This window comes from Myiozetetes cayanensis, unplaced genomic scaffold, assembly GCF_022539395.1.
Source record: "Myiozetetes cayanensis isolate MyiCay16 unplaced genomic scaffold, myiCay2020 scf6-25, whole genome shotgun sequence".
NCBI classification, from domain to species: domain Eukaryota; kingdom Metazoa; phylum Chordata; class Aves; order Passeriformes; family Tyrannidae; genus Myiozetetes; species Myiozetetes cayanensis.
Window position 1 is genome coordinate 55,832,396 of NW_026087853.1, and position 142,854 is coordinate 55,975,249.

General features: G+C 44.0%; 4 protein-coding genes across 7 annotated transcripts; 3 read left to right on the top strand and 1 right to left on the bottom strand.

The window, feature by feature from the left end:
* The first annotated feature begins 16,703 nt into the window (after nucleotides 1-16,703).
* FGF4 (fibroblast growth factor 4) lies at nucleotides 16,704-19,987 on the top strand. The gene is made up of 3 exons (XM_050335059.1): nucleotides 16,704-17,007; nucleotides 17,867-17,970; nucleotides 19,679-19,987. Exons 1-3 carry the CDS (start codon nucleotides 16,704-16,706, stop codon nucleotides 19,853-19,855), a joined length of 585 nt encoding a protein of 194 aa, XP_050191016.1. The 3' UTR covers nucleotides 19,856-19,987.
* Nucleotides 19,988-44,879: 24,892 nt separating this feature from the next.
* On the top strand, nucleotides 44,880-50,009 carry FGF19 (fibroblast growth factor 19). The gene is made up of 3 exons (XM_050335058.1): nucleotides 44,880-45,102; nucleotides 45,186-45,289; nucleotides 48,320-50,009. The coding sequence occupies exons 1-3, from the start codon at nucleotides 44,880-44,882 to the stop codon at nucleotides 48,650-48,652; spliced, it is 660 nt and encodes a 219-aa protein (XP_050191015.1). The 3' UTR covers nucleotides 48,653-50,009.
* Nucleotides 50,010-53,761: 3,752 nt separating this feature from the next.
* LTO1 (LTO1 maturation factor of ABCE1) lies at nucleotides 53,762-77,786 on the top strand. Of its 3 annotated transcripts, none has more exons than XR_007631416.1 (7): nucleotides 53,762-53,855; nucleotides 54,582-54,687; nucleotides 56,279-56,349; nucleotides 56,843-56,960; nucleotides 61,647-61,745; nucleotides 63,323-63,486; nucleotides 71,203-77,786. XR_007631416.1 is itself a non-coding variant. In XM_050335060.1 (5 exons), the coding sequence occupies exons 1-5, from the start codon at nucleotides 53,815-53,817 to the stop codon at nucleotides 57,380-57,382; spliced, it is 405 nt and encodes a 134-aa protein (XP_050191017.1). In that variant the 5' UTR covers nucleotides 53,762-53,814; the 3' UTR covers nucleotides 57,383-60,603. The 3 variants fall into 3 exon arrangements, 1 of the variants encoding a protein (XP_050191017.1); XR_007631417.1 differs by lacking the exon at nucleotides 71,203-77,786 and adding an exon at nucleotides 70,428-70,508; XM_050335060.1 differs by lacking the exons at nucleotides 61,647-61,745; nucleotides 63,323-63,486; nucleotides 71,203-77,786 and adding an exon at nucleotides 57,314-60,603.
* Nucleotides 67,724-85,401, bottom strand: CCND1 (cyclin D1). 2 transcript variants are annotated; one of them, XM_050335055.1, is made up of 5 exons: nucleotides 84,734-85,395; nucleotides 82,754-82,969; nucleotides 81,987-82,146; nucleotides 76,706-76,854; nucleotides 67,724-71,402 (listed from the first exon to the last, which is right to left on the bottom strand). In XM_050335055.1, the coding sequence occupies exons 1-5, from the start codon at nucleotides 84,929-84,931 to the stop codon at nucleotides 71,247-71,249; spliced, it is 879 nt and encodes a 292-aa protein (XP_050191012.1). In that variant the 5' UTR covers nucleotides 84,932-85,395; the 3' UTR covers nucleotides 67,724-71,246. The 2 variants fall into 2 exon arrangements, with proteins under 2 accessions (XP_050191012.1, XP_050191013.1); XM_050335056.1 differs by lacking the exon at nucleotides 67,724-71,402 and adding an exon at nucleotides 76,024-76,121 and having other exon boundaries at nucleotides 84,734-85,401.
* Nucleotides 85,402-142,854: the final 57,453 nt, after the last annotated feature.

Consider the following 142,854-nt stretch of genomic DNA (forward strand, 5'->3'; position numbering starts at 1 on the left):
GCAGGGACCTTCCAGTGCAGCCCTGCAGGTGGTAGAGGGAGCACAGGCTGGCACAGGCTTCCCGTGGGGTGGTGGGGAAGCAAAATAAACCAAAACAAACAAGATACCAAGCCAGGAAACAGGCTGCTGCCAACTCCACTGGGTACCGTGACCGTGCTCTAGAAACTGGTGTTGCATTTCAGGAACTTGGCTCAGCTCTACAAGCCCCTTGTATTTCAGCTACTGTTCAGCCTTAGTGCTAGTGAAAAGCAGCATTTTCAAATAATTCTGTGTTCCAGAGATGAGGCTTTCTTAGTTCTGCAAAGATATAAACCTGCTGAAAGTTCCAGGACTATTAGAGCTTCATGAGATTCTTCCTCCTTTTTGCTTCCAACAACAGCATTCAAGGCAAAGGTAGGTCTCTCCCTTTTTGACTATTTTTTGGTGCAAATCTTTGCATTGCTTCGGGACAGTTATGAAATGGGGAAATGGTTTTGAGCCAGCTGAATTAATTGCAAATTGATTTAATGGGTTCCACTTACTGAATCTGAGTGACCAAGGTTTTGAATAACTGAGATACTTTTCAGTGTAAGCAATAAATACCAGGGATAGAACTGTATTATAGGAAACAGAGACTATGACTGAGCTTTGGATAATCAAGATTCTAGTTTGTATCATGTATACTTTGGCAGCAGCTGATTCCTGCAGGAATAAGAAAGTAAGAACATGTGCAAACTGCAGTATGACACTACCCCTGTGACCTCGTCAACAACTTCAAGGTCATCATTAGAAAAGTCTTCAACATTTTTCTTTTGCCTGGTTACACGTGGGTTGTTAAGATTTATTACAATCACTGCAAGAGAACACCTGCTAAATGTCAAAAGATTCCTGGGAAACTTCAAGTGTTTTGCTAAGGCAAGACTGCACCTTTTACACAGCTTTTGGGAATCCAGCCTGATGGAATGCAGTCATTGATTCAGGGTATTTTATGATTTGATCATGCTCTAAAGCAGAAGCATGACCACAAGTGATATTCAAACATATTTGTCCTCCAGACAGATTTACCACAGTCTAAAAGGATCCATTTTTGTTTCCTGGGATTCCTGTTATACTCCAGGTAAGGACCAGATCCTTGGCTGAAGTCAACTGGAATTGCTGCAATGGCTTTGGTGAAGGTGAGCACTTAATCAGGTGGACTAAGCCCTGCCTAGATGTATTGGGAACATCTGAATTTGACTGGTGGAATTTACACTAAACAAGCATGGAGTTCAAATTTTTAGAGGTTTTTGCTGAAAGGCACCACGTGTCTCCTCTGGCTGCACTGCAGTGTTCCTCTCCTACATCACCATTTTATTTTCAGCTCAGCAATTCTCTCTTTTTTTTTTCTTCTCCTTTTTTTTTTTTTTTTTTTGAGCAATGAAACTCTGTCTGCTTCTCAAGACTAATATATGGCCCCTGAGTGAAGGCAAGGCTGTGATTCAAATCAAGAGTTCTGTTGACATTATAATCCTTAGGAGCACAGCTGGAGCATTTCATGAACGGTAGCAAAGACCCTCCACTGATTTACTGCCTTGGTATTCCATCAGGAGTCCATGTTCTGTGTCGTTGGCTGCAGCGCACAGAAAATAACCCAGTGAACTTCTAATTAAGGCATTTAGCTTCTCGTAAGAAAAGAGCTGTGCTATATGTGAGATGCTGCTGCTTTTATGGATTCTCCCCTATTTTTATAGCAGGAGGGGCTTCAGGCCCTAAGAAGGTCCTGTGGGCTATAAGCAGGATAAACACCAAAGTTGCTCTCTGACCCTTCCAGGCAGTGTGGGATGGCAGGAATTTTCATGTGTCTCCCCCAAGCTCTGCACCGTTTCTTTTCGCTCCAGCCTTAACACGAACCTTTCGCAGCCTAATCACCCCTCAAGCAGAAAAACACCCCTCCCAGCTCTCAAGAGCTGCGAGAGGGCACCCACAGCTCTGCTTGTGGGCAGCAGATAAACCCTTCCCTTCCTTCAGAGCCAGTCCCCAGGCAGAGCATGCACGAGAGCAATTTGGAAGCCGTGCTCTTTCTTGTCTCGCCCTTCGTTCCCAGGCAGGGTGACCGTGCTGCCAGCCCCCACTGACCTGAAGATGAGAGTTCCCTAGATTGTTTCCAGCTTGCACTGCTGAATGAATAGCACTTACAGTATTTTTGGGGTGGTGACTCACAAGAAAGCCATGCATGCCCCCCTCAAGAGGCCGTCAAAAGCCCCCTGGTAAAAAGCGTTTTGATTTTCCTGGGTTTGTTGTCCACTTACGCCTGTGGATATTTCCACAGGGCTCCAACATGGTTTTCTCAATGCACTGTCCAGGTGTTGAGGAGAGGAGAGCTGCAGACCCTAATTTGACACCATTCCTGGTTACCCCAGCCTATAGCAAGAGTCTTTCTAGTCAATGCAGAGGGTACCAAGGACCACCAAAGCTCCTGAGTGCCTCTACTTGCTTACCTACCTCTAATTCCAGTGGTACTTCAGACAGATAAACACCATGGAAATTCAAGGGTTTGGGGATAAAAGTGTCTTGTATCAAGAGTGTCACTCCCTGGGGTTTTTATTTTTTACCTTCAGAAAGTGCTTCATAACCTTCATTGTTCCTCTCAAAAATAACGTGAGGTCATCACAGTTACTTGTATCTCCAAGGATGATGAGATTTAGTGACTTCAGCAAGGCCAAAGAAAAGCTGGTGTTGAAGCATTGTCTGGATTCAAAAAAAGGGCTGGGAACAGCTGTAAGTTCTGGAGTTGTGAGTGTTATATTTGGACAGAAAGACAGCTGTGAAAAGGAAAAATGGCATATGCCCATTTTTTTTTTGTCTGAACACGTGGCAGGAGATACAGTGCTTTAGTAGAAGGTGTTGCCTGCTTACCTTCTTTCATCTCTAACATTTGTGCTCTTCAGGCACTTTCACTGGGCTTCAAACCTTAGTAGTATCTGGATTTCAAGCTTTGCTTCTGTTACTGAGCCAGATCTTCACCTGGTCAGAGCTCTGTGCCAGATGGTCAAGACCTGCCCTGATGTCTGGTGGCACATCCCAGAGCTTAGTGACACAAAACTTGCTGAATAATTCTCTGAGGGGCCGTGACTGTCTTATGTGAACCACGTTTGTTGGGGGTGGGTGCTCCAGAAGGTGGATCATGGCAATGGGAAAGTGTCCTGAAATGTCCTGGACAAAGTTCTGTGTGTCTGTGGGCTTTTTCCAGTAATTTTCTCCCTGTACCAACTTGCTTGAACAACTGGGTGGGCAGAGTGGCTCAGGACAGAAAGGCTGGATTGCTGGTTCCTTATTTAAGGGTGCAGTGTCTGCTGCAGTGGATTCCCCATGTTTAAATGAGCCTTTTGGGCATAATAAACCCAAGCAGAATAACAAGCTGCTGGTTTTCTGCTGATCTGTAGTTGCATCAGAGGCTTTAACTGAAAACCTCTCTCAAGAACTGCTCAGTATATTCCTTCTGAAACTATTTAGCTGTGATTTCCCTCTCTAGCATGAAGAGGCAGAACTATTACCATAGCTCATTTTAAGAACAACAAGAAGCTTTCTAATCCATGTATGGTTAAAGACTAAGTGCAATGAAGCCATGAGATATTTCTATTATTGCATCTTTAAAGGTATTTAATATTATTCTTGCCAAACAAATAAGATATTCCATAACAATAAATTCTCATGGAGGCCTGGTTCTAACTTGGTAGAAATCAGTGTGGGGAAAAAAAGCCCACTGATCGAAACGGTGCAGAATCTGGTATTAGTAAAATAATGTCATGTAAAATAAAGAGAGTGCAAGGTTTATGGCTGCTTATTTGGTAGGGCTGGGGTTATCCAATGGGAGAAATACTACCAAGGTCCAGTGAGATATGGTTACCAGACAGGAATCCCAGGAGATTCTGTTACCACACAGGAATCTCATGAGACAGTATTATCAAGAAGGAATCTGTAGTATTCGGTTCACCACAAGGCAGTAATATTAGATTTTTAGAATTAAATCCTGTGGTATCTTGTTTTATAAGAGTTGGCACAGGAGGGACAGAGAAAAATGCAATGGAAGAAAGATGCCTCCCTGGAACCTGAGCAGGAAGCCCTAATTGTTGCACTGATTTCTAGCTGAAATAAAGCATCGCGAATTTTCCTCATGGTCCTGAGATATTTTTACTCAACGTGATATGAATCACTTATTAGTGATTGATATTAGTGAATTTCTTTTTTTTTTTCCTCCCAAAATGCAGATTTAATCATTAAAATGCCAAGGCCTGAATACTGACATCACTATTTTTTGATTGGCATAAATAGCTTCTGGATTTATTGATTTATGATGGGTTTACTTTCATCATGAGCAGGACTACTTTGCGTGAAATGGCTTTTTTACATCAGCACTAACCAAGCTCATGAGCTGTTCAGATCATGTTGGTGTGATGCCTCACACTGAACAACACAGAAATGTAAGAGAATTGTTTTCCTCAACATCTTTTTCTTGTGGTAACAGTGACACTGCCCTATTTGATCAGAAGGGTCTGGACATTTGTTTCAAGAGGACCTGATTTAATTTCAGCCTCTCTCAGGAGTTTGGCCACCACATCTGTGAGCTTTGAGAGCCTTCTGCCAGTGATGGAGAGGGTTCCTGGAAAGCTGTTGCCAAGGGGCCCAAAGGAGGGGAACTATCTGATCACAACAGGTAAGTCTGAATGCTCATCATCTTTTAAATGAAGTATTTTGCCTGCCTGTATCCTGATACATCTTTATCAGTATTAATCAGAGAAAATCTGATCAAGGGCAAAAGTCCCTTTAGTGTGAAGAGTTTAGTGTGCAAAGACAGATCAGTTTTGTGATTAGCCTGAATAAAGGCTGGGTGGGTGTTAAATTAGGACCTAACCCCAAGTTCCAGCTGTGCCTTTGATTCCTCAGTATTTTTAATTAGGTCCTTTCAGAGGAGAAGCGTTTTGGAAGGTGAGTGATACACGCAGTGGGTCACAAACTCCCATGGCTCCACACGAAGAGTCAGCAACCTGTTGGAACAGTTCATCTCTCAAAAGTTGATTTTATTGACAAGGGAGGCAGAAAAAGTCAGGACTTCAGGTGAGAAGTGAGAGTGGACACCTGTTGAAAAGAGCATTGCTGATATGTGCTGGGAAATGGTAGGGAAAAAAAAAAAAAGAAAAGGAAAATCCATCAATATGGGTGCCATGGATTGAGACAGAAAGCCACCAAGATGAATGCAGTGGCCCTGCACATGTCATTGCTCCTTGGATTCAGCCCTCAGTGTGACACACGGCATTGCATCCTCCTGGATGAGATGACAACAAAGGTGTCACCCGTGGGACAGCCATCAGGTATTCCCAGGGCTCCCTAAAGGGCTTGTCCCTGGTATTCAGATGTGATTACAACAAGCTGAAGAAGAAGAAAAGGAGATGGCAGGAAGGAATATAAGACTCAAGAGGCATTAGCCTGTTTGCTGTGTTTGAGGATACATTTGCTTGAGTGCCTGAGAACAAGAAAGCAGGCACAGCTGAATGGTGGGCTTAAGGAACGTCAGTTTAGCTTCAGAAGAGGGTGTACACACACTGATCAGATCTTAGCCCTAAAAGACATAATCAAACAATACTGGGAGCATGGGAGACTTCTGAATGTGCTAAGTGGACCATTAGAAAGCACAGCACCTATAGTGGGGATGTTGGTGACACAGAGGTACTAGGGAGATTACAAGGAGAGATTACTGGTCATGACGGATGGAGAAGTCACTGGAGCCACACTTGGAGAGATGCAGATCACAAGCCCGGTGCTTTTGTGATAAGGATTTCAACTCCACAGGTAATGGTTTGGGACCATTAGCTCACATACCGTGGCTTCACCCTCGAGATGTTAATGGCTTGCAGTCCTGATGACAAGAGGATTTGTCACCCCAGGGTCTCTGCGAGCACCCCACACACCTCTGATGCACTTTTTTTTGGCTCAGTGTATGACATGCAGCTCTGCCCAGAAGATCATGGACAGTTTTGAGGGGGACCATAATCTGTGAATGATCCCTGTGGTGGAATTAATTCTCCATGTGCAGTGACCAATTTCACACGTCGCTGCAAGATGGAAAAGGCAAATGACTGTGTCCACCTTGAAAGGATTAATAAAATCAGTGCATTCAACATCAAGGTGAGAGCCAGGCCAACATCTGGTGGACATCTCGACACTGACAATCTGTCAGAGAAATCTCCCCCGTAAAGAAACACTGACATTTCACAAAGTTTGTCTCATCCTGCTTAGTTAAATGCCTTCTTGTTCTTGTTGTTGTTGTTGTTATTATTGCAATATTGTGTTGCAAAGAAATAACCCTCACGTGCCTTGTGGGAACCCTCTAACCCTTTCACAGACGACTCCCTGCACTGTTCAGCTTCACCAGCAGCATCTCCTGAGCTTACCTGCCTGAAAGTGTCCTTTCAAAAACGTTGGTTTAATTTTGGCAAAAGCAGTGTGTTTTTGCCCGGGGTCAGGTGGAGCTGCAAGAGCAGCAAGTCGCAGGCTTGAGGGCTCAGGGCAGAAATCTGGTTGTGAATTTGGTTTGGGATTTATTGCTCGGCAACTTGGAGCACATCTCCCCCCCCCCAGCAGCTGGCTCTCTAGCCAAACACACCGGCAAACAGAGCAGAACTGTCATGGTAACAGCCTTGCAGCACATACTGCAGTGCCACTCTGGCCCACAGAGGGAATTCCTAAGTGTTACCACAGTAAAAATTATGACTAAGAATAGCCTTAATAGCAACTATCGCTGCTGCTAATAATAGCAGTAATTATATTTGTGCTGCGACAACAGCGAGATATATTTGGCGAGTATTTGGTGATTCCAAATTGCTGTTTGAACGTGCCTGCCCGATTTCTTATCAGCTCCCTGCTGAGGTGTTGCAGCTCCTTCAGCACTGTGGGGTTAGTCCAGGAGCAAAGGATGTTTTGCATGTTCTCCTCTGCAGCTAATGGAAATCCCTAATCATCACAGAAGAATATAGTGACTTATAGTAATATGCAACTTCATAGTAATATTTAACTTATAATAGTATGCAACTTTGTCATGAATGAGTACGGTGTTGGTGATGCAGGAGTGGTGCCACAGCAGAGCATGGGGTACAAACCACTGCAGCCCCAAAAAGGGGTTCCCAAAAGAGTTCCCTGTGACCGCTTTGCCAACATCATGAAATCATGATGCCTTGTCTTTGGGAGCTGGCTCTTCAGCCTTTGTGTCCATGTTGAGTTGAAAGCTCCACAAAGCATGGGAATGGCTTGCAAACCATCCCACGGGCTGGGTGAAAAGTAATGGCCGTTTGCTGCTGGTAAATAATAATGATAATCTACAGCAGTGCATGAGGTTTGTTCCCATGGTTCCAAATTACGATTGCATGTGCACCGAAGCTGCCATAGGAGGGAGTTTTGGGGTGGTTTTTTGGATAGACACTCCACAATTATCCTCCTATGATGATGGGTGGAGAGAAACTTTGCATGGTCTGTAAAAATCTAATATAGAAAAACACTTGCCATCACAGTTCTCCCTTCTCTCCTTCATCTTCCTAGCTTGCCACCAGTGGCCCCAGCCAGTGTGAGAAAGAGCAGGGAAGATTCAGAGGGAAAGGAAAGGATGAGACCTGACTGCAGGTGTAACACATCCCCGGTGTGTTCCTTATGGATGATGCTGCCTCTTCAGTACTGACACTAAAAACTGTCACTGCCACCAAAAATAACATTCTTATTAAATCATTTTGGCTGCAGTTCAGTGGGGACTTCCAGGCAAACAAAGCAGGGTAGTTTTGAGGGCTCTCTGGCTCCTACTCCCTCCAATACTTTCCAGTCCCCAGCCAGTGGGATTTTTGCTGGAGAACACAGTTCACCACTCTAAAAAAACCAAACCAAAACAAACAAACAAAAAAAAAGCCTTGGACTTGTTTTTATTTTCCAGAAAAATAATAACTGGAATGATGATGATAATAATAATAATAATAATATACATTGTGTTACATGCAATAGAAATGGCATTTTACAGTCAAGGCTGTTGTATCATCATTATGTTCCCTTGTGTCTTCCAATCCAAGAAGCACTTAAAACACTCCAATGCTTCTTCCTTTTTCTGAAATCCTGCATTAGAACTTCAAGTGACAAGCCTCCCAGTGTGCTGGTGCAACAACCCTCAGTAATATAAATTTACAAATTAAAAAGTGGAAAAGAAGACAGATTAATATTGATTGGATTTTTTTTTTTTTAATGGCAGAACCTTTTTTCATCCAATACGGTACCCAAATTTATTTTTTCACCACTGAAATAAACGGATATTCTGAAAACTCCAGATCATTTTGTGATACCTCATTCCAACATTGTGAAATTTCGTTAAGGTGGCCAAAAATATTTGCTTCCCAGTTCCAGAGCAATGAGAAATGGGCATGAAGGCACTGAAAGCAGCCCCTCTGATTTTGCCTGGTTCTTTAAATACAGAATAAATTGCACAAGCACACAATGTGTGTCCCAGGAAGGTCACCAGGAGCTCTGCTGTGCTCCTTTTGTGGAGGAGGACGTTCTTCAGTGGTTATTATAAGACTGTAAGACTTTGGGGTTCCAAGGGCTTTTTCTGGCCATGTCTCTGACTGAGTGGAATATTTTGTGACTGTATATAGCACGTGGCAAATAGCACAGCAGTGACTACACAGCACTGTCTGAATTCCCTGGGCAGGGAGTTTTCCCCTCGTTATGTGTCATCCCCATCCCACTGCCCTGATTCCAACAGCTCTCATGTGCATCCTCCATCCCCGTTAATATCAATAGTGATGTGCAGGGAGATTCATATCAAAATAATCATCTTAGACGGGTGTGCTCTGACATAAAAGGAGTATCTCCGGTAGGGATCAGACTTTTTTGTAGACTCAGCTTCTTTTGTTTCATCCCGTTACCTCAGGAAGTTACGCGGAAATGAGTGAGAATGGATTTTAGCTCAGTGGCACCTTCCATGCAATAATTTACCTGTTATTCCAGCTGGGGAGTGGCAAAGGGGAAATGCTGGAGCCGTGGGACATGCTCTGCTTGCACAGGGTTTAGATGACCACAGCATTACACTCAAGTTTTGCAGGACATACACATTCAGGAAGGACCCCTGGCTGAGTTCCAAGTGGCTTCCAATCCACCGATGGAGGGAATCATGGGTTGATCCCAGGAAACTATTAAAAATACCAAAGTCTTTGTCCTGTCGTTGCCTGCCTGGTTTAAGACTGTTTTCTTCTCAAGGCAATCTTTAAAATGGTCACTTCAGGTTTGCATTTAACTCATTCTACCTCTTAAAAGCAAAACACAGCCCCAAGTAAGGTAAGTGTCTGAGCTAATTCCCTGGGACCTCTTCCCACAGAGCACATTAGAAATACAGAAACTATGCACTCCCTTGGTCCAAATATTTTGAAATGGCAGAAAAATCATAATCTTCAATGTTTATTTCTGAGAGCTGAGGAGAGTGCAGGGCTTCACTGACCAAACTGACTTAGAGCCTGGTCCTGTTCCCTCCTTCACCTGCAGGAGCAAAAGTAAACCCTGTGGGAAATGTACTCTTAGAGCAGCACCGGGAATCATCCAAAAGGAGATGAGCAGCCTTCATCATTTTCTTTGCTTGTCACTTTTTAATGTGCCTGTGTTGGTTCCTGTAATGCACCTCTCAAAGCTTTACCAGCGAAGTGAGAAAAGCAGAGGGGAAATGGTTAATATTGAAATGGTTGACTAGAACAAAGTTGCTCTGGGCCCTGAATGGCGAGAGGAATTAAATGATTAAATCGAAAGTCAAGCCATGCCATCTCTGCCGGTTTCTTGGTGTCAGGGGGATTTTTGTGGGCAAGGATCATTCATCCAAATCTTATTTACTCGTATCTTGTGTGATCCGAAGTTGAAGCGAGAACTGGCTCCCATTGTAATCTGTAAGGCCTGTTATTCAACAGCACAAAGAGGGCGAATAACGAATGTGCCAAAACCTATGACAAATCCTCCAGACATGCCTGATGACAGATGACTGACGTGTCTGATGACAGATAACTTGTTTTACACACTGCTGCTATATGTTTCTCAGCTATGTATCTGGCCTCTTAGCTTTTCTTTCCAAATGAAAGGGACGAAAATACATTTTCCCTAATATCTTACTGCTGTCACTGCCCTAAAAGAACACAGAATTTGATGAGGAACCTCCATGCTGCTTGATCTCCAAGCTCTAGAGCTGTTACCTGTGCATACTGGGTGGCTTGCATGAAGTCAGAAAACTCACCCATTAAAACCATACAGATGTTTCTGGCTGACTCCATCAGGAGGAATATCATGCTGGTTTTATACTTGGGTTTGTGTGCCAGAGTGAAAGATAAAGTTGCTGCCACTGCCAGTACCACTGGAGGCATCAGGAAAACAGAGTATTTGGAGAGGTTTTGGGGTGTCTGTGTTCTGGCCTTGACCCCACGCAGCCCATAAGGACTCATCCAAAACCCAAGGAGCTCAGCCGTGTCTCCTGGTGCAGGTGAGCACCGTGGTCCTGCTGGACCTGTGTGGTTGTCCTCACCCTGGGGGGTCAAAGCCAACACTTGCAGGTCCTCTGCACGCTGTGCCATGTCGGGAAAGCAACTTGCCTCGACCAGGCTTTGAGAACCTCAACCCCAACTGATCACACAGATCTTTCACAGTCTCTCCCCGGTCTTGATTCACTCTCTGCCACCCCAGATGCTCATGGAAGTGTCTCATGGGATGCCTCTCACTGCCACAGCGAGCAACAGGCTGGGGAGGAAAGATATCAGCTCACAGAGGTGTTCTGAGGATATGGCCACCACCTCCTCAGAGGACCCAAACCTCGCAGTGATGATGAGCACCAGAAAAGACCAAGATTAAATAAGGAAAAGAGACATCAGCTTGTTTCACTGTTGTGACACTAAAGGTCAACTGGAAAAGCTGGTCTCCTGCACGCTCGGGGAGGTTATGGATTGTGCAGCTATGTCCATATATGTTCTGACAGATTTTAAGTGGTGCTTTGCTAGGGAGTTCTAAAATGCAGCAATACACGTCATTTGCTTACAACAGCCAGTTTTCTTCACATCAGCCACCAGTAATAAATGATTCATACAAGAGAGGCCACATGTTGAACAGATTCATGTAAACCAATTATGCTTCATTCAAAGTCAGCTAAAACATTCTCACACAAAAAGTCAACTTAAGCTACTATTTCCCACAATAATAATAATAAAAATAAGCTTAACAAACACTTACTCTGGTTCTCCAAGCTCACTTTCTATTATGTTTCCTTTCACCAGTTTTGTTTGGCAGAGTGTCAAGTAATGTATCAGCAAAAATATGTGTGTCACAATCTGACACAAGGAAAAAAATGTATATTTTTAGTTTTGAAGTGTTTATAATTTCAATAGGTGAAGAGAATACAGAACAAGGAAGAACAAAATAGCATATGCAGAAATGTCAGCAGCGAGTATGAAAGTGTAAGCATGTGAGCTTCAGCCTAAGAATGAGCCTGGCTGGGAATGATGTTTTCCAAAGAAGACCAGCATTAATAACTGGGAGCCTACTAATTAACAATTAGGAGCCCCCTAAACATATTTCTCCATCTAGGCTCTTAGCAGACTTCCCCTCCAAACTTTGGTTCAAACTACAGAGCAGTAGGGACAGCAGGGCTGGGAATTTTTGCTGTGGGCCAAGCACAGCGAAAGGAAAGTAAGGAGAAAAGCTGCAACCTGAGGAACTAAGTTGAGAAACAGAAGATATAATGGATTGTCTGGGTGTGTTTCTTCACCTGAGAGCTGTTCATATGCCAGGCAGTGACGAGGAGCAGCAGGACAGGGAAATGGCTTTCCATGGGCACATCAGGTTGCTCTGGAACATCAACCTTGCAGCTCAAAAGCAGCAGAGCAAACAACCCCAAGCACAGCAGCTGCTGTGCCACTGAATGGATTGCACAGAAAGTCAAGTGTCTTTGGCTTGATCTCCCAGCTGGAGCTCCTGGGTGCCCATCCCTGCAGCAGTGGGTGTGGATGAGCAGCATGGACACAAGCTGGAAGTGTGAACTGCAATAGCTGAGCTGCTGAAAGCCCACAGGAGCCCCACAGATGGGCACAGTCATGTCCTCTGATCTCTGCTTTACACAGGGACACAGGGGGATGTAGGGCTGCACCAGCTCACCAGCAGCAGAGGGAGTAGCTGTTGAAAACATCCATTCCCACCACAAGCAGAGTGATGTTCAGTCCCCTCACTGAATCAATCCAAGCACGCTGGAGGGAGGTTACTGCTGCCTTTGTTGCCTGCCCAGTACTGCAGCTGCCTGCTGCTATACTCCACTGCCCCTTTCCAATATCTGACACTACAACATCGCTGGAGATAATGAGGTTTTGATCACGGCAAGGCGCTCACAACAGCAAACAGCCCAGGCACACAGAGATCAAATAGACCAGCTGCAAACAGAGAGGGGAAAAAAAAAAAAACCAACACCCAGAGTGCATATGACTCGTGTGTGGGTATGTATGTTATGCAGGAGGCAGGGGCTGGATGGCCAAGGTCTCCCAGCGACCCTGGGCCACTCAGGGCTTGGGCCCCCAGCATTCCAGGCAGCCTCCTCTCCTGGGACCACTGCCCTGCTCACACAGAGAGGCAGCCAGACGTGAACGTGAGAAAGCTCTCTCAGCCGAGTCCCTTCTGCTGGCTACTCGTCTTCCAAAATAATCATAATTAAAAGGGGCGTTCATCAAAGGGGGAGCTGGGGTGTGGGCTTGCCCTTTTACCACGTCTTCATAGCAGGCAAACATGGTGAAAGGGTTTTTTTTTTTCCTTGCCCCTTCCAGTACACTCCCCATCCTCCCAGACCAAAGGATCTCAGTAAAATGTTTGCCTTGAGAAGGAAAGCTCAGGAGCAATAACCTTCAGGGTCGTTTACATCCATTTACTGGAGTTAATAAATATGTAAACTGATTTTTAAATTGTGGACCCCTTCAGAGATACAGTCATGGAGCCAAGTCCAGATGACTGCTATGGCAGTGCAAGTGCAACATAATGTTGTAAAGATGTTCCAGATTCCTTCTTCTTCCCCCTTTTTCTTTCAGAATCCCATGATATGGGTCTTGAACCTGGGTGTAGACCTGAATTCTGTGAATCCTTTCTTCTTTTTAAGCCTAGAGGAATTTGGAAAGCAGAGCTGTCTGAACTGTGACATCCACATATGCTTTTTAGGGAAGAGAGACAATACAGATGAAAACATTTACTTGGTTTAATATCTAAATTATCGCTGGGAAAGAGGGTGTGACACCAGAAGGAGGGGACGCATAGCAGTGGAGCATGGCAGGATATGGAATATTCAGAAGAACTAATTATGGGATGATCTGGAAGCATCCAAGCCCCCTTCACTGTGTGAAAGTTGACAGCAAGTTGGAAGGTTCAGTTCCTGGCTCTGCCCTGAACTGCCTGACACTGTTTCGCTGGTTTCCATGAGGAATATGCTGCTTTCATGGTCTCTTGGGACAATGATTTCCAATCGACAGCACCTGTGTTGCAGCATAAAAAGCTGAAAACTCAGCAGCTTCCACCTGTCATCTACACCTGATGCAAACTGAAAAGGGTGCAGTTCTGCTCTGCTTTCATCCCTGGGGGTTTTCCATGGGTCCAAGCAACAACAACCAGAGGGCTTTGTAGCACAGGCAGCCTGCACACAGGCTCACACACACATATGAACATAGAACATTTGAAAGCAAAACCAAACCTCATGGTTTTATTCTTAGCTGGAAACTTGTTGCTCTCAGAAAAGTTCATTGGAGGCCTTTATTGAAAGAGTGACATTTAATTCTGTAACGAGCTCAAGAATGAACTTGTAGAGGCATCCTTTATAAATCAGTGGTATCGTGACAGTGTGATGCTGTTCAGGATCCTCTGTGCAATCATTTTGGACCTGATCTTGCAAACATATGGACTCAGAGCCCAACAGGGTGTTTTAGGACCCATTTCCATGCATCCCAAAGGGATGAAAGTATCACCCCTTGCTGAGCCTCCAGTGCACATCTGTAACTACAAGTTTTGACACACTTTTGCATACACAGGGTAAGGCCTTGGGGTTCACACTTGTTTGGGTCAGGGAGAGCTGCTGTGAGTGGCAGTAAGGCCAAACAGGCCCTGACCCATCAGCTGTGGACTTTAGGCTGCCCTTCTGCTGCAGGAGGGAAGCTGCTGGGTGGGTGTGCTGACAGAAGTGCCGCTCCTTGGCCTTATCCTTCAGAAGGCAAATAAACTTAATCCCAAATTCACCCACTGCTGTTTGCCAAGAGCAAATAATTCAGAGTTTGAAGTGAGGTGGGATCACGCTGTTCTGAGGACCCTGGGGAAGGGAAGGTGTCCAGCACAGCCCTGCAGAGCAGGGCAGTTTCCAAATCCTTGAGCAGCTGGGCTTTACCTGATGAAGAGCCTTTTCATCCAGAACTCTGGCTCATCAGGTGCAAAAGGGGTTTGGATGGACATGGTGCAAATGGAAATGTAGTAAATACCTGTGTATTTGGTATCAATGGAGTTGATAGAATCACAGAATTGTTAGGGCTGGAAGGGACCTTAAAAATCACCTCATTCCAACCCTCTGCCATGGGCAGGGACACCTTCCACTAGATCATGTTGCTCCAAGCCCTGTCCAGCCTGGCCTTGGACACTTACAGGGATGGGACATTTTTACCTCCATGGAGAAAAGTCTAAATTGTGCTGTCTTTGAGCTCACACACAGGAATTAACCTGTTTGACACTGACACAAAACTACACCTAGGAGCCTTTTACCCTTGTGGCACCAGATTGCCACCACCCCCAAAGCAGTGGCAGCCTCTTATCCACCCTCAGAGGTGAGGTAGGAGACAGGCACACACACACATACTGTATGTGCACCTCACAAGAAGAAATGAAAGCACATCATCTAAGTTTGCTCAGGTTTAGCGAAGGTCAGAGATTTTCACACCTAGGTGAGCTGTCATCTGGCTCAGGGCAATTCTCTTTTTCTCTCGCATCCTTTGCTGGAACAGCAGGAGAGCTTTACTGGCGTGAAAGACTAAACTGTCTTCAGGCTATAAAGGACTTGAGTCACAAACCACTTCCCTCCCCCTCACCCCTTCCCAAAATGCATTTTCATATTAATTCAGGACCTTCCAAAATCGTCCTAATGTCTCCTCACCTGTTAGTTCTGAAAACCTGTTGAGGGTCGAGGCTTAAACTACGGGATGTGACAAACCATATGGGGTTTGCTCTAAGCAAAGTAGTCCTAGACTGAGGGGGTCAAAACTTCTCCTGATTCCAAATACTGAACTTCATTTTCATGAACTTAAATGGAATTAAGTGACTGCCTAAGAACAACTGCATCATTGGGACATAACAGCCACATCTAAGTAAAGATTAAAAAACAAGCACACCATTAGAAAGTGCAGCAATACTTGCATGAGTGGGCAGATTCTAAGCTCAGGAATAAACTTGTGTCACTACAGCCTCTGTCAGTACAGTGACCAAGAAGGGAGCTCCACATATCTGGTACTGCAGGCTGATTTCTGATTTCTTAAAGGGATATTTGGAATCAAAGCTTTATTACTTGTGAGACATTCTGCCTCTTTAAAGTGTTTTCCTTCTTATTAAAACGCTGGTCCTTTCCTTTGTTAATTTTTTTTTTGCAAGTTTTTTAATTTTTCATTTCTTAGACCTCCCATTCAACGACTATCTTGGCTTTTAATGAAGGGAATTTTTCTGCATCCAGCAAACTGTAAACCATGTCGCTTGGATACAGCAAAAGCCGAAATTCCACAGATTTACATAAAGTCATACACTGTGTTGTGGAGAAAGTGTACTGGGCATTCTTTGATTTTTGTATCTTGCATTAGCATTTGTAGGCACTTACAAAAGATAAAAATATAAAGAAAAGAGATATAAAGAGAAAAAGAAGAAAGAGGAAGAAGGAGAGAAAGAGAGAAAGTGAGAAAGAAAGAAAGAAAAAAAGAAAGAAAGAAAGAAAAAGAAAGAGAAAGAAAAAGAAAGAAAGAAAGAAAGAAAGAAAGAAAGAAAAAAGAAAGAAAAAAGAAAAAAGAAAGAAGGAAGCTGCTGTGATGAACGTAAAATATGACCTTTTCTTTTTAAAAGTTTGTGCTGTCCGTCTTGTTTAGCACCAGCGCTGCTCACCCTTTCCCTTCAAGACGCTTCGGAGTTGTTAAGCATCTAAGGGTGATAATTTGACTTTCAGCTAAACCGGAGGGCTGCAGCAGACAGCAGTAGGTGGTGATGTAATAGGTACCAACGCACATGGATATATAAATATCGTGGCTAGGGCTAAAGCGCTATGGCTGAGCAGCTATAGAAGAAGATCAGCACTTCAGACAAGACTCCTGGAGTTGAGATCAAGTTCAGAAGCTCTTGCTCCCGGGATTTCCTCTCCATGCAGCCAGCCCAGGGAAACCGCAGATCCTCGGGGGACTGAGCACTAAAGCTCCTTCCTTCCCCCCGCGCATTTTTTTTTTCTTTAATTTTTTTTTTTCCCGTTTGGCTTTTTGTCGCCTTTTTTTTTATTCTGTTTTCCTTCTTTTTTATTTTCTCCCTCAGCATAAAGCGGGGGAGCTGGGGCGGGGGTGCTCGGCGCGGGGCGGGGGTTGGAGGGGGGGAGAGGTCGGCGAGCGCATTTTCGGAGCGACCGTCCCGTCGGCCGCCCGCCCGCCCCTTAAAGCCGGGAGATGCCTCTCCCCGCGGCGCTGCTGCCGGCGCTGCTCCTGGGGCTGCTGTGGCCAGGGGCGGTGCGTGGCCGGTCGCCCCCGGGTCGCCTCCCCGCCGGGCCCCGCCAGCGCCGCTGGGACGCGGCTCTTTTCGCCCGCTCCGTCGCTCGCCTGCCGGCCGAGCGCCGCGATGCCGCCCGCGACGGCGACTACCTCCTGGGCATCAAGCGGCTCCGCCGCCTCTACTGCAACGTGGGCATCGGCTTCCACATCCAGGTCCTCCCCGACGGGCGTATCGATGGGATTCACAGCGAGAATCGATACAGTAAGACGGCGGTGCCGCCCGCGGACGGACGGGGCGGGTGAGATGGCCTAGCGCCCGCGGATCTGCCCGGAGGGCAGATCCGCGGGCGCCGGGCTCTCACCTGCCCCGGGGAGTGGTTTGTCCCCGAGAGGAGGGTGGGTGCGTGGCGGACCCCGGAGTTCCCTAAAAAGTCCTGCCGCCCCCGGCTCCCCCGAGGGCGGCGGGGAGCGCGGCCGGCGGGGCGGCGGCCGAGCCCATCGGGCACTCCGTGTTGCGGGAGGGGACGGGACACCCGCCGGCCTTTCCGGAGGGACACTGCGCCAGGCATCAGGTGTCGCGGCGGGGGCTGCCTCCACATCTGGAGGGTTCCGCGGGGCCGCCCGCTCTGAGCAAGGGCTCTTTGCCGGGGAAGAGCCCGGCTTTCCTCCCCCCCCCAAAAAAAAACCAAAAACTTGGGAGAGCATCTGCTGGGGGCTTAACCCCGTGGCCCCCGCGGCTCTGATAGCCAACTGAAACAATAAGGTGCGGGAAGGGGTCGGTGTGTGTGTGTGTGGGGACGTAAGCTGCGTGATGACAAATGTTTCATTTTCCCTGAGCACTCTCTGGCTTATTTTAACCTTGTCTACGCGAGAGAATGCCGGGGGGGGGGGCGCAAATTAAAAATAGATACTTGGCTAAAAGAAGAGAGGTCCCCGCGTGGGGCATAGGGCAGCACGTGGAGCACACGAGGCTGGGGTTCTGTGGCCACCCACAGCAGGGCTGGGGCGTGGGGATCCACACCACACTGGGGATGGGAGCCTGGGGGTGAGCGCAGCACTGTCACCTCACGCTGCAGGGTGTTACCTTCTTTGTCCCCCTGATCCCTGTGTCTCCTCTGTAGGTCTGCTGGAAATTTCTCCCGTGGAAAGAGGAGTGGTGAGCATATTTGGTGTCAGAAGCGGACTCTTCGTGGCCATGAATAGCAAAGGCAAACTCTATGGATCTGTAAGTAGCCACCGAGGGTGCGCCTGGGGAGGGGACTCTTGTCAGCTGGGGTGACATGTGTGCACGGTGCTAAAAGCTGCCCAAGCCCCATCCTTGCCCCTCCTGGGTCAGGCAACACAGAGCTTTGCCAACAAAAGGCATCCTTGCCCACCTGTGCTGCTTACTGAGGTTTCGAAGTGGAACCCACTCTTTTGCATGACACTTTTTTGGTTCTCACACAAAAACTGCAGTCACCCAGCTATGACTACCCATCTTGCCTACCACACAGACCAACAGAATAGCCATCTGTGTGGCAAGACCACAAGCTAGCCTCAGGCCATGTATTTCTGATAAGTGCAAACAGCCTTAAACAAGTTGGGCAATCCCTGACTCCATCTCTCGGAGGGCACTTGGACTTGTGATCAGCCAGGCCCTCACAAGTGACCCTTTCTGATGAGATGAATCAGTGACTGTCACATACCTATTGATCACTCTTTGTTAATGCTCCTGAACAGAGAGTCTGTTCCCATGGCAGTTCAGCATCCTTGGGGTTTAATCTTGATTGGTAAGAAGGAAGATCTATCAGGAGACAACACAGATCTTTTTTTTACATTGAATCTTTGGAAAAGATAGAGACCTCTTAAAAAAATATACTTGAGGTGGACAGGGAATATCTTTGTCCATGCTGAGCTTTCCTCCTGTTTTTGCTTTCACCTCTGTGTAAGTTACTGTGATCAGCATAATTTCAAACTCCAGTTCCTGGGTCTCCCTCCTTACCCATGAATTTCCTATGTCTTGTTTCCAAAATATTTTTTGAAGGACCATGGGCTTCAAAAGAGCCAAACGATGTCAGAGGCAGGGTATTTTCACATGAGGACATGAAGCATCCAGAATTCTTTTCCGGGGCATCAGTCCTGTTACAGAGGATTTTACCTTACATAAAAGCCAGACAGAATCAGCCACCAAAGTGCCAGAACTTCTGTTGCATCGTTTCTTAGAGGTCCTGCTGCTTTGGTGTCCTGGATAAAGTAATCTCCAGTGCAGTGTTCAGCTTGGCAGGCTGAGACCTCTCTTGCAAATCCCTTGGCTTTTGCCCAGTAGTAAGAGATGAGTTCGTTTGTTCCTCTCCAGATAACACACTTGTAACACCTTTGTACTCACTTGAAAACCAAACCTCGTCACTGAAAGGGTTGGTGTTGCAGCTCTGTTTCCCTGAGCCATTAACTCGAGTTACCCAAACCCTTCCTTCAGTTTTAAACTTAAAGAAGCAAAAAAATACTGTCCATGCTGACTGAGTGTCTTTAAAATGCCTCCTTTTCTCCTCAAGCAACATGAGAAAGGGCTGGTCTAATTCAGGCTTTCCTGAAGCCTCTCAGTCAATTTATTGCTGGTAGGACAACCACCGAGCAATTAGATGAGCAGTGCTGCAGAACTGAGCGTGGGCCTTACCCACCTCAGCTCTGTTAAGCCCTGTACCTCCCTTGGGTCAGGGCTCTTGATGTCCTTTCCACCTTCAGGTGTACATGCCTGGCCTGGGCACAGCATCCCTAATGATCCTCTGGTTCCTGAGCCCTGTTTGAAGCTTCAGAGACCACTTCAAAAGGTTACTAAGAGGGGGGGACTCACCTGCAGATATCCCCACAACACACCTCCTACACCTGGTAGCGAGAATATTTCCACACCTGATGTTTAAAATTCCTTCCCTCTCATCCTTTCCTTTTCATTTCAGACCCATTTCAATGACGAGTGCAAATTCAAAGAGATTCTCCTGCCAAACAACTACAATGCCTACGAATCCAGGATTTATCCCGGGATGTACATAGCCCTGAGCAAAAATGGAAGAACAAAGAAAGGCAATAAAGTATCTCCCACAATGACAGTGACACATTTTCTTCCTAGAATCTGAGACATCTCCCTTCAGACCTACCTCAGCACAGGGGAAGACGCAGAAACACGTTCGGGGAAAAGAAACATGGTGCACTTTTACTGGAGAGTTTTATGCAAGAGTAGGTGTAAGATATTTAAGTTAATTATTTAAATCTGTATATATTGTCACAGAATTTATTTATAGCTCTGATTGATTCTTTTTATTTTTTTTTTTTTAAATTTCTGAAAACAAAACAAACCTCCAACCCAAGGTCTTTTTCATTTCATGGTGCAACTAGTAGAAGACTTCTGCTTCGTGGTTTATTTAATTAGTTTCTAAGTTATCACAGATGTGCTGCTACTCCGTGTCCTAAGCCAGGTGACATCCAATTCCTCTCTCTTCCAGCGTTTTGCACTGTTTGTGTGTTGTAGGGTGCCTGTTGTCGAGCACGTGCTTGTTTGTTAGTTTGTTTGTTTGTTACGGTGGCTTTGTCCTCCATCTGCGTGTTTTCCAAACCTCCCCCATGACTCCCAGAGAAGCTCTTTGGCCTCCAAGAAGGAGCGGTGGCGGAGTGGGATGCCAGTGTGGAGCCACACACAATGCCTGAGCTCCTTTGTGCCGCGTTGCTATTTCGTTGGAGCGGGATCGGTTTACCCCCTGTGCGGAGAGCGCGGGGATGAAGAGCCGCCCCACAAATCTGTTTTTAGATCTGCCAGCGCTGAACTTTGAACTTTCCTGCAGTCCTTCTTCTCAGCAGAGAGGCTCAAGCACCTCTGGCAGCTCCTCAGGATTGAGGCTGGGTTCATCTGTTTAGACAAACCATCTTTTTTTGGCCCTTAGTGATACAATGGCTTGGCATCAGGCTAAAAAATAACGCGTCTGTCCCTCCCCCCAAAAATGCACTGTGGAACTACAGTGAACCAGTTCAACTTTATTCAAATTGAATTCAGAGACTACCTTCATTTTTCAAAGTTTGGGGAACTCTGTAACAGTTGTAAGTTTTTAAAAGGCAAAAAAGCATTTGCTGGTTTGCAGCAAGCACGAGCTCCACAGAGAGAACTTAGATTGATTACGAGGAACTGAGGTTGGTTTGTACTATTTATTATTTTTGTTGCAGTATTTGGAAGGAGAAATATGCTGCTTTTTTTTTTTTTTTTTTTCTGTCTCATTCCCTGACGAAGTTGATTAATTTCTACCTCACTAACTCCCAGAGCCAGTCTCCTAACAAATTCTGCACGGGAGGAAGGTACCCACTTTCCTGCTTGGGCTCACAGTTCTGGAGGAGGGCCTGGGGGGAACAATCGTCATCCCAAATCTCTCTTTTTTTCCATATGTAGCCAAAAGTATTCAGGATAGAGTTGGTTGCATCCTATTTGAGCCTTGTCACGTTTGAGCTATCTTTACCCAGTGGTTTACTTTTAGTAAGGGTAATCATGGTGAAAATATTTGCAGACAGCTGTCAGGCTGCAGTACTGTATCGTCATCGAGTAACCCTATATTTTTCTTTATATATTTTTCAAGTGTAACTCATGTCTCTAACGTGATGAAGGAAAAGACAGGTTTGATTATGGGGGAATCACTAAAAGGATTCATTTGTCTTTTTTGATCCTTTTTTTTTCTTCTTTTTTCTTTTTTTCCTGCTTTGTAAGATACTTCATCTTTGGGGCATCGATATGTTAAGTGGGAACCAGGACTAACCACAATGTTTGATGACTTAGAGGATGTTTACAGATCATCTTCCCATCTAAACTAATTATTTCTGACTACACACAAATTTGAGTTCAGCTTTTTTTTTTTTGCCTTTTTTTTTTCCTCTTTACATTCCTACGCAAAAGCCTTTGTTCCTTTGTAATGGTATAGACCTGCCTGTATCCTCTACTTACACATGACCTTGAAGACAAAGTCTACTCACCAAATTTCAGTAAAATCAGAGCAGAGCAGGACCAGACCTTAAGGCAGATGCTGTCAAAGCAAAGATAATTAAGAAAAAGGAAGCCAAATCAAGAGCAGAGGAAATGTCATGCCTAAGGATTTTTAATTTTTTTCTTTTTCTGTAAATTGGGGGATTTCTGTACTTTCTGTGTTTTCTATATGTGAGCAATCGTTGTGTAACTATCACCACTACCTCTGACAATTGATGATTTTGTTCCAGATTTCAGATAGCAAAATCAGACCACAAAGATTCTCTCTGGGAAATGGTTCTTCTCTGTCACTTTCCACTTCATTAAATCCACAACCAACGGCCTCACACAAGATATGCTCAGAGGTAGTTGTTGTAACTTTTAAATATCGTGATAAAACCTCGATAACGATGTTACGTGGTATGAACTTTCACCATTTACCAGAATCTGTCTGTAGTTTTATACAGGTGCTGTTCAAGACTGTGGTGTATGTGCTGTGCACACTTAAATGCATAATAAATGATAAACGTTTACAATGCATGACACCCTGGTGTTGATTTTAGCTCTTTATAAGAAGGGAACATATCCTGCAACGAAAGACAGTAAAAAAAAAAAAAATGCTATTTCACTTTCCCAAAGCCCAGGGAGTCTTTGTGCCTTTGCCAGCTACTTCAGGACTGACAGCCTGGATTTCTTACTCAGCTAAAGTTCCCCCTGCCAGAGCTGGAAATCGTCCAGGAAAGCCCAGCTCCACCAGCTCAGTAACAGATATGCACACTTGCATCTGCCACATGCTGCTGTTCTGACTTGTGTTATTTCCCTGGTTATTAATGATGGCAGCTTCTCCTGCAGCACCTAAAGTTAATGGTCAGAGGCACAAATCAGCATTGGGGTTTGTGTTGCTGGCTGTTAACACTACAGGCAAACCTGATCTCCGGGCTTTGGCTTTAATGAGTGCTGCTGGCTCTCTCTGTGGAGTGGGACCACACTGATGGAAGAGACTGTAGGATCACCTGTTGGGTTTGAGACAGGCTCCTTTTGCAGTTAGTGATTACCCTTCATGCAGGTGGATGGGAATATGAAGTGCTGTGTACACACTATGGCCAATCTTTGTGCTTTCAGTTCAGTTTAGAGTTAGGAAGGGGTACATGATAGGAATGACAATATTCAGGTCTGATTTCCCACACCTTGACAGCACAGGGAGTTTTCCCAGCTAAGTAAGGGGCACACAGAACAAAAATCCAGACCCCAAAATAGAGACTTCTCCACTTAATTTTCCACTGAGTGATGCTCTTTTCTTTTTCTGTTCCTAGAAAAGGGAAGGAGATAGATGAGCTGGGAATGCCCAAGAGCCCTCACTCTGAACCAGGGCAGTTTCTCTCTGAAGTTGTATAGGCTCTATAAATACGTAGCACAGGTGGAGTTTTTATAACTGCACAAGTATAGCTGCAGCATATTTAATGCTGCTATGAATAGAGCCAGAATAAATAGGCATGCAGACATAATAATTTTTCATAATTAACTTCTTTTGTTTACAGTGTTGTAAAAAGAACAAACGTAAATTTATCGCTGCTGGGACTTCCAAAATTATGACAAGAAGTCGTCGCCAGGGATGAAAATTTATTTCAGCCCTGGGGAGACATTTTAATTTCAAGATTGGAGATAAATCCTCAGGCTTGGGTTTTAGGGAGGTGAGATTTCAGAGCAGTAGCTTTGCAGGTTCATAGGACCAAGAAGAGCACTGGGGCTGCACATGGAGTCCTACCCACAGAAAATATAAAGGCCTCTTGCCTTTATACTCACTTCCAGGGGGGAGCTTTCCTCACATTGCCTTCTGAGGTAGTAAAATAAATGCATTAAAAGTGAAACCTAATTTTAACCCTCCAAAAAGAGTCTCTGATACCTCACCTGTTTCAGCATTTCGGAGCTCACTGGGAGCATTGCCGTGCTCCAGCCGTGCTGTGTGTTCCTGCCATCTACCAAACATCCTCTACACATCAAAAAAAACATCCCTAAGGATGGAAAGATTCTGCAAGCAGTGCTGATCCAGCCAGTGGGATAACCAGAGGAGGGGCAGTGCCAGCCTGGCCCTGCACCCTTCCCTCGTTTGCTGGGGGAGGGACAGAGAGAAGGCTCCAAGCCCCATCCCTCCTTTGCAGGCTTGCATGTTTTAAATGATCCGTGCTTAACATTTTCTGACTCATCTGTGACATCTCCCAAGTTGTCTGTATCTAATCTGTGCTAATAAAAATCAGCATGACAAAACACTGCCCCGTGTATAAATAGCCACAGGTTTCAGGGGCGGTCACTGGGTTTATAGTGCCAGATTCGGTTGTTCACACTTTGCCACTTGGTTTCCACTGCAGCCTGTTAACTGACCATGCAAGTGGCCAATTAAAGACAGTCTGTTAAAGGGTTGGGGAGGCTTTTGATAATGACTAGCAACCACTTCAGCGTGGAAGTTAAAAGGAATTCCTCGAAACACTGCAGCTCCCTTTATATGACACAAAGAATTGATGTTTGGCAAACATGGAGGAAAACAGGTTTTTAATGTGGAAAACCAAACCAACAACAAACCCACCCCTGCTGTCCTTCTACTAAGTAATCTAAAAATGGATGGAATAGTGCAAAATTGTAATACCAAGCTGCTTTCAGCCAATGCAACCTGCAAAAGAGGGAACAGCACAATTTCAGCTTCCTGCATGCAAGTCATGATTTACAGACTTCAGACAAGAAATACTGCCCTAAACTGTCTGGTTTAAACATCGATTACTTAAAAATATCACCCAAGAAATGTCTCCAGCCAGTCTCTTCAGGCAAACAATTGGTTGATGTAAATATATACTTAATATGTTTTCTTTTATCATAAGTTTCATCCCAAGTTTCAGGCCCAGGTTGGGCGGGGCTTGGAGCAACCTGGGCTAGTGGAAGGTGTCCCTGCCCAGGACAGAGGGATTGGAATCAGATGAGCTTTAAGGTTCATTCCAACCTAAACCATTCTATGATTCTGCATTAAAAAGAAACTGATTCGTTCTGTCTATAGAACACATTGGTTGTTTATTAATTTCAAAGACTCCTTATAAATAGTTACAAATTTATGAAATTCAAACAAACGTTTCTGAAAACCAGGGATGATTATTTTTACCTTTTTGCAAGCATGTCAAAAAATGGTGCATGCACTTTAGAGCATGGTAATAGCAGATATGTGTTCTCTATGCTAAAGACACACTGAATTCTGAGAACCACCTTTTAGCAAAATCTAATACTGCTGATGGACCTGCAACCTGAACAGTCCTGTGCTGGGAGTGAAGCACAGGTAAGTAAAATGAAGGCAGAAATTGATAAAAGGTTCCCTCTGTGATTTGCTACAGAGGCAGAAATTAGATGGTGAATGAAATGTTTTTGAGGAGAAAACAGTTCAGTTTCATGCTGCAGAATCAGGTGTTGGTGTCATCGCTGCCAACAGGGCAGAGGTCGGTGACATGGTGCAATAAGTGGTTGGTGAATCACAGAATCATGGAATGGTTTGGGTTGGAAGGGGCCTTAAAGATCATCCACACCTTCCACCAGCCCAGGTTGCTCCAAGCCCTGTCCAACCTGGCCTTGGACACTTCCAGGGATGGGGCAGCCACAGCTTCTGTGGGTAACCTGTGCCAGGTCCTCACCCCCCCCACAGGGAAGGATTTCTTCCTAATATCTAATCTAAACCTGCCTTCTTTCAGTTTAAAGCCATTCCCCCTTGTCCTATGCATGTCCCTGTCCAAAGTCCCTCTCTCCTGTAGTGCCTTAAAGTGCTGGAAGGGGCTCTCAGGTCTCCCTGGAGCCTTCTCTTCTCCAGGCTGAGCAACCCCAGGGTCCAGCCCTTCCCTCCTGAATACCCACCAAGACACCATGAAGTGTGGTGAAGATGGTGAGCCCCCAAACTTTCCTCAGCTGCAGCTGTGTGGTGGATCTAAATGACAGATAATGACAAACAATCTGAAATACTATGACAGGAAGCTCTGAACCTGGGCAGTTTACATGAATTCAACTTTTTGACACTAATATCTCTGTGGTTTAGCTCCTTATTTTCAAGCTGTTATAAACAGTGTTCAAAATATACCCATTAATATATTCAAAATTTGTGAGACACAGATTCTGGGTTTGTGAGAACGTGGGGTCAGTCGGCTGTATGAAACCAAAATTCTCATTTACTGAACGTCCTCTGTACTGGGCACTGAAAGCAGCAGGACTCATGACAAAAAAAAAGGTGGTTCATGACCAGATTTTAGCTACAAAGTCAGGTTTAATTCAGTTTTCTTAAATTCTGAGTGTTGGGTTGACCTTGGGTACCTTCTAGTGTCACTGTGTGTGTGTACATGCAATTACATTTTATTACTAATCATAGTATTTTATTGTGGGTAAATACAGAAGTACTCGTTCTCTGTGACTCCTCAGGCTGTGTTGACCTTCGCTATCGTTCATTCACACTACTCCTTATAGGTTAAAGAAAGTGATTTAGTGATGTTTGTACCAATTAACATATTCCAGATTCAAATTGGTTGCTAATCAGGTTACCTCTGAAGTACAAATCAGATCTTTATCAGCTTAAAGGTGTTTGGCAAGTGTCAAAGCCACTTGGTAAAACTTGGTGGTTTCTGGGGAGCTACTATTTACATACATTTTCATTATCTCTGCAGCTACATCTGTTTGCTTCCAGTGCCTTCAAGAAAGGTGTTTGTAGTGCTGGCTGGGGCCAATACAGCTGTTTAATGTCACTGAGGTTAAGAAGGTGAGAAGAAAGGGAGTCCCACCTGCGGGATGAGCATCCCTTAGGGATGGGGCGAACCCCAACCTTGTTGGGATCTTGTTAGAGAAGTTCAGAAGAAATGTCCAGCCGTGCACCTCTGGCTGCTCAGCAGGCTTAGGAGCCCACCCACAGGGAACATTTTGGAGCTTTTGCTGGACAAACCCCTTACAAGCTCTTTCTCTTGGCCAGGTGGGAAGTGGAATCCCCGTTCTGATCCCTGTCCAGGGAGGGGATTGCCCAGGCTGGCTCACAGCAGCTCGTGGCTGAGCAGTATGGTAGGGTGGGTGTCCCGCACAGGGCTCCTTCATCACTAAACCAAGGCTGCTCCAGTGCCTTCCCATGCCCACCACCAGCACTGAAAGCCTAGAATGGAGCACTAGAATGACTATTTCTCGTCTAGAGTGCACTAGAATGACTGTTTCTCGTCTGCAAGCCCCGTGCTGGTCCCCCAGCAGGGCAATCCCACGAGCACCATCTGGGGGTGAGTACCACTGCCCTGCCAGGCCCGGGCACCCCTCTGCTCTCCCTCCTGGAGCGACACCACTCCTCTCCAACCAGCAGAGCGGCTCCTGATTACCTCCGCGGTGCTCGCCTTCCATCCCGAATGCCGCTCCGAGGGGAGCAGGATGCCGCTTCGAGCAGGAGCCGCAGCCCCTGGGGAGTCAGTCAGTTTACACATTAACCCGGGCAGTTAGCTCACTATCTCTCACCTGTGCGCTCTCACCCTGGAGCCAGAGTGTCTTTGTGCCGGCGCCTTTCGCCTTTCCTTCCAGCGAGGTCTGAGATAAGCGGGCCGATCTCCCCGGGCACGAGCGCCGCATCCCGGGGGTTACTGCCGAGCGACGACCCCGGCTTTCCTGAGGTGCTTGCCCCGGGATCGGCCGTGAGTGCACGGAGAGGCAGGAGCGACTTGCCAGCACAGCCTTAACTTTGGCTGCTGGTTATGACACCTTTTACACGGCCCCGGAGGAAAATTACCTCGGTTGCTTTTTTTTCCCCCGCGGTTTTGACCTTCCTCTGCCAGGGCAGGGTGACTGGCATTGCCTTTCCCCGCAAGCCCTGCCTGTGCCCGGCTTCCTCCTCACAGGTTTCTGCCCAGAAACATCCCCCATCCAAGCCAGCACCCTTCCTTCTTCCCCATCACCCTGTCGTGACACATTTTTATGCTCCTCTTTTGATTTTCTACCACCTTTTCTGATGTTTTTTGGGTAGTATTACTTTCGATCACCCTCTCTTTCCTCTCCCACTTTTTCTACTCTTTTCTTTCTCTCCCACTTTTTATACCCTTTTCCTTGAGGTCTTTCATTAGATTTTATTCTGGGGACCTTATGCATCATGTTAAGGCCAAAAACACTCCAGCCTTAACCCAGGCCTGGACCTGCTGGCACAGGTCACAAGAGCAGTGATGCAAACTCTGCCAACATGGACGTGACTTGTGCCTAATATCCGACCCTGTGACTCAGATTTGCTCCTGCAGATGTTAATATGCTTGGACTGCCTCCTATGCTCTTGTCAGCGTGGGTTTATTTCCACAGAATCACAGAATCATAGAATGGTTTTGGTTAGAAGGGACCTTTAGAGGTCATTCAGTCCAACCCCTGCCCCCTGCAATGAGCAGGGACATCTTCAACTAAATCAGGTTCCTCAAGGCCCTGTCCAACGTGATTTTGAATTATTCCAGGGATAGGGTACCTACAACCTCTCTGGGTGATCTGTGCCAGAGTTTCGCCACCTTCACCATACAAAAAATTCTTCCTTACATCTAATCTGAATCTACCCTCTCTAAGTTTAAAACCCTTACTGCTCTGGTCAGGATCTGCCCTTAGTTTACATCTTCATGAAGTCCAACCTCCTTTTCAGCTTAGCACAGAACTTCTCACTTGCCTGTATTTTATTTTGTCCCACAGAGGACTTTCCCTCAGTCCTCTGCATTTTCTCTCCCCACGCCTGAGGGTTGCAGACACCAAACTGAGCTTTTTTTCAGCGAGCAGTGGCCAAGCTCAGCCAGTGAAGAGTTCACCACATCCATCTCCAGAGCAAGGTGTACCAGTCACAAACCGTAATAGAGAATTAGAACATCAAGTGCCTGTTTACCAGCCAGAAGAGCATAAAACCCAGGTCCTTTGTTCTCTCTGATACGTTATCAGATATGATTCACTGGGTTGTATCTGTTTTTGCAATCCTGCTGTGGGCATTTCAGCACAGGGGTTTTTAGCCTGCTTAGTTAGGATGGTCAAGGAAAAGCACTTAAGTATTTATAGAGCCATGCAAGTTATATAAATATAACTCTGATAGTCTTATGTCAGGGAAAGAAGGTCTGCCCTGATGGGATAATCAAAGCAAAGGGTATTTTCGTTCAGAAAGATATCTGCCTAGATGGCCATCTCACGTGGCTTTGTGTTAAATAGTGATTGTGTTTGAAAGAATTTGATTGCAGAGACACTGCTGAAGTCAGGCCTATAAATGGAAACCTAAGAAATTACATAGTAAGCTAAACTGGAGGTATTTGACCTCAACAGTCAGAAATTTAGCATCTTCTGCAAATCTTTATTCTAGTAATGCAAGTCACATGCAAGATAGTGATTTGTTTTAAATTCTTGCTATTTTTTCATTAAATATATATACATATACATAGATATACTTATATACAAACTTTAAATTATATGATAAGTGTTGTAGCCATAAAATACCACTGGCAAATAATTCATGAAGTTAATATTTTAGATTAGTAGTTAGTAAATAGCAAAGAATGTGATGTCATAGATTAAGGCACCTCAGATGATTATTCCTCAGGAATTTGGAATACACCTTAGTCCAAAATATGGATTAAACTAGTAAATAAAAGCACAGAGGTGCAGCACAAAAGTCTATCAAAATGCTTCCTAAAGTTACAAATTCAGATATTTCATTTCAGTCTTGGGCTTTTACAGTTTTTGTTATCAAAGAAGTATCTCAATGGTAACGCTCACATTAGAAATCAGACTGCAATTACCACATTTCTAAACAAAGCCCTCCTATGCCTGGGTGACCCTAGCAGAATAATTACCATTTATCATTAGGATTTAATTTGGACCCTTTAAGCCTCACCTTGCTCTCAGTCACAGGTAACCAGCAAAATGAGGAACAGAAAAAAAAGGATAGTTAAAATAACTTGTGAATAAAGACTGAAGAATCAACACAAACTTCTTCAGGTTGAAAAAGGGGCAAGTCAGGTGAGAGAGTGAAGGAGTGACCTTGCAGAATGAGGGAATGCATGGGCTTGGAAGCATATTCTACACTACTGGTTTAAAGCTCAGTTTTTAAACAAGTTAATCCTCTTCTGCATAAAGATCAGAGAAAACAAATAAGGTGTGATAATTCAGTGCAGTGGCTGAACGATCCACACTGAATCAGAGATTAATAGTCATGAAAATATTCTGCTCTAAGCACCCTGTGACTCCTACAGAAGAGTGAACAGATGCAGAAACAAGGACTACATATGCATTTAATAAAAATTTGTATGTGTTTGTGTGAGTACCTGAGCTGCAGATTGAAAATTAACATATTCCCTTCTCCTGGTGACATAAATCTGAGGTTTCTTTCCATTAGGTTTCTGGAAGATGACGCAGTATAAATTTGCATTTATTCATTGTTTGCACTCTTCAAAAGTTAATCAAGGAAAAATATGGAAGCAAATATGCACCTGCCTGCCAATTTGTTCTGATCCTATTCATAGGAGCATCAAACCTACCTTCCCTTTGCTCCTGTGGAAAATCCCACTGGCTCTACAGCTTTGCCAGGGACACAGTCGGGCACTCACCTGTACGGGTTGCTGAGTTAACAGAATTACCTTTACATGTGACCATCAATAAAAATATTTCTTTATGTTGCTGGTGGGAGTGCACTGAAGGATATATTCCAGATAAAAGGGAAGAGTGAATGAACTGCCAACCGTAAACCCACATTTAAGGCAGACCCAGAACAGGTTTTTTTAACACCTTATGCTGAAGCATCACAGAAAATACAACAACCACAGCTCTACAAATATGTCTATAAACATAGACAAATGGACTTAAAAATACCTCTGCTAGCTATCAACATGTATTCATTTTTATTACCATTCATGGGGATCTATGAAATGTCACTAAAGTTCACAATTTTGTTCAAAATGGTGAAACTAGAGGCAAATCCACTCAAGCATTTTGTTAAAAAATAGTTAAAATCCATCAATACTACTTCATTTTATATTTGACTTAAAGCACTTGAAGAAATTGAGCTACTCTGGAAGTCAGTTTAATAATAAACAACTTCAGGGTATCTTTGAGGCTTTTCCATAAAGTTTACATGAATAAAATCCACTTCTAAGGTAATGGAAATAATAAGAAAGTCTAATATAGTTTTTAAGAAAAGGGGGCCACAGAAGTGTTGGTAATAAAATGATGTGCAACAAAGGATAACTTGTGGTAAAAATGCTCTTCTTTTTTTTTTTTTTTTTTTTTTTTTTCCCCACCCTACTAAGGAGATTACAAGGTTATAATTTGTAAAATAAGCATATTCCCGTTAATTAAATTAAGGAGTTGGGCTGCATAAGCAAATATCAATCACAAGAGAGAGAAAGAGAGAGAGAGGGAGAGGGATGCTGAGTTTCACACATAATTTGTTCCTGGCTACTTAGCAGGGCTATGACAGACATTCTCTAAGTAGAAAGCAAACATTTCCTATTTAATTCTCCTTTCCAGCCAACACCTATAAACCTCTATTAGCAAAAGCTGCCTCCTTTGGCAGAGAGAAGGGTTTGCTGTGAAATTTTTTTTCCTGTGGTGGCTTTAAAAGAGCTTTTTCTGCTCATTGAAGTTGTATCATCACTGAGTGAGTAACAAGGTCGGAGTTTTACGCTTTATAAAGTCGCAGCATGTTTTGTATCGGGAGTGCTGAGGTGAGTAGGGAAGTTTTTGTCAAATTCAGTGAAGTCAAGCCCTAAATCAGGTACTGGTAAGGAAATACATCCAACACGGGACCTGTCCCACATGTCCTGAATATGTTTATCCATTTCAGTCCCAAAAAATCAGTGCAAGCCTCTCACAGGTGCACGACGGGTGTCTGCAGAGAGCTTGGAAAACTCTTCCCTGCTCTGCCTGAAATTGCCAAGGTAAATCAGGCTGTCCCTGGTCTCCAGGTAGGAATGGTTTTGCCTCAGGGGTGCAACCCAAGGCAAGATCCATGGCAAAACAAGCCATACACCCCCGCAGGGAAAGGGGCAACTGCCCCTTGGGATTCGTGTCTGCCCACCCCACTCATGTCTGTGCCTAAAACTTGCAGCTTCAGCGAACTGCACTCAACAAGGAGCCCTGTCTTAGGGAGGCATTAATTAATGCAGCCTTGTTAAATGTCAGCTCCAAATCGCGGCAGCCCGAAACAAAGCAGGAGGAATGCTGTGTCATGGCATGGGCTGCAAGCTGGCAGGGCACCCTGAGAACAACAAAGCCACTTCAGCTGGAGTTCTGCAGGAATGTGTTCCTGGGGAGGAGAAGGGGAGGGAGGACCGGTGGACTTGGATGGGAAACCGGCTGTTTGGAAAAGCTGTCTTAAGATGCAGCACTTTCTTGTGCTCCACGTTTCAGAAATAAGAAGATAAATTAATGGGACATTCCTTAATTTATGTGTTTATTAAAAAAAAAAAAAGTGCAATGGGTGGACAGTGTAAAAAAAACTGTTAAAAGTATTACTTAGGTGGAGGTTTTAGACCACACTGAGTACCACAGAGAGATGAGGTGATGAATTGCTGCTACACATTTTGCCAGTTTGGTATAAAAGCTTTCTGTAAATAATGTTTTCATTGTACAAGTGCCCATCCATTGTATTTTCCTTCTATTTAATCCAGCAAGGTAGTTATTGGCACACAGTGCTATTGACCCAAGGGTATCAGAGTTTAGATGAGCTCAAATATGGGCCCACTGAGCTGATAACTGGGATATTAAACTCACTGCTTGCACCAGCCTCACTATCAGAGGAAGGAAAGAGAGCAAATGTGATGCTTCTTTTCAAAAGGGCTCAAGGAAAAACCATTAAATGCAGAAATCAGTAAATAATCAGCACTGGGCACACTTTGTTTGGAGCTATAATGGGAAAATATGATTGCAACCTTGGTTTCAAAAAGTCCCTCTAAGAAATATTGCCAGAGGTTGAAGAATGACTCTGTCTGTTCCTTTTTATCTTGTTCTAGAGATACCTGTATCCAACCACCACCAAATTGGCAGGATTCTGGACTAAACTCATGCTCAATTGATCCATTCCTTGCAAATCCCCCCAGATACGCTCCTCCAGTTATAACAAAACACCTGAAGGTTGTTAAACACCGTGGTTCTGGGTCCAACCAGTCCCCAGTTCAAATGGCTCAACATAAGACTCAGCTGGAAAGGAAGGAAAACTGTGAATTTGGAAAATCCTTGGGTTTATGTCCTATGGGGTAAGCTCTTATGTTTAACACAGCAGTTCTGAAGCCCCAAAATTTGTGAGGTAGGTAGTGTGACCAATACAGCACTTACCTGGAAGATACAGCCAGCTCTCTAAATCAAACAGCTTCTCAAATGCAGTGGCATTTTTTGCCGAGTATTTCAAAAAGCAACGATGGTTCCTCCCATTTCTGGGTGGGAACATGAATATTGTTTTTGAGCTGTGACACAAAGAATGTTTTCCACAGACATGGCTTCCATAAAGCAGTTTTGAATAAGCTTCCAAGAAGAAATGCTGGTCCCTGGCCATTCCTGTGGCAACACTGTGAAGTCTGTGGGGCCGGGTTTCTTATTCTTTGAAGGTGAGTAAAAAGAAAATGAATTGCACAATCACCAAAGCAAGTTAACAACGTACAATTTGAAGAAAGATACAGAAGGGAAAAAGAAAAACCAAACAGGTGGCACTTTTAAGTGATGTGCATCCCCCTGATCTTTTGTGAAGCCAGCTGGGAAGCAGAACTGGGATGTCTGTTTACAACAAGGTGTGCAGGCTTCCAGATGTGCAAGTGTAAAGCCTGCAGACATCAAAAGGACTTAACCTTCAAAATCATAACCTGAACACCACCTTCATGCATTTCAAAGTGAAAGCAGCTGAACTTTCCCTGTAATCACTATCTTGCAACACCCCTTTAATGAACCAGCCAGTCCAGGATCCTCGTGTCAGCCAAATAAAGAGGGTGCTGGCATTTCATTTGCTTCTCCTAGGACTCCCTGTTCAGGTGGGGGATTGAACAGGATTATCCAGCAGCATCAAGTGGGAGAAGACAGAGCCAGGAAAGCCACTAAGAGGGTGAGGCGGGCAAAGCTGGGGCAGTAAATTGGAAATGCTGGAAGAAGGCCAGAAATGCTGAAGTCTCCAAATAAAGGGAAACGAGCTGACAAACCCTCACGCATTTGAGAAACCAACTGCATTTGGTGTTTTGTAATTTGGTGACTTTGCTTTGTGGGGCTTAAGAAGTCACCACTTAGCTCAGGGTGGTTGAATGTGCCATGAGAGCGACAAACGGGACCTTGCAAAGTGCCCGCTGAGAGTTGATTACATCGACTAATTAATTAAGCTGTGAATGCTTGCACAAACAGCAGCCACTTTGTTATACGAATCTAGGATTTGTGATTGGTAAATGTCTCAAAGAGAAAAGCTGTTGAAATTTTCTGTATTTAGGATGTGCACGTACATGGTATTTCCCTCCCCTCTGGACAAGTGGATCCCTTATTCATACCCTGCGTTTCTACCTGGGGTGAGTAACCTGCATGTTCAGAAATGGCTCAGAGCTGTGCTTCCAAAGTGTTCCTGGTTAACCATCCCCATGAACAGTATCTTTCCTCCCTAGTGTGCACAGAAAATGACTTGGTTGTTATATTTGTAATGGCCCACAATTCAGTGGGTTAAAAACTCTGAATGGGGATCTCTGGATCACTTTATGCATCCCTTCCTTTCTTACATTACTGGAGCAGAGAATCAAGAAGGGACAGAGGGTTTCTGTAGACAGGAGATTTAAGGCCCATGGGAGCCTTAACAAAACCCACATGAGGTTTAACAAAACTATTTAGAAACATTCTTGTCAGAACATTTCCCTACCTCATTTCCCTGTTAGGGCTTTGTGCAGTTTGCAATTTTATGGCTGGGAAAAATGTAATTTTTCCAAAAGGAAACCCAGAGTGTTTTTTTCAAAGACTTCTTCTCTTTTGGGGGATTTTTGGGGGGGGCATTTTTTTTAACTAGCAGCCTGCTTTGCATCACTACCTTGATAGCTTTCCCATCAGTAAATAAGAAGTCAGTGATAATCCCCTCCATAATTCCTTAGACCTGCACTTCAGAAACCGGAGAACAAGGAGGTAGAAATCACCTTGTAAACAGAGATCAGCCCACACCAAGAGCAGGGAGACTGATATAAAAGCTCAGGTGCAAGGATTTACTACAGCTTGGTTCACACTCCTCACTTCATCAGCCTAAGCTGGAAGGACAAGGAACTGGGATATGAAGGAGAGAGTCAAAGCATAATAAAACATCTCCATGTTTTCTTCTGAGCAAAATAAATGAAATCTGCAGTAGAGTTTGTCAGATGCCATGTCAAGATTTGGAATTGCTGGACCTGCCATCTGTCGTGCACAGAAAAAAAAAAAAAAGTATTTATTTAAGAAAACATAAAATGGTGTGAATATCCTGAATTGTCCCAAAATTGTCCTTGGGTGCTGAGGACCCACACTGGGCATTGTTCGAGGGAGTTGCTTCAGGTACAGTTTAATCAGATGCCAGGGACTCAACGGCCGTGAGCAGGTAACAGCATGTCATGGCACTTCACTGAGCCCATATCCAGGTTTGGTTTATTCCAAATGCTCTCATACCCCTCACTCCTAAAAGCAAACTGAAGCTCAGCAAGGAGGGAAACCAGTTTTCCCTCAAACCACTTACTCTGACTCAAGCTCAAACGCTGCCACACACACAGATCTAGTGATTTGAATTTATTTTCTTCTAAGTCACCAATATATAAGTTTTAAGAAACTTGAAAACTATGGGAAAAGGAAATGTTTAGCTCCAAACGAGCAGCCACTGCTCATAAACAAGCCCACAGAAGCCTATTTAAAGAACAATTTGGACAATGTGTATCTTATTAGAAAAAGGAAGCACCGAAGAATCAACTGGAATATACACAGCAGGAAAAAGTAAACGCATTAAGTGGCTTTAATGGGGATAAAAATGGTGGTGCAGGGAGAAATTCTGCTTCAGAAAGGTCATTCATTTGCCTCTGCATTCCTTCCCCACATTTACATGCTGCTCACTGGATTCATCAAAGGTCCTCATTCTTTGCTCTTGGCACGCATGAAACAATCACTTTCAGATATAATGACCTAATTACTCAAACAAGACAAATGAAAAGAAAAATGGCAGTTATTTACTTCAGATGTTTGCATTTGCAGCTCTTCAGAAGAGAGATTTAAAGAACTTGTAGGACATGTTTAAAGCTTGAGAGCCAGAACCACCTAACAGGGTGTTTTGGTGTCTGTGCTGCTGATGATTCCCTTCCACCATGACTCAGCCTGTCCCAGCTTAAACTCCTCTCCCCATGGACCACGTAAACATGAACAGCTGCAGGAGGACAAGGATGTTTTCATCATGTTTCTTCCCCAACTTCCCTGTGGTCAACCCCAGCTCATCCTGCGTATGCCCAGTGCCAGCCTGGGGCGTTGGGTGACGCTTGGACCTCTACACAGCCTCTACAAAACCAAACCTTACCTTCAGGGGGTAATTTCTGCTCCCTCTGTAGCCTTTTTCTACTGCCTGAGCAGCACAGAAGTCAGATGGAACACGGGAAAATTTTAGATTGAATATTTGCAAATGAGTGCACAATAAACCAGGGTGATTTATTGTTCGGATTTGCTGTGTCTGAAATGAGATGTGGTTCAAAAGGTGGATCATTTTGGGTTTTCTTTATTTTGTGTTGTCCTGTAGGATGGCACAGTAGTAATTGTGTAATTGATACCATTAAATGCCCCAGTCAGGCAATGACTCAGCACTCTCATTATTGCAGAAAAAATAGATAGTGGTTTTATTATGATGCTTATCAGTGCTGTGTCATATCCATAATCATATAAATTGTCTCAGTTAAAGCGAGTTAATTCTGGGGACAAGAACGACTGTATGAACTTTTGATTCTCTCTGCACTTTCCCCTACAGAGATGCACTTTATTTGCCATTCAGTGGCATTTATCTGCCAGTGTGGAATATGCACCCAGTGTTAGGAAATGCTCCCAAATCTTACACAGCAGTTTGCTTGAGCCTCTTCTATTCCATATACACCGTTGTAGAAAGATCCAGCTCATTTCCTAATTACTAAGCATTTCACACTGGATGGCAAGTGAAAGGCTTAAGCCCCAGTGGGATCATATGTGTCTGACCCACAAATAATTGTTTGACATCAGAAGGTTTATTATCTCCGAGCAGGAATGAGAAGCATATTTCTTAATAGGTTCCCCACCCTGGGCAGTGCAAGCCTGCCTTTGAAGAGTGTCTCTATGGTAATTGATGGTAATGAGCAGCAAGCCAAGGAGAAACACTGGGTCACCAGGTAGGAAGCCCCCCAAGAGATAATCTAATTACTCTCCAAAACAAATTACTTTCAACCAAAACAAATTACTTTCAATCACTCTGCAGCAGATAAGATCAGTGGAGGGAGCTCAAAGCTGATGACAGCTGGAGACTGAGGCTTCACGAGTTTATGGATTGATCGCTTTTCTCTTTGGTCCGTTTTGTTGAATGACAATGGAGTGACAGAAAACTGGAGCCAAGGACTGAGCTCCCTTTCATTTCATTCAGCTGAATGAGGAGGACCTGCCAACTCCAGGCTCTTTGCTGCGTGGCTCATTGATCTAAAATTGGAAAAGCTGTAGCTGGGCATGTTCCTGGCTGGAAGCGGGGCAAAGCTCTCCAGGAATAAATGTGCAGGCTGGGGGACTCGAGAATCCACTCACTGCGCACCATTGTACTAGGAAGGGGAAAACATGACATTGTTGCTTCTCTGTGCATGCACATGAGATGTGAGGCAAAGTGGAGCCTTCATTCTTACAAGGCCCTAATAGGACCAAAATGTAAATATTAAAGTGATACTTTAATAATTTACTACCAACAGTTGCTGCCAAATGTTTGACTGCTCCCGTTTTTTTCCATGGAAGGCAAAACTGGGCCTTAGCTCCTTTTCTTAACAAAGTATTAAATACATTGTTCTGGTCACTGACTTCCTTTTATATATTAATATGTAAGATTAATATTTCATATGGTGAAGTCAGACTGAAATACAAGCTCCCCACGTTCCTTCCACAATATTATGCAATCAATGGCACACCTGCCCAACTGAGTCCAAACCACTCTGATGGTGATGTGTGTCCTGGTAGTCAAGAGAATGGAAAAAGGGCAAAAGCAGCTCTTCCACAGAGTGGGGCTGCAGTGGCAGCGATCAGCAGCTGTTTTTGTGGCACATTTATCTGCCAGAGACCTCTGATAAAGAGCAATAGAGAGGTCTCAGGAGGCCTCTGCTGTTGATTGAAACCTTGGTGGCCATGCAGGGCTATACCCTGCTCTGGAAATATTCTGAAAGAGCTCAAATTCTGGATTAACTGGGGCAGGGTGTGTGTGTGTGTGACTGTTTTTACAATTCCCCTTGCAAAATGAGTGCCTGAATCCATAGATCCACGTTCCAGAGTATGTGAACTGCAGGCTGATCCATGTGGAAGAGGCACCAGGGCTCCACTTTTTCATCCTCAGCATTTTGGTCTGCTTGGCTCACTTCAGGAACTGAGGTGTCCCTGCCTCTGGCCATGCAAGGATCTTCCTGGTGCCTCCAGCCATGGAAGAACCAGAGGCAATATGGCTCTCAAATTTGACCTGTAATGTTTAAGGAATTTTGTTTCCAGGAAACTGGAAAAAAAAAAAAAAAAATTGAAGACACATTCAACATAAAAACTATTCAGGATTAAAGATGGTAAAATAGAATCATTCTGACCATTAGATGCCTGATCAGAGTTGTAAATACACGTTTAAAAAAATCTCGAGTTTAATTCTGCTTCTTACATCAAGTCAAGGTACATAAGACACAACAGCCAGATGGAGGAGGGTTTCACCTTCCATTTAATATTAGCCATGATGTTTAGATAGATAAATACTTTGTTATACTGCAGGTATTTCATTTTACTTTTCAGTGATGCTTCAGATTTTATCTCATGCTGGAACAACTTATTTAATGAATTCTGAATTACTTTTGGAGCAAGACATCAATTATCCACTCCTTTTCTCCCTGGTCAGATGTGTAAAACCTAAGTAAACTTGAATTACTTTTTAAAGACCATCCAGGCTCTTTCCATGCTGATTTGTTCTGCTTCTCTTACTTTCAAATAGCCTTTTAATTGGCCATTAAACTAGGAAATTATGGCTGATTAGGATCAATCCGAATGCAACGTTTTGGATGGACTGGCTATTTGAATACCATTCTTTTAGATCCTGTGTTACTTCTGCTTTGTCAAGTAAAGGTCACTTCTAGCTGCATTGGCAGGATGCTTCAGTGACCTTTGCCCTTCAGTTCTTGACCCCAAATGTCCCACAGCCACGTTTCGTGGCAGCAAAATGGGACTAGTTGCAACAAGGAACATCAGAGGAAGTTGCTCATTTTCCCAATTCATGGCAAATTGTTGTGCAGCTACTCCAAGGTTTCAGTTTAGGCTTCATTTCAGCTGAAAAATTACTTCCCATGACCTCCAAGTAGAAGAACAGCTTATTAATAATCTTCACCTCTTGCCTCTTGAGCAAAGTCACTGTAAAAAACTTCCTACGTGGCTGTCCTATCATGCTCTTCAGGACACATTTTGTGGGGATTGCCGCTATATCAGGCTGAATAGGACCACCTGATTAATTCTGGCTCTCCAGATGTATTTGAACAGGACCACAGCTCTGAGTATGCACTCTTGCAAGTTTGAAGCATTTGTGGTGTATCTTCTTTTACTGACCCATTCTCTGTCTGTTAAACGAGAAATATTTCCAATGAACCTGGACTTTGTCATAAGGACAACATTATTTCTTCATTGACAAGAAAAGAATACAGGTAAATGCTCCCAGATTATCGTGTTTGACTGAGAAGTTGGGGATCCAGAATTATCCTTCCCGAAGAAGGTTTCCTCATTGTTTCCACAAACACATTCCGTAAACAAAGTCCAGGGGAATTTATTCCCTAGGTCAAGCTGGAAGTGAAAATACAATCTGTTGACAAGGAAACCTGCAATTATTAATTTCTGTTGCAGGACGAATGTTTGCTCAAAAGATAATAAAAAAAACAACTTCTGTTGGTTTAAGTGTAAATGAGATGCTGGGGAGTTACTGTACCAAATATGCTGCCATAAAGTCAATAAGGCTTCTTCTATACCAGAATTATAAAGGATTTCATAGCACACAGAAAAGATGGGGTGGATGAAGTATTTCCAAAATGTGCAATAACGACTTGCAGTGATGAAAAACAAACAAACAAACAAACAAAATGCATTTAGGCTATTTGAAGCTGATGGGAATTTTGTGGGCTCTAGAACAGACTTAATCAGAAGGGATCATTTGACTGTGAAAGCCTCAAGTAAATTCCAGACTAAGTATTCCTCCCCAGAATGCACTGGCTGATAGCAATGGTTGAGAAAGCATTAGATAACAGAATGGTGAGAGATATTTGAAATTAGTTGGCTGACTGTGTTCACTGAAGGGACCAGCAGCAACACACACAGCCAGAAATGACAGTGGCAACAGTCCCTCCAGCACGTCCACCTTTTATCAGCAGGGCAGTTCTAGAAGCAGAGCCCCTCCGGAAGTTCGGATCCTTTGGAAAATCTTGAAGTATCTGATGCATTTGGATCCTACAGATTCACTGGGGACTGTCCCGCTTGTGATATCAGGGGGGAGCCTCCATGAATGCTCGTCCCACGGGATGACATCCTGTCAGTGGGCGCGCGCAGCGGGAGCTGTGGAATCTCAGTTCTGCGCTCATTCACAGCCCGGGGAGAAATATTGTCACCTCTCTGCCTCTTGGATTGCAGAAGCAGCTGGGAAGCAGAGCAGTCCCCTGACATATGGTGGAGTAACCTCTCCTTCTTAGGCAGGTTTTCTAACTTGTGCTGCGCTGATAAGGCTCTTTATAGAACAACCTCGTGCTCGAATAACTGCGTGTCTCAGGGTCCTGTGTCTTGCCTTCTGCCTTCCCTCATTTGCCTGACATACTCTTCTCTATCAGAAGCAGGAGAAAAGGCTGGACTGTCCTGCTGGCCCCCTGCCACGGGTAAAATAAAGCCTTTCCTTTCTCTGTCACTTCTGGGATGACATGCAGGAACTGCAGCAGAAATCAGAAACCAAAGGCATTAGCACTTACATCTCCAGCTCTGCCTGGAGCTTTACTTCCCTCCGAGTATTCCCAGCCTCTGTAATTCTCCCACTGCTGACTTCAGATAAAAGGGGGAAACACCTACAGATCTCCTCTCAAAAGTAACACCGGATCACACTCACATAACCCCTGCAACTAAATCTTCAGGAGATCCCAAAGATACCCCAAGGAAGCAGAAAATCTTCAAAGTTTCCGTGATGTTTTCCACTTCCTGCAACGACTTACACAACTAAAGCTTTCTCTGTGATATCCTGAAGATATTTTATAATTGAGAAAATGTCTCTCCATCCCAAACACATCTATTTCCTCACGTTTTGACCCTCATTCAGTCTTGAGTGACACACGTATGTAATTTTTCCTTTGATCTCCACCAAAAGGTATCCTGCCATGACCACCTTCTACTCATGAGTGGCTTCATGCCCTATTTCTAACCATTATTTTGTGGCCACCTTCTTTGGTTTTCTTTCTGTTGGTTCCAATGATGTTGCTGTCCCATGAGGCAGAAGCCCTCTGTTACCTTTTTGGTGTGTTCCAGGATCTCTGGATCTTTGGCTTTTAAACACAGGCAATTATGTTTTTACAAAACACATTCACTTCAGCTGCATTATTATAGAAAGCTGAACTTCCTGTTCTGCAGAAATCACACTGGGGCACTGAAACTTGCAGTGAAAATAAATGATTCATTACAACAGGTGAAAATGCTTTTGCAATTGTGTACTGTTTGGTCAGGAGGTATTTTTGGTCCATCAGACTTTCCTCTGGGTTTTTGGTTGTTTTTCCTATCCTCATAGAAGCAGAAAGTCCTACTCTACCAGGGTTCTTGTTTCAGGCTCTATTTCTGTAGGGAGCTGGTCCAGCACTGGAAGTGATGGTGGGATTTACCCTATAATAAATCTCTTCTGCAAATACATTGTGTCTCTGCAAATACATTTGTAGGAACGTGCAAAGACATGTCTTTTTATTGAACTTCGGTAAAAGATGCCCATAAATGATAAAGTTCAGTGACACAGGAACTGAAATGAAAATCACATGTTGCAACTCTTGTTTTTTGAAAACAGGGACATTCATTAGCCCGTTTATCTCTAGCTAAAAACAAGGTACTGAATCTGAGTTAATAATCTAGGCTTTTTTTTAAAGGAGGCAATAAAGAAGGGAACATTTCTAGAGCATATTTAACCCATCTTTTCAGCAGCTGTTTTGTCATAGGGATGGTACTGTTCAGTCTAGTTAAGTGTTTGCAGGCACTTACCTCTGTCAGGGACTACGGAGGAACTTGGACAAATTATTTAGATTGAAACCTTACTCTAACAAGAGAGGCAATTCCAAAAAAAAAAAAATGGTGAAGTGCTCCATTTTCATTTAAATTTGATTACACATGAACCTTTAAACATCAGTCCATGTAACATCACAACAGCAACAATGAAACTAATTTTTAAAAGCTCTCCATCAATCGTTGGGAAACTCTCCTTTATAGCCAACTTTTTCCACTGATTTGAAATATCATTTCATGCAAGTAATTTGTCCTTTCTGCCTCAGGTTTTGATCTTCACATAGATGAATAAACCAGTTGCAAGCATCAGCTCCTTGCTGCATGAAAGAAGTTCGACTTCCTGAAGAAGAAAGTGAAAACTTGTGATTATTATTCACACTGCAGTCTAGCAGAAGTAGTAATCATAAAATAGCTTCTATTCACTGAGATGCACAACAAAATGAACCAAAAAGCCTTTCAGATTCATTTCAGACCATAACCTCTGTGTGTGTGTGTGTGTGTGTGTGGGTGCTGGATACCTTGAAGAATGCCTGTGTAGCCAGGATGAGTTACATGCACAACTGCTGTGGGGCCCAGGGTTGCAGGGCAGTAACTGCCTTTGTAGCAGCCATGTAATAACAGTGCAGAATTCTGTAGGGGAAAAAAAGAATTAGGGACTTGGATGACTTGGTATTATTTACTGGGCTTATAATATTGTGAACTTCTGTGATGTATGAAAGGCCAGAATTTCTCAAATCAGCCCAGGACTTGGAGGAAGCAGCAGGAGACACCCGAATGAGAAGGGGTCCTGATCTTTATTCATTATTCATCAACCATGCAGAGCAAACTGGGCTTCTTTTTGGGTGCCTCAAGCTGACCATCAGAAACACCCAAAGCTTATCAAAAGCAGCAGCTGCTTTTGAAATGATTGGGGAGATACAATCGCTGGTTCCAGTGAGTTTGTGATGCAAGACCCTGATCATTCAAACTCTGCTTGATTCGTGTCATTAACTTCAGTTAAATACCTCTTAAGCTGCACATGATGAGTGCAAGACACCATCCTGCAAGCCTCTGTGTTTTTGCATGATCTTGTCTCTGTGCACATCCTCACTGAGCTGAGACTGCTCATAAAGGAAAACTATTTGTGTGAGCGTTTACAGGAGATGCAAGTGGAGGGACAAAAGGATGAAAATGAACAAGTAGCAAAATATAAAAGCAGTATGTGGAAACTGAATGAAACGTCATTGTTTCAGGGAATTTGCTGGGGACATGGGGTTATGTCTTTGTCTTACTTAACTGTTATTTAATGTGTCTTGTGGGGTAAGGTTTTTTTTTTGTTGTTGTTATTTTTTGGGGGTTTTTTTGTTTTGGTTTTTTGTTTTGGTGGTTGTTTTTTTTTTTGGTTTTTTTTTTGTTTTGTTTTTTTTTTTTTGTCTTTAGGAAATTACTCATTTTCTCTTCAGAGATCCGAGAAAATTCCTGCAATGCTGAGTTTGGATGGACAGCAGAAAAGCCAGCAGCAATCCCCTTAAACTTCCCTAAGACGCAAAAAGGGTGGCAAACCCCAAAATGTGTGTGTTTGCTTCTTCCATCTCCCCTGGGGCACTCGCTCGGAGGAGCCCACGTGGAAAAAGATCCGCGGTCAGAAAAAGAAAAAAAAAATCTCTTCGAAGCTTAGATCGGGCGATGCAGTTTTACTACACGCAGGGGTGGTTTTTAACCCCAGTCTCTTTGTGGAATTGGGGACCAATAGGAGCTGGAGAGCCCCCCCAGGCAGCGGCTCCCCCGAGGCGAGGCAGCCGCATCCCAGGGGCCAGGCTCCATCTAGTGACACAGCCGGGGATGGCCGGGCGGCAATACAGCCCGGAGCAGCTCCGGGACACCCAGAGCCGCCCGTACCTGGCCGTACCGAGCCGTGCAGGGCCGTACCGGGCCGTACCAGGCTGTGCCCCGCCGGCTGCCGGTCACCGGGAGCGGTGGTCCCGCTCCCCCAGCGCTTGTCCCCTGCCCGGAGAAGTGACCCTAGGGTTTAGGAAGCAGCTCTTTGATTTCTAAAAGGGGAAATACAGGACGGGCAAGGGGGAAGGCAGGCGCTGAGCCTCGGCGGGGAGCGGGGCAGCCTCACCCCGGGCTGGCCCCCGTCGCCGCTGGGTGGGCTGGGATGTTACACACGCCCACCCAACCCAGGACCCCTTCCCGGCGCCCACATCAGGGCAGGGGCTGCCTGATCTGTAGCCGAGACCGCGGGGTCCGGCCCCGGCCCGACGGGGAGATGCGCTACCGGAGAGACTCGAAGGAGCGGAAAGCCCGGAGGTGCGGGCGGCGAGGTCGCGACTTCAGGGTGTCCCCCTGCGACTTGATGTCACCCGATCAATATTTTCGGGGGGAGTGACCGATCCGCTATGAAATGGGCTTTATATTGGACGCGGCCGGATCGATCGGGCTGATAACGGGAGAGCTATAAAAGGCCCAGAGGGGGCGGCTTCGCCCGCGCTACAGTAAGCCCCGAGGCGCGGCCAGCGCGCAGCAGCCGCCGGGACTCCGCTCCATCCCCGCCGCTCCGTGCCCGCCAGCCACCGCCTCTCCGAGCCCGCTATCGCCGCCTCGCCGTGCCCATCGCCATCGCTCCGTGCCCATCGCCATCGCTCCGTGCCCATCGCCATCGCTCCGTGCCCATCGCCATCGCTCCGTGCCCAGGCCCGTCGGCCCGTCCCCCGCTCGCCCCCGGGATGGGCTGTCCCCCCGCCGCCCTGGCGCTGCTGGGTCTCGCCGCCGCCTGTGCCGCGGTGCCGCTGCCGCTGCCCGACGCCGGCCCGCACGTCAACTACGGCTGGGGGGAACCCATCCGGCTGCGGCACCTCTACACCGCCAGCAAGCACGGGCTCTTCAGCTGCTTCCTCCGCATCGGCGGCGACGGCAGGGTGGATGCGGCCGGGAGCCAGAGCGCGCAGAGTGAGTACCGGGAACTGGGATGGGATGGGATGGGACGGGACGGGGCTCCGCGGGGTTAACGCCGCTGTGCCTCTTTCCGCCAGGTCTACTGGAAATCCGCGCCGTGGCCGTGCGCACCGTGGCCATCAAGGGCGTGCGGAGCTCCCGGTACCTCTGCATGGACGAGGCGGGGCGGCTGCACGGGCAGGTGAGCGCCTTTCTCAACAAGTCTCCTCTCCCGAGGGAGGTTTCCAGGATTTCCACCCTGAAACAGCTGACCAGGCCGAAGAAATCGCGTGCTTTTTGCAGTTAATAGCGGGTTGACAAAGCTTTCAGGTGTCCATCGCCCACCCTGCCTCTCCCCTTATCCTCCTTTTCTCCCTAGGACCCGTGATTCTTCTCACTGTGGAAGTTATTAGAAGGCAGAAAGGAAACACCATATAGAAAGTAAAGTTTTGCATGCCCCCCTGCCAAAATATACAGAAAATACAGCCCAGGGGAAAACCTTTGTTTAGGTTTAAAAAGCCTCATCAGTGAGAGGCTGAGATTCCACTGCAGAAATAGATGAAGTCGCATCATGGAATAGGAATAGTTCAGGTCAGGTATTCTGAAAAGAAAAACAACTGAGATTACTCCTTTGGCAGCTGGCTGTCAGGCACATAAGCCTCAGGAGCATGGACTTCCCGTCCTTTAGGTAGTTCCAAAGTGAAACAGGATTTCGAGGTGTGTGGGGGGGAAGGGATGCTTTGCCACTGCCTCATTTTCTGCCCTGCCCTAACACTGCACCTGTGGGGCTCCAAGAGGTTGAGGGGTTAAGTGACCCACTGACACCATAGGTCATGCTTTTTCAGTGGGTATATCAACTCATTTTTAAAGGCACGTGGATACGTTGCCAACTCTAGAAATTGAAGGGTAAGGTTCACACTCGGTCTGTACAGAAGCTGGAGTTTCAGAGAGTGATGGCTTTTCATTGTGCCACAGTAAAGATACACCTTGATTCTGCTTTGATTACTCCAGCAAAATTTCTGCTGATTTCCATCAGGCAAGGACCTGGCCCATTCTCAAAGCCCACAGTATCTTTAATAAGAGCAATAATGATGTTTCTGGATGTGGATATAACATAGAATTGAGCCTTTCTTCCTGCATTTCCTTGCTTTTCTGGGGCTCGAATCAATCGATGCCGTGATAAGGTTCACGGGTTCAGATGATATGGTGGGTCAATTATTAGCTTAATATTTTAATGTATATCCAAAACAAAATGACCAATGAAAACAAAGCAGAGCCTAGGTCCTGCTCCCCTTGGAGCTGCAGCTGGACTTCAGCAAACAGAATTTTAAAACAGCTTTCCTATAACACCCTTTTGAAGGCATATATTATACCTTGACTGAAAGTGGTGTAAGAGTATTAAATGCAGGTCGTTTTGTTTTGGTTTTTTTTTCTGAAAATGCAGCAGCGTGTAGCCACATCTATATGTTGTGGACACCTGCTGTCACCTCTGTGCTCACAGCCCAGCCAGGCAGCTCTGCAGGCAAGTCTTTTCCTTATCAGCTCAGGAGTGGAAGAACGAAAGGGCAAACACGGTGTCTGGGGACTGAACCTGCGCTCCTGAAACGTGCCCTTTTTGAACACTGGAAAAACTGACGACTAGGGTTGATTTTTTTTTCTTTTTTTTTTAACGTGCTTTGTGCTGCAGTCAGTAATTTAGGGGAAAGGGTGTATCTGGCTGAATATACTGACTTTCTATAAATGCCTCCTATAAAAAAAAGAATTATCTGGAATTACTTAAAGTGTGTTTGGTACTGGTTTCAAAAATACACTAGAGACAATGGAAGTGAAACGAGAAGGGAATTACATAGTTGAGACGTGGGGGCTCAATCAATATCTGCTGTTTGTAATGTGCGCTTGCTCACTGTAACGTGCACTTCTTGAGCAAGCAGCTCTTTTATTTCATCATCCTTGTCACTGAGGCTGAGCACTCACAGAAATAAAGGCAGCTAAGAATTCAGTCATAAATCTGGGTCATATACACACATTTTTCTGAGATATAATGTGTGTAGAAGGATAAATATTGCAGAATTTTGTTTGGAGAAAATGTATTTTTCAAAATTAATCAGTTTTAAAAATGCTTTTAAAAGACAACCAAATGCACGTGCTTACTTGTACTCCACATTACTGGGGGTATTTGAGAAAGGCCTGAAAGTATCGAACATGCTCTCTATTCAGACAGGCAGAACATTCATGTAAGGACACTTCTGTCACTGCAGACTGAGACATAATCAGCAATTCTCTTTTATTGACCACAAGTTCAATCACCTGCAGTGGCTGAGCCTGAAATAGCACCAGAGTTGTAAGAAATGCAGTGCTTGTGTAAGAATCTGGAGAGGTCTGACCTGCTCATAAAAAATCCTAATACACATTTATTATATCTTATTTACATACATGTATTACAGATACATAATATCTGCACAGGCTACTGCAAATGTAATTCTACAAATTTGTGCCTACAAAAATACATTCTTCTGTACAAAATCTTAGCTCGTGCTGCTGTTAATCTGACAGTTCTCACTGTAATGCGAAAATAACACTTTGTAAAAGGGTCTTTTGCAATTGCAGTAAATTCTGAGTGCAAGAAAAAAAATAATGGCAATCACCTTTCAGCATCGTTTTACTGACTGGCCTTTCCACAGATGTGATCCTGAAGCCCTTACATGGACAAATCTCTAATGGAGCTGTAGTTCTATACCTGAGGATTGTTGGATTAGGTCTCATGATTGCAGTTAAGTACTGTCAGCAATTAAGGACAGTTAATCTAGAGATCAGTTAATCCAAGCTTATTTTTCCCAGTGCTCAGGACAGGCTAAGTGTGGTGTCTGTGGAGAAGCACACATCCAGGATTCTTTGCTTATTTAATGTGATGGACGTGCAGTAACTTCAGGAGTTCTGGATTAGGTCTTTTAGCTGGTTTTGTAGCTCAAAACGCATTGAATGTGCAAAGTGGGGATCTCTAGTAGAATAGAGTAGAATAGAACAGAATATTTGAGTTGAAAGGGCTGTGCAGATATCAACTCACCAGCATGGATCCAGTGGGGTCTGCAAGGTGCAGCGAGCTGGGACACGCGGGCCAAGCCAGAGGGACGCTCCCTCTGAGAGCAGAGGTTGCACCAAAAGTTTATATTGTGGTTGAATACAATGAGTCTGGTGGGTGTATTTGTAATTCTCTTTACTCCTTGCTGTTCAGCTCAGGTATTCCACCGAGGATTGTTCCTTTGAGGAGGAGATTCGTCCTGACGGCTACAACGTGTACAGATCCAAAAAGTACGGAATGTCGGTGTCTTTGAGTAGCGCCAAGCAAAGACAGCAGTTCAAGGGAAAAGATTTTCTTCCGCTGTCTCACTTCTTACCGATGATCAACACTGTGCCCGTGGAGTCCGCAGACTTTGGGGAATATGGAGATTACAGCCAGGCCTTTGAGCCAGAGGTGTATTCCTCGCCTCTGGAAACGGACAGCATGGACCCCTTTGGCATCACCTCCAAACTGTCCCCGGTGAAGAGCCCCAGCTTTCAGAAGTGACTCTGATCACACACACATTTTTACAGAAATGTTGCAGAGTACTTTTTTTTAGCTTTTCGTGTAGTAATATTTGGGACTTTTTTGTACGGGGCCAGCCTTTTCCTTGCAATGTGTTGTTCCTGTAAGAGATGAGTGCTGAGAGGCTGTTCTGTAGTGTAAACAATTGCCTATCCATAGTTTCGTTTGGAAAAGAAGGGTTGAATGAGAGAAGCTTAGCAGCTTCATCAGAGTTCCTCCATTACCAGGGTGATGATAAAATAACTACGATTTTCCTACAGCAGCTTCATTTCCAAATATATTCCCCTGTTATTTCTGCTCACAGGAGCAAGTGCAGAAAAATTTTTCCTCCTCAGAGGCCTTAAAGACAAACATTTGGAACAAAACACAATTAAGGAAAACCTAGCAGATGTAATTACATGGACTAGAACTAATGCTGTTTCTTGAAAGGCTGCTGACAATATTCTGGGAAAAACTTTCTATTGAAAGCATACTATTGAAAAAAACCCAAATCTGCTTGTATATTGTGCTTTTTCTTCCCTTAGGAAATAAGGGAAGAAAGGGAGAAAATTTCTCCCTTTCCTTATTGCTAAAGGGTAGTTTGGAAAACCTGATCTTTGATTCCTTTTGTAGGCTAATTTATGTTCTCTGTGGCATCAGCTTCATCCAGCAGAGAGTTCTCATTAAAATTAGTGAGAATTCAGTGTGTGGTTGGATGGAAGAGCGCACAGAACTAGCATTTGTGTTCACCAGGCAGGGAATGAGCAGTTCCAATTAGTGTTTAAATTAAAATTCTGTTGTATATAAGCATGTATGTCATTAGCAAACGGAGAAAAACACTGGAAAAGGATAATGTATAGGTCAAATCAACTGCAAAATAAGTTTTTTGTGCTTAACCTTTAACCATCAGCAATTCTTTCAAGTCACTTCCAGGCTTGATTCAGCATCCCTGGGAATCCGTGGAGAGACAATTTAGTGACTTAAATCCTGCAGAGCTGGGCCTGCCATGCCACTGCAGAAATATCTCATGGCCAAGACACAGAGGTCTGATGTCTTCAGTTCTGTTCTCCCTTTAAGATGAAGGAATAACCAGAGTGAAACCAAAGGAAAAACCCCCAAAAAAGTTTGAAGATGTTTCAGGGATTCTACTTCTTTCCAAAGGTTCATTTATTAGAGATTTCTGTCCAAAAAAAAGCTCTACTGGAAATACTGGTGTTCTTCTGACCTAGCACTTCATTGCCAATGCAATATTTATAATTAATTTATTGAGTACATACATCTGTTTATTTTGTTACTGTTATTTATGCTCAAAATTCTATTTATATACTTCTGAAAGTGCGGGTTTTTTTAGTTGTAACAAATCTCGTCAAGTTTTGTAATCATGAAATTTTAGCAGACAATAGCTTTTTAAATTTCTGTGCATTATCAGTAGTTGTAATGTGTATATTTGCAATTAAAAAAAAAAAAAGAAAATCATCTTCAACACAGAAATCTTGCTGACTCTTTTGTCATCCCCTTAGTCTAGAGACTGCAAAGAGCTTCAGCAGACTGTGGCATCTGTCTTTGCAGCAACCACGTGAAGTCAGAATCCCTTGGGAAGGTGAATAGACAAGGGCATGGAGAGACAAAGGGGTTTTCCCAAAGTTAGGCAGTGCTGCCAAGGCCACCACTAAACCATGTCCCTAATTGCCACATCCACGGGTCTTTTAAATTCCTCCAGGGACGGGCAATTTCAGCCACTTCCATGAGCAGCCTGTGTCAGTGCTTGTCAAAAAAATCCCGCGGATGGAAGGCTGCTCCCTTTCAAAAGTGGGAACAACACTCACCAGTGCAGCCAGGGAGAAAACTGGTTATTTTTGCCTGAAAAAGGTGTCCGTTTCTGGCAGGAAAAGAGACTGAATGCTTGTGTTTGGAGATGTCTGTGAGTCACAGGAACTGCAGGTTTCTTGGCTTGCGAACATCTCCCATGGTGTTTCCCCTTTTTGCTGAGCCACAGCCACACATCCGGATGGTTCCCACTCCTCACATATCAGGAGACTTACCCCTGATTTGCAGTTGTTTTATAAAGTTTGGTCAACAGAAAATTCCACTTTTACTATTCTGCTAAAAAAAAAATTGCACAGATTTGAATGGGAAATAAAGGAATTCAGAGGGTATACTGTATAATTTCACCAGTGAGAGATTCTTAAGTAGATACAACCTTGTGAATGTTGCTCAAGGGTGCAAAGACAAACAACCTTAAATTTTCAAGCAGCATCTTGAGCTCTCTGGTGCCTGTTTGCTGACACCTTTGGATTAACATCTTCCACCAGCAGCACAGTGTTTCTTACTACAACAGCATAGTTGGTTCAATATTTATTCAGACAGAGGGAAGAAGGCCAAGAGCTGAATTACCCACACCACTTCCTGGAGCACTTCGGCTTTCCTTGGAGTTTTCCCATCCAAGTTCTGACCAAACCTGGCTGCTTTGCTTATAAAATCTGACAAAATCACAGCTTGAGGTGAAAGGATTGCTGGAAAATGCTTTCCCTACCATCTGACACCTGACTGGGGCAGGAACTCGATGTGCAAAACCTCCAAACGCCACTGCCTTTGGATCTGTGGGAATGTAAACACCACCACCACCGTTCCAATATAGGTCCTGGTCGATGATAGTTTCTCAAAGACAGTAGGACAATTGCGGTGCTTTCATTTGCAATGGTACATTTTACAGCCCCCAGAAGGGTTTTTTAAAGGTCGGGTGTCAAATGTCTCCTTGTGAAGTCTCAGTTGGAAGCTATGATGTGCAAATACGAGTCGTTAGAGCAGTGGGAAGGCTGTAGGGAAGGAGATACTTAAGCATCTTCATTTCCACTTGGAGGAGGTGTAAAAACCTATAAATCCTTTATTCAAGAGTCACAGCGTCCACTTTACCTCTGCTCAAAGTGCTGAAACCCTGTTGGTGGAAAATTCGGGGCCACTCTTTCTACTTTGCCAGTGTGCTGATTGGAGTGCAACATGATAAATTAAATAAGTGTACTCTCTTTCCTCAAAGATATACATAAGCCAACCCTCCTTGGGCAGTGGTGAAAGCAGAAACACATTTCACTTGAAAGTGAACAGAAGTGCAAAAAGGGCATCATTAGGATCCTGATTTCGGGGTGAATGTGAGGCAGTTTTGGGACACCGCAAGTTTATCAGGAGCTGTGTTGGATGAGACTGATCACTTAAGGCATGTAAGGATGCCCCCAAATGAGGCTGGTGTCTTGCAGCCTTCTTGCCAGGACTTTCTTATATTTTCAGTGTTTTTCATCAATCTTACAATGTACTGAGATCAAAGAACTGGTTTTTTTTTCATTAATTTCTGAAGCAACATTTAAATTGTTAGCTTAGAGGAAACCCCTGAGGACACCTTGTATTTCCACTGCCATCAACGACCAGTATGTGAATGTCTGGTTGTAGAGCAGGTAGGTGTTCACACCTGGCAAACCTTCAGTGATTTCACGTGAGATCCAGTCACATCCACACTTTCATGCCAAAAACAAGCTGGACATCTGCTCTTTATAAATCAGCATTGCCTGCTGTGATGAAGAACTTTTAATGAACTGTGATTTCTGCACCTGCTTAACTAAACCTTTAGTAGCATGACTTTATTTTCATTCTAATGCAGTTTTGGGGGGAGGGGGTTGTGCTATATTGATCTCTGGATTTTGAAGTTGACTTTTCAAGTCCTCTGCCATCCTCTGTCTGATTTGGAAGAGAACAGACCCCAGACTAGAAGAATACTGTGGTGCGCCCATAGCCACATTTTCATTAAGTATTTAGAAAACCACCACGTAAATCAGCACTAAAATATATACTTATAAATAGCTGTAAGTGTTTCCTTTGGCCGGTGTTGATCTGTAATAATAAGTAAGAGATGTAACAGAGCAGCCTAGAATGACACACTGCAGTTTGGGTTGGGTATTTACATTAAAAAAATTTACATTTTAGAATCATAGAATGGTTTGGGTTGGAAGGGAACTGAAAGATCATCTCATTCCAACTCTCCTGCCATGGGCAGGGACACCTTCCAGTAGACCAAGTTGCTCCAAGCCCTGTCCAACCTGAACACTTCCAGGGATGAGGCAGCCAGAGCTCCTCTGGGCAACAGCTTAATGACAGTAGAAGGTTATCAAATGAAGTTTCTAAGCCAGGTTTGGGTCACCTGTGATCACTACAGCTGGGCAGTGTTACTGCAAGGTGATGTCAAAGCTTTCAAGTGAAGTTGAGGGCTGTGGCACTTCTTCACTGGGCAACCTGTGCCAGCGCCTCCCCGCCCTCACAGGCAGGAATTTCAGGCACCAAAAATAGGCAAAAATCAGAGATGTCACCATGCTGTGAGAGAGATGTGCATGGGGTGGTCAACTGGGAGATCACTTCTGAAGTGTGTGTCCTCAAGTAGTACATCTGCCTTAGCCATCGTGTTTTTGTCTACTGTGATCATTATCCGTGTGCTTTGGTTTGCAAATGCCTATTACTTCCACATCTTCTCCCCTACCATCATTTTTGACAACTGGACTCCTCTTGCTGTGGTGTCCCGATATCCTGGGATATGCACTTCCCACGTTTGCGGTGATTAAACGCTACTTCTTCCCTGCCAATGACAAAGTGACTTTGAGTAACGAGAGAATGCTAGCTATTAAACAGCTAAATGAAAATCGGGCATATAAACTGAACGACTGGCACAAAATACATAAGCTAATATCTGACTGTAGTTTTTGGGGATAGTCCTGTGGGGGGGGCAAGGAGTCGGACTCGACGATCCTTGGCGGGTCCCTTCCAAGCTCAGCGATTGTAATAAATTCTTCTCGGTATTAAAACTCCTTGGTGGGGAAGAGGGGGGGGGTTGGGAAAAAGACCCCAAAATCGACTGTTTTCGCTGTCCCTGCCCCTTTATTCCCGCGCCGTTCCCGGGGTGGGGGGGGACAACCCTGAGGGCTCTCCCTGAGGGCTCCGCCCGGCACCGGCGGCGCGCGGGCGCCCCCTGGCGGGCCCGGGGAGGGGGGGCGTGGCCAGCCCGCCCCCGTGAGGGAGGGGCGTGGTCTCCGCCCCTCGGGCCACGCCCCCGCCCCGCGCGCGGGCGATCCCAAGGCGTTTTCCAGGCCCTGCCGCGCGCCGTCGTTCCCGGCGTGCCCTGCGCCGACATGGCCGACATGTTCGACGGGATCGTGATGGCCGAGCAGCGGTGAGGGCTTCCTCGGGCACGGCGGGGAGCTTCCCGCGGAGGGGCTAGGTTGGGTGAGAGGGGGAGATTGTTTATCCAGGGGGGCGAGGGGGCACTGGATCCCAGCTGGATGCCAGCGGGCTCCCCAGGGGCAGTGGGCACAGCGCCAAGGCTGGCAGGGAGCTCAGGGAGCGTTTGGATGATACTCTCGGGGCACTGGGTGGGATTTTTGGGGTGTCCCGTGCAGGGCCGAGGCTTGGGCTCGGTGATCCTTGTGGGTCCCTTTCCAGCCCGGCGTGTTCCGTGATTCCGGCGTCTGGGCGCTTCCAGTGGGAACACTCACCCGGGGAGATGAGGGGGGGGGGTGTGATCCTGGTGGGAGCACAGAGCTGGAGCCTTGTTCTTGGCGGGCTGGGATGGGCTTGGCTGGGAACATTGGAGGACGAATGATTGTGGCTTCACCTGGACAGGGTGGAGCGATGGTGGCCCAGCATTTGGGTGACAACAGGCGATCCAGTGCCACTGGATGGAAAGCTGGGAAAGGGCCTGGAGCTGAACACAGTGTGGCAGCAGGGCCAGGGCAGTGACCGCCCCCCTGACCGGGCACTGCTGAGGCCCCTCCTTGAACCCTGGGGTCAGTTTTGGGCCCCTCGAGACAAGAAAGACATTGAGGGGGCTGGAGGGTGTCCGTGTGTGAGCTCGATACGAGAGCGGGAGATTAAAGGAACCCCACTTCTGCCTTCCCAGGTTCCACGGTGAGGGCTATCAGGAGGGATATGCCGAAGGCAGCCACATTGGGATTGCTGAGGGAAGGAGGTACGGATCGCTGCACGGTGCCAAGATCGGGTCGGAGGTAAATGGGAAAATCTTCAGGATTGCAGTGCCTTTGTCATTAGAGAATTACTGTAACACAGGAACTGCTGGGCAAGGCCTGAAACCATCAGTCTGAGGTGACACTGCCTTGTAGGTGTCCAAGAGGGCCCATAAAACTAGTTTAAAGGTGATACTTTGATTTGAAGAGTTGAGTAGGTGTGTTTACGTTTTCTAAGCTTGTTTGCTGTTTGGAACTTCGCTGGGGCTTTTTTTCCTGAAAGGATAAGAAGAAACAAATAAATTCAAACAAGCTTGCTCAGGAAAACATTATGAACTGTGCATTTATTTTTGTTTATCAAAACTGTGGCTAAAGGCCCACCCATACCACCTCCTGTGGCTCAACACAGGCAAAAACGTGGAATCTTGAGACACTTTGGATGGGGAATCATGAAGGGATGATTCTGTGATTCCTGAATCAGTAACCATTCCTAGAAATTCCAGGGCTGGAGAGTGATGCTGAGGCACCTCAGCTTGCCCCATATATCCAACTCCAGTTTGTCACAGCACAGGGTGTGTTCAGTGCTATGAAATTGTAGTTCCAGCTTTTTTTGGACCTGAGAATTTTTGCAGCTCTGCTGGGAAGCTGTAGTGCACTTTTCATGGCAGGCCCTGTTCCGAGCACAGCACCACCAATCTAAATCTGTTGGGTCTGTTGAAGAGCTCTGGGTAATTTGGCCATTTGCCCTTTTGGTGTTTTCAGGTGTCAGGAAGTCAACTGCCTGCAGAAGGGACAGCGGCAATGGCATTAATCTGTTTTGTAATGAAAAAACTAAACTCCAAGCAGAAAGAATGGCCATCACAAAATTTTGGGTTGGATTTGGGCGTGGTACAGAGTGGTGCAGTGATTAGATAATTTTCCCATTTACACTGCAATGATGTGGTTCCATCATTGCATGAAGAGATGTTAAACAGGAGTCTGCAAAGCTTGATAGTTTTATACAAAATGGTCCCAGACAGGCCATAATAGAGAAGTGCTCTAATCTGCTTATATTGGGAAAGCTCCAGAGGGCAGTAGGATTATACAGTTAAATGAGAGGGTGACTTGGGTAACCTTAGACCTGTCAGCCTGTTTTGTGTCTTTTGTGTCTTTGGTGATTACTGATCTGATGCTGGCCTTGCTTGATAGTGAATTCAAGTAAAACATTATAATTAAAGTGTGTCTGTCCTTGGACTTAATCTGTCCCAGTCAGCCGACTTTGTAGTTTCAGATGTCTGTGTTGTTTTTGTGGGAAGGCTGAGTCACTTTTGAAAGGCACTTCAGCTGACTTGTCCAGCTGGTGCATTGAAGGACTTCCCTATATTCCTGGTCCATTTGGTGTCCAGAGTTGTACTGAAGAGTTCTGGCAGCAGGGCTCAGTCAGCTCCTCCTGGTTCTTTCTGATTCCTCCTCAGATGGGCTGATAAACTTATTTAGGTATTAAATCAAAAACCAAGTGTGGTTTCCTCCTTGACTTGGGGGGCTCCCTCAGTCCCTGGTACCTTTTCATAGGGCTGTGCATGGGCTGCTTTAACTGACAAGTGCTGCAAAAACAAGCATCAAAACCCCTCATGGCACTCTTTTAAATTCACAGATTGGCTGCTACCTTGGGTTTGCACTGACGTGGCGCTGCCTGCTCCAGAAATGCACAGATGAAAAGAGCAGGTAGGGTTAAAAAGGTCAAAAGTAATTTTTTTCCGTGATTTTCGTTCTTTCCTTCGTATCATTTTTTTTTCCCTGTCCAGTTTTGATTAATCTGACAGAATTGCCACCGTACTTTCAGCCATTTTGGTGTGTGTTCTGGTAAGCATTTTTTATTGCATTTCTGCATTTGTCCCAGTCACCTCATCAGTACTTCTGAAGATTCTTGGAATATTTCTCAATTTAGGGGCAGGTAAGTTAAAAAGGAGACCTTAACTCTGTCAGTTGTGCAGCAGCCTAATTTCTGATTGTGGCTTAAATGTGTATTAAACACACACTGTCAGTGAGCTAAATGGGAGCAGTTGAATTAAAGAAGGATGGAGGGCTGGGTTCTATGCTCTGAATTATTAATTCAGAAATCAGTATCATTTCATATTGGTGGATTGAAAAAAACTTCTGTAGTAGCGTGTTTGGCCTTTCTGTTTGGATTTGATTTATTTTTGTTTTATTTTTCTAGCAGAAAGATAAAGGCTCTGGAGTCATTAATAGGGATGATTCAGAAATTCCCGTACGAAGACCCCACTTATGATAAGCTACAGGAAGATCTGGAAAAAATCAGAGGAAAATTTAAACAGGTTTGTAGGATCAAGTTGCTATTTCAGCACATTGATTAATTTCTGAAAATATTTAGTTTCTAAACCCACTCCAAAACACGGTATTTGTGTGGAGCAATTTTTGTTCCCCTGCTGCAGTCGTAGCAAAACACTTGAAATGAAGTGAATTAAATGAAAATACTTGATAGCTGAAAATTTCCCAACCAGTAGCAAATGAAAAATAAGATAAAAAAAATATTCTTTAAAAGGCAGGTTGAAAATATTTTTTGACAAGAAATTACAAGTGGGACCAGAAGAAGATAAATTGGGAGTTTTGTTGAACGTTCTTCTTGGAAAATAAACACTTTGAAACACTTTTGTATATTCTCTTTTAGGTTTGTTCAATGCTAAATATTCAGTCTGATTTTAGAACTGGTACTGAAAGATCTTCACTAACGTTTTGAATACAACAGATGAAGATAAATGTGGGTGACCAAAGAAAAAGCATTAAAAGAACAGAACTGGAAAAGTGTTTATCTACTTTTTATTTAAAAAAAAAATCATCAAAACAGTGAAGAGGTGCTAAATATTAAAGGGTAAGGGGAAAAAAGTTGGACTTGCAATATGTAATTTAATATTTGTTATCTCCAAGTTTTATTTAGGGTCACTGAAACACGAGCGTGTAAACCTGTCAAATAGAAATATTTGCTTTAGTTCCTCAGAAGGAAAACACCTGCATTTGCAACGTTTCCTTATTTAAAGGATGTATTATGTTGCTTAAAAATCTGTGTATGCGGATTATTGAGTTTACACAATGTGTAGATGCTGTAGGTGAAGTAAAATTATAATCAATTCCCAGGAAACATCTTTGTGGGTAAAGGATAAAATGACAAACGAAGTCAGAAAGAGAAGGAGGAAGAATAAGATCCCTGTGATTGTAATTTAATGTATTTATTAGTACCTTTTGTCACAGAGTGGCTTTTTATTTTCCAGCCTTGAAAATGAACCCTTTAGTCTCGTTCCAGTAAATGGATGCTGTGAGCTAAATGTGTTCAAACCGTGTTAGTTGAAGAGAAATACAGCCAATTGTTGTACCTGAAAGATACTTTAAAGACCCTTTTTTGTTTTGTTTAATTGTTTTAAACATCTCTGATACACACAGGGGGTGACAGGGCCATCTAGTGGAGGAGGGAGTTGTGTAAAAAACAGATTAAAGAGTTCACAAATATATATATATATATGTGTATATATATATATATATATATGAAATTGTTGGAGAGTACAGAACACAGGCACCCATGGTACAGCTCTCCTAATTACGTGGTGAATTTCTTTGAAATTCAGTGGCATTAAGGTAGAGTTCATTTGTTGCTTGTTTCCTCATTTAAGACCTTGACAGGGCAGTTTAAAGTATAGTTGGCTTTTAATTTTTAAGCAGCCAAGCCACTGGCAACCAGAACAAGCACCAAACGGCAAGCACCTGAAAACAGAAGCAAAATAAAATAATCTCAATAAAGAAATGGGCACAAACCAAAAAGATAACATTACTAGAGAGGACAGAGCTAATTTGACTTTATAATCACTCAGAGAAATCTAGATTTGAAAAAGTTGTCTCTGCACCCACAAATGAGTTTATTTTTACAAAGTGAAGTATTATGTTTACTTCAAATTAACAAAAGGTGCCTCTTACTCATCATCTGTGATAAACTTTGCCTTTTTTAGACCAAGATCCAGGGGGATTCAAAGCACAATTTGTAGTTTTCAACAGAAGGTATTTTGAGTCCGTTTTACTCTGAATGATAGTACAAAGAGAAGTGAAACTAAATGTTAATGTTCTTAAATGCAGCCTTTTTTTGGAACCACTGTACTTGGTTTGCGAAAATACGTGTAAAAGCAAGGGAGAGGTTGTGAGGGGTCAAAGTGTCTGTGAAGCATTTGGTTCCTGGAAGTGTTTGGTACCTCAGTGACACGCAAAGTGCTGCTCCAGAGATGATATCAAACAAAATCATTCTTGCTCAGCTCAGGAGGAGAAGGATCTTCGGCCATCAAGTGGCCAGTGACTGTTATAGCAAAATCGTATTATTATAATAAATTACTATATAAATGTGTGTGCATATACACGTATTTAACGATAAATATTTTGTCAACCAGGTTTTCAGACTGGGATGTGTGTAGTTTAGGTTGTCTAATAGGTCCTTAATTCAGTTTTCATACATGTGGACATACTGATGGAGCCTCTTATTCCATGAGTCTGTATTTTTCTGAATGTCTTGTCTTACATCTTGTACGGGCCTGATGTGGTTTATTAAATGAGGTGCAGTTAAAGATGCTGTTGGATGTGTAGTTGTGTGCTTTCTTCTGTGCCTTTTTTAACTGTTTTTTTGGCAACAGAGTTGTGGGAATTTCTGTGGAGTTCAGGGTTGTCACAGTGAAACATTCCCAGCATACTGTACAGGTGTTTTTATACCTTATTTACAGCTAAGGAGTTAAAGCCCAAGAAGATGGATTTGTCTTAACCAGTGTGAGATGTCTAATGTGAATTGTTATAATTCTGCCTCCTGAGGATTTAAATAGTTCAGAATTTGCTTCTTGGCAGCATCCAGAGTGGCTGAGCCCCCGACCTTTTTGCATGTTGGTGTTTTTGCCCGTGTTTCTCAGATCAGTCACGTGGAAAATGAGGAACACTGCAGTCAGCAAACACCAGTGGAAGGTGTGTGCTCAACCCAACTGAAGTGTTACCAAGGTGGAGGGGGCGAAAAAAATCCATCAAAATTTCAAATCACTGTTGAATTTCACAGTTTGAGATACAAGTTTTCTTTCCAGACTTTCCCTGCTCTAACATCTTCCTAAAATCTGTTATCCAAGGAGCTGGATGTTTTGCAGGACTACTTGATGTATTGAGGACAGTTAAAAATAGAAAATTTCTGCCAAAAAAAGGTTGAAGTTAGTAAGACATTTTAAAAATACATTACTGTATTCACTCACCACCCCTAGCTATTGCTCAGTCGTTAGGGAGGAATGTTTGAAAACATTGAACTCGCAAATGTCTGACTTGCCTGGACTACGCTCGAGCTTGTTTGGCTCCTTCCTGATCATCTCTCAGCTGAACCTGTGCAATATGGAATTTTATTAATTACTGCTAGGCCACTGAAGTCGTTGCAATCCAGAAGACTTGTAATTTTCCTTTCTACAAGATGTGATGAGTACAAGAAGTAGTGAATTTTGAGGCCTCGGCGGAGAAAGGTGAACTCTGACCACCATTTGCTAAAGCTTCTGAGCACAGTTCCTGTTCTGTCTTCATTCTTCCTTTCCATTTCTTGTCTGTTGTAATCGATTCCAGCTTTGAATGACCATCTGTAATCACCAGAAATGGGTGAAATAAATCAGCAAAAACATCTGTGGATGCAACAGTTTGCTTCAAAATCAACCCCGTAGAGGTGGTTTGGGCTCATTTGAGTCCCGTTACGTTTTCCTGAAACAGGGTTGTGATAATTTACCCGTGGATGTGTGAGGAAAGTCTGGAGTGCACCGGTTGGTTATGTGACTCTTTGATCTGATTGCTGTTGAGGTATGAAATCTAAAAGCAATAGTGTGTTCTAGTAGGCACACAGAACCTGTTCAATCCCAGCTTGCTTTGTGGATAATCACCAAGTGAGAGAAGAAAAATAAAGACTGGTTTAAACTCTCTGGTTTTGCAGGGTTATTTTTGGTGAGTGAAGTACACGTTTTGGTCTGTGTCTTCAGGGTTTCTGGAAAGGTAGCACATTTTTATCCATCATTTTTTTTTAAATAGGCTATGTTGAGATGGAAATGAGGGGTTTTAATTTTCCAGTAGGTCAGGTTTACAAAGGTTTTGGTTTCTGAAGAGATGCAAGAGAGAGTTGAAACCTGCAATGTTTTTGAGAGTGCTTATTTACACTTTGGCTGGAAATACAAATTCCTCTATTGGAATAAAGGGAGGTCCATCTGTCAGAAGTCTACCTGCACCCTAATATTAGTGCTTTGGAGTAAGAGCTGATACCCTTTTAAGATACAGAAAGAGATCAAATAATCTGAATTGTTGAGGTTTTAAATCCATAGGTCATGTTTCGTTGACATATTTTCTGTATGCATTTACATCTCTTTTTGAATATAAAGTTTTAAAGCCTATCTCCACATAAAGGTATTATTAAAAAAAACTTTAAAAATGGAATCTTTCACTTATAATAATAATGCGACTACAGGCCTAGATCTGATACTAATTTATTTGCTCACAAGCTGTCAGAGCTGCACGTTGTGTAGATACAGCCTTCTATCTCAAGTTCTGATTTAATAATTGAGATTCTTTTCTAGTGTTGTTCTCAATATAAGAGTGTGGGTGCCTGTTCTCTGGGTGGCTTGTTTGAACGTTTGTGGGGTTTTTAATGATGTCCTGTAATTACAGGACAGTAATAATTAAAAAAAAAAAAAAACCACAACAAAAAACCCCAAAACAACAGCATTGCATCTTGGAAAGGGAATGTTGGTGGTACTAATTAACACAATTTTCTGGAGATAAAGGTGTGGGCAAGCATGGTGAGGATAAGGCTCCATGCCAGGGAGCAGCATGAGGCACGATGTGTTTTTGAGGAAGAGCTGGTGTTGGTGTGCTATGGATATAGTTTGAAATCTGCTGGGATATTACAATTACCTGAAGTCCTTCTGGATGAGAATCCTTATTTCTGTTTTCTCTTGATTTTCCTTGTTCAGGTCATTCCAGAGTTACGGAGCGATGTGTGTGTGATATAATATCTCATCCTGATTGAAGAGAAAGGCTTTGGTTTGAAACAAAAGGCTTAGTATTTTTTGGTAATGTTATAATTCTTTATATTCTTGGTGCTATAAATGTTAGTGCCTTTTGAATGCTGTCCTTTGCAACTTCTTCTGGCAGTGGGTTCTGGTCTAATTACAGCCTAAACCTCCAGCTTTCACGGTTTGGCAAGTAACCATGAAGATTCTCATTTTACAGTCTGCCAGAGCTGTTTTTTTAATGGATAAAGTTGTGACAGCACACATTACCACAGGAGTGTACATATCACCAGAGAAAATGGGGATTTGGGAGCTGTGAAATGAGTCCTGCAGCAGGTTTCCAGTTGCAGGTTTTAGGTGTCCAGGATTGAGGTATAAAGGCCAAGTAGAGCCATCCGCTGCTGCAGTGCTCCAGTGTGTCCCAGTGCTTGGAATTGCAGGACCAGCCTGGCCCCTAGTGATAATAAAAATAACAATAAAAGAAGTTTTATGCACTGTATTGAAAGCTTGCACAATTAGTTCATTTGTGGATATCTCTTTGGCACCACACTGCAGATATTCCTACCTTGGGAAGCTTTGTTACAGAATTTGCAGGGGTGACGTCTGAAATCGTGACCTACTGACTGAAAGAATTTAAGTGGTATTTATAATAAAATTACAGAATTTATCTTAGCAAAATGCCCAGCAGAAGGAAGGTTGATTATTCAGCCTCTGCATCCTGATCTTGGACAGAATCAACACTGGTATTTGTCACTGCCTTTCATTTTTTATCATCATTTAGCCCCTTTTTTTCGCTGCCCTATCTCAGGGTGCAATAATAATCACAGTTTTTCACCTTCAGCATCTTCAGGATTCTGGGCAGTAACACCACATGGGATCTTTCTTCATAGTAGGAACTGTGAGTCAGCAAGCCTTTAATGTTTTTAGTTGCAGCCATTGTTCCAGCCCCAAGCTTTACTGCCATTGTCCACTGTTTGTCCAGCTCACGTTTACTGGACTGTGGGAACGGATTAGGGTTTCATGCCTTTTTTTTTTTTTTTTTCTTCTTGCATAAACTCTTGATCAAAGACATTCCTTGGATGACAAAACACTGTATACTGTGTCACACAGTCCTGACCAGACTGCACGAACAGTAGTTTAAAAACACATGCCCACATTGTTCTCTAAACTGGCTTTTTTTTCTTCTTCTTTTTTTTTTTTTTTTGCAATGTATGTGCAGACATTGAATTTTTGAGACCCCATTTACCTCCTTTAAAAAAAACACATACAGAAGTTACTGTTGAGAAGCACTTGACGGTTTCTGAAATACAAGTGAAAAACAAATTACTCTTTGGGGCTGAGAATCTGCGTGACAGAATGTCACTTCTGAGCAGAGCTGGAGCTTCTCTCTGCAGTGTGTTTCCTTCCTGGGGAGACCTTGGTGGTGGTGCAGGTAGTCAAGTGCACTGTAAACCTAAAACCACATGGATTATGGCATCATTTTATGTGTCGTATCATAAGGTGGAGAATGATTTGAGCGCAGTTTGGGAACTCATAACCCTGCTTCACCACAGGTACACTGTCAGAACCACGTGTTGAATATCTTGACTTACTACAGTTGTATGTCTTGGTCTTAACTTTTAAGTTCTCTTTTGCAGTAAGAGCTGGACAAATATCAGAAAAATCATCATTCCTCAAACTAATGAGAATGAAACAAATGGTGTTGGAGAAAAAGGTGGAGAGACTTTTTCAAGGAGCTTTGACTTTGCCTGAAGTTCTTCAGCAGAAGTGTGGGAGAAAGAGATCCCTGAAGACACCTGAAGTAGGTTTACAGAGGGGTTTAAATCATAGAGGGACGTATTTAGGTGGTTGGAAAGTTGTTTGAGGATGAGAGAACACTTGTGTTTCCACAAACACGTGAGGCTTTGCATAGTTTGACTCTGCAGCACTGTTAAGCACCTCCGTGCAGAAATGAAGGCAGGTGAAACTCTTTCAGCATTGGAAAGGTATTCATAAGGGAGGAACCTTTCTGATCCTTTACAATCCAAGGATCTCCATGGAAAAAGAAACCTGAATAAGGTGTGGCTGATGGATGTGTTGTCTAAAAGGAATAAAAAGGTTGTAGTGAATGACTGAAACAGCTACAGAAATAGTGAGTGAAACCCACAAAATAATATTACACTTATAAGAAATAATATTTAATTATGAGTAAATAACTGATGGAAATCTTGGGAAGGTGTCATGAAAGAACATAGGCATACTTATTTAACAGCATACCTGTGCTGAAGATCAGGTCTTCATATTTAAAATAACCAGCAACCAAATGTAAAGAACTGTGGCCTGCGGGTGTTCAAGGAGGAAAAAAGCTGTTGGAAAATAATCCCCAGCATTCAAACAATCTGCAGTGATAAAATCTAATAAAAGGGAGAAATAAAACATCAAAAAGCCCAATTGTCCGTGGCAGACAGTTTGCCATGGGGGCAGGGACTTGGGGCACCAGGTCGCTGCTCGGGTGAGCTGCTGCTGGCTCAGCTGAGTTGTAATGCTCTGATGCTTCTTTAGTGGCCCTTGGGAAAGGGTTTGTCCCTCTCAGCCCAACTCCTTGGAGTCTGGTGCTGATATTCCCAGTAACATCCTAGTAACATCAACAGCAGACCCGGCATCTGTGGAATATGGCTTGTGGATGGATGAAATAAAGCCACTCGGCAACATATAATGTTGAATTTATTCACTTGGCAGGCTGGGAAGGGTGAGTGGGGAGCAATTTCCACCCTGGGAGGCCCATGCTCTGTGCGCAGCTCGAAGCTCCAGACCTTCCTTCGCCACGTGGACCCAGAAGGGGTCTCCTGCTCCGGGTGGTCGATGTGCCAGGTCCTGGAATGTCACAGGTTCCTTTGGTTGTTCATGGCATTAGGGATCTGTACCTGGAGCTCTCTCCAACCCCAAGGCGTTACCCTCTTAACCAGTTACTGCTTTATTTGGTCAGCACAAGCATTCCCAGGCCATTCCTTGCCTTTTCCCGGTTGCTGGTGGGGAGGAGGTTCCTGTAGCCTTCTGCTCACCCACCCCAAGGGTGTCACAAAGTGTGAATTCAGCAAGTGTTGCCTTCTGAAGTTCTCATTCTGCTGCTTTGTTTTCCACTTTATGCCACAGTTAGAGCTGAGCAGATGTAAAGGTCTCATTTGGCTGGGCAGCCTTTGGCTTTCCAGGTGGGCTTGACCCCTGACAGACGGGTTAGCAGGGAGTATTGTGCTGTGCCTGGCTGTTACCATGTAATTTGATTATTATGGGAGATAATTACCTACTGCAGTCTTCAAGAGAGAGGGAAGACTGCTATTCTGGTCTTGAGGTGGATCACTATGCGGGTGTTTATCCAAAAAACACAAATCGTCGTATTTCTTCAAGGGTGTTACCATAAATAAGAAAAAAATATGAGACTTTTTAATACATAGTTCACAGACAAGCAAAAAGCAGGATAGGTCTAAGCAGGGCTCTGCAGGTGTCAATAGGATCATCAAGAAACTTATTTCTGTTTTCATTCTTAAATGTTTATCCCATTAAAGGAACGAAAAGGTGACTTCTGCCCTGCTCCTAAATTTGCTCTGCTTGGCCCTAAAGAAGCCTGACAAGTCTCACATTATCAGTGCAATCCAGGTGACTAATTTGCAATCCCTTTCTCATAATTTGATTGAAATATTGTGTGGAACTCAGTCGAAAGCCAGATGGGAATGTGCATTTGCCATGCCACTGCAATTACTGTGATCAATTATATTTGTGGGATGGTAAAAATACCATTTTTGTCTGGAGATACATTCTTATAAAATGATGCTGATGGGAATTCATTAAAATGAATTCATTAAAGGAAATTAAGGAATTCATTAAAATTAATTTATAGCTTTGCTGCCTTTGTCCCATCCCACTGTAGCTTTTCAATGACATTACCAGGAATTTTTATCAAGAGTGTGTAACCCACATTTATGGGTCATTCCTGTGACTCTTTTAAAACAAGAGCTCCAACCCTCCAACCTTCACTTTCTCCTCCATCTTCTGGAGTTTTCTATCACTTAAAATGCCAGGTGTGCCTGAATGTAAGTGGATTACGAGTTCTTAACATCTAATAAATTTAATAAAGAGCATGTGAATTTAAATATTCATAAAAGGTCCAAGATTGTCAATTGGCCTGAATTCAGCAACGGAACTGGGGAGTTTTTTGGGAGGTCTGTTGGAAGTTTTTCTGTGTGCAGTCTCAATTTCTTGCAAAATAATACAGTATTTTTCCCTTTACTAAGCTACAGCATAGCCTAGCTGAACATGCATATTTTTTTACAGCCTATAGTAAATTGTTTTTCTTGCTACATTCTTGTCTTTCTGCCCTTTGCAATGTGAGTAATACTGGCATAGTTCACCCAACATTCAAATTTAGTAGTCTGCATTTAGAGATGATGTTCAGGAGATGGAAAACGTAAATAAAGGAGCTGACTCTGTGGGCTTAAACCTACTTAAGTCACACCACTTAGTCAGTTTAATAGGGTTTATAAAACAGATAGGAATGGCAAAACCTACTTAACACGTTCAACCAAACACAGGTTTACATTTCTCACTGGATCATTTTATCAGCAGCATATTTTTGTCAGGAATCAAGACTCCCTGAGTGTGTCTTCACTCAGTTTTCAAACATTTAAGCTCAGAGGGGTCAGCCATCAGCCATACCAAAGCAAGTCTTCTGGTGGTTTTTTTTTTAAGTGTGCTGGGGAAAATGAATCATTTTTGACCCAGTCCAGTTTAAGCTTTGGCTTAGCCTGAAGTCCCCGTGAGTTTAGTTCAGATCATCTTTGGGGAGCTGCTCATCTCAAATGGAACAAAACAGTACACAGATCACGCTTGTACTGATATGACTTTACCTACCTGATCTCTGATTTCACAGCAGGCCACAGGGTTCAGGTTTCTGTCTGAAATGACTGGGAAACCACCAGGCTCACACCATCTCAGGCTGGGATTCTTCTGATGCAGATGGTTTCCCATCTTGCCCTGAGAAGAGCTTATTTTGCACTAGACAATGATTAACATGTTAGATCTGAGTTCTGGAGTTTCGGTTTTCATTTCCTGTGCTGCACACACTGCACCCAATCAGTTGTAATGTGAAGTTTAGTCAGTGGGAAACTCAGGAGGCAGATGCTAAATTTCTAGTTTGTAACAGGAGAGACAAGCACTTGACCTTTTATGTAGATTTTTTTTTGAAGACAGAAGTAATTTCACGGGGTAAATAGTCAAATATGGAGGTTATAACCTTGATCGTCTCCACTAAAAATAGGCTGTTTCTGCTGTGTTCAGCTCTGGTAAGAATTGATAAAGTGCATCCCCAGTTTTTAGAGATATTTTGGATAGTGAATTGGGACACAGGTTATACTATTTTTTTGTTTAACTTTATAATAATACATGATTTCTTTTCCTCCTTGTCCTCCTTCTAGGTCTGGTTATTTTTCACGCATTTTTAGTAGGCTTTTTCAGGTTTAATCCCTTGTTATCTTAGCTATACAATAGTAAGATGCAAAAGCTATGCAGGAGAGGAAGGGGCAGAAAAGAAGGCAGGTTAACTTACTGCTTTTGAAACAAACTGTCTTCTAAGACACAAAACCTTACACTGTTAAAAAAAATACAAGTATTCTGTATCTGTACCACCCAGCACCTATTTTATTTTACCCTTTATTGACAAGAAACACCAAAGGATATTTTACTTTGAGTAAATAAAATAAAGAAATAAATAAATAAATATCCTTTGATGTTTAAAATAAAGTCTTCAGCCAAAAAAAAAAAAAAGAGGAAATATTTTGCTTCTTTAGAAAGACAGGTTGCTGTGAGAGAGTCACCTGCCCACTGTCCAAAACGCCTACAGTTTCCTAAAATAACAACAAAAGGTTTTCAGCACTGAAAGTATTAAAGCACATCGAGTCAAACCCAGAAAATGTCATGTGGTTTACTCACTGCAGTGGGTAGTTACAACCATTCAGCATTTTAAAGGCTATTAAAGAAGAAAGTTAAAAGAAGACAAGAGGCAGACGTTGGGTTTTACCAATTTTATTTCTAGACTTTAGTTTTGTTGTGTTTGTTGTATTTTTTTTTTTCTTTTTTTGCTGGAAACTTGTCTGTTACAGGTCTGTTGGTGAAAATGTGCATTTCAGACCAGTGATGCCAATAAGTACAATATAAAAATGTACAAAAAAAAATCTGAATCGCTTTGCTTACTACAGATTGTTATAATAATGTGACAAATAAAGCATCTCTGTTGGCACGTGAACCCACTTATCTGGATTTGGCCTTTTCAGTACATAGAATATTTTAAAAGAATTTTTGCAGCACACGCTGTGCCACTCAGTGTAACAACATAATATAACCCACAAGCACTAACTCAATAGTATCAGGTTTGGTTCAGGGACACAGAGATGCCAACGAACAGAAGTGTTTTATGAGGTAAGCAGTAAGAAATGTTCCTGAAATTTGGACAGAATGTATCCAGTCCTCCTGGGTCCTGCGACTGCCAGTAGCATTGCAAGGCTTTATTTATGCACTATGTAGGATCTTAACTGCATTTGCCTCAAAGTGAGTTCTAATTCTGTTTTGGTTTAGCAGCATACAGGCAACAGCTAGATTATTCTTCAGCATACAACTCTGTTAGCTGGCTTATTTATGAGATTTACAGGCTTTTTAAATTAGCATTATGCTATAATTAAAAAAAAAAACCAAAAACCAAAAACCAAAAAACCCAAAAATAACAAACAAAATAACCCTAGTATATCATAACAGATTAAACACACAAAATACTTAGAGTTCCAGAAGATAACCTATCATACCAAATGATGTGTCCCAGCCGAGGGGAAACCACATCAGGTGGCACACAAGAGTTATATTATAATGCACCTTTCATATATCAAATGTGGCTAATAACACAGCTTAAAACTACTATGATAATAAACCCCAGATCAGACAAGGAATCCAGCTTTATAAAATGCATAACAAAACAAAACCAAAAAAAAAAAAAGAAAAACCCTTGACATGACTTGATCTGAAATGTCTGCCGTTTCTTAAATTAATGCAACCTAGTTGCAAATCGCGAGACCCATTCGATGCATTTCCTTTTGCAGTAGAACTATGAGGCACTGTAAGAACATTAAAACCTGGTCTAGACACGGTTAAAAACTGAAGTATGAGGTATTGTGAAACAGGAACCTTTTTTTGTTTTTTTTTTTGGAATAGAGCAGTAATCACATTAAGTAAAAATTGATCACATAAAAAAAAAATTCTACAAAAAAATGATGTCAATAATATAATTTTCTATGAGAAAATTAAAACCTATAACATGGCAGTATATGACATTGTATAACAAAAAAAAAAAAACTGATCCACAAAATAGCAGCAAAACACAATGACAAAGATACAGAGAAGCAATGTTAATTTTTTTTTTCAAACCATGCTGGGAATTTATCCATAGCAGCTCAATAAAAACGGAGCATCCACTCCTTTTCTTTTCTCTTTTTCTTTTTTTTTTTTTCCATCTTTTAACTTTTTTTTCCTTTTTTACTTTTTTTTTCTGTTCCTTTTTTTTTTACTGTTTTGTTGGATTTTTTTATTTTTTTTACAATCAACACCTTAGCGGCAGTTTTCTCACATACGTTTCACCATCACATTCTCCTCGAGCATCAACTTCAACAGCTATGTCCACGTCCCTTCAGCTACTTTCTAAAATAATAATAAAAAGATACATAGCCAAGATGTGCAAATTTTCTATTTGTAGCTAAATTAAAAAAACAAAAAACAAAAAAAATGGGGCATATACTGGAATAAAAACTTTCAAGTACTCCAATTTTCATATCTATTAACTATGGCGTTTTTTTCATGGTTAGACTGCTTTTAAAATGAAAAAATAAGGGGCCAAATGCACTGCTTGGTTTTGGGATTGTTCTTTGAAGCGTGTCCTTTTTGCTTTAATAAGCTGTGTTAAAACTGCAACATCAAGGGTAGAAAGATTTCTTTTCGTTTTTAAAAACAAAAGGGGCGATTGCATTAATTTACAAATCATACTGGCCTTACGAACATCCTCTGCAATAAATATTCTTTTTTTTTTAGCCTTAACTATAAATTATATATTTTAGTGTTTAAAAACCTTCAGTTGTAAAACATCTAGCGACAATCCTTAAACTATGTGTCTCCTATATGTGAACCTTTAAGGCCCCTAATTTATAAAGATGAGTTGGCACCAAAGGATTCTAAACTTCAGCTTTTCTATAGAAAAGGATAGGAAGATATCCTGGCAATTCGTGAATGCAATTTCTCCCACTGGAACACAACCTTCGGAAAAGAAAATCACCTCTCCTCTAACACCATAGTTAAATGCACTTGCTTTGCAATTCCAAGTTTGCAACAAGCACTTTATATATTTCCAAACCATTCCATTAAAAAAAAAAAAAACAACAACAAAAAACCAAAAAACAAAACAAAATTCCCACACAATAAAAGAATGTAATTCCTATATCTAATGGACTGAAAGTGCTTTGAATGGAATGGTTTTAGAATATTACAGACAAACAAAACAAAACAAAAAATAAAATAAAATAAAAAGAAAGACTGAACTGTGGATTGAACCTGACCATAATTAGGCTGAATATCTGTGGGGTCAGACCAGCATTTTTTACACAGGTAACTACAAAAATAGGAAGATTACAAAAATATAATATATTATGTCACTATTTCGGTTTCTCTTTATAATAGGGTACTGTGTGAGTAGTACATTGGCCTTTCCCAACAATGCTCAGCTGGAACCCTACAAATGCCTTATGCACAGGTAATCCACAGGCACAAAAAAAAAAAAAAAAAGATTAACATATAATAATGCTGCATACTAACATACACTAACTTATGGGTTACGTTAACCATTTATAAGGTGAAGAGGATAAAAAAAAACCCTAAGGAAATAAAATAAACATTTACAGATGAATTATAAAGTGACTAAATGCATAAGCAAGCAAGATACAGAAAAGCCTAGAACTGCGTTAAAGCTATGCTTTTTAAAGAAAAAGAATATTTCATTTACTATCTAAAAAAAAAAATAACAAAAAAAAAACCCTCTTCTACTTTAAAAATGGTTGGTTGGTTGGTTTTATATGTAAGAAATCAAATCTAATACCTCCCCTGGAGACATTTTGTGTGTTAATGCCTATTTTTACAACATACAGACAAGAACACTTTAATATAAAAACTAGTTGATTATTATTGTATAAAATCCTCTATTTTTGTAGCACAAACCCCTGGGGGTAATGCAAATACTATTTTTTTCTTTTTTTTTAAGACAGTTTTTGGGGTACTTTTTGTTTTATTTGTTTGTTTGAAGTCACAGATGGAAGGGAGACAGAGCAAGAAAAAAATATAACGAGACCGGTTTTCCCTTCTGGTATAAAAATGTCCTGGAGAAAAGGGTTTCTGGGGGGGAGATCCTGATGCTGATTCCTTCTCAGATGCCCTTTCTTTGTCTGCTTTTCTTGCCAAGCAAATCCATTAGAAGAAGAAGAAGAAGAAGAAGAAGGAGTCCTCTTAAATGTTCACATCTCGCACATCAGTGGGCGTGCAGGAAAGGTCTGCTTCGTCCTCTACAGTCTTTGTTTCTGAAGATACGTTGTGCTGCTGTGCCTGACGTAGACTGGATTCCAGGAGGGATTCAATCTGTTCTTGGCAGGCCCGTAAACAATCCTAGAGGAGGTTGAATGGATGGAGAGAAAGACCCAAGAGTCCTTTAGAAACACGGTAAGGCCACAGACTAAAACAGCATTTCTTTAGAAAAAGCAGGGGGAATATAATCAGGTTATCTGGGAGAGCTGCAGGCCGAGAGGAGGGCGGGGAGAGCAAGAGAAACCCCAAACAGCGACATGATTGGGACGAGCCACCCAATTTCCTGCAGGATGCCAGCCTGGATTGAGACTTTAGCAACTAACTCTTGCCATCTGCTGCGGATGGAATGGCCTAGGGGAGTATCCCCACGGACACACCATCACTGCCCACAGACCTACAGCTGAACGTGGTGGATGCCCCACTACACTGAGATGTGTTTTAACTAAGCTGGGCAGGACCACAGGAAGATGTACATTTTCTGCCTGTGCTGTTCTCTGAAAGCCCATTGGTCCTAAAATCGTGCTTTCTACCTTTACCCCAGGAATGCTTTGGCAGTGCAGTCTGCTGGAAATGATGGCCATAAGCAGTGAATATTTTCTCAGGCTAAATTCCACTAATATGAACTTCTTACATAGAAATGCCATATATATATTTGGATGTACATGCCCAAAGGTTCCTGCCAACTGCTGCTGTGTCCAACAGTGGGCAGCTCAACTTGGCTAAGCCTTTCCTAACTCTGAAAGCATCTGTACATCCAGAATGATGTACTGGACTGCATGACCCCAAAAGGGAGAGATCTTTCAGGAGCACCACTAAACTCCTCCATAATCTTTCATTACCAGCTGCAGCCAAGCTTTCTGTTTGCTACCACATTCACCTTGACATCTCAGACAGGGTGGGATCTTTTTTCCCCTCACTTCCAAAGCATTTTCTCAGAGCTGGATGTGCACAACAATCCTCCTGAGGGAGGGTGCAAGGGCCTCGCTGCTTTCACAGACTTCGCTTGTGAATCAAAAGCACAAAGCGCCAAGGAGGATCATGTCTGTGGTGGGGAAAGGTAACTTCCCCCAGGCATTAAACCATTCCATGAGTAGTCATATCTAAATCACAGCAATTAGAACTGGAGAAGGCCTGCTGGTCCAACTTTCTGCGAGCTGTGGAGCCACTGGAACAACACGGGAACGGTGCCTTGCGCAGGCAAAACAATCCCACAATATTTTGCCACAACTCCTCCAGCCAGCTGTTTACTCGTATCTTTATAACAAACATTGCAGGCTTTTTCCCCCCAACATATTTAACTCTGTGTATTAAGGACTTTGAAGTTTCCTTTCAGCATTGCCTTCTCTGATTTAACCTATGACATGTGTTAGCCCTTGCGGTGAACCCAGTCTTCCATGATAAATTGCCGTCAAAAGTGTTAGGATGTGCATGACTGAGAATGAATGTTGTTTTCCTGAGAGGGTGACCTGCCTGCTGTTTTCTTTATTTCCCAGTTTCAATTCTGCCTTCATTCAGAGGCTTCTTGTGTGATCTGCCAGCTTTTCACTGATTCCACTACCACAAGAATCTCCTCTGCCACCAATGAGGGCACATGGCATTTGGGGTAAAATAAGATTAGAAACCCAAGCAAACAATTCTCTGCAAGTCCTTTCTGAGAGAGAGGGAGGTTAATCCTACCTCTAAGCAGATCAGACCATCAGTTACAGCTCACTGAAAACACATAACCTATGACCTTTCCTGGTTTAAACCCTAGTGTAATATTTCCTCTTGACAGAGACACACAGCGTTTTAAATGACAAAAAGAAACGCCTCATATCCTAAAGTCATCATGCCTTTGGCTCCTGCATACCTCAGGCCTGCACAATAAGGTCTCTATGAAGTCCTTTCCCCCCTCCCCCCTCAAGATATGATGGATCAATCCTGAACTGTAAAACCTTCTCCTCGTCCTGTACCACATCCCTCGGTCACACTTGGAATTCGATGTGTTCAAGAGGAGCACCTGGTTTTACAAACCCAGGCGCTTCTGAGGATAATTCTTGTTTTAACAAGGTGGCATGTTCAGCCTTCCATGCTCAAAGGAAATTTATGTTCAGAGCAAAATGAACCCTTCTGGGTTTGGGGTGGGTTTTTTTTTGGTTGGTTTTTGTTTGTTTGTTTGTTTTTTGTTTTCTGTTTTTGTGGTGGGGGAGTGGATTGTCTGGTAAGTTTTGATGGGAATTTTGTGGGAGGTTTTTTTGGGGGCTTTTTTTGGTTTTTTTTTTAATCCTAACCATTTGCATACAGCATGTTTGAGCTCTGAAAACTAAAACCATTCAAAAGAATTTCTATAAATACCTATTGTTCTCCCTCTGGAGTCCAGTTATGAATAATTGCATAGGACTATGTAATTTAAAGGTACTTTCTGACCACAGAATTTTTTTCCTTTGAAATTCTCAAGCGTGCAGCATGTTGTAACTGTATTTTTTTTAAAACTTAATCTTTACAATTTATTACAAACAGACTGTTTGAAGCTACACTTGAATGAGAACTAATTTTTTAATGTTTTAAGGATTTTGTTCATTGCTTATTCACATGACTATTAGATAAATAGTTTGCCTGCAGGAATGCATTTAGAGCTAGCAAAAATACCTGCAAAATATAAAATTCTCTACGAACGACCTCAGCAAAGCTGTTTCCATTCTCAGTGCTTCTGAGCACTGAAAAGCAAATACAGAACTTGTGCATTACTCTGATAACTTCTCCCAACAACTTTTCTGCTTCACTACCCAAATTTTCAATGCCCACAGTTTGTTCAAGGTCATAAACCCTTCCTGGATTAATTAAGCTCCTCAGTGGAGGGAAAAAAAAAAAAAAAAAAAGAGACTTTCTAGCTTAACTGATGTGGTGAAATACCTTCAAGACACAGTAGACATGATCAGACTCCAGGGTCAGATAGCAAAGGAAACAAACAACAACAACAAAAAGAAACTGCTTGGAAATCCTTTGTTACTGCCTGACCCGTCCTGGATAACAAGCACATGTTTGAAGGTGCCTCTGAGAAGGGGCAGGCAGGAGGCGAATTCCAGTGTACTAACAGACAGCGTGGAGACCCAATCTAATCTAGTTTAGCAAATTTCTGGCCTGGAAATGAATGTCAGGTAAAATTCCATCTGTTTGGATGATGGGGTCAAGAATAGAATGATGGAAGACAGCCCAAGGCTTCTAATTGTGATTATCTGACTTCTAATTACCCCTGATCAAAGGCGAAATGGGAAATTGGACTCCTACCAACGTAAACATGAACCATAAAGGAATTCCAATCAGGTGATATTCATTTTACTTTAGGTTCAGCTTTCTCTGAGATGAGAGGTAAAAAAGTGTAATTATGTAACCTGAAATCCAACAGACCAGCTAACAGACAATCAGCATCTTAATATTTCAAGGCAATCCAATACAAAGCATATCTGCTTGTGAAGCCTGACAAGGGGAAGCATCACTGGGGAAGAGCACAGTTCACACACGTGCTACTGAAACAGGCTAATAGGAAGGGCATTTGATAGCATGGATTGCATAGGTACATCTTATGGGAAAGACTCTCTGCAGGGGAACTGTGTTGGGTGTGAAACCACCAGACTTCTCTGCTCAGAGCAACTGTAGTGATGAGAGCTGCTGTTCCCTTATTCCACTACAACAGTGTATGTACACACACGTATAATTTTATGATGCTAATTTTCTGTAGCATCCCATATAAAAATCCTTATCCCTACTTCCAACTGCTCCAACACGTGCCTTATATTTAGCACTGAGAGCTGGAGGGGAGTTGCTTCCTTTTAAAGCTGACAATTAAGCTCAGGTCAGACTGTGGCCTTGCACTGACTATGGACAATAAAAAAATTAAATAAGCAAAAATTCGCTTTCTTGCTAAAAGAACGCTTGTTTTCTTTTTAAAGAGCTCTGTCACCAGCTAAGTCAAGTTCACATAAGGACGTGCTGTTGTTCTCCAAGATGTGAGAGAATCTACTTCAATGCTCCCTATCAGGAATGATTAAATAATGTTGTTTGAATCAAAATACTGCCTCAACAGATAGCAATCCTAGTGTTTCCCCTCAGTACCTGCTTCAAACATCTCACACTGGACAGTGGCCAACCCATACACTGAAATATCTGCATTGTTCACTAAAAGCATTACATGTACATATCAAACTGAGCAGTGTATTATTTCAGCATTTCAGCTTCTCATAATATTTCACATTTCAGCACTGTATTATTACTTTAGCCACAGTAATATAAATGGCAAAATAACACTCAGTGCTGAGGCACTGTTAAGGTGATCAACATAATAAGCTGAGAAATTGTATTTTTCAGCAATTGTTTCACATGGTCTATCAAAGGTGAAGTAATTCTTTTGTGAATATTCAGTTATGATGCATTCATCTTTCCAGAAATCCCTCAATCCAGTCAACAAAGTCCCGTGAGACAAACCTAGTTTTGCAGTGGCTGGACTAGTACAGTTCTCTGTGCATTTAAAATTATTAACATGCAAAATAATTTAACAGCATCTCAAAGATTCTGCCGCTAACCACAGAGTTGTCTTTATTTGACTCATTGTCCAGCGCTTGGAGACCTCACAAGAACCTTTTTAAAGCATCTATTTATTGGTCTTCCACATTGTTACAAAACAAAGCTCAACTCTGCCCCAACTTCACACACCATTATGACATGGATCATTGACTTTAGGTCTTCCTTGTAGGCTCCCTTCCTGGCCCATTCACTCATGAAAGGTTTATTGCTCACTAGTTACTGATGTGCATCTCCTGGAAGCTGCAGGGCAAAATGAGAGTCCTGTGAGGACCATCTACCTTGTCAGAAAGTCGTGGGACAAGCATTTGTTCCAAAAAGGAATTCAATACCAGCTACTGTGCAGGTCTAGCACGTAATAAACCAAATTAGATCATTAGAACTCTTTTAAGAAGGGCTTTTTCACACCACTTGGCACAATAAAAGGCCTCGAGAATGGTCAAAGATAAGGTCAGAGATACCACGAGGTCTCAGTAACTATTTCCTCGTCTTATTCTCGAAGTTTTGTTTTACACAGACTCCTGGTTTAATTACCCACAGCCAAACAGCCCCTGCAAGGTCCTGAGTGGATGCCGGGCTTTGTCAGATAACGCCTCCCTCACACACATTAGAGCTGGATGTGGCACTGCAGCAGCGTAATCACAGATTATTAACGGATGTAATGACCGCCAAATAACCAGAATGGACAACACAAGAGAAACACATTCAAAAACCCCACTCGGTGCTTTGACTTTTACCAGGATTTACTGTCAGATTAGCTACTATGCAACGAGCAGGAGTTCATTCTTAAAAAAACAGGAGATCAACCAAGAGAAAGAGTCACTTACCGGATCACATTTGATAACTTGTGATAGGAAATGTGTGAGGCATTGATAGGAGAGGAAAGTGTTAGTGTTCCCCAGATGCAGGCCTTGCACAGCTGCTACCACACTGCCAGCTGCGATCATGGAAGGTGGGTTTGAAATAAATTTAATATCTGTATGAAGAAAGGAGAGAAAAAAAAAAAAGAAAAAAAAAAAAAAAAAGACTGAAATGATTGCTTTAGGAGAAGCCTGTCCATACACATACATTCTTCTAAGCAGCATGGCTTCAGCTGCCAACTATTGCATCCCAAAAGGCAAGGGAAAACTGTGAGCAGAAAGGTGCCTCCTGCTCCAAACTGTTACAGGTCCGAACCTGTAAACACTTTTATCCCCACGAGCAACCGTAGTGCAGTGAGTAGCCCTTCCTAGCACTGGGCCTGGGAGGCCATTCATCACTTGGAGGTGTTTTTTATCGTAAGCAGGGCCCTCATTCTTCAAATGTTAAAATGCTTTGCTCATGTGGATAACGCCACTGGGGGTCAATGGCACTATCCATCTGAGAAAACCTGTTCCCGTTGGGAAGTGCTTCGCAGGATCAGACCCTAGGTGCACTCTCATAACAAGTCCTCAGGCCCTTTAAAGCAGAAACCTTTGCACTGACATCCAAAGGAATATTGCTTTAATGAACAACAACATCCACAAAAAGAAAGAAAAGAGAAAGGCTGCTTAACCCTGTCAGGAGGCAGATAATCCATATTTAAATTACGGTTTCATCTTAAAAACGCTTTGTCTCAACCTAGTCTCTTGTCAGTGGCTGCCATCCATCCTGGCAACAGGGATTTAATGTAAATGTGGCATAACTAAGTGACGGGGGTCCCAAGAATTGGCGGACAATCAGTTACATTCTGATGTGACACCATGCTGACAAGAGGCTGGGCCCCCTTCCAGACTGCATTGCTGTAGGTCTCTCCACAAAGCCACTCCCATGATTCCTTAAGGGGCTATCTCTGCCATTTAGCATCTCTTTCGTTTTGTTGTTTTGTTTTGAGGGTGTTGTTTTGTTTTGTTTTTTTTTAATAATAATAACCCCCATTTTAATTGCTAAGACTCTGCTGAGCAGGAATGTGTTTGATCTGTGGCAGTGCACACCTTGGGAGGAGAATCAGGAACAAAGGAGGTGAGTGGCACAAGCAAACATCCAATTTTGTGAGGGAGTAAGGGAAATGCCACATTGTACACCAGAACCTGAGATACATTCCTTCAGCATTTTATCAGAATACAACTTCCTCTGGGTTGAAAAAATATAAACCATCTGTCAAACCCTTGAATGAAATCAAAGGCATGGACAGCTTAGAGGGCTCAGTGGAACAGTTTAAGTATTAAATCATGCATCTCCTTTATTATGATAAAATAACTTTTGTGTAAATGTTTTACCAGTGAAACTAAAGACTTCAGGACTCCATGAAAGTCCTGGCTCTGAGTCTATTCACACACCTCTGACACTCCATTGTGGCCCTGACCAATACCCACCTTCAAAGCCGCATTTCACCCAGAGAGCTCTACCAAATCTCCAAAATTACAACTGATAGGATAAATTCTGGCCAGACTTTTGTGATGCATTGCCAGGGAAAAAAGGCGAGCTCGACCTAAAGCCATCTCATTCATGTTACTGTGCTTAAGATAAATTTAGTTTATCCCCTTTTCCTAATCTGCCCCTTTCCAGGCAGGTATAAACACACCCACCTTCTAGCAAGCTGCTGTCATTCCCAAAAACCAAAGTAGTCCAGGCTGCTTATTGACACTTATTGACACATTCCAAAGGCCATCCCTAACTGGAATACTGACACACAGCTGCAGGTAGGCTTCAGAAACGGGGCATTTCAGTAGGCAAGCATGAATCCCACCAAGATGGGGTTGCAGCACGTTCACGACACTATTTACCGAGCTCCACAAACAGAACATGACCAAAAAGTGTCAGTTTAATGAGTTCTGTCCTGACAGGACCACGTTTGGGATTAATATTTGCGTTCTTCTTTTAAATGGAGCAGTAAACAAGAACATGAATTCATAGTCACACCCTCATTCTTTCCAAGGTGGAAAAGTGATAATGAAGTTTAAATGACCAGTTTGTGTCTGTCCCTATAACCACTCCAGACAAGCAGCATGGACTGCCTTTTTGTTGCAACTCAACAAGGAATTATTTGTGGCAGAGGCCACTAATTTCAGCATATTAATCAGGGGGCCCCTCTCGCCTGTAATTGGATGCCCCCAAGTGAAGAGTGTGGCATCATTGTCAGCCTCCATCGCCTCATCTTGCGCTATTGAGCGCTCAGGAACAAGGGGGCTTCGGTGAGATGAATTAGACCTGACACAGCCACAATGGGGTAGGGGGCCCCATCAATTGAAGCACACATCCCCAGTAGCCTATCTGAGACTTCATCCAAAAAGAATAAACAACTTCAGCGTTGTTAAAAAGAGAGAGAGAGAGAGAGAGAGAGGAGGGGGAGGAGAGAGAAGAATGCCAGCCACCCTGAAGGGAGGACAAAGCAGGCATATAGGCGCTGCAGCGCTTTAAAAAAAAAATTCCTAACAAGGCGAGTCACCCCTTTTCCTTTTTAAATGGAGCAGCAATTCCATCCGTCTGGAGAGCTGGGGGCTATGAATGAAAATCTTTTCATTGAGGCAAATCAAAACTGCGAACATAAATCACTTGCTGCAAGATGCAACAGGTTCCAACTGGTCACATACCTTGAGACTTCCAATTTTATAAAAGGCTGGAGAATGGGGGAATTGTAACGCGCTTGTTTCAAAGGGGGGACCTTTCTTTCTCCCTCAGAGAGGAGCAAAGCAACAACAATAATAATGGCCATAATAATAATAATAATAATAATAATAATAAAGAGGAGCCTGGTATGTTTTGATAACCAGAGGAACATAATGAAATGCTGAAGCTCCAATATTTGTTGCTATTCATTGTTATGCTTGTATAGAGCTGCAGTTCTCCCTCAACATTGGTCTTAACTTGGGCCAAAAGAGGCCTGCTTCCTTTTGAGCTCTCCCTGCCTTGCTCGGCCATGCCAAAGCCCCATTCATTAAGCTCAATTATGTGTTAACTTCAAACAACCCCTGGTAATTTTTTTCTTTTTTTCTTTTTTGGTTTTTTTTTTTTGCTTTTTCTCCCAAACCTACCACAGCACAAAGACATCCTTTGGGTGAAAATGGATTTTTTCAAAACCAAACCAAATCAAACAAATCCACTTCTACTAGCCAGACAACTGAAGAGGGAGCTTAAAAGGAATTCCCCTCAAGTTCACCTTGCAGCGTAACCTTCTCTTTCTGGAGCAAACACATACAACACTCATCTGCAAACACTTCCACAGCCTTCACCTTGTTAAGCCAACCGGCCAAGGCTTTATTTTCTAAGTAAGCATTGTTCTGCAGTCTCTTCTTAGGAGAACCTCCTTTACAGAAGAGGACACAGGCAAAGGATAGACTTGCACTTGCCCCTGAGGCCACTTAAGCGAGTGTCAGTGTTTCCAGTGGACTTTGGATTGGGCCCCACAGCATCCAGGCAGCACAACGCATTTGCAGTCCATCTCGGTTCATTTTGGCAGGGGGAAATACAACACAACCCAGCAACAGCAAAGCAAAGTCCAGATGCTGCTTAAGCCACATGTGATCTTCGCTAGCCAACAAAGAAGGTGTGAGGAAAGCGAAAAGGTAAGAGGAATTCCTGACATCCAAAAATAACAATAAAAAACACAGAGCCTAGTGGCAGCCTTCCCCAGGCAATGCTCCCAACTTCAGGAGGGAGCTGAAGAGGGCCCCAGCTCTGGTGAGCTCAGCGCTGGGTTTTTGTGTAAAAATCTAAGTAAAACTCCCAGTACATGGTTCTCATTTACTGATCCATTCTCCATCTGTGGTGTGCAGCAGTGTTAAATAAGGGCTCTGGATGTTGCTTCCTAAAAGAAACATAACAACACCGACAGTAGATCAAAGTACTGGACTCTTAGCGAGTCTCCAACCTTTGAACTACCCTTGTTTTCATCCCTGTCATTGCCAACACAACAACCCAGGTTAAACATCCCCATATCCAAAGGGGAGGCCGGGTAGCTGCTCTTTTTTAGCTAAAGGCCGAGGAAGCTTCACACTTAGCAAATTACACGTTCAGAGTCGCAGCGGCCTTATCTGGTAGGACCTGGCAGAGTTACATTTGAGGGTTACATGGAGAGTTACAATCGATTTTCCCAAAATGCTGTTGCCGGTGGTTTGTAGGCTGTTGGGAGGCTGTGGTGCTCCTAACACCACCCAGCATTATTCCAGGCAATCTAACCTGTTATGCTGATGTTAGGCCCAAGATGAAGAGCAACGCCAGTGTTTATAAATTTCTCTTTTATGGCTTGGTTGTTTCTATCTTTAGGCCTCGCAGTAAGGGCCGACTCTGTGAAATAAATTTTGCCTTTTTTTTTTTTTTTTTTTAATTCTCCCCCCCCGCTTCTGAGTGCCTGCAATCCTTCTTCCATCTTTTCATACAAAGAAGCTACACAACGTCAATTTGTGGCACTGGCCCACGTGCGTGCGCGTCCCACCGAGGTTTTTTCCCCCAAGTGCGGATACCACTACTCGGCATCTCTGGAGGCCGGCCCTGCTCATGGCTCCAGCACAGCACGTGGTCAGGAGGGTGCAGATGGCAGCGGCTCGGTCCCGTGCCAGGAAAGCCTCTGCGCCGCGTGGCCCTCCTCCAATCCACCAGCCACCGAGGAGGAGGAGGGAGGTGGTGGTGGGGGGGTTGGGGGGATTGTGGGGGAGAAAGAGGCAACTTGAAGAGGGGAAGTTTTAAAACCCCCCACGCAGAGCTATTCACAGGCAAAAATCTCCCTGCTTGCCTTTAAAAACTGTCTCGAGAAGGAATCCACACACATGGGGAGGGATTCCCCGTAAGCCTTTTTACAGCCCCCCACATCAGCCCGGTGCGTGCGGATCCTGCCACGCTGAGCTGCGACTCCACAGAGAAGGGGGTAGGGGCTGGGGAGGGGGGTGTCCTTCTCCCTTCCCTGACAACAAGCACAAACTCCAAACTCAGGAGGCGAAATATCTTCTGGAACAACAACAACAACAAAAGAAACTTACCTCTGGCAAAGTAAATCCACCTTCTGCAAACAAGGGGCAATAATCGGGGCTTAAACTACCTCCCCGCAGCTCTGCGAGCGCGCCTGAGACCACGGCTACGGGAAGCTTTACAAGGCGGGGGGTGGGCGCGGGTCGGGGAGCAAAACACGCTTTGCGGGACGTGCAGGGCTCATACCTGTAGCGCACAGAGCCACAAAAGTCTGAGCATGTTTACGGATGATCTGCTTGGTGTCCTCTGCCAGAGGCATTTTAGTGAGGAAATGTTCAATGAAATCGTGGGGGGTCATTGCGGCCAGATTCCATTTCAGCTTATTCACCAGCAGCAGCTCCATTTGCTGCAAAGAGAAAGAGGGAGGGGAAAAGGGGAGGGGGGATGGGGGGAAGGAGAGAAGAGGAAGGGGAAGAAGAGGGGGGAGAGCGTGGTTAGAGGGCCGCTCGCACACGGGAGCACCGCCGGCACCACGGCCGGGGCCGGTCGGCTCCCGGCCGGGCTGGGAGGGCAGTTTTCCCCGGGAGAAGGAGGAAAGCGGGATGCGGGTGGGTTTTTTTTGGGGGGTGGTCCCCCAGTCTGGGGGCCGGGGGCTCCGGGCCGTCGCGCCCCCGAGCGGGGCCACCAGGGGGAGCCCGCGGGCCGCCCACGGGGCCGGGGGAGCGCGGGGGCGTCCCGGTCCCCATCCCGGCCCCATCCCCGTCCCGCTCCCTGTCCCGGCACTATCCCCCTCCCGAGCCTCCGCAGCGGCCACACCGCCTGCAGCGGGGCTTCCGAATACACCGCGTTGGCCTGTGGTTGTTTTTTTTCTTTTTTTTTTTTTTTTTTTTTTTTTGGTTGTTCTTTTTCAATGTTTGTTTCGATTTTGTTTGTTTGTTGGTTTGGGGTTTTTTTTTGTTTGGTTTTGTTTGGTTTTTTTTTTTTATTCTTGAAATGACTAAACGTGAAATTACCAGTAATTCGTCGGGTCTAATGGAGTTATCTGTATAAATGCACAGTTTTTCTGCGGTCAGAGGAATAGTCTCCTTCATTTTTGAAGCCACAAACATGCAGGTAGCTCCGAGCAGTTGCAGCCGGCTTTTCTTGAGGGGTTCAAACGACAAAAATCTGTCCAAGTAATTCATAGCCAAGGGGAAAACTTCCTCTTCGCACTTTTGCTCCTCGCAAACCTGAAAGAAGGAGAAAGATCGTTGAAGAACAATTTAATAGAGGCGAAAGCCAGGCTTGTCCCGCTGCCCTCGCCCTCCCTCCTCCCTCACCCTCAGGCTTTGCAGGGCAAGGTTGAAGGAGACGAGGGGAAAATGCAGTGTGGGGGAAATGGATAAATATGGGAAAACCAGCGGCATCAAAGAAAATGAAAGTCACGAGTGACAAAGTGGGGGGAAATGTTGCGTTAGAAACCCGCAGGCGATTCATGGCAAAAAAGGAGGGGGGGTAATCGAAGAGGAGGTCTGTGCCCAGTTTTCCAGCCCCTAGAACAAATTTTTAAAAAGGAAAGAAAACGGAAAGCGGAGGAAAATGCAAACCCCCGTGGCTGGGAACGGGGTGCAGAGCTGGGCTTGGCCCCGGCTTTATTTATTTCGCTTTTATTTTTTCATCTAATTTGCCGTTGTGCTGCCGATTCCCCTCTCTGGTCGAGACACAAAGGTGGCGTCCAGCCTCATTTCCCCAGACGTCATCTTTTCAAAAAATATTTAAAAATATTTAAAAAATTATTTGAGCTCTCAAAAAAGGCTGAAAATGAAGCGGCGGGGGTCCTTTACCGAGCCCCGTTCCTCTGGTCCTGCTAGGGGGTTCCAGGGGGGTCCCCCGAAGTGAAATTCACCGCCTCCCTCTCTCGCCCTGCAGCACAGCCGGGCGCGACATTTCCCAGAGCAAGGCAGGGCGCTGCGCTTTCAAAAATTAATTAAAAATACATCGCGGGGGCCCAGGGCTTCCGAAAAGGCATGAAAATGTAGCCCAGCTCCTGGGGCTCTCGCTGGGAGCCCCCCCAGACGTGTCCCGCCAGGGACGAGGCCCTTTCCAACTGGCTTTTCCCAGGCGACCTTGCCGCTCGCCGCCGCAGCACAAGCGTGCCTTTGAGGGGTGACCGCAGCTCCAGCCTCTCTTCGCGCTGAACAAAGAAACTTTCACCCTGCAACTCCCCCCAGAAACGCCGGAGCCCCTCCGGCCGGTTCCCCTGCCCGCAGCCCCAGCGGGGTCCCCCGGCCCCCCGACCTTCCTCCCGCGGCCCCTTCCCCCGCTCCCCCCCGCCACACACACATACACACACACCCTTGGCTTTGCTCCCCGGGACTTTCTTCGTTTTTTCTCCCGATTAATAAACACTTTTGCTTTGCAAATAAAAGAACAAAGATGGCGCATAATACTGGCACGGCCAGCCGCTTGCATACGTGTACAAGGATATTAATTTAAAATTAAAAAAAAAAAAAAACCACCCAGAACACACGGGCTGGCAGGGGCGGGCGCCGCCGGGGGCTGCGGGACCGGGGCCGCTCCCCCGGCGGGCCGGGGGAGCCCCGAGCCGGCTCTGCCCGGAGCTCCCCGCAGCCGGGACCGCCGTGCCCCGACGGCCGGGAAAGGTGCCGGGCCACTCCAGAACCCCGGGGGCACCGGGTAGGGTTGGAGCGGAGTGTGTCGGGGGAAGGGGCAGGGGGTCCGTGTCCGGCGGTGGCAGCGGGGACACGGGACTGGCGACAGCGGCGGCGGCGACCGCGTCCTCGGGGCCGCTTCCCCTCGATACACGCGGGCGTTTTCGAGGGCAAGACAACGTGTGCCCTCGCCGGGGAACCGATCCCAGGGGATGGGATGGGACGGGATGGGGGCCGGGGAAGGGGCGAGGGGGGCAGGAGATGGGGGAGCAGCTCCCCGGATTAATTCGTTTCGGTGCCGAAGCTTTGCAAAGGAAAAAAATCCCCCGAAAAGATACAAACCTCCAGCATCCAAGTGGCAACTATTTTCCTCATATATGGCAAGATTTCCTTCTGCACGCACTTGAAGTAGGAGACGGAGGGCGAGCAGGTCTCCTCCGCCTTGAGCATTGTCTGCAGCACCCTGTCATTGAGGAGGTTGGCATCCAGGTAGGCTCGTCGGATGGTCTCCACCTCGCAGCACAGCAGCTGATGTTCCATGTCTGCCTCCGTCGCCTCGAGTCAGTTCTCTGCAGCAGGACTGAGTCAGTCGCTCGCTCGCTCTCTCTCTTCCCCTTCCAGGAGTCCCTTGGATGCTGCTTCTGCTACTGCCGCTACAGCCCTCTGGAGGCTGCAAAACTTTCTAACTTCCAACAAAACTCCTGTATAGTCCCTGTGACGTTACTGTTGTTAAGCAGAGATCAAAGCACGAGAGAGAATGAGAGAGAGAGCGAGCCAAAAGCAAGGGGCAGAGCCCTAAAGCCATCCCATAGGCTTCAAGTCCTTCCCCTTTGCCTAGCTTATAGAGAGCAGGGGTTTAATGCAAATGAGACAAGGGCTCGCTTTCTTCAAGGGCAAGGGAGAGGTGGGGGAAACCCAAATTGTCTCTTCAGTGGATCATGCATAATTTTAAAAATGGAGCGAGTTCTGCACTGGGAGCCAAATGATGAATGGGGCTAAGGCCACACACAGACACCGGGGAGGGAAATACAAGGAGACTCGGTATTATTTTACGGGGGCGCCGGGGAGGGGAGTGGAGCAGTTACCAGTGCATTGCTGTTCGTTATAAATTTATTATTATCATTATTGCTGTCACCGGCGTGTACCTGCCACATCTGTCCTTTAAAAAGACACGTTCTCCAACCTGAACGCCTGCTCTTTGTAGTTGATCCCAGGGGAAAAGCTTCCCCCCCCCCCCCCGTTTCCTCTCTCCTATTTTTTTCCCAGCCTGGACAGTTTTGCTGCGCACCAAAATTTTTAAAGGATTGGAGCGCCCACTCCTCTGCCAGGATGGTTCTTTTTCTAATATTCCATAATTTGTTTAATTTTTTTTTTAAATTATTAACATATTTTCTTTCACTTTAAAGGTTTCACCCTCCTTGAAGGGGCACGGAGGTGGCGGGGGACAGGGCAAGGAGAGCTGATCTGGCGGTAGCGCACACTGGGAAGGCCACGCTCTCGGCACCCAACCCCCACGGCTCACAGCCACCCAGAAATAAAATATCCCAGCAGAGCAGCAAAATGGTGGCCAGGGCTTCCTCCAGCACCTACAGGGAGATGAGCTGGGGCGGGGGGGTGGGAGGGAGGGAGGTGCCGGCAGCCGCCGGAGCCTGCCGGGGCCTCATCCGACGCGCCGCGTCGCCAGGACAGCCCGTCCACGCGTGATGTGGCCCCGCTGTAAATAACCCCCATTCCCCAGCCCAGCTGCCCATACCTGCAAACGCTTTGCTTTGCCTCATTTCTATTAAAAAATAGTACCCCTTTAGGCTCTGGCTTTTCGAGGGGCTGACGGGGGAGCTTGAGGCCCGCTGGAGAACGCTGGAGGTGAAGCCCGTGCGCGGGAGAAACGAGTTGTCCTGCACCAAAGCAGGGTGGGGAGAAGTGGGAAGGCCATAAATTGGGGTTCACTCTGCCTTTAACCTGAGCCTCGGTGCTGTAGCATCACCCAGGTGCTGCACAGATAGCTGGGACACCTTCTGGTGGCACCACACTCAGGGCAGCATCGCCAGCTGGTGCCAGGGCAGCAGAAGGGGAATCTGGCCATGGAGGACACGCCGTGGAGGACATGCTGTGGGAGGACATGCCATGGAGTCACACAGCATCTCTCGACTGCATGACCTGCAGGGAAAGCAGTGCCAAAGATCACAGGGCATGTTGTTGCACAGTTGGGTGTTTACGTAATCTCCGTGCACGGACTGTCTGCCCATCTTTTCTAGTTTACTCGTTTGCTTGACCATTTGTCTCCATTTTGTCCTCGTCTGTTAGGAGAAGGAGGAGGAGGAGGATGTCGGAGGCCCCACGATCTCAGTTCCCCTTGCATGCCACAGCCCCTGGGGCGACCCGGAGGGTTCCTCGGCGAGGAAGCCGTGCCCTGTCCCCCCGCCTGTCCTATTGTGCTTCACGCCCAGGACGTGCACTTCTGTTTTCACAGCTTTAGCCGGCGGGGAAGGTTTCAATTTTTAGCGGAGTAACACGCCACGACCCTGCACTCTCGAGCTGGAATTGGCCCTCCCTGCAACGCACAACCCGGCGACCCTATTTAACTGACTTCCACGCACAACCCAGGCACCCTATTTAATGGACTTCCCTGCACGCCCAGCACCTTCCTAGGGAGCAGCTTGAGGCTGTGCAGGCAGAGCCCTTGGGGCAGCCGCTGGATGGTGCCTCTTCGCCTCCAAACACTCGCTCCTGGCCGCGTCGCCCAGAGCGCGGCTCCCGCTCCCCCTCGCCCTGCGCTGCACCCGCGCCTCGGCATCCTCCCTCCTCCCGGTCCCCTCCTGTCGGGCAGAGGTTGGGGGGGGGATTTTCCCCCCCTGCCCGAGCACGCGGCCGGTGTTTCATTCATAAAAGCGGCTGCGCGGCGGGCGAGCGGTGCCGGCGGCGGGCGGGGCTGGCGCGGGGCCCGCGGAGCCCCCGCGGGGGCGGCGCGGCCGCAGGAAGCGGCGGCGAAGGGAGCCAATGGGGCCGCCGGGGCTGTTACCGGGCGGGACGGGCAGATCTCGGACGGGGCTTCCTTCGCCCGGTCCCGCCGCCGGCGCACAAAGGGGGACGGGCTGGGCTTTGGGGGAATGGAGGGGTGTGTGTGCATCGCCGCCCGTGGCACCGCCGCGCTCGCCACCCCGGTACCCGCGGCCCCCGGTGCGCCGCCGCCCGCCGCGGGGTGCGCGCTGGACGGGAGGGACGCCTCCTAAGCCGCGCATCCCGCTCCGGCGTGGCGCTCCCGCGGGATGCAGGATGCGCGCTGCTGCCGCCCCGGGGGCTTCCGACGGCGCTTCCTTCCTGCCCGCTCTCCCTCCCTCTCTCCCTCCTTCTCCGCCCGCCGCTCCCCTCCCCGCGGCGCCCGCCCGCTGCCGGGGACGCCGCCACTTTCTCATGATGTCATCCCGCCCCCGCCCGATGCGCGGCCCCGCCGCCGGGAGCGCGGCCCCGCCGCCGGGAGCGCGCATTCCTGGCGTGCCGCCCGCCCGCCCGCCGTAATGTCGCGAAGAGCCGCGCATCCCTCCGGCGGAGGGGATGCGCCCCGTCGGGAAACGACCCCCAACCCAACCCCCACGCCCTCCCCCTTTCCTCTCCCACTACACCGCCCCGCCGTGCATCTGGAGATCTGCGCCCAGTTCCGCGCTCCTCGGGGCAAGAAAGACGAGGAAACGACGCTGGACAGGGTCCAGCGCAGGCCGCGAAGATGATAAGGGGTCTGGAGCATCTCTCCGATGAGGAGAGGCTGCCTGTTTAGTCTGGAGAGGAGAAAACTGGGAGGGGATGTCATTAATGCACATAAATATCTCCGGGCCGGGTGCCAAGAGGATGGTGCCGGGCTCTTTTCAGTGGTGCCCAGCGGCAGGACGAGGAGCAGCGGCCGTAAACTAAAACACAGGAAGTTTCACCCAAACACGAGGAAGAACTTCTTTACCTTGAGGGTAGCAGAGCACGGGGACAGGCTGGCCGGAGAGGGCGTGGAGTCTCCCTCTCTGGAGACATTCCAAACCCACCTGGATGCCTTCCTGTGTCACCTGCTCCAGGTGACCCTGCCTGGGCGGGGGATTGGGGGGGAGGTTGGACTGGGTGTCCATTCCAACCCCAGCTGTTCTGCTCCCCCTCACCTCCATTCAGTGCTGACCACAGCCATGGCCAAAACCACAGGGCAGCCATGTGGGGCCTGTGGAATGAGGAATTTGAAGAAGCAAAGCTCACAGAAAGTTTCTGTGGAGGCACTATCAGCAAGCTGGGGAGAGGCACATATCCGGGTGGGAGGGAGGGTGAGAATGGCCAGGGTATCCCGAGGTGAGGAGGTGTCACTGGTGGGACTGAAAGGTCCAGAGCTAATGGAATTTAGCCCAAGTGTGTCCTAGATACTGGAAGTAAGGATGTGGAGAGGAGAGGTGAAAGGGCTAAGGGTATGGGGAATAAAAGGAGAGAAATCTTTCTTCATGACCTGCTGGGCCATGCCAGAAGTGAGCCAGTGGAAGGAGAGGCAATGTCCTTAAGCAGCAACATCCTCGAAGTGAAAGTGTTTCAGTGGAAAATATTTTGATTTTGAAAAGAGCAGCTACAGTTTCTGTTTTGCTCAGCTGACAGTATGTTTTGGTAATACACCAGCATGAAAATGACTGACATGGACACTGGTGTTTGATATCCATTTGTGAAGCCACGAAAAAGCGCATCTTAGCCACACAGTGCACTAAAATTTGATTTACAAGGTAGCAAAGGAACATTTTCTCCATTCCCCACACTGGCACTTGCTCTGTGTAGTATGGCAAGGCAATTTAAAGGCACGTTATCAATACTGTTAGAGGTATGTTGTTGATTGGCTTTTGTTAGTAGGTTTTGAAGCACAGTGTTACTATTTTTTGTCGCTCTTTTCGTCGATATTGCAAAACAAAAAGCCTGAGGAGATGATCTGTGGTGATTGTAGGCTCAGATCTGCTCCCACTGAAGTCAGCAGTGATTGGGTGGCTGTAACAGGGCAGATTGCTGATGTGATCATGTGCTTGGGGCAGGGGACAGAGAGTTTACTGGAATGATCCCAATTCTGTGTTACTCATGAGTGGCAAAGCCCTTATCAAATTCTGCAGAGTACCTTGCAGAATTCCCAATAAGTGACAGGAAGTAAGTATGTATCACATACACTGCAGAAATGCTGTTTCAGGAAAGACTTAAGTGTCATCTTCTTACATTTTGTCTCCCTCTACCATAAAAAGATGCATCAGTAATCATGATCCAGACTCTCAGGTAGGCTGGGCTGCTGGGGTAGCTCCATGGAGGCAGATTTGCTCCCTGGCTCCAGAGAGAGGTGGCTGCAGGGATCAGGGCACATCCCTGTGCTCTCTTCTGTGCAGTAAAAAAGATGTGATGATAGGAGCTTATTTTGGGGCTCCCTGGTCTAAATACCAATGGGATCTGACAGGGTTTTTGTCACTGTCTCCACCATCCAGTCTCCAGCTCTCCCAGAGCCCAGAACCAAGTCCATGCAGCCACACACTGCGCTTCTCATGTCAGTCCATTGCCCTGTTCCCTCTTTCTCCACTTGCCTGAAAGTGGTAAATCTGCTCATTGCATCTTTGCAACACACCCTCTGAGTAAAAGCGATCCAAATAACCTCTGGGGCCACGTTTTTGTGGGTGCTCTGCAATTCTTAACTCCAGTTTAAGTCCCTTGTAATCGCCTCACCTTCTTTGAGGTCCCAGTTCTTAGTACATTAACTTTGGGACAGAGGGAGAGGCTTTCAAAATCGAAGCCCTGTCGACACCTGACACCCACCTAAATTGCTTCCATGTTCTCTCACCCTTTCTGTTGACTTGAAAGTGTAGTCCTGTTTCTGGGAAGCCCCTCTGCCTCATTTCAGAACTGCCTGAATGTCTCTGTTTGGTTGAACAACTGTGGCAACAAGAAGAACTTACCTCTTGGTACATAAATCTTTCACTATGGAATGTTCTCCATCATGAATGAGAGAAGGTGAGGATGAGGGGAGAAAGAAACCTCCTTCATTTAAAAGCTGAGGAGTGGCTAATGTAAATGATTTAGGATATTTCACTGAAAGAGCTTCAGTTCAGTAGCCCAAACAATCCCGGAAGGTCTCCTTCACTTCTGGTGCTCCCCAAATGTCTTTGCCGGCTCTTCCTAAGTGTGTGGGCACTGCCATGGCCCCAGCAAGAGGAGGGACTTGCTGTTTGCTGCGGGGAGACCCTGAAAGCTGAGATTGCTGTGGTCACCTGCGAGATGTTTGCATCCCTCAGACCGCTCTGAGAAACCTCAGCCGTGTTACTCCTTGGTTGTAAAGCGGATTGGCACCTCTCTGAAGGACAAGTATGCGTTCTTTGAACCTCCAGCAAAAATAATTTGGCTCAAACCCAAGTCTAAAACACTGGATTATAATTTTGACCTGAAGCATAGATGACAAAATGATAAATTCGCAAAACTCGTGCAATTTTTTTTTTTTTTCGGAGCACATGAATTCAATGGGAGTAATACCACCAACATCAAAGGGAGCAGGATTGAACCTGTAATGTACAGCACTAATGACTACAATCAAATAAACTCACTTTGCCCGGGTTTTCTACCACCTTTAGCCTGTGTGTGTGTGTGTGTGTGCACTTTTATGTGTGTGCCAAACGAGTGGATCCAGGGTGCTACCATTTCAAATCTGCAGCAGTCGTGTCAGATTGGTAAAAATATAAATTATGATGCAGGTTGACACGATCTGGGGGAGTCTGGTCTACTTGTTTCCATAAATCTCTAGAAGAAGTGAAGAATTGAAAACCTTGAAAGATGAAATTATAGTCTTAGTGAAGTCTTCAGAAATATTTGCACTTAATTTGAGCTGCCTGTGGCAACTGGTATTTTTTTTTTATTTACTTGAGGTGCAGCTCAATTTGGTGAAAAATTCGTATGGAACAGCACATCTTTGGGGAAACACATAATCCTGGAGTTGCATCTTTGTGTCCTGCTTATTTTATATTCTTTTTGCTATGTCTGGAATTGTGCACAATGTCAGCAGTTTTGTCCCCTCTGGTTAGTTCTTACCTGACTCACTCTTCATGGAGCTACAGGTAAGGACAGAAGAGAATGTAAGGTATGATAATAACCTGCTATTTAACTCAATTGAATTTCTTTTGTTGGCTAATTTTCATTTGTGTTTACACCATTTACAAGATTGCTCAGATTTGCAGCCTTGTGGATGCTTCTTCTTGGGGAGGGAAAACAAAAAAAGAGGGATTGTCCTTCTGAGCGTGTTTTGCATTTCAGAGGGATTAAAGTGAAAAAAGTAGAAATATAATATCAATATCAGTTTTGATTAACAGCTACATCAGATGTTCCTTTTTTTCTCCGAAGTGTGATATTTTCTATGGCTTTAACATTACCTTGGCCTAGGAAGAGCCTAGAGCTTGTAGCAGCATAATTTTCCACTTTCAAGGAAACAATCAGAATTAAATATATGATGCCATTCAATTCTAAATTCCCTTTTAATTTATGTTTTCTTGATTCCTGGCTTGGAGCTTCAGTGGCTCTATCAATCCCCAGTCATTCAGAGAGTGCTAAGGCTCAGTCAATGTCTGTAAAAGTTTGTGTCCCATCCCTGGGTACCATGGGGTGAGTGATACCTGTGGCGTGCCTTGAAATGTGGGTGATTTCCTAGAATAAAGGAAAGGGGTGATCTGCAAAAGGGGAGTGGCCACAGTTTTGCTTGAAACACAGTGATAAAAGTATGGCCGCACCTTATCTCTCCTCTAAATCTGTTTAGAGTTTGAGCATATTTTGTCCACAACTAAATCATTTCATCAAATCCCAGCTTTGGCTTTGAATTCAGGCTGGAGAAGGATCTGGTTAAAAAAGCTGAATCTCGGCAAAATGTTATAAATAAATAAATAAATATATATATATATATATATATAAAATAAATATTTCCTGTAAAAACAGGAAAACTTTCTCCAGAACTACCAAGAATATTTTTTTTCCTACTTCTGGAGTAATCCAAATGATGTAGCACAATGAGTAGCACCGATGGAAATGAGGATAAATTGTGAGTGATTTAGAAGCTAATTCAGGGAAAGTCTAAAACGTGTGCCTAAATTTAAATAAGTAGGTACACCGGAATTGCCCATATGCTTAAAAATCAAATATATGTTTAAATATTTTGCTGAAGTGGAGCCTAAGGGTACAGTTTAAAGTTAAAGCTAAACTAGTCTAGACAGTAGCTGCTGCTAAAAAGTGATTAGTCCTCTCTCCTGGTTTACTTCCCTGAAATGCCCATGCTGGAGTAAAACCAAGGCCGTTTGTTGACAGGAACAGCTACTTCCTCAACAAGTTTGAAAAGCATTCATTTCTCATAAAAAATGAAAGTAAAAGTCTTAGTTAGTACTAAAATCAACGGAGATATGCTGGAGTCAGTTTTTGTACTGACATGCAATCCCTGCTTGATTTCACAAGCTGCAGCCTGTTGGGGAAAGAATTAAGGGGAGCAGTTCTCACGCTGACTGGGATGCATTTATTTCCTGCGCTTGTGGGCTCTTCCATCCTCCCGGTGATGGCTGGGGGGGAATGGGAACAGCAAAAGCAAATGTGTTGGTGGAATCAAGAGAGAGAAGACATAGGGTGATCAGAGGTGCTCACCCTTCTTATTGTGATGCAGAAGATGCACTCCTGGTGACCTCTCAGCCCCACAGGGATTAGGGCTTCACCACTTATGTTTGGCCCTCTGTGAAGGTTCAGCTGATGCCTCCTGAAAGACTGATTGATGTATCTCTGGAATAAAACCACAGAGATTGGAGGCTGTTTGGAGGACCTTTCCTGAAGGCATGTGGCCTCTTGGGGAGGGTTAAGGCTTCCTGGACATCCACCAAGAAGTCGTGGACTGGGGGAGATGGTGCAGAGCTGTCTGTGCTTTTGAAGGTGATGATGAAGCAGACATCAGTCTCTCACTGCAAACATTTAAAGACAGTGGATGTCTGAGGACCCCAGGTATCCCTCTGGCAGGTTTTCTGTGGAAGGAGGAAGGCTGTGGATTTCTATCACAGCCCCTTGTGCTGCTGCTGAGCGCTTGGCTGCCTGCCTGCGACAGGCTTTGTGATAAGACCCCGCGCAAAGACCTAGCGTGTTTTTAATCAAATGTTTCCATTGGTTTTAATATATTGCACCCATCAGATTAGAGTCACTCAGCAAAAATCCGGCCTGTCTCATTTATCCTTGTTCCTACCACGTCCTCAGCTCTGCTTTGCTGACTGACGTTGGTTCTGGTCGTGGGGGTTCTCGTTGGAGGGGTGCTGAAATTAGCCTGGTTGGAGCAGCTAGGCCAAGGAACATCAAGCAGTAAAATAAAGTCTTGATGACATGTTTGAACTCTTGTAGACCATGGGTTATCTGATCTGCAAGGTCACTGCTGTTCTCTGGGAAAGTTTGAAAGAATCTGCTCCTGTTTCAAGCTCAGAGGGCCCTTCTTGACAATTTTATGGTGCGAATTCAGTTTTTCTTTTAAGTATATTCAGTTGGTGTTTCAGAGTATTTACTACCTGTGTTTTTATTTCCTTTTCTTTTAACTGCTCATCGAGAGTAAACAGGGTCAAATTAGTTTTAATGAACAGAAGGAAAAAGTGACTCCAGTCAGGCTGCTTGTGCTACCAGACCTGAATGAAATGCAGAGAGGAAAACGACAATAATAAGAAAATGAAAAACCTAAAAAGAACTTTAAAATTCCTTTTAATAATTTGAGCTGTCATCAGTAGGAGAAATAAGGAATTATATTTCAGACATGACTTATACCAGGCATGCCTTAAAAAGGAAAAGGCAAGTTGATAATGCCTGAAGAGGCTGTCCCTGGGAATAAAAAAAGTGCAGAATTAGGCCTTGGGAAGCCAAGTATCTATTCCACCACTCAGTCTGTAGGAGAAAAGAAATGATGGCCCTTGATCTTTAGCTGCTCTAACAGATGGACTCGGGGAAGCAGTAGGAAAATAACTTTGGTAGAAGATCTTTCTTTCTGTATTTATGAAAAAGTCAAGTTGTGCCTTGCTCAGAATGCCAGGAGCTATTATATTACAAAGATTTGTTGTAAATATGATTAGCTTAACAGTGTCCTCCTGTAATACGGATCATAAAGCCCGGTTAGAGGGAAACCAAATGCTACAAACGTTGCAAAATAACTTTCACAGACTGTTAAGGTTTAAGGCCACAGCGTGGGAGTTTATTACAAAGACACCCTCTTCCAGCAGCAGATACTTTGAGTTAGAGGTGTTTCCCACCCCAGGCTTTATTTGCTGCCAAGTGTGATGTCCTGGCTGTGTTTATGCTCCTATACAGACTGGCTCAGCTTTGTGGTGGGGTTGCTGCAATGGCACGAGGAATCCTACAGGAAGGGGTTGAGCAGGCTGCTGTTTTCCTTTTCACGGGAATCTGAATATGTAAACTCTTGGCCAATTTATCCTCCCTGGCTGTAGCAAACCACCCCCCCCCCCAATCTGTTTCCCTCTCTTTTAAGGAAGAGCATTATCCAGCAGGATGGGATATGACTTCCCCTTGCCGGTGGCTTTCATGCCACCCTGGTGTGCTGTTGGGAACAAGGATAACGCACGCCCTCCCCTCAGGAATTATTAATTTGGTGTCCTCAAGGAGCATGTAGTTTATCTACAAAGCAATGCACTACTTGTGCCATAAAAATTCCTTATCACCAAGCAGGAATAGGGGTCCAGATCCATTTATTCCACTCTGCGTATGTACTGGAGTTTAAGGAAGGGATCTTGTTGCCTTGCAATTTTCTCCTTGGTTTGGTTTTACTCTGGTGTAATTCCATGGGCTCTCATGAAGCTGTTTCAGACTCATGTGATTGGGTGCATGTACTTGATGAAGTTACAGTAACAGCAAAGTGTGAGCTGGAGCCTTTGGCGGGAAAATCTCTCTTTCTCCATTGATAAGAAGTTTATGATTAATCACCGGCTTGATTACATTACCCTTTAATTAAGCTTGTAAGTGCCAGAGAATTGGGACTTTGGTGTGCTTTTTCTTTGTTGTCTCCTGATTATGGCTCTGCTGGTGTGATTTTATAGAATCACAGAATCCTGTTCAGGTTGGAAAAGACCTTTAGGATCATCAAGGCCAACTGTTATAAAAGGGCTTGCATCGATTTTCCCTTCCTATAACAGTTCCCACCCCATAAAGAGGAATTTAAGGCATATTCTTCCTTGGTGATGTTTCCACTGTTGAAAATATTTCAGTGGAAAGCAAAAATGTAGGTGAAAATATGTGTTAGTTTCATTTATGTCACAGAATTACCATCCTCTACCTTGGATTCCTTTCTCAGCTTTCCCTGGAGCTCTCAGGTGCCCACAGACATCCCTGGGATTTTCTTCCACAGAAAACTGCTGATTTTAAGCACGGATCTACAGCACAGGCAGCTGGTACCAGCAGTTTATAGTAAACTTCCTCACCCAGGATCCCACTGCCCTTCACAAACTATGCTGATGCTTTTCACTGAATCGTGCCTGATTTTTTGGGACTCATCAGCCCATTGGGTAACTGCAGTGTAGCACTGTACTCCTCGAAGATCTCTGCTATTCCCCTAATGCCTTCAGCACTTGCCACTCTTGACAAAAACCCCACTGAGTGCACAGTTCCTGCAGTAAGAAGTGAAAATTCAAGTGCAACATGTGGAATTTGCAAGTGCAGCTTCCCTCGGTCCTGGCCTGCCCTCTGTGCTGTGCAAATATTTTTTTGACTGGTGGTTATTACCCTTGCAGCAGAAACGTAACAGCAATGAAGTATTATTTGAAACATCAACAACCAAAGGGAAGGCCAGAGTGCTTTGGTCTGGGAGGGCTCTCACAGGTCTGCAAGAAAACCTCAGCTGCTTTTGCCCTCAGGAGGATTTTGGTGGCTGGGGTCAGTTAGGAATGGCCACTGGTGAAGAGGGACAGGTCAGTGCCCAAACCCACCTAAAAACCCAAGCTTTACCCACTTTCACACCTCTTTCAGTGCCTACTGAGAATCAGTCCCAAACCAGAATAGACTGAGGCCTTTGATTGTAAGATAAGGAAGGGACCTGCCAAGCCAGATGCTGGTTTTCACTGCCTGCCCAACAGGCAGCTCCCAAGGCATCCATCCTTTTAGAAGTCGCCCTCTGGAAAAGTCACTCTGAAGATTTACCCACTAGGAAGTGCAGGCAGGAGTTGGAAGAGGGCAGGGATCAGGTCCCAGGTCTGGTTACATCACTTTGAGCTGACAAGTTCAGCGTTTTATCTCTGGCAGTGGCCACTGTGGGGCTGTTTCGGATAGAGCTGTCTTTTAACTTCCAGACTGAGGACTGGACTTTTCCAGTCCCCAGTACAGTGGAGCTGGCTGGAAACACCAGGTCTCTTGTGCTCCAGTGCATCTTCTGACTAGGAAAGCCAAATTCTCAACTCAAGCTGGACCTTCTTTCCTGCCTTCCTGACAGGAGAGGGTTTAGAAACCCTCTCTGCCACCTTTGCTTCCAAGCTGGTGGAGCCCATCCAGCTTGGGGCCCTGGCTTCACCCGTGGCATAGTAATCTCATCTGTCTGGCTCAGCTGATGGAGAGGCAGATGGAATTACACCCAGGTATGCAATTTTGGACTAGGTTAAATGGTATCACGCAATAATAGTAATGATAATGATAACATCTTATGCTACATGTGAGGAAAATTAGCTATTGTCTCAGAGCAGTGGCTGACAAGCAGCACAGTGCAGTGCTATGTACTCAAGAGGGAGAATACAAGTTGCTTCACTCATTTTCATCCCACCCTCGGGAGCCTTGCCTAGCCTAGGGGTTAAAATCTGGGAGGCAGGATCATCTGCATGTGAAATGTGGTATGAACCATCAGCTCAGGCTGATAGGAGCCACAGGCTCCCACACAGCCCATTCCAGAGGATAGGACTATCAGATGGAAGGAGCTTAGACACACAGCGCAGCCTCACAGTCCCAGCTAAGTATCTTTGCAATGGTTTCCCACATCACTTAACAGCTTGTTTGACCCATCATGATTAACCAGCAGGGGCTCCGCAAGAGTTTCCCACAATCGGTAGAAATGCCACAGAGGACCCAAAGGACCGCAGTAGAGGGCAAACACAATGATGGAGAGTCAGGGTGTCTTCATGCCTCTCCTGCAAAATATCCACGTGTTCCAGAGCACTGCAAATGCATTGCAAATACATTGTAAATGCATTTGTTTCAGCCTTTTCCACACATGTTGCAGTCAAGTTTAGGAAAAGCGGCAGAAATCTTGATTGTTGAAGTCCTGTTGTATGTATGATGGAACTCTGCAAAGCCACAGTTTTTTCTCAGCCTGCACAAATAATCAGTTATCTCTCCCTGATTCTCAGAAAGAGACTTGATCATGAAGTGATTGAAGCAAGATCTTTTACTTGAATCTGTAAGACTTTCATAAAGTGTGACAGTTGATAAATTACTTATCTGATATGTCAACTTACTTGATGTTAAGTTCACATAGAGAGAGGTAACATGTTTTTTGACCCTTTTCACCTCCTTTTTACCATGCACCTCTGCCTATTTACTGTTTGGCAAAGTTTGGCAATTGGCAATGGATTTGCCAACCATGCCAGCTGGGAAGTTTCTCTCTATGTTATTAAGATCAGTGGGTTCCCCTCCTTCCAATTGCAAACCACTTTCTTTCTGATGAAAACTTTAAATTTCTGTAAATAGCCTTCCCAGAGTCCGAGTAACAAGTGCTAAACAGGACTAAAAAACAAAGTGAGGGGAAGTGCGATGTGAATACACAGCTCAATGGCAAAGCCTGAATTGTCTCAGGGGGAGGTGCTGAGCACCCCTAAGAGCTTCTTGCATTGGCAAAGTTCAGCATGGAAGTGCAAAAGCATCCTACAAGGCCTCAAAACAGCCTTCTTAGACCCAAAAGCCCAAAGCTGATTCAAGGCAGCATCAAGCCACAAAACTTCAGTCGTAGAGCTGGGGGAAGGAACAGCTGGCAGATGAAGGTGACAGATAGCAGAACTGTATCGTAGATGAGACTTCTAGTTGTTTAAGTGCCGTTAAATTTAAATATTGCCTTTCCATAATTTAACTCCTGGAAACCCAGAAAATATTACCCCACACTCTATGGCCCAGGGAGCCGGTGCAGGGTACGTCAGCAGTGGTGTAATATTGACAGACAAATACAGCTATTGTATTCATAAATGTTCTCCTTACAAAGCAAAGAGCATTGTAACAGCATATACTTAATGCCAGCGTGGTAGACTGCCATGCAATCAGTGTCTTGGATGAATTGAGAACACAAACAAAAATAGATTAGCTAACAACCAAATTGTATTTATCTTGCTTGACAGGGCTAGTTCGGCAGTGAGTCATTTTCTGATCTAATAGCGCTGCCATCTCCAGTATTGTGGGTAATTGTTGCTGCTGAGAGAAAAAGTTCAAACAACCCAAATGCTGGAGAGGCAGAGGAGCATTAGCATGTCTGAGGCAGGAGAGTCTGTCTGATCCCCAGGAGATGCAATAGAGCAATCAGCTGCATACTTCCTTGAGCTGTGATACCGGGGTCCCGGCCACCTGGGGTCATCACGGGGCTTTTGGGAAAGCAGAGTTAGTTTTCCGGGCAGGATCGCAGCCGAGGGCCTGACAGAGCCTTCGCCTCAGCTGTGCTGTCCATGCTCTGCTGGCTGCCTCATGCCTCGCCTCCAGCGGCTGGAGAAGAGCAGAATCCTTGCGCTTGGGCTGCTCCACGAGCTCTGAAAGCCCTGGGACGCAGCCAAAGGTCAGATTCAGCCCCGCTGATGAACCCTGCCTTCATCTACCCTGCCAGCTCCCCAGCCCTGCCTCCCAACCAGCCAGCACAGGTACGGATGGCAGCCCGGTGCTCTGGACAGGCCAGCAGCCCAAGCATTTGCCCAGAGGGTGGTTTTGCTGGCCACGTTGCGCTCCTCGCTGCAGCCAACAATCCCCGAGCCGACGAGCTCAAGCACGTCCTCATGAGCTGCTTTACTTCGGGGACTGCAGCGCTGACGAACCTATTTGTTGGTAATCAATGGGGATGTGCGGGGAAACTGTACCTGCTTCGAGGATTAAAAGCGTTCTGCGTTTATAATGAGAGTAATTGCCTTGTTTGAAAACAGTTGTCAACCTTATGTTAAATAATAGAAGTTTGCGCTGAGGTCATTCGGGTTCCAGGTGAAAACCTGTGCTGTGGAAGGCACACATTCAAAGCAAGAATGGGCATGAATGTGATTGGGCTTGGTTCTGATCAAGTTTACATTTGTTTAAAGGCCCAGCCCAAGGCCTGTGAAAGTCGTTTGATTGATGGAATAAATCAGCTGAAGTCAATGGGATTACCCTACTGTCAGCCCAGTATGGGTGAGATCAAAACCCAGATCATTATCTTTTTGTGGTTTTCCTTTTTGCATATTGAGAGGGAGTCAGTGTGAAAGGCCATTGATTGCTTTGTAAAACATCCTTTAAGTTCAGTGGGAGTCCGCCTGCCTGCCTGGGGATGGTTGGCAGGATATGGCCCATAAAGCCACCGGGATGCTGAGGATTCCTACCTCTGGATGTGCACTGCATCTGTTTGGCTTTGCTTTGCCAGAGGTAATCAGACAGTTAATGGGTTTTGCATAGGGAGCCAATTGACTGTGTGGGATGTGAGAGCCCAGCCAGGCATTAAAATACAAAATGAAAGAGTAAGTGAAACCACCGCATTCTTTGGGGAAATGCTAATGGGTGACAGTTATCGTTTACCACCTCGGTCTCTTGTTCTTTCATCAGAATCAATTACTTAATTTTTTTTCTCTTTGTGCATGATGATGAGGCTTTCATGAAAAACAAGTCTATGGAAATACCGAATACCAGCAAGCCAGAAGAAGCGAAGGATGCAAAACTGCAGTTTTCCCATGGCCTGAAAATGACTCCCTCCCTGGCTTAGGGCAGCCACAGGTATGCTGTTAATTTTAAGTCCTCTTGCCAGAAGGCTATAAAATGTCTTTTCATCTTACGTTACATAAGTATCCAACAAATAAGAAGACTGTTATTACAAAGGCAACCGCACCGAAAAAAGGTTTCATTTACTCTGAAAACCTGCATTAAAGACTTCTGATGTCTCTGTGTAACTTGAAGGTTGCTGAACGCTGTTGGAGAGGAAAATTCATTGAATTTTTTTTTGTTTTTTAAAGAAAGGTTAAGTTTGATGCAACACTAAAATGGGATGCTACGAGGAACCACGTGATAAATCTTCTGTTAATCATTGAGGTAACTTTGCTCTCAAAGGTGAGCTTCTGTATTCTTTGAGCTTAACAGACAGGATTCTGGAAAACCCTGCTAATATTAAGCACTCTCAAGTTGAACTTTTCAGTGATCTTTCTGAACTAAACAGAAAAGACCTATATGAACAGAAAGAAAAGAGAGATCTAAAAGACATCTATGTCAGGAGTGCAAACTGTGAGGTGCTAAAAACCTCTTAGGATATGAAACCACAGCTGAGGCTGAGGATGATCACAGGGCTTGAGAGAAAAGTGCTCAGCAGACACAGGAAGGGTCTTCAAAACCCTTGTGCTTCTTGTCATCAAAGAAATAATTCTGCTTGGCTTCACTGAATTGCTGCTTTGCACTTTGACACGATTTTCTGCAGGAAAATAAAGTGCATTTTTGTGCCAGTAAGATACCCATTGTGACAATGAGATAAGGCGTAGGAGGATGGCTCTGTGAAGGTGATTCAGCACACACTGAACACACCTCTTAGTAATTAAGATGATGTGGTGGTTTAGTTGTATCACAGCCTTCTTCATCTTCACAAATCAATTAGCATCAGGTATATTTAAAATATGTCCGAAGTCAGTTAACTCTCAGGCAGCGAAGCATCCTCACCTGCTCATTTCACAGGAGAAAAAACCCCCACCACCAAACTGTGGAAATCTCCATGTGAGTGTTGACATCCTGCTCGTGAGCCAATATTGTCACAAGCAATAGGCTTAGAGAGAACAGGCCAATCAATGAATACGAACTGACTCACACAAAGCTGAAATTAGATCCAATATCCTGATTGGAGTTATTGCAATTAACTAAATAAACACACGTTCTCGGTTAATTGTTTTTGTAATACCATTGTGCCTAGAGGCCACGTCCAAGGCTGAGAGACATCTATACTAAGCACTGCAAATACATCCACTAAGGCACAGCCCTGATGCTGAACAGCTTGCTGTTCATATAGACAAAAGAAACAAAGGGCTGGGGACAGAAATCATCCTTTATTGCCTCCATGTCAGAGAGGCTGGCCCAGAAAAATTGAATTGTCTTGCCCAACGCTGTATAAGAATTATTTGGCAGGACTGGGAAGCAAATGGGGAACATCAGTATCCACTTCACAAATCTGCCCATCCTTTCTCTAGCACAAACTCCTCTTTTTTTTTTTTTTTTTTTCCAGAAGACTTCTGAGGCACAGGACAGCTCTGGACTCTTGGTTCCTTACATCACATTCCTTCTTTTTCAATCATAGCATGCTACATACCAGGGAGGGAGAGCTTTTGGTTTCTTGTGTCTTGGATGAGCCTGTGTCCTGTCCATCTCACCAGTGTGACACACTGGTCACAATTAGCCTTTCCTGATTAGTTTCTTCTTCATTATGAACCTGCACCTATAGAATATGAAGTCATTGAAGCAGAAATTGTGCTGCTTGCTGACTTCTTTTATCTCCTGGGGAAAAAAAAACACAGAGTATTCAGTGTGTGTGTTGACTCTACTCTGTTTTTAGGAGAGACCCTGTAGTGGCAACACTTAAGTGTTATAGACCCAAACTCAAGACTTTCTGCTGTCTGTCAGCCTTGGTTCTCTCAAGACCAATGATAAAGTGGTGCTGGCTTCAACTTAATCTAGAATTTCATCTTCCTCTCCAGACAAGCAGAGCGGTGATGTAACCAGTGCATGGTTCTCAAAGCCCTTTCCCCCTTTTTCTGCAGAAAACAAATCTCAGGAGAAAGCTCAAAATCGTGAGGTTTCAAAAGTAACTATCCCTGTATCTTCACCAAACGACCTCAAATTCGTGTTCCAGGCTCTGATAGATTCATTTTGCAGTCAATCAACTCTTGCTTGGGTTTGAGGGGGCTTGAAAAACTGGCTCAAAATAAATAGTCTGCTCTTCTTGTAATCTTAACGAGGGAGTTACTTGTAGTGATTCGGTAATGAAGATTTCTTCTTCCAGCAGTTTAGCTGGAAGATGTGACTTTATGTGAATCACTGAGTCCATCTGGAACTCCAGCAAGCCAATGTCTGTGCCATCTCCCCAGCCATAAAATTATTTTCTGCTTCTTTGCCAGACTGAAAGTTCTAGGAATGGCCTAATTGACAAATTACAGAACAGTGCCTCAAACAATAATTTTTTCCCCAGATAGCCATATGTCTTAAATTTTCCTTTAAATAGCATGGATATATAATTTGAATACATGCTTATTTTCTAGTTCTGGAATATTTATTTACCTGAAATCCTGCAGCTTTAAGAACCATGTTATAAACTGAAGGAAAAGACTAACAGTGTAATAGATGGCCTAGACATCTCCCTTTTTGATGTCTCCTGGCTGAGAAAGTAAAAAAAAAAAAAAAAAAGAAATAGTCCTCTGTGTTTGATGAATGCAAGAACCAGGTTTCCAACCACGGAAAAAACCTTTAGAAACACAAGTGAGGTTTTGATCCCCGGCCCCAGTGTCATCCATCTTGGAGAGCTTTCTGTTTTTATTATTTTAAACAGGTCAGCAAGAGTGAGATGGGAAGCTGTAGTTTCAAAACAGGCGCCACTGCAGTGTTTCAGCAAAATACTGCACCATTTCAAATGCAAATCTAATATTGGTCCTGGATCCCTTGCAGATGGCCCAGCCTTTTGCCAGTGGGAGCCCCAGCACCTCCTGATTTACAGTGGTGAGCACCAAGCATGGAGGAAATCAGAGCTCTGGCCCCCAGGGGATCTTTCTGGCTCTCAGACCTTGGAATTAGGGATGTTCCCATGTTCCCCAAGCTCCTGCTGGAAGGTGGCCTCAGGTCCCAACACCTCTGGCTGTCCCAGCTCCCCTCTGGATGCCTGGTGCTCAGACCTGGAGCACACAGATGCCTCATGGGTTGCACGTGGCTGTGGCCACCCTTAATCCAGATTGCCACTGTGAGGAGAAGTCTGGAGCAATGAATGAAAAGTATTTTCCATTTTCAGCCCCCTGTCATATTAATGGCAATTATGCAACTTGCTCAGGCTGACACAGTCAGGACTGGGCATTTGCTGGTGAGAAAACAGGAACACAGTGGCTGTTTTCTGTTTCCTGCATTTTGAACACGGTGCAAATGCGATCTGGGCCCTTCTGCAGTGCTGTTTGCTGAGACACCCTTTCTTTAGGGGAGTAACTCGGGAAGAACAACAAAGAATTCTCCGGCGAACTTCCTCGCAGAGAAGGTTGCTGCTGCCTTGCCAGCTCTCAAAATTAAAACTATGCTCCAGTCAAAAATGCCTATTCAGGCTGACATCAAAGGGGAAAATGGGAGCAGGTCAAGGAGTTTAATTTCCATGGCACTTGCATTTGTGATTCACATGTCGGGCGCAGCAATGACTTACATGCCCATTGGCAATAGTGGAATAGAGGGCCAGTGTGGATACAAAGGGAAGCGATCCCGAGGTAACAGTGACGGGCCAAACCCTGTGTTCAGTGGGATGAGTGGAGCTCATTGAAGTGGGATGGTGTCACGTGGAGCACGATCTGGTGGTCTTTCCTAGATTTTTTTTTTTAAATTTTTTTTTTTGTTTTCATGAATGCCAACTTTGTGGAGCCCCCTCGCAGTCAAGGCTTTCAGAAATGAGCTGTGGAGCTGCTGCTTGGGGATATCAATCCAAGACATGGGGGGTCTGATGCCAGAGGGCTCCTTTTCACTGTCTGGAGGCCAGGCCCTTTTAAATATACCTCAGGCTGAACAGGGGAGGTGACTACTGAAAATCTGGGTCTCAGGGCATGTTTCCTGAATCCTTTGAGGTGTGTTTTCACACTAACTTTTAAACTTCTCAAAATCTCTGGTTAAGGTGAAGGGCTATATCTTGAGGTATGAAAGCAGGAGGTATGTAAACCTTTTAACAGTGTCTGTATATTCTCCTACTGCTCCTTATTTGCTTTTCTCATGGGACGATCCAAGTAGGCATTACAGACTGTTGATAAATAGATTTTCAGCCCATTTCATTTAACCATTACTGCATTTCCATATCAAAGATTTTACACTTGGCGTGCCCGAGCCTATTTTATTTGTAATCTTTTCTCAAATGAGGAGTTTGGAATGTCTCTTCATTATGTGTTTCATCTGCAGTGTACTGCCTTCATGTTACTCCTTAAGATGAGATCTTATGCTCTACCTCAAGTCATTCTGCAACTCACTGGCTCTTATTTATTCTGGCCTCCTAATCTAACACAATTTCTGTGTTCAAACTTGTTGCTATTTTTTTTTTTTCCAAGGATACACCATATGATGTTAAGCATGTGCTGTATATCAAAGTGCAAATATAAACTAGTTGATAGTCTCTAGTCACACCCTGGATAGGTGTGGCATTTGGGAATTTTTTTGCTTGCTGGCTGGAGATCAGAATGTGCTTAACATGGCTCCACATACAAGATCTCAGTTGGGAGAGAACTGGTTGGGGTTTTTTGGGTTTTGGTTTTGGTTTTTGTTTTTAGGGTAGGTTTTGTTTTGTTGGTTTTTTTTTTTTTTTTCATATACGTTGTTTGAAGGGTTGGGAGCTAAATAGTTGTACTGTTTCCAGAAACAGATTTTTACTTGTTTGGCTATATTTAGAGCTGCAACTGGGAGATTTGAGAGTATGATAATCCAGTGCCTCACTGTCTTTCCTTTTCTCCTTCTCTCTCTATAGCTTTGTGGATAAGAGGATGGACGAGCTTAACTCTAGTGTCAGCCTAAGGCATGGTTCGGAGCTGCGCTACTCCAAGAGAAACTCCAAGGAGGAAGTATGACTCACAGAGCTGCAATTCCTTCCACAGTTCCTCCTTGTTCCAGCCAGGGATGTAAGTTACTTTGCTGCTTGTGCTGCTAGACTAAGGCTCACTTCTCCCCTTGTGCTCACAAGCCTTGTCTTGCAGGACAGAAAGAAGAGGGATAAATGTCTGTGCCAGAACCAGGGTGTCACTCACCTGGGAAAGGGCACTTTGCCCAAGTGAGACAGGGACCACTCGAGCCCCAGGTGGGTTTCACTGTGAGCAGTGACCTCACAGCCACTGACACTGAGTTGCCAGTCACTTTGCAGGAATCCTTTATGTTGATACCAAGAGCAGTGCACAAAGTGTTGGACAGTTTTATTATTTGTTTTTCTGTTATATCATGCTGATTTTCTTCCTCTGTCTTCACAGTCTTTCATTCAATGGGATGTAGTGGCTATCAAGCTCACGCACAGCACGAATTGCCTCTCAGTTTCCCTCTGACTTTTGTTTTATATTTAGAGCCTGGAAAAAGACTTGCAGGCAATACTTTTCTTACCCAAACAGAAACACTAATTAGGGCATTCATAGTGAAATGCTCAAAATCACTGTTTCTTCACTGGTAGTGCAACTGTAAGGCCTGAGAACATCAACTGGTGTTTGATGTGCTTGCAGATGATGCACATGACCATTCACCTGCCTGACCTTCTGCTCTGCATCAAAATGCTTTGGGGAAAAACATCTAAAACTCACAGCCTTCTTTTGAATGTGCAAAGCAGAAATATGGAGGGATTTCCAACTGAGCACTATTTTAAAATATTTATAATATGACAGTAAAATACTATGTTAACCTCAGTGCTTGTTGCTAAACCCTTTAGAATTACTAGGGAGAAGTTTTCGGGAATTATTTTACAGTTAAAAAAAACCAAACAAAAAACCAACCAACCAAAAAACAACGACAAAAAACAAGAATGAGAATTGACTTCAGAAAACAGATCTGGCCCTCATGTGGTGCTCAGCAGCACAGATAGACACACACTCACACTTCCTGCCTGAGTTATATCAGTCTCAAAAATAGCCTGTGAAAGGAGATTCAGGCTATTGGACCAACTTCTGCTTTCAGCAAAGTGGACTGAACACAGAGCTGGATTTATATCTCCATGTTTGTGGTTTGTACTGAGATGTATAAAGCTTATCCTTGTACTGTGAGCTTTCAATGGCATCAGAACTAATTCACCTGGGTATGATCTACAGACAGAGATCTACAGAGAGAGAGAGAGAGAGAAACACTTTTCATTTGAGCTGGTCTTTATTCCTACAGTGGAAATAGATGATGGGAAGGAAGCCTGCAGTTCAAACGTGCAAAAATTGCTTTTGTTTTGCATCAGTTTACTCAGGTATTTTAAACAGGCTTAGTTAAAATAATCGCCTGAGCCTTTCTGACAACTTTGTAAGAAGGCCTTATGTGGCTAATTCTGAAATATCATCAGACAGCAGGTTAATTGTGTCCAAGTGCACATTGCTGCCCCAGGTAGGAGATAATTTCCTGTGTTGAAACAATGATCTGAGAGCGATAAACTCGTGGACAAGGAAATATCATCTTCCAGTCCTGCTGCATCTTGGAGTAATGCATGAGAACTCCCTTCAGCTGCATGCTTGTGCTTAGCCAAGTTATTAGACACACTCAGGACGTATTCAACTCATACACCTCCTAAATTACTCGATGGTTTTGGGTTCACATAGCTGCTGATTTAGTCAGATCCCCAGTGGTAACAAAAACTGAATATACTGACCTGCCAGGAATGTTCCTTGTATAGGTATTTAGCAAATGTGCTTAACTGTGTTTAATTGTACAGATATGCAATGGGCACCTTTAAAACCTTCTCAGTGTTTGGTGATATGGAACACAGCTTTTGAAATGGGATAATACTTTGGAAGAGCAAACATTCACGTTTCATGTTTCAGCAGTTCTGAACACATCATCCAAAAAAAATGGCAAAAGAACCTTTAGTGGATCAGATTATGTACCCTTTTGAATAGAAGTAAATTCAAAATAATTCCATGAAGTCAAGTTGGGGAACTTATTCTCCCCTGGTAAATAATACAGCGAAATTGGCTGGATGTTTCACTGTGAACAATTCAGTGAAAACATTATCTGTGTTTTTCATAGCCTTCCTTTTTCTTTTTTCCATATTCAACCTTTTCTTCCTCATTTTCTTTTTAACCTTTGCCACCTTCTGTGCCATACACAGAAGACCTGAGAAGTGGAGGCACACCTGAGAAACAGATGATAGAGTGAGTGGTTTGGAGTGGACAAAAATACTGCTGGAAGCGCAGAAGATGGTAAAATACCAATAATCCCTACTGATATCTGACATGACTAACAAAGGAAGGGTTCATTCCTTGTATTGTTTCAGTTCCTGTGAGTGCCCCTTGCCTACTGTGTTGTGTAATATAGCCTGCATAAAAACACGGCTGCAAAAGGGAAAAGGTGACACTGATCCTGCTGTCTAAATAGGAGTTAATACTGTGCTCATCACTGCGGTGTCTGAAAGCAAAGATATACTATTGCTGTTGCAGGACAAAGTTCATGGAATATCAAGTGTTGATAGTCTGTGCTCAGAGCCTGTAAATGTATGTACAAATGGATCAGATCCACAGCTGGCATCTGTCTGGCTCCAGATCTGGTCCAGTAAGTTTCTAAAGAGTAGTTCACGACAGACCATTGAAAACTTCCAAAGAAAGTCCCAGGGCACATGACAGAAATGGCCAAGTGGGACAGCACAGTAGAAGAAAGAAATCCTGTGGGTTCATTTCTTTAAAGCATAGAAGTCATTAATCATTTCTATTCCTTTCCATTTGAAACAGCTGCCTGCCTGCATTTGCTAAGTAACTGCTTTCCTAACCACACAGCAACTAAGCTGTGGGCCCCAGAATGCTCATGCTTCCAGATATTAATAAACAATTTCCCTCTTTCACTGTGTCAATGAAAGCACGTTAACATTCTTAGCATCTGGTTTTTGGTAGGGAAATAAAACGCTGTGGGTCCCGCATTTCATTTAATTCCCTCCAAAAATCTTTCTTACTGCCTGTCTTCTCAAGTGGGGCTTCAAAAGTTCAAAAGCTTGAAGTAAAAAAAAAAAAAACAAAAAACAAACAAACAAACAAAAAACCATCTCGGTGGCCTTCTACCCATCACCTGCGGTGCAGGACGTTGCTCTTTGTCAAATTAGGAAATAACCTCTCCGGTCTTGCTTATTTGCTCGTCTTCTTGTGAAACTGTGCTACTGTTTCCCACGTTAAGCTCGCTGCTTCCAAAACCCCCTTCTTGTCATCTCCGCGGGCGGCTGCAATTAGCGAAATACCAGCCAGCAGGTGGAGACGCATGAAAGCAATCCCGGTCCACAGACAGGCTGCTTTGACATCGAATTCCCATAGCCCCGGCCAAGCGCTCCAGCGGGCCGGAGCCAGAAAACCCGCAAGCTATTGGTCCCGTGGAAAAATTCAGGATTAAAACCTTGGATCGCTGGCAGACGCGTGACGGAGCATCGCTCCTCCTGTCCGGCCGCTCCGCGCCGAGGAGCCATCCGGGCAGCACCTTTTGGTGTTCCCGGGAGCCGCGCGGGGAGGGAGAGAGGGAAGGAGGGAGGGAGGGAGGGACGCTGCTGACTCTGCCCTGACCTTGGTTCATTCAGTTTGTTCAACAGTTTAGAGCTGCCTGTCAGCGTCAGCTGTGCTGAGTGATGCAAGGAAGCCACACACGCTCCGGGCTGTGCACATTCCCTCCCGGCCTTGCGCTGGGATGGGGGCTCTGGCGGCTCCCAACAGCAAACTTCACCCCAGATGCGTTTCCACCTATTTGCTGTAAAAGTGCAGCTTGAGGTGGTGCGAAAACAGCTTTGCTTCCTCTCCGTTCCTTTCATAACTCCTCCCACCCAGCGTTTCCTCTTTCGCAGTGGAAACACCATTGTAAGAGCTATTTCTGAAGTATCCCTGCCAAGATCAGGAAGTGCGGAGGAATACACAAGTTATGAGGAGGGGGAAAGGCAGTTTGGGAGTAATTTTGGGAGTGGGGAAGCTGTTTACACGAGCTTGGGAGAAAAGCTGAGGGTAATTCTGTGTTGTCTTCAAACCAGTTTAATTTCCGAGCTCTAATCTCTCTAGAAATGATAAGAAACTGCAGCAGTGGGTCTGCAGAACACCTAATGTGGACTGATTGCCTTCAGTGGGAATAAGCAGTCAGTGAGAGCCAAATCTAAATGCCATGCCACAGTATGCTGGCAAACTCCTCCCTTACACCCAAAATGATTGCTGAGACTGTGAAAGGCAAATTTTAACTGACAACGGTGACAGGATATGTCGACAGGCACGTGGAAACAGGGGAAGAGGAATGGAGATGGTGCAGGATTAGTAGAGCTTTGAAAATTACAGAAATCATCTGCAAATATTTTGAGATATTCTGGTGTTTGAACACATGATGCCCTGGAAAATCACGTTCACTGTGGAGGTGCTGGGAAACACCGTGTCTTGTTTTACAACTCCAGACCCCCTCAGCACTTCATAATTTGTGGTGAGTTTGGATGAATTATCAGAGTTTGTTGTTCTTGCTTGAAATGAGAAAGGCTCTTAAAGTCTTGAAACTTCAGTGTTCCCTAAAGAAATGCATTTTGCAGCTTTTTCAGCGTTTTGGATTCTTGTCCTCCCCCTCCACTGCCTTGCCTCTTGCACTCTTTGGATAGCAGCTTATCGTGCCACTGAGGAGACAGCCTGCATGCAAAGTCCCTCAAACATAAACACTCTCACAGAACAGACTGATCACAGCGCGCCTCCAAACGTGGACATCACATTCCATCTGCACCCTTATCCAGCGGTCCTTAGCTTTGAGGTCGGAGGGACACTCCTCGAAGTGAAGATTGTGAAAACTCAACTGTTGCTGCTCCAGGGTGATTCATCAGCGTCCCAACTCTCCCTGCCCCGAGAGCTCGAAGTGACTCAGGCTGGGGGCTTGGAGAATGCAGGAATTTGCTACACTGAGCTGCAAAACTGTCTGCAGGTGACTTTTTTGGGGTTAAGTAGCTGTGTGTTCCACTCAGGCACTTTCCTTGCATTTATAAGAAGTTTGTTGTAGCTTAACTTGTAAGTTATGCATAACGATAAGAGGATTTTTGTTTTAAACCCTGTTCCTGATTTTCCCCTCAGGTTTGCAGGGCTGTAACATCGATGATTTCTGTGCTGTCACCCCCACAGAAGGATCAGAGCCCACGTGAGGGTGCTTGTCAGTAGTTTACACCCCACAGGGGTCACACACACACAGAGTGCTTGATGATAAGGCAAGTTATCGCCGTTATTCTTTGACCTATTTTTTTAGCTTGTGAATGACTGGATCTAAATTCCCAGCCAGAAACTGGAGATATTGTTTATGGATCTATTGTATTGGATTGCCTTGAAAGAGTTAGCATTTATCTTAGGTGACTCACAGATTGCTCTGATGATGGATGTGTCCTTTAGTTTGTTCTGTGTGTCTCACTCTGTGTGTGTTTCTATGTGCATAAATCTATATATACAGATAGATATATATATAAGAAATGGTTTGCTTTCATGACATGCCCTTTGGAGTCTTGATTTCTTTTGAGGGTTGTTTTGCAAAGAATCGCTAAGCAAAAGTTACTGAGGCAGACAGGAAAGAAACCCTTGGATTAGATAGGGAGCTACCAAAGATATATGAAATAGAGGACAGTTTATCATTTAGGGCAATGGAATAAGGGTGCAGGAGAGTTGAATTCAAGTGCTGAATTACGTGTACACGCTTAGTATGTACTTGGCGAATTGTTAAATCTATGTGGTGACTCAGTTACTCATTTATGATGTGAGGACAACGCTTAAAACCTTGTAAATAAAAAAAATCTATGAATCTGTGAGAATGGACTGTGGACATGATAGTGGGGACAACTTAGAACTTACACAGATGATCCCAAGCTCAGCCAAACCTTGCTGTTGGATATAATTCTGGATCCTGCCTTAAACAATATTCTGCTGCAAGATCTCTTAAAATGCTCATCTCTGTGGCACCTGCTCAGACTGAAATTGGGTCCTCATTGGGTTTTGACAGGAGACAGTGACATTAAACTAAGGACATAATCCCAAATGCACAATTTTGGGGCAAAACACCAAAACAGATGTCCCAGGACAAAGTAGGTCTCTGACAGAGATGCATTTGCACCAATCAAACGTATTAATGAAGTAATAAAATTTTTTAAGTGTCAATTTGAAAGGTATTTTTGGAAGGCCCTGAATTGGCTATAGAAGTACTGTCCAACTTGCAGGCTGTGAGTCTTTGGGATCTACTTCCACTGAGTATCAGACAGGTGACATTTAAAGCGAAATAAGGGTTTTCTTTCAGCCTGAAGTTCAACTGCCCATATTTTCAGATCCCTCTATCCCACCATTAGTTTTATGAGCCACATGGATGCATCTTGTACCTGTGTGCCAGTGGCAACACTGGGTCTGCGTTACAAACTTCCCTTCCCACAAGGACGTGGCGGCGCCACGCAGAAGACGCACGTTCCCATAATCATTTCATATGTTTTCAGTCTCAAAAATAAAGTTTATATAATGAAAATACAATATAATTACACGCATGGGAGTTCTGGTTTGGAAAGGGCTTCAGCAGAATTCTTTGATAAAACAAGCCCCCGACCACAAAAGCTCCATAACAGTGATTTGACAGTTGAACATGTATAATCACTTAGGCTAAATTAAAGGCAGTGTCACCACGTTTAAAAGCAGCACATTGAAATCCCCTCTGTCACTTTTGGCCAGCAAGTGGCAAATGCTTCAAAGCCAACCAAATGCATCCTTGAATGAACCTTTGAGCAACTTTTTAAAAAGGTGCTTGGGGTGGTGAGTTGTAGAAGGAAGTGGGAGTGCAAAGGATATGTTTATATGAGGTTATTTCATGATACTAATTGAGCTCTCATCAGCCTGGTCCTTTTATTTTTTTTCTTTTTTTTTGCTCTGCAGCAATTTCTAGTACCCAGAAATGGACAATATGAGGCTTGTCAGAGAAAAAACCCCACATCTAGAATTATTTAATTAGGCAGAACAGAGATGTTAATATCTGTGAAGTTAAACACCTTATTGTTCAGGTGAGATTTTCCCCTTGGCTGCTCCTGCTTGCATCTCTTCCCAGAACACATGAAGCCTTTTTCACTCCACCAAAGCTGCCCCTTTGTGCAGAAAGTTCATGGGCAAGATCCTCCATGGATAGGAAATTTTTGTAGCTCCACTGAGAGCAGCAGGATGATGCTGATTTACACCAGATACGGATCTGGTGCACAGCATGTTTCAGTCTGAATTCACAAAGCATGGAGTAATGTGAAACAAGGAAGTGACTTTTGTGAAAAGCATTTTGGAAAGGAAAACCAAAAATGATGGATGTACCACTGGGGCAGAGGGAGTGGAGCCCGCCTCAAAGAAGACCTTGTAGAGCTGCCAACCTTCCCACAAAATGTGCTGCTGCTCTCAGAGAGGAGGGGGAGGTTTCCCCAGGACAAATGCAGCCACACCAAGCACCCTAATAACCACTTTGTAGATATTTTTATGTACCATCACATCAAAACCAGACAGAAATTCCAAAGCATTTGAATTCAACCCATCGCTGATTAATGGAAGGAGGAGAAGGAGAATGGGTGGGAAGAATAGTCATTGTGAACTGCCATAACACTGGGCAGCAAGCCATGCTATTCAACAGATGAGACAATACATTAAAAAATAAAACTTTGTTTTCAGGGGCCTTCTATATATATCAAGAGCTTGATTCACAGACCACTAAACTTAATGGGAATCTTTTCTTTGACTTTAACCAGCTACTGGCCCTGCTATTACAAAAGAGGAGTTAACACAGCTTTGCGCTTACTCAGTGTCTCAGGATTAGAAAACTGCAAGGTTGAATATGACGTCTCAGCAGTTAGTTACTAACTGCAGCTGATTAGTCAGAATACACCCTCATTTTGCCCACCTTGTATGCGCTACTCTTCATCAGCATGGACCAACAGTGGAGAAAAGATTCAATAAAAGATAGAAAATGCACATGCTTACAAGAAAGAATAGTTAATTTATGTTCCACCTGACATTTAAAGCTCTGCAAGCAGTATTAGTTGGTGGTGGTGGGAAAAAATCTGATTTTCAAATATTGAATACCTTTTTATAGCTCCTCTCTGTTTCTTTCCCTCTGGAAACAATTAGCTCAATCATATTCTAAGTCTTACATCTCCAGCCATGCAGCTGCCCATGTTGCCATTCCAGTTAAATATGTAGCAGAATCACTAGTCCTTTGTGAGGAAAGGGATTGTTCCTTTCAATAGAAGTTTGGGGTGGGGATAGTAAATCATCCTCTTCCTCATCCAGATGTGCAAATGGAAGAGGTGACCCTCCTCCTTTCACCATGGACTTTGCTGGAGGTCCTGCCTCCAACCCATCTGCTGACAGAGAGAAGGCAAGTAGGAGACTTGCCAAATTACAAGGGACAAATTAGCTATGCTAAGTTAAATTCTCAGTCTAATTAAGGGAGTTAATTTCTCCTGAGACCTGTAATAAATTCTACCAAGGTTAGCTCGTTAGGAAAGGCTGAGCTGGGAGGATGCCTGGCACAACTTGCTGCTTTCACAGGTAAAGAGATGTGGCAGCTCACTCTGAAACTCATAGAGCTCTCAAAAGATGCAGGAAAAGTGACACACTTGGGACCTTTAGAAGGTGTAGTCGTAATTTACCTGGGGGCTGCCACTTAATGCAGCTGGGGTTGAAATTATCTGGTTTTGCCCAGGGCACCTTCACAGGTCAGCTGAAGGAGATGGGTGACAAAGAAGGATCCAGAAGAAAACCTCCATCAGTAACCTTAAATATTAGTCACCAGGGAAATGGGAAACAGTTCCTCATTGGCTCTTAAAGGTATTTTCTCTGGGATGTTTTTGACTAAAAATCACACAGGACAGTGGTGAGATCCTTGGACTTCTTCAGCAAAACTCTCTTTATCAAGCCTTAAGTGTACATAAAACTCCACAGTTTTCCAAATAATCTTGACCCTCATGCAAAGGGCTTGCCTGGTATGGCTGAAACCCAGCCCACAGAACTTGCTCTCTGACTTTGGGAATTTGAAGCTGCAGCTGTACTGAGTCCACCAGGTCAGCAGATATACCTGTGTTTTTGTTCACTGGTGATTCTTTTCCCTCTTATGTTTGGGACTTCATTAATAGAAAACCAATAGTTAGTGTCATTAGGATCAGGACTAAAGGCATTTGTGGAGCAGAACTTTTTGTGGAGCCAGTCACAGTTCAACTGAAACAATATTCAAGTGTTTCTGCAGTACAGGAAATGCTTGTATCACTTTTTCCCTTCCTCTTACATGTAAATGCAAGCATATTTTATATCCTGGACATTCCTATTTGGTGGTGTTGGCAGAAAGTGACACTGCTGACCTGAAGTGATCATTTGACACTGGGAAGTCAAATGGCAGCAGCAAATTAAGGTGGCACAAGAGTTACTGTAGATATTTTCATTCTTTCAGTGGCAATAGGTGCCAGTAAAGAAAAAAGCAATTCTCCTCGTCATACTTAATGTAAATATCAATAGGATTATGTCTGTTTTTCATGCAAGAAATGCCAGATTCAGCATTTTCACTGTAGAATGGAGGAACTGTTCACATCTCAGTCAACTCTACACTTACCTTTACCTGAAATACCAGAGATGTAGATCCTGTCACTTTTTACTCTTCACGGCCAAAAAGGCTTTTCTTTTATTCTGAGTTTTATAGGTTTTTTTAAAAGGCTTTCCCCCCTCATTTTCTTATTGGAGAAGAAACCTTTAATTTGAAATTTTGAGCTGGCCTGGAGTCAGCAATAGCTCCTCATCCAAAAAATCAGTGCATAGATGCTCACTGTCTTCAACTGACTCATTTTCTTTGACTCAGGCAAAGATCTCAGCACACACTGAAGTTTAAATGCAAACATCAGCCTAAACTGGGGTACTTTCTGAAGCAAAATCCTAAATTATTCCTGTTAAACATTAAAAAGAAAGTAAGGAAAGGCTCAGGTAATACCTAGGAAAAGTAGATCTCTGGAGAAAGGCAAACAACCTGGCTCCCTGTTGACTTTGCCTGGGTCAAAGGGAAAAGTTGAGTCACTGGCTTCTGCTTACATTTTTTCTTTCATCTTATTGATAGCAGGAATATGAATCCACCTCTCCAAGACTTTCTGCCCAAGTTCCTCCCTTTGCTTGCCTGTCTTCCCAAGACCAGTCCCTTTCCTCCCTTTTATCTTACACTGCAATTTTCAGCTTGAGTTGACTCTGTGCAGAGGTGATGGGTGGCTGAAGGAAGAGTGAAATGCTCATTTTAAAAAGCATTTTGGCATACCAGTAGGTAAAAGGGTTCCAGCCAGACTGCAGGAAAACAGGCGTTTTCATTTTTCCTGGTTTTTTTCCATGAGTCCTTGAACTAAATGCTTTGAAATTCGTACACCTGAAGAGGCACCTACATCTCTATTCCAAGAAATTGCCTGAGTGGGAATGGCTGCTGCTGGTGAACTTCTTTGGAAGTGTGGACAGCTGAAGTTTCATGTTTGCCTTATATAAGGCTTTAAAATTGCTGGTAGTGGGCAGGGTTTCCATGCAGGAAGGAACCTTCAAGGACTGTGGCTGTGGTGACAAGGCCAGGGGCTCCAAACCCACCACAGCTCCACTGTGGTGGGTCCAGCAAGACCCTGGCAACATTCCAGGGGCCTGGGAAATACGTGGGGCTGTTGGGTCACTTTGTAAAGGTGAGACAAGCTGCTAGTTCTGAGTAACCACACTCATGTCCATCTCATACCCAGCCAGACTGAGCTTCCAGTCTTCAGCCTTCTCCATCTGCTCTGCCCATTTCTTTTGACTTATCTTTTTTTTTTTTTTAAGGGCGGTGATTATGCGCAAATCAAATGAGTCCGTTTCTTTAGGTCCATTAATTATTACATTCCATTTACATTTTCTGTTTACTTTTTCCCTTCTCTATGGAAGCTATTGAAGGTCTGATGATTCAGAATGCTCTGGGAACACTATGTGGCTTTCCTTCTTGTTTGCCCATTGTAACGGAGCTCATTTTTCAGTGGAGGTTTCCCATTATTTCCAGGAAAAATGTGGTCAAACCCATGTACTCCCAAACCTTTTGATCTCCTGAATCCTCTTCATATCCCAGATAAAAAAGTCAGTGATTAAGACAGAGTTCCTAAAAGGACACATAGTCAGGTTTCCCTTTGACCAAAATGGTTTCCCAGTGAATCAAACCTTTCTCAGCTCAGGGGGGGCTCGACAATAGACCCTGAAAAGATGGATAGAGCAATTGTCCTGCTTAGTGATCCACGAAAGGAAAGGGGTCCTTAGTGAAGGGAGACCTACACTAAGTCTGACCTGACACTGCAGGAGTAAGACAATGAGAGGTCAAGGAGACTAACGAGAGGAAAAATGCAGACAATGGGTGCCACAGCCAGCACACAGCTCCTGCCACGCAGACTATGGGGCAAGCAACGCTAACTGCCTCAGACATGTGAAGGGCAAGTGAAGCGGAAAGAACTTGAAGTTTCCTTCTTAAGAATTGTGGCCCAGCATCTTCAGGATTTACCCAGGCCTCACAGGGAGGTCAAAGTGATGCAGCTAGGCCTGAGGTGAATGAAAAATAAAGGTTATCTAATTGGGGAGGAGAAAAAATATAGATGTATTTTAGACTGAACAAAAAAAAAAATATAAAAGGCAGCTGCTTGACAGTTGGGATCTGCAGAGAGTTCCCAAGGTATTTTGTGGGAGCAACCAGAGAAAGCTTTTGCCTAATTATTAAAAAAAACCCCAAACAACCAACAACTTGATATTGATATATGTGAGACTTGCACCCATCATATTTTTCTTCTGTATGAACAAAAGGTTTGTAGTTTTCACCATCTGGGACTCAGCTGAACTTCCTTCGAGCAGCCAGCAGTGGTTTCTCTCTGTGTGTGAGAGAATCCTGGTCCTTGTGATCTGTCTGGAGACAAAAGGAGGAACCTCTCTGGATTGTGCAGGCATCCCTTGTCCTCAGTGGCATCCCCTCCATCACTGCTTTGCAGCTGGGCCTTGCCCTCCTCAAACAGCCCCTTCCTACTCAGGTCAGATAAGTACTCTGAGTACTGCCTTTGCAGGTTTACAACCACGAGCCACTCTCTAATTAGCAAATAAAACTTTAAAAGCATCATCAGAGGACTCAGGAAGAAAATCTCCCTGGGTTGCATTTGTCATTAAATAGCTGAACATTTTTTCCCTTCTAAACCGTGTTTTTCATCTTTTTGGCTACCCGATCTTTTGGCAGCAGGCGTGAGATTGATCAGGGTATCATTCCTGTGATGGGAACTGGCAGGTGGAATGGATCTTTTCTTATCCACAAAAGCAAAAATAATGAAGCATTTTAAAATTCGACAGGTTCAGGTAAGAACTTGCCTCTCTTTGGAAACTTGCACAGAAATAACACTTTCCCAGCACTGCTAGAAATCAGATATAGCTGTAGAGAGAAGGAACCGGGATTGTAAGGTATTGGTTAGAGGATGGCATATGGAAATTAAACAGTACACCTGGATTTTATTCCCAGGTCAATTTGCTGGCTTGTTTTGTGATCCCAGGCAAAGCCCTAAAGCTCCCTCTGCCTCCTCTTCCCTGTCTGGAAATTAAATCCAGTTTTTTAAGGAACGGTTTGGATCTTGGTTTAGAGGTACAGCAGATTATTATTTTCACTCACGTATCCTGTTATTTGTATATCAAAGGAAGTGAAAAGTTAAGAAGCATGTGTTGGTTGAGCAATGGTGTGAATTTCAACTGGCATTAGGCAACTAATGAAAATTACAATTTCAGTGTAAAATACTTCTCCTTATTCAGAAACGATGGCTGAATCAAAACCAAATTCTTTGAAAAGCCATCTCAGTTGGAAACTATTAGGTGATTTCTTTGGAAAGTGGAGAATGGGGTAGACAATATTCCTCCTAGAATTACTGGGTCTTCTGTAAATGAAATGATCTCTTTGCATTCCAGGGATGACCCCAGACATGGATGAAAGCTGTGTTTCTCATCCAACTCCTTGCTTTAAGTTTCCACCTGTGTAACTGTGCATTGTTGTTATTAACTCTGTAGAGCCTGTAGGTGAGCACAACACAAAGGTTGGAAAGGTGGAGCTCTCCCTTAAGGAACCTGAAGCTTTAGGGATGTCATTCCCAGAGTTAACTCCATTGGTGCTGGAAGAAACTCCCCTCAATGTTCAAATTATAAAGCGGCAGCTGCTTATAAAACCTGTGGAGTTATAAAAAAAAAAAAGAAAAAAAAATGCAGACAGGGAGGGAGGGAAATAGGTATTTATGCTGTCCTGAAGTGGGAAGAGAAGAGACTTTGCAGAACATATGGGTTCAGCCCAGCCAATCTGGTCTGCAGGTTCCCCAGGGATTGGGGTTAGGGAGAAACACCAACTGAAGGCTTGATCCTAAACCAGGCAATACCTGAACCCTCAACCCAGGCAGATCCCTCGCTAGCAGGCACTGGGGGTTGGATTACTCCACCCTGTGTCTTGCAGATCGTTTTCCACCAGGTAGAACTGTTCCTTCTGGCCTTTTCCCGCTTGCTCAGAGCGAGGGCTGTGGCCCAAATTTTCTTAACTGCCACACATACTGCAAATGTGATTCATGCCTCTAAACACAAGGTAGGTGTATAACTAAGATCAAATGAATCACCCCGCAGAAGTGCCTGTTTTTTTCCACTGACTTTGGCTCAGAGGGAGTAAGTGGAGACCAGCTAAAGTGTGGTGGAACTATCCCACAGCACATACCAATTATCTCCATTTTTTTGGGTTATGTTTGAACACCTCACAAGATCTGGAACAGTCAGTAACCTCTCTAATCATTCTGCTGGCCAGGTTTTTACAGTGTGTGTTTTTGTATTGCACTCAGGGGTTGAAAAACAAAATAAGTGATGTCACACAGGTGCAATTTGCCTGTAAAAAAATAAATCTGGGCTCCTTCTCTGTAGCTGATAAGGACCCCTGTGAAGCTCCTTTCTGATCATCGTAGATTTTTAATTGAGCTTAATTAGCCATTGAAATAATTTCCCAAAGTTCATAGTGTGTTTTCCCCCACTGGAACATTTTAAATCAAGATGGTATCTTTTTCCAAAAGATACGCTCCAATTCAAACAGGAATTAATTCCAGGGGACTCAGGAGGCTGATGCACTGCAGGAGCTCACAGTGGCTCATCACACCCATCTCTTGCAGCCTCCTCATTTCCATGCAGGTGAGGGGACTCACTGTAGTTTTTCCCATGCAGGAAATGGCTTGGAGGAAAAGAGCAACACTGAAGATGAGTTCTATGAAGGGGGAGTCTCCACTGCCCCCAGACTCACAGGATGACAACCTTCTTTACAGCCACATCTCAAGGAATACTGTCAAACATCTGCCTGAAGCTCAGAAAACCTTAAACATACTGTGCCAGAATTTTCTTTGTTCATTTTTTAATCCTGATTTCCAAATCCTCCCAAGGCAGATCACGGGTGAAACAAAGACTCATCAGACTGCTGTGCAGAGGTAGAGACGCACAATTTTTAATACACTTTCAAAACCTTTGTTTTATTTCTCAGGAGGGAAGATTTTTTTTTTTGTTGATCAAAATGGATATTTGCTACATGGAGCCCATGTTGTAACATTTTATCCCAGTCGGATCTGAGGATACTGAACATTTTGCTGTATTAAGTCATAAATTTGGGCCAGATACTGCAATCAGTCTGCTCTAGACTCTTAAATGATGTCAGTGTGAGTGCCATATCTAGGCCAGCTACAGCATTAGGTAATTTTTAAAAGGAGATATATTCTCTCAGAATATGTTGTGATTTATAGGGCTCCCAGAAGGCTGTACCCCAAACATTTAGTGCTGTGCAAGTCTAACTGTGCTTTATCCAAAAAGGAGAAAGCAAATGGCAGCAACAGAATTGACTTTATGGTTCTGTTCTGGTGTACAAGGAAACAAAGAGGGCATGCTTTCCTATAACTGAACACAGCTGTATTAATTGCTTCAATAACACAATGTTCTCCACCAGCTTTTGGCCAATACCTGGCATTAATATCCCTGTCAGGATTATCCTGATTAATGAAGAATAATTCATGGTGCTCAGACAGACTGTGGGGTGGTCAGTGCCATATTAAACCAGCTCAGTTCTTCTCAAATATCCCCTGACACTGTGGCCCTTTGTAAAGGGACAAGACCAAGCAGGACAGTAAAAATTGCAGGATAAAGGTTAATTACTCACATGCCTGCTCATTCTCACTGTTACCATTTGGTTCTCTTTCATCTCCTTGCCTGAATTTGCTGTTTTCTTTGCTCAGTTCTCAATGGCCACCAGGTTTTCCCCTTTACTTACTGCTTTACGACTGAGTACAGATCATTTATCACGTTTGTCACTGTGACCACATATAATGCCATTATTGATAACTTACACTTCTCCAGCACCTTCCACTTGCTTGCTTCCATGTTGTTTTTTTTTTTCCACATGTCCTAACAAATGAAACGTCTCAATAACCCCACCAAGTAAGGATGGCTCTGTCTGCTTTGCATGTAGGTCAGCTACACTGAGCTGGGTTACAGTTCATGACTTGCCCAAGGTTACACAGGAAATGTGTGGCAGAACTCCGAATGGAAACCAGATTTCGCGCTCTCCTGCCTTAACAACAAGGTTATCCTTTCTCTTTGTGACGCTTTTGGGCAGTTCATATGGATCCACACATATGTTTCAAATGAGCTAAATTTCCATGAACTTGGTGCTTCGAACAGGAGTGGATGTATAAATGACAAAGGGCTAAATTACGGAGAAAATGGCAAAGGCTGCTCGGGGATTTGCATACCTGGTCACAGTAGTTGTACACATAAATAAGTAATTGATTACATGCATAATCGTAGGAACCGGGCGTGCAATTTTCGGAAAATTTAGACCCAAATTCACAGAAGAGTGACTGGAGAAAAGAAATTAAAAGTTTAATGTGACACACGTGTATAGGGAGCGTGGGCTTAAGCCATAAAGGATGCTGTAACTGGGCTTGAGGTCTGGTGTGTGCAATTCACAGATCTTGCTGTGAGCACACACTCACCCCGATAAACTACCGTAAAAAAACGTGTTACAGCTTGCATTTTCCTTCATTTACTGAGCAGTGATGTGCCTCTCACGCCACTTAAGAAAACAGGTAGGTATGTTAATCACTCTCCTTTGTGTAATTTGTTCATCTTCTCTTTTTAAAACAAACACTGTTAGGAAGCCTTGGGATTTTTAAGACTGTTTCCCGTCTTCCAATGGCTTGTAGATTGAACCTGATGACGATTAGAACTTCATTAAATAGGGGGGCTAAGAGATGAGATGCTGAGCATAGTGGCACAAGGAGACATCCTTAATGCAAGAACTATGCACAGACCTCAACGTACTGTTTGCCAAACAAAAAAGGTATGGAAAACTTGCATTTAGAAATACTCATAGAAAACTCCACCGATTCCTCTTGGAGGGGCAGTTTCACAGGCAGCTGTTCCCTCACCTAGAGAGCAGGCAGAGTAAGTGCCAAATACTTGGCTGGTGTAAATCAGGACATCTTCCTCGTGTCCCAAAACAGAGCTGCGGTGCTTTACGCCCAAAGGGAGGACCTGGACTTTAGTTTTCAAGGTGGTAAAAGACCATTTGCAGCGTGTCTGCAACAGATAGAAAGGTCTTAAAGCCTGAAGGTCCTCGGTGCTGGGTTTGTGCCTTTTGCTTCACTGAGCCCATTCCCTGCTGATTTGATAATGAGAGAAAAGTGTGCTGTTAGTGCCTTCAGAGCAACGTGCTGCGAATTTAGGAACAGGAAAAATCTTTAACAAGAACTGAAAGGAAATCATTGATTTGTGGCAGGAGCTTCAGCTAACCGTGGAGTAATTAAAAAGCAATGCAACGATGAACATGGGGCGAGAAATGAGCAAAGATTGAATTTTGCCAGGAGCGGGACTGCGACCGGACTCGGGGCACGTGGGTGGAGTGATAACAACACCTGGCCATCTGCATAAAGGGCAGAAAAAAAAAAAATCTTGTTGGCAAATGCTGAAATGGTACACGTGAAATGCAACTAGCGAAGTGTCAGCAGCTGCTCTGGAGATGCTGTTCAGAATGAAGCGGAGACGCCTCATTCTCTTACATCATCTCCCTAGGTGTGTTTTTGTCCTATTTATAGAGCTAAGGTAATCAGGCAATGCTGCACAGCCAACATATTTTAGGGGTTATGACAGATATCTCCTGGCACATGGGAAGAAAACACAGAGGATTGTCTTCAGCTGCAGCGATGGGGAGTGACAAGGAAGGGGCAGCTTATGGCAATCCTTGGGCACCCAGACCACTGCTGACTGGCAGGGCATGAAAATCAGGGGCAGCCTGGCATAAAAAAAGGGGGGCTGACAACAGAAAGGTGGTGGAAGGCTTGGAGGAGTTGAAGGGAGAAGGAATGTCCTCTCGCCTGCTCCCTTTCCCGTCTGTTCTGCTAGGACAGTACCTTATGTCCACACACAGCCTCCTGTAAAAATGAGGAGTGGGAGCAGCACCTGCCATGATCTTTATCACACCCCTCTGTATTTCAGCTGCATTCCTGCTCTTTCCGTCCTTTCCCAAGGCAGCAGGAGATGCTGCAGTAAGGAACTGTTGGGAACAGCCGTTGCCACCGTAGCCCCTCTCTGTAACAAGCTCTGTCCTAGTCCTGCTGCAAGACCTGCATGTCCATGTGCCACGGATTTATTTGTTTTCCAGCCGAGGCTCCTGCTGTTAATCCGTAATTTTCTGTTTGTTGTCAGCAGTGAAGTGCCTTGCAGACAGGTAAGGAGACCAAGTCCCAGCCCTGAAGATTTCCTAACTGGGACCTGACGTTTTTGGCAGAGCACCTGGGGCTGTCAAGGAGAGTCAAGAAGCTGCCCAGCTCCTGCATTCCCAGTGCCCACAGCTTCAAAGTGAGCAAGGAGGTATGGATCATGCATTTCCATTCCAGGAAATGGGAATGTTCCCTTTTTTTTTTTTTTTAAAATGTGGGCTCATCCTCATGCTGTAGTGATGGTGGTTTCACTCTGTGGACTAAACATAAGCTTTCTTAATTACGCAATCCATTTAATTTGCAGAGGGGAGGATTTTATGAAGTCAGATATTGTGGCTATGTTGGTGAGGCAGTAATAATTCGGAGCCACAGTTATGAAGTGCTATTTAGTAGTGGTGGGTTTAGACTCTCGGTTATTGTGTGCATTTATTATTCTTTATGGTTTTGTAATTATTTGTATTGGTAGCAGCGAGTTTATGAACACAAGCTCAATCGTTGTGCTCATATTAAGGAACAATATCATTTGCAGAACAATTATTTTGAGATATTTTCCTCTGCAAACTACTTTATCTTTCAACCATAAACATGCAGGCTGGTTGCAATGGGAAAACAAGGAAATACATTTATTAACTAAGGACAAGAGACTGTATTTCACAGAGGAGAAAGAGAGATAGTGTGTTCTAACTGTTCACCCAGATGTTCGTGCACTGAAACAATGAATCTCCCAGGCAGCTTAGATCAGAAGAAAGAAGAATTAGCATGGGAGCCCAAGGACAAGGGTGGCAGAGCTGTTGGAATCTCTGCTTTTGCTTCACTTCAACTCAGTCCTGTTATGCTCATCACTCTGGTACCTAAAGCACCCCCTCGATCACTACCTGAGCATACAGGGACTCGACTGTTTTACGTCTGGAACTTCCAGTGGCAAGTCCTCTCACTCCAGGGTCATGAATCACTTTGGCCTTTTCTAATAAATAGTTCAACTTGTGTTTTCTCACAGATTCACAGGAAGGAGGAGGAGGCTGGAAGGGACCTCTCTGCAGGTCATTTTGTCCAACCTCTCTGCTCCAGCAGAGAGTCATCTAGAGCTGGTTGCCCAGACAGCTTGTGAGTAACTCCAAGGATGGAGACTCCACAACCTCTCTAGACACCCTGTGCCAGTGCTCTGTCATCCTCCCTCCTCGAGTAGAAACATGCAATCCTAAATCCCTTTGCAAGTGCAGAGAAAAAAACAATGTTTGCATTTTCAACTCTTTGCATCCCGTCAACCTTATCCCCATGCCAGTTCCCAGGAGTTCCTGGTAGCTGCTGGAGTGGCACAAACTTTACAGGGAAATGCCAGGATAAACAGCTAGAGGCAAGAGATTAAAATCTCCTCAAAGGTGTAGAAGCACAAGTTCTGGTGAAAATTACCGTGATGCAAAACACCATTCATTAACTGCCATGGAGAGATACAACACTGGAGCCCACAAAGCAGGACATTTTTATCCACTGCTGGGTGGGAACAGTCCTACTCTTGTAGCTCCACTGGTCCAGTGAAAGTAAATTAATTTCCAAATAGCTCAGGTTTCCCTGTGCCATGTCCTGCTGCAGGAATTCTATTTGGTGTCCATAAAAATATCTTGCTTTAGTCACTACTGATGAGTCTTGTGGAATGCTAAGGAATTGCAACAACACTTAAAACAACATCAAACTTCAGGGCTCTCCCTCTGGCCCCCCCACAGTGTATTGTAAAGAACTGGGATTAGGGTTCTCAGAGAACATTTTGGGGAGTATCATGGTGGTGGGAACTGAGGAAAAAAAAAAGAAAGGGGAAAGCTGTGTGAAAAAAATTACTCACTGAACTCATCTTGAAAATTTTCTCCTGGAGTGGAGGATCCCAGCAGTGGGGAAAAAAAAGGCACTTTTGGAAATGGTGCTGGGAAGTTTACACAGATGGTATGAGAGAACTGGCTTTGTGCGTGGAGATGTATGTGGTGGGGCAGAGAAAAAGCTGCCCTAAATAGAAGGCACAGGATGCTGGGTTTAATTTAGAAATGCTATTGGCATTTTTGTTACTGGAATGAAGGGAGCCACGAGTCTGCAAATGAAACAACCCAAACCCTTCACCACAATCATGGAGATCATGGAGTGTAGCAATGGCTTGGCATTTCCAGGCTTTGATTTTTTTTTTTTTAAATTATTTTTTTTCCTTTGTCTTGCCAGCTTCTGGAGTGCTCTGTCACCTATTTAGTTGCTTAAAGATAGCTTTTAAAGTACAAAATGTCAGCCTGAGCCGAAGCTGTAAAGATTTTTCAGAAATTCCTGCCATTCCTTTGGTTTAGCAACTGTAAAGCTCTTGCAACTGTTATCATTTGTGGTGGTCACAAGGAAGTGACACTGTCCAATAAAAAACCCCACCACAAGTCAAGCCACTTAGCAAGGACATAATTTAAATGTTGGTTTGACAGCTTTTTTTTCCCTACTCTATGTGAATTGACCAAGTTCAGTTGTTTGTAGGATGCATTTGGAGCTGGTGGGTTTTTTTTGGTTTTGGTTTTATTTTTTTTTAACAATACAAGAGAAAGTGGTCCCTAATACACCACCCCTTCTCCTTGCTTATGAAAATAAATTCTCATAAAACTACTGGAAAGACGGAGATATATGGTTAGTAACTCCTTGATAAAACTGGATTAAGATTTTGCTTTATTTATGTTAGCAATAATCATTGTGGTTTAGTGGCATTTGAAACAGCTGGAACCTTCTGTTTCGGCTGGTGTTTTGATATGTCATTTTTGCTTGGACTTTGGTCCTGATTTTCTGGTCTATGTGAAACAGGCAAAGCAATTATGTATCTCAGAGGAGTGCTTTTAATTTAGGAATTTAGAGAATTATCCAAGGTGGTTATTTTAATCTCTGCCACTCAGTCACTGAGGGCTAGGTTAGAAAACAGATTTAGGGATATAAATTGGCACAGAAGTCAAGTTCAGGTACTATTCCTGTGAAGTAAAACTAAATCCTGAAAACCTTTACTCAACTACTGCCTACCTCCAGAGGAACTAAAACATCATATGACCTTTTCCCCCTTCCCAAGCTTTGAAGTATCCAAGTTTTAAGTCCTGCACAAGCCCAAAGGCGCCTGAGGTTTGACAAAGCTCAGTGCTGAGATGCCACGTGTATGACCCAATCCCTGCCAGAGCTGGACCAGGAGCTCCCTTGCTGGAGGAATCCAGCTGGGAAAGGAATCCTCAGTGCCACTGTCACCTCAGTTTATTGTCCAGGGATTGAGTGAATGTCTGCATGTGCAAAACTTTAAAAAAACCCATGTGGATGGAGCATCTTTAGCAACAGGAATTTGGGGCGGTTGTGGAATACCAGGGAAAAGAGTTGGGAGGGATGTCGGGACTGGAGTGGTTGATTAGTTTAGTTCTACTTGGGTGTGTTACAAACCCAAGTGGTAGATTAGATGTCAAGTTTATTGTACGGTGGGATAAGTTCCCAAACTTTTCACACTGCTCCTTATCTCCTGAAAGCACCTGCCCCGCTGGGCAGGGCTTCCAGGGTAATTTGACTGTGAAAGGAAAACAGCAGAAGGCAGTGACAAGAACCGGCAACTGCTCCTGAGCCACATACAGCACTTAACTAACCCTCAGTCTTTGCTTCCAGGTTGCAGAGCCTGGAAAGCTGCAGATTTTATAACAGAAGATAAAATGGTTGAGGTTAAAACCTCCGGAGGTTGCAAGGCAAAATATCCTCTGAATATCCGGAGAACCTGAGAAACATTGAAAACAGAATTAAGAGAAAAGCATGTACTGCCTTATCTGGTGCTGTGTAACAAAACATTGGTCATAGTCTGTGATTCTAGAGTTAAATTGTCGTGAAAATGGGCTCGAGGGGTGCAAGCACTAGTAGGAGATGCTATTCATGATGTATCATCACAAATTTGGAGTTTAATATCCATCATATTTTGTTTTCATTTTGTTCTGCATCTCTGTTATATGCTCTTCCCCACACATTAAGGTGTAAGGCTGGATTCTGTACTGTCGGAGAAAAAAAGAGACTGAAATCTCATCTCTGTTGATAGTGAAGGAAGTGGGACTTTTAACCTTAGTCCTACAAGAAAGCAGGTCTGTATTCAAGAAGATGAAGAAGTTTCCATTGAGAAACGTGGGTTGAAACATGGCTGTGGGGTGAGATTACCTCTATTCCACACCAAAAAAACCCCAGACCCAACCAAAACTCAAGAAAGGCCCTAGAAGAAATAGAAACAAATAAATCTGTTTCTAATAATGATGAGAGCTTAATGCTCTCTGATTATTACATAGGGTTTACATGAAATATTGATGGCATATTGTGCTTGGTTTGAATACCACTGCCCTGTTCCCTTCTTTTTTGAGAGATCCTAGGGTGAAATGGTGAACACGTCTGTTCTGAGTCCTGTCAGACCCCCTGCTTGGAAATATTTGGGAGAACACAGAGGTGTGAAGGCTGATGTCCCAGGAACCACCCTGCCCCTGCTTTCTGGGGCTGGAATTTGAGTGGCCTTTTGGAAAGGCCAGGGCTGACCAGGCAGAGGTAATGTTGGCATTCAAGGGAAGCAGTCTAAGGGAAGTGCAGATAACATCTATCATCCGCTGATGCCTGTGTCTGTGTAAATAGTTAATAGATAAGGCTTCTGGAGATAAGTTCTCTAAAGCCAGCAAAATTACCGCTCTTTCTGTGCCCTGCAAATGGTTTCCTTTGTTCAGTTCCTTACACCAGCATCAGTCCTCTGCAGGCTGAGGGGCATCAGCTCCTTGTCATGCAGGTTTGCGTGTCAGGGCTGCCTGGGAGGCTCAGCTCTGTCTGTAGCTCATAACTCCCAGTATCTGGAGTCATTTCTTGGAGGTGGCACTTGTCTTCGGGATGCAAAGTCGGTAACTTGCCCAAGACTTTGTCACCTTGAGCCTTAAGCCAGGGCAGAGCCAAAGGTTCTGTTCAACACATTGACCAGTGCAGATGAAGGAACAGCCACACAACCACCCTCTGATTTTGGGAGCCTTGGGTCCAAAATGGAAACTGAGGCCTCTCCAGCCCCAAATGTAGATAATGAACATTTGCTGTGTGAATGCAGAGCTGTTAAAGAACAGCAGGCTGTAATAAAGCTCTAGGAAAAACCATATCCTGCTGTCATTTCATAATGGACATGAGGTTTGACCATACTACAATGTGGGATGTGTGGCAACTTTTGTCCAGGACTAGCTTGGAGGGACTTTTTGGATAATACATTGAACATCTTCAGAAAGTGAAGCTAATGAAAAAAATGCTCTAACCAAAGCCCTGTGAGATCCAGATTTTTCCTTCTCAGGGAATGTCTTATTGGTTGAGTTTTATTTCCACTCCTAATGAAAGCAATAAAACAATCCAGAAAGCTATTACAAAGCATGATTATGAATACAATAATTGTTGGTCAATCAAGTGATTTGTTTGAATAAAGGCAAAATGCTTAATTTAGATGTCAACTTGAAATAGTATGGAAAATAGGGGAAAACATTTTGCAATGCAAAATTGAAAATGTCGTTTTTAAAATGCAGCAACATTTCATTTTCAGCAGGATGATTCTTTTGCTTTTTTCTTCAAAAGGAACATTAGTCAAGCTCATCACTGTTAGGCAGATGTTTTGTTTTTCATGAATTGGCAGTTTCTGAGAGTCTAAATGTAACTGACTTGTATGTAAAATTCCAAACGATATGTTAAACTGTGATGTAATCTCAAGGAGTTTATTTAAAGTGTTGCTGAGAACCAACAGGATCCAAAACCACCTGAAACAGTCCTGCAGATACGGGTTTGGATTTTTTTTTTTATTTCTCGGTGAGCCAGAATTATAATAAGGATCAAAAAAAAAAAAAAAAGGATTAAGCAAGTTTTGTTCTCTTGATCTAGAGCTTCTTTTTATCAGATGACTTTTTTTTTTTCTTTTTTTTTTTTTTACCGAAGGGGAACATGCTGCAGTGTTACTTTCAACAGCCTGTTGTAGCTCACTTTTATTTTCATGTGCTAAGTCTAAGAAAACCTCTAAAACATTTCCTGGTCGGCTGAAACGGTATCCTAGAAGAGCACGTCCTTTGTTGACGAGGTAAATGCTGTTTTCTGGTCAACCCCCAGCTGCAGCTTGTTGGGATTTTTTTTTTTTAGCCATTGATTTGCATCCCGCTCTGGTGTAGCACTGCTCCCTACTGCTTGGCAGTCGGAGGGAAATCAGCCCCAGTGACACCTGTGGGAAGCTGTTTTTTCTTATGGCAGCAATTAAGCTGGACGGTAGCTTTTGGGGATCAATGGGAATTAAATGCAGATAACGGGCATTAATTGAACATCTATTGGAAATAATTTAAATTTAAAAGCGGTGACTTAGTTAATGGAAATTAACGACTAAGCGTTTGGGTGCGAGCAGAACTGCTTGGAATGCAGCGAAAGTCAATACAGGCGGTTCCAAATGGCAGAGATAAGGAAGTGCTTATTGATATTAGTGATCTTCAATATTTTCCACTGGAACCATGATCTAATTCAGCCCATGTTGCTGTGGACTTCGTCCAGAGCACGGGGAGAGCAAATTGTTGATAATGCTATAAATGCAAAGTGTCACTAATCTGGTAACTTGCTACGCTGGGTATTGGGATAATTAATGCAGTAGATCATTCTTAATTATAGTCTCGTATTTACAGACAAACTGAAACTGAGGCTGTTATTGATTAAAAGAGGTGCCATATTGCAGACTTTTCTAACCCTGTAACTATATTGTTCTTGAATTTCATACAGTGTAGCTTAGATTTTTACATCTGATTTGAATTACTTGAATGTCTTAAAGATCTGTGTTCCAACCAGATGTGAGAAATGGCTCTGGTTTGGAAAGTTTCAAGGAAGGACCACCAAATAATGAGGGGAAAAAAACAACTCTCTATTATTTCTCCCCTACACCTACAGTGGAAATTAAAAAAAAAAAAAGAAGAAAAAAAAAGTATCCCAATTTATTAATGTGACCTGGGATCCTGTCAGGAAAATGTTCTCTACCTGCAAAGTTTCTTTATCATTTTTCCAGCCCAAGATTATAGACTGGGCTTGATAAACCTCTGTAACTGAAAGAATTAAACATTTCTGCACATAGCATTACTATTTACTGTGCTTTATGTGTGTTCTGTCACACAGCCAACACTTTAACTGTGCACAATTTCTGCTAGTTAAGCACCTCTGGCCTAACTACAGTAATTGGCTGTACTGATAGAACACATACAGTCCAGTTCACTGTACTGAAGTCACAGCTTTTTTTTTTTTTTTTTTTTGTCATTAAACTTTTGGATATTTTTAAAACTCAAATGTTTAAAAAAAAAAATCAGTTCAAGTATTCAATTTATTATGAGGACATTATCTCTTTAAGAGGAAGGTTTGTATATAATTTCCTATAAGGAATTAGGTCATGTGCTATTTCTGTGCCACGTTTTGTTTTGTTGTCTCTGCTTGGTGGAAGTACTTTTTATCTCAGAATCGATTTTCTGTTGCAAAGTTCTGTGGTAAAGATGAAAGACATCCTGGTTTTCGAAATTTTCTGGGACATGTAGGGAAAACCCTCCATTCCTGCAAAATTCCTATCAGCGAACTGGGAATGACCGCTAGGAATTGACCACAGAAAGAGCATGAGAAAAACAAAGTGAAATTACCTATAGAGGGTGAATAAAGGCTGGAAACTTCTCTGGAAATACTTCTGAAGCTCTGTTGAGCATATCGCTGAAAAACCTGAAAGAATTACCTCGTTTGTTATGCCCTATACAATGTTTGGTACTGGTATGTATTTCGAGCTAGGGGTAGAAACAAAGGAACTGCAATAAGCAGGTTCCTATGAGCTCACAGAGATACCATCTGCACTTACCTGTGAGAAGTCCAGGGAGCACAGAGACCACGTTTCAAGCACTAAAAATGACTGGAAAATATAATTGGCATTATTCCTTTTCATTATGCCTGGTGATTTGTTCCAGGATTTACAGTCCTGACCTTGATGTGCTATAAACAGAGCCTTCATTTAGAAGGGATTAGGGCCAGCTATATGTGATAAACCACCTTCACAACAAATGCTGTCTTTGAGAAGATGCCAAGTTATGGAACACCCTCCTGCTCCTTCTATTGCCAGTGGCCACTTCACTGCCCTGGAGAACTCCTTCTGCTGCCAGGTGAAAACTGAACATCCTACGGGTGAGTCCTCTCCAGGTACAAAACACTGTCTTATGGAAACCATCCGGGTTAGAATTATTTGGGATTGAGGGATGTAGCAGGCACAAATTCCATGAGGAGGGCTTTATGGATTACTGAGGGTTTTGTGGCAAAGCACCCCCCCCCAAGGGCGATTCAACCATCCTGAATCCCCACAGGCTCAGGAAGGCAGAGGTTTGCTAACGCAGGTTGGCTTCTGAGTTGGACAAGGTCCAGCCTAGAGCACTCATTGACTGACCAAATTTCACACCATGTGTGGCCTCTCTGGCTCCCAAACTGGTGCTCAGATCAGGTCAGCTCAGATTTGAAAAGCCTGTACATCTGTCTAGTCCACTGATGTCTAAGGCACCAGCATCTCTACTCCCAACAGAAACAGAAACAAAATGCCAAGAATCAAACATTTTTCCTCCACATGGCTCTGAAATGAACTGAGCTGCCTGAGTCCTTGTCCTGATTGTTGCTCCTCTCCAGCTGGAAATTTTGGGGAAGGATAGCCAGCCGTTTATCTGCACATTCCTTTCCACATACCACACACACACACACACAAACACAAATACAGGGGGTTGTGAAATGGTTACACCTTTGCTGAGGGTTTTGTTATAGGCTGGGTTAAGCCTTGTTGAAAATGGAAGGTTTAACCACCACCCTTCTCTTCAGAGCTGGAGGAGACAAGTTCAGCACATGTCTCTGCCCAAAACAAAGGCATATGTAAGGTTGCCCAGGAATTTAAAAGATCTGGGTGGGGAGCCTTGTGGAGTTTGTTTTGGGCAGGGATGCATGTGGAAAGGAGACAAGGGCAGATTGAGCAGCAGAGACACGGAGCTGGGGAGCAGATCTGGAGGAAGGTGGGCAGCCTGCAGGGTCTGTGGTGCACAGCTCCAGGAGAGGCCTGGAGAGAGGGATTTCAGCCCCAAGGTTTGCTGGAAAGGCCCAGGGAACACGAACAAGGAATCCTTCTCCCGTTACATGAGACAGGAAATGTGATTTAGCAGCGGTTCAAAAGTGGGCAACTGTGTATTCAGTCCCATGCAAAGCTGTACACAACTGTAATCATCTCAAGTAACAAAAGCTGGGATAAACATACAAGAGGGAAAGTGGAATCAAGAAATTGGCTTGCCCATATTCTTGAAAAGCGTGACCAGAATACCTTGCCATTACCTTTAACTGTTAGAGAATTCTGAAAGACTGTTTTTATTTTTTTAGGCCCAAACTGAGTGAATATAAGGAAGCCCTTGCAAGTCCAATTTTAATATTAATTGAAAATCACAGTCTGAACAAAATTATTTGAAAATTCCCAGGTAATTCAGTCTCTACTTGTAGACTGTGAACAGAGAACTGTATACAGCTGAAGCAAAGAATCTGAGACCTTCTTTAGTTAGTAAATGCAAGTGAAATATTTGAACAATCTGATAACAAACACTGAAACAGGCCCCAGACTGCTTTTTTAAGTCACAGTTGTAACAAGAGGCTGGGAAGATTTACCTGTGGTAGGACTGCAGATGTGGTTACTCAGAGATTTTTTTTTTTGGTAGGATTTTTAAACTCATATAACTGTACTTTATTTCTTTGTATTTCAGCTGGGGCCAGAGTCCTTATCATTGCAGAAACAGGGATTTACAGTCCTTTATTCCCCTTAGCATTCACCTAGAAGGCCATGGAGCCCTCACTCCCAGACTTGCTGATATAAAGATAATCATCTTTGAAGTGAACTTCCTAGGAACCAAGTCCTCCTCCAGCTGGAGGCAATGGAAATGCTGCTGCTGACTTCAGGGGCTGTAAATCTCACTTTTAACATTTTTTATGACACCTCTTTCTGGAGCAGATACATTCACTGGAGTATTTGTTACTAATTGCCTGCATTTTTTTTTGTTCATATGGTTAAATGTGACCTCTAATCTATTTCTCATTTTTTAGCAAAAAATCAAACCACTTATGGAAAGGAAAGACTGGCTATGTTAGAGCAAATCTTCAAAGTGTTGAACTTGTTTATCTAATTTGTCTTCCTTTTTACTATCCACCTATTTAAAAGGAAGGTGTTTATGATGCGAGATTTGGCAAATAATTTATAAAATGTAAATTTGATTTCATTTTGCTGCGATGAAGAGAGAGGGGAGAGAGAAATCCCATAATTTCAGCAATTTTTTTTTTCCTCACTAAGTTACAGCTCAGCATGAGTTGAAATGGCAAATACCAGTCCCAAGAATTAAGATTATACAGTGGAAATGCCAACTGACCCCTCAGCACAGCCACTGTTGGTGGCACCACTCTTTACTGCTACTGGAACGAATTCAAAGGAGCTGGGTTTTTGCTCTGGGATCGGGCGTTATGTTATCACTTTTCTAGTCTCACATCATTTGTTTTAGAGCAATTTTTTCCTTGAGTCACAGCCACCCAAACCTGTGTGATACGAGGCATCACGTGCCACATTTTATCATCCCCCGGGTACGAATCTCCAACGTGTTGATGCTGGTGTGAGATAAGGATGCTCAGCACTTCTCAAAACCAGGCCCTGAGCGAAAGGCAAGTGCGAGTAACAAATGGACACGGTGAAAGCGGTGATTAAGGGCTGTTACTAAGACACTTCGGGCCTCTGGTGTTGCAATTCATCGGTGTTATTTTTGTGACTCATTTCTTCGCCAGAAAACCGCTGATAATCTTGTCATCCATTGTGAAGGTTTCCATGCCGAGTTTTGCATACTATTTTTATTTAATAATTCTTGACCTCTGCAGTGCTGAACGTCTGTCCTTGTTTCTCTCATCCACCAAATTCTGCCTTGAGCGGGGCCCTCAGCAGACAGCAGGAATGGAGCTCTCCTCAGCTAAATTGGGGGTTGATACACCTTGAGCCACACATCAGCTGGTCACTCGCATTCCCTGTGTAGATAATGGGAAGAAACAGGCACCTGGAGGCTGTGATTTATCTCACCTCTCTCAGACATCTGGGAGAATTTACACCCAACAGCGCCTCGTGCCGTGGGGACGAGTTCAGACACTGCTGCTCACGCTGCTCTGCTGGGCTGAATCTCATGCCTCTTAATATGACCTTAAGTCCAATATTTCCAACTTTTCAAACCTTTTCCCTGCTTGTCTTGAAGGCATTTTGATAAACAGGCTCATCTCAGGATTTAAGAAAAAAAATAACTGAAGTCACCCGATGAAAAAGCAGCATTCGCCACACACTTACAAAATATCCCTCTGGCTCTCACATTAATATTTTGGTATCAGCAGGAAGCAGTGTTCCACAGTCAGGATCTGGAGAGGAGTTTACAATCTTCTGCATGGACTCACTCATAGTAGAAAAGGACTGTTTTGCAGATAAAAAGTTGTCACTCTACAAAGAGAAATGAGGGAAGTTCTTTTGTTACAACTGAAGGTGTTAAGTGACAGGTTTGGTACTTCTACCTTAAGTGGTGTGGGCTCCTTTAAAAATTAAAGTGTGAAATTAGTTTCTTCGATGCTGTCTGACTAAGACGCCACAGAGCCTCTTATATTGAATTCTGTCCTTTGAATTGGTCTTTTTAAAAACCTTCTTTATCTATAATTTTGGTCAGTGATTTCAAAAATAATTGCCCCACAGTTCTGAAAGCTGACTGAGCAAGATGTCGCTCAATGGGGTTGGCATAATCTGATCTCCCTTTAGCTATACACTACTTAATTTTGCTAACTGGGCTGCCCAAAATCCTGGTGAGGATCCAAATTTTGCAAATTCAAACTTTTATCACCAAGCAAAAAAATCCTCCATTTTGCTTACAGAAGATCTAGCTTTCAGTCTGAATTTTGGAGTCTGGGTTCCCTCTACTTCCTGCCTGAGAGCATCATTACAGCAACTCCTTGCACAAGTTCCTATCTAATTGAAACACATGGCTTTGTGCTAAACGAAGGAATGCCATAAAAAATTTATGAGTTAGTTACACTTTGAAGCAATAAAGTGTTAAAGATTTTAAAAGAGCTTTTTTTTTTTTTTTTTAAATTATTTTTTTGGACTTCCCCAGGTCCTTCAGGCCAGGAACTGTTTGCAGTGCTCGGAGCACATTTGAGATCTGACTGCTATTGTTATTCCCTTTCTCAGTGTTCTGCACACATATATTTTTCGATTTCCATAAATATGACAGAGATCTATGCAGTGAAGTGTGATGAAGTGATATGAAACTCTCTCAGCGATTTTCCAAACATGCAGCCCATAAATCATTCACCTTAACCTGGGCCCAAATTTGCATGAAACCGGTGGTCAGTGGTCTCAAAAGCCAATCCACCAGAAGTCTGACTAATCCCCACTGGGTGTGGAGCACAGAACGAGGTTACAAAGGTAGGTTTTGGATGGCTCCAGGGTTTGTAATGGATGCTTTGCACAGCTGTAGTGATGAGTGGGTGAGGAGAGTTTAAGAATGAATCAAGTGTGGGTGGTGGAAATATTTGCTGGGCATGTCACAGCCAGGGGAGGAAGCACAGGGGCCTCCCAGCCTTCCCCTGATGGGAAAGATGTCGAGGCTCCCTGGACATGGGCCCTAGTTATTTATTTATTTCAACACCGACACATTCCCATTAGGAAAGCAGAAAAAAAAAAAGGGTGAAACTGATACCGTGTCTTTTGAAAGCAGGGAGCTGATTGTGGCTGAGCAGCAGAGCTGTCTTATAATCTGCTTCCAAACGTGTGGGTGCCTCTTGGGTTTCCTCAGCTATTTTATGGCCCATTTTCAAAGATTTCTGTAAATTCAGGCCAACAGTGTCTGCATCCCCTACCACATCAGTGCGAAATTGGACCGTGTTTCAGAGTCATGTAAATTCCTTCTATAAGGAGCGTTTACGTTTTACAAAGTGTAAATTTAGCAGACCACGGGGTGAATTCCTCCCTGGTTCACTCCACAGCTACCACAGGGATGGGTTGACTATTAGCTTGCCATTAGTGAGCAGAAAAATGAGCAGCACGTGTAACTGAACATTACAAAGGTTTCTTCCAGGATTGCCGTGACTTGTTCAGATAGTTGATAAGATAATTAATTAATTCTCCCTGTTCCCGTGTTTTCAGGAGAACTTACCTATGAGTAAACAAAACCCCAAGCCTAGCTTGTGTTTCTTTATTGTATTATTATGTGGCACTGTAAGTGCAGTAAAGCAATCTCCTGACTTCTTGGCTTTTCATGGACGCTGTTCCTAGACAGGTTTTCTTGCACACATGAAATAATATACAACAACTTTCATGTCTAAGGTCCTGGTAGTTTAAACACAGTCCAGCTCTTTATTGGCAACATATTTTTACAGTTAGGACTTGATTGGGCTGGGAAATATTAGAAAAGTGTTGACTAACACATTGTTAAAAATACAAGATGTGTAATGTTTAAGTAATGCTGGATATTCGTGGTTCGGGTTGAGTGGTTGTTCATGATCCAGAGTTGCAACAGGAGCTGATAAAGCAGTTCTAAAAATGCTGCTCTCCAAAGGTACCCGTGTTGCCCAATCACTAAGTTGCTCAGAATGGTGACTGAAATGGTGGCTCCACTGAAGTCTGTGTCAAACTTCATCAGTTTTGTAGGAGTGGAACATTTCCTTTTGCACAGAACAATGTACTCATTCAACAAGTACGTTTTTCCAGAGTGTTGGGGTTTGGTTTTTTTTTTTTTTTTTTTTTTTGTTTTTTTTTTTTTTTTTTTTTTTTTTTTTTTTTTTTGGCTTAATACAAATGTCTTAAAGGATAAAAAAATGCCTTTAAACCAGGGCAAGAATTAGTGACATTGATAACTGTCCTGTCTGAGGTTTTGGGGAAAGCAGTGAAATCTCAAATCCCACCAGTGTTTCGTTCCCTTGCACTAAAAGACTCACGCAGCAAGAATCTGTAAGTGACACTCAACCAAGAAAGCCCTTTTTGAACAGCTGATGTGAGACTTGAAAAGAGGCAACGTAACAAATGTAATGCAAGGGGGGAAGTGCTTTCATTCCAGCTCAGGAACATCTGGTTTATTGCAACAATAACTACTGTAATTATATCACTGCTGGAAAAGCTGCTCTAGGTTAGGTTAAGTTTGTGGTTTCTATAATAAACACTGCTTTGGAGGAATGGGGGTTTCAGTGTTTCAACCATGTCAGATCACGCTGAACCCAACTGTGATTTGAGGCAAAAATAACAAAATATAGAAAACATAAAAGCATTATTTCTAACCATATATTTCTTGAGATAGACTTCCTTATTATAGCAAGTGGAGGGTATGCCAGAGAAGTAAATTGCTGGATGACTGACCATATTTCACTCATAAAAACTAAAGAAGTAATTTTTTTGTCAGTTGGGAGCAGGCTTGCTAATACTTATTGTAATACATATCGCTGTAATAAATAAGCAAACATCCCACAAAGGGCAATATTCTCACTTTCCTTACAGGGAAAACTAAGGAACCTGCCTGAGGTCAGACAGCAGCTTAATGGTGGAGGATCCGCTAGTAAGAATAAAGTTGGTTTTTCCAGAGGAGTGCCTGTGGGATAGGATTTACAACCCAGCCACTGTGTCACTTCACCAGGCATTAAAAATGAAGAGTTTCAACAACAGTGCAGTGCTTTTCTATCTAAGGCAAAGTCAGAATCTACATGAAGCTTAACAGAGCAGAACCAACTGGGTTCTCTCAGTTGCCAGGTGTATTTCCTGAATATTATACAACATCAAGAAACAATTGTCTCTTTTCCTGGCAACAGAGCATGTTTACTGCCCAAAGCATCAGTAGCATAGTCATAGAGGGAGGTTGGGTCTTGCACTTGTACCTACCCATGAAGATTTCCCCCAAAACTGCAAAATATAAATAAATCAGTTTGTATTCCACTCTGATGGTATACTCAGTCTAGATTTGATGATAAATATTCTCCATGCCCACACAATTTTATTGCATTACCAACGTATAGAGCAGAGGGGGTAAACATCCTGTGGATAAGGGGAAACAGGGATGTCATTCCACGTGGATGAATTCCCATTGAAACGCTTTTGTTACTACAGGAAGGTGTGCAACAGACCCAGGACTGCCCCAGCCATTTGAGAAGTGCAGAATGACGGACAAGGAGATATTTTATTACTGTAATTTGCCCCTTTACCCCCAACCTCATGATTTGGAGAGTCTGTTGTTGTGTGTTCAGGCTCACACCATTGTACACAACAGATCAAACAGATTTTGCCAAGAACTACCCCAGGGTTCATGAATGTTCCCACTGGCAAAATATTACCCGAGCAAGACTCAACTCACACATGCAAATGTGGGTTTGTGTGCACAGAGGACTTCTGTTTAATAAATGCAGATTTAACACTATCTTTAGTTTTACCTCCCGCAGCTGAAATAATTTCTACCAGCTCAGTGTTTGGAATTGAAATGATTCCTTTCCTTCGATGCAGATAGAATGAAATAACGCCAGAATATCACACTCTCTTTTTCTGGATGTTATTCTTCCAGAAAAGTTCAAATTAATGGGGCGTAAATCACATCACATAAATGGCCACTAAACCTTTTTGAAGGCAGACCAGTGAAAACACGCTGTAATTTTCAAAGGAACATAGTAGAGAAAATAACAAAGTTGTTTTAAAGTGCCAAGAAAAAGTAGATTTATTGTTATTTAGGATTAACTCTATCTGAATTCTCCCAGACATTGTGGGGTTTAGTGCTAATGGTCATTAGACTTATCAGTCATACATGAAGTTTTTCTTCCACAGTATTCTTTCTTTATATCTTTCACATCTATATATACAACTCCGATATAGTGCATTTATATCTCTCTTTCGGGGTGGGAGTGTGAATCAAGAGCAACCCCACTTTCCCTATTTTCACAGAAATCTTTTCAAAAATAAAATCACATGAAGTATAAGAAGAAAATTATGTCTGGCTTGAAAGTTTCTTATTTCTCACCTCTCTGTTGTCCCATCACCAGTTTTTGAATCCTGGCAAGTGGGCTGCTGAAATTTTTAATGTATATATATATATATGTGGTCATATCATGGATACTTTTATAAATGCTCCTGGTTTTACTTCATAGTCTTTGACCGCACTCATTGCCACAAATGGCTTAATCCTCTGTGATTTTGTTGCAAAAGGGTTAAATCTCAGAATTAAAAACAAAGTAATAGATCATCAACCAATGTCAGTCACCATTCAGCTGTATCAGGAGGGCTACAGAGCAATTTACAGGAGCTTGAAGTATGGAAGGGTTTGTTTTCCAGCTGTGTAGAAAACACAAATGGTCTGATGATGAAACAAAGGAGGGGTAAGCTTGAAGCTTGCCCTGCACTCACGTGGAATGGCAACTCCAGCTCTGAACTGGTCCTTCAGACAGCACAAGTCAAAAGAAAAAAGGTTTGCAAGCTGCTGGCAGCAGTGCTGGGCATGCCTTAACCACACGAGCTTTAAAATACCACCTAGGACTGAGATGAACCCTTCACCTTTCTTTTTTTGGATGCTAAAAATCCTACAACTCTGCTCCTGCCTGCCGAGGCACTGAGTCTTGGACGATTATCTGAACATTATCTGGCTAATGCTAAGTGTCCTCAGATGCCTTTGTTGTCAGTGGTACCTTCCAGCACCAGGCATCCATTCAAAACAAAACAAAAAAGGAAAAAAAAAAGAGAAATTTAGTTATTGCAGAGTTTTCTTTAGTTTATGTGTTGTCAGGAAGTCTGGTGGTACTTAGGATTCAGTGCTGTAAAACGCTGACCTTTCTACTCCCATCTGGGCTATTCCATATCATCCATACCTTGCGTGATTCCATACACAGAAAATTAAAAAAGGGAAATGTTTTGTTTGGGGGTTTTGTTTTTTTTTTTTCTATAATAAAAACAAACAAAAGAAAAGGAATAATATCGGATGGTGGACTGCAACACCATGATTGAAAAAACAACCCCGAAGATAGAATTTCCAGTCCTCTGGCTTTTCCTCTGTTTTCGCAGTGTGTGTGATTAGTCCATCTAGACAGCAGAAGAATTTGCTTGTGGTGGGCCGACTTCCTCCCACGGTGCTGGGAGGTCATCATCACCCATCAGCTCGAGTGCCTTTCATCCCTGCTGAGCTCCTATCGGAATTCCCTGGGCCAGGGGAATGGCACAAGCTCATTCCCAGAGCTGGATCCCACAGGCAGCGGGGGCAGCATTTGCTGGCACCGACTGCTGGTGTTTGCAGCAGATCCAGGCACTGGGAGGGAGGAGGGGCAGTGAGAGGTCAGCTGCAGGTGGAGCTGGAGATGCTGCCCCTGAGCTCGAAGGGCTTACTCAGCTCGGGAATTCTCTCATTTGGAATGTTAATATTGAACGGAAAGCTCTCTCCTCTCTCTCTGAGAACAAACAACCTGAAAAGAAAAAAGAGTTTTTAAGTGAGGTGATGAGGCCTAGCAGGCAGAGCAGAGATCTGGGCTGTTTGCAGATGGTGTTATGAAACTCAGTAATTTAAGGGTTTTCCACCACCTATGAGAGAAATGTGAATGACAACTATAAAGAACACACTCAGAAACTAAAAAAAAAAAAAAAAAAGTTCTCATATGCTGTCTTAGACCCCTCATTTAATTTTCTGAATTGCAGTTGCTGTGATTGCAAGAGCTGGTTGTACCTTGGAGACTGTATCATTCACAGAGGTGCTGGAGGTATTTCTGCATGGATACAGAACATTTTCACACTAAGAAAACCCAAGTTTTGTGGGCATATCCAGAGATACATATTCTGGTATTCAGACCTGATCCACTGGTAATGGTGCAGAAGTTCTACTAGAAACCAGGGGGACAAAGAGACTTCCAGCACAACCATGAGAAATAATATGGCCTGCTAGCAAGAAATTCTGCAGGTGTCATTGCACGTGCTCATGAGGTGTGGGGGCTTTTTTTCTATATAAGCAGAAATGAGGAACCCTTTGCTGATATCTACTCAGATCATTGGGTGAGACCTCCTTGGAAATGACAGCGGGGGTAGAGTGATCCGTGTTCATCTACAGGTCAGTGTCCCATCAGGCTCCAGCCAGGACTGTCCAGGAATGAGCTCCCTGGGATGGGACATGGTCTGAGGCCACCTCTTCAGCAGCAGCTTAGGCTGACACAACACTTCAGTGATAGTTTAGCTACATCCTTGGCCATTAGGATTTTGTCTCACTGTGTTGGATGCACTAAAATTTTGCTGTCCAAGATCACTTGATGCTGAAGAGCATCTTCCCTGGTGTCTCCCAGCATCCTCTCTTCCACAGCAGTACCTGCCATCAGTGTGCTAACGCATACTATTTTAAAGTTACATCCTTCTAACTGGCTGTTGGGTTTTTTTTCCCATCTCTCACTCTTTTTCTCCCACTCCTCCCATTCGGAAATCTCACTGCTGTGGCCTCCAGAGGAAACCCCGCAGGGGGGAGAGCTCGTTTGCCCTTCATCAGGAAACCGAAATGTCCTTCCAGCGCTCTCCCCTGGTGCATCGGCCTTTACTCCCTGGCCTGAGCTCTTGAAAGGCTGCAGTTCTCCCGGGAAGAGCTTTCCCACATGCCGTATTGTCAGGGGAATGCCTGACCGTGCTCAGCGGTTTCCGTGAGCGGACCCGTGGGTGGGAAGGGGCAGAGGGGCCGCAGGACAACGGCAGGAGGGAGGCCTGGACCAGGACTGGGATCTGTGGGTGAGGAGCTGCTGACCTGCCAGGATACGGGGGTCTGTGCAGACAAGTATCAATAAAGAGAAAAGGAGCAGCTTCTCAAATTGCAGCTCTTGGTTTGCAAGAGGTTTGGGTTTTTTTCTGTCCCAGAGTCAGGCGTGCAAAGTCTGTCATCTGGCCACTTCTGCTGCATTTTGCTGGGTGAGTACAGAGATGGGGTACCTGACCTGGGAAATTACTCGTGCAGAAGCCTCAGGCTCTTCCTTACCTGCACCCTGTTAGCAGCACTGTGGTTGTTTGAGACCCCTCTGCCTTGTTTCTCACAGGTAAATCAGGGCTGCAGAGATATTACAGAAAAAAATGAGTAATCCCAAACCTCAAATTCAGATCTAGCTTTTTGTCATGAGTGAGCTGAGTGAGTCTACAGGTGGGATCCACCTTTTCCTGAGCGACTGTGAAATTCTGTGCTCCTGCTGCTGACACTGTTGCCTCCCCTCAGTAGTCACAGGGGGGACAAAACCCAGTCACATCAGAAGCACAGCATCACCATGGGCTGCAAGAGTCAGATTTCCTCCATCCTCAGATTTCCACAATCCTTAACTAATCAAAAAATAAAGCAGGCTTGCAGTTTGGGATTTTTTTCTTTTAGTTGTTATTTCATTCTCTGTGTATGTGTGTGTGTGTTTGTGCCAGCTGTATCCAAAGGATGGCTGGCAATACCTCCTGATTTTGTAATTGAGAGGTATAAATACAGCAAGACCGAGATAATATCTAGTAATGTAATACCTCTCCATCCCTAGGCATTGACAGGAGCTGGTTCTTAACTACCCTGCAAGTTCAGAC

Bases quoted from the DNA above. Each gene is read 5' to 3' on its own strand.
- LTO1 (XM_050335060.1), top strand. From the start codon at position 53,815: ATGGCCGACATGTTCGACGGGATCGTGATGGCCGAGCAGCG. The intron at 53,856-54,581 runs GTGAGGGCTTCC...CTGCCTTCCCAG, and splicing joins ATCGTGATGGCCGAGCAGCG to GTTCCACGGTGAGGGCTATC. The intron at 56,961-57,313 runs GTTTGTAGGATC...ATTCTCTTTTAG, and splicing joins TCAGAGGAAAATTTAAACAG to GTTTGTTCAATGCTAAATAT.
- CCND1 (XM_050335055.1), bottom strand. From the start codon at position 84,931: ATGGAACATCAGCTGCTGTGCTGCGAGGTGGAGACCATCCGACGAGCC. The intron at 76,855-81,986 runs GTATGAGCCCTG...TTCTTCATACAG, and splicing joins TGTGGCTCTGTGCGCTACAG to ATATTAAATTTATTTCAAAC. The intron at 71,403-76,705 runs GTAAGTGACTCT...AACCTCCTCTAG, and splicing joins AAGTTATCAAATGTGATCCG to GATTGTTTACGGGCCTGCCA.
- FGF19 (XM_050335058.1), top strand. From the start codon at position 44,880: ATGGGCTGTCCCCCCGCCGCCCTGGCGCTGCTGGGTCTCGCCGCCGCC. The intron at 45,103-45,185 runs GTGAGTACCGGG...TCTTTCCGCCAG, and splicing joins CGGGAGCCAGAGCGCGCAGA to GTCTACTGGAAATCCGCGCC. The intron at 45,290-48,319 runs GTGAGCGCCTTT...CTTGCTGTTCAG, and splicing joins CGGGGCGGCTGCACGGGCAG to CTCAGGTATTCCACCGAGGA.
- FGF4 (XM_050335059.1), top strand. From the start codon at position 16,704: ATGCCTCTCCCCGCGGCGCTGCTGCCGGCGCTGCTCCTGGGGCTGCTG. The intron at 17,008-17,866 runs GTAAGACGGCGG...TCTCCTCTGTAG, and splicing joins TCACAGCGAGAATCGATACA to GTCTGCTGGAAATTTCTCCC. The intron at 17,971-19,678 runs GTAAGTAGCCAC...TTTTCATTTCAG, and splicing joins AAGGCAAACTCTATGGATCT to ACCCATTTCAATGACGAGTG.